Source organism: Callionymus lyra, chromosome 5, assembly GCF_982586985.1.
Source record: "Callionymus lyra chromosome 5, fCalLyr1.hap1.1, whole genome shotgun sequence".
Classification (NCBI taxonomy): Eukaryota; Metazoa; Chordata; class Actinopteri; order Syngnathiformes; family Callionymidae; genus Callionymus; species Callionymus lyra.
The window spans coordinates 29,838,174-29,972,813 of NC_141822.1; the positions used below are offsets into that span (position 1 = coordinate 29,838,174).

General features: G+C 39.7%; 20 protein-coding genes across 32 annotated transcripts; 8 read left to right on the top strand and 12 right to left on the bottom strand.

The window, feature by feature from the left end:
• The first annotated feature begins 4,211 nt into the window (after nt 1-4,211).
• Nucleotides 4,212-22,273, top strand: LOC148080209 (transcription activator GLI2.S-like). Its single transcript, XM_087792387.1, has 13 exons — nt 4,212-4,312; nt 9,312-9,423; nt 12,208-12,404; nt 12,554-12,739; nt 13,777-13,978; nt 14,154-14,352; nt 14,431-14,538; nt 15,290-15,430; nt 15,701-15,850; nt 16,563-16,727; nt 17,054-17,314; nt 17,868-18,043; nt 22,111-22,273. Exons 1-13 carry the CDS (start codon nt 4,222-4,224, stop codon nt 22,271-22,273), a joined length of 2,151 nt encoding a protein of 716 aa, XP_087648513.1. The 5' UTR covers nt 4,212-4,221.
• Nucleotides 22,274-32,167: 9,894 nt separating this feature from the next.
• LOC148080210 (CLIP-associating protein 1-A-like) lies at nt 32,168-48,265 on the bottom strand. Of its 10 annotated transcripts, none has more exons than XM_087791834.1 (39): nt 48,056-48,265; nt 47,656-47,734; nt 47,430-47,533; nt 47,267-47,358; nt 47,068-47,143; nt 46,493-46,590; nt 46,304-46,374; nt 43,976-44,125; nt 43,638-43,714; nt 42,555-42,647; nt 42,337-42,482; nt 42,123-42,258; nt 41,757-41,827; nt 41,594-41,653; nt 41,076-41,153; nt 40,545-40,712; nt 40,430-40,464; nt 40,168-40,350; nt 40,032-40,058; nt 39,698-39,793; nt 39,462-39,626; nt 39,045-39,137; nt 37,988-38,085; nt 37,873-37,896; nt 37,413-37,660; nt 37,280-37,343; nt 36,864-37,027; nt 35,886-36,108; nt 35,637-35,735; nt 34,605-34,730; nt 34,398-34,501; nt 34,181-34,325; nt 33,894-34,104; nt 33,773-33,826; nt 33,499-33,701; nt 33,295-33,423; nt 32,985-33,191; nt 32,792-32,908; nt 32,168-32,695 (listed from the first exon to the last, which is right to left on the bottom strand). In XM_087791834.1, exons 1-39 carry the CDS (start codon nt 48,263-48,265, stop codon nt 32,612-32,614), a joined length of 4,608 nt encoding a protein of 1,535 aa, XP_087647960.1. In that variant the 3' UTR covers nt 32,168-32,611. The 10 variants fall into 10 exon arrangements, with proteins under 10 accessions (XP_087647960.1, XP_087647957.1, XP_087647959.1 ...); XM_087791831.1 differs by having other exon boundaries at nt 34,578-34,730; XM_087791833.1 differs by lacking the exon at nt 40,032-40,058 and having other exon boundaries at nt 34,578-34,730.
• A 507-nt stretch (nt 48,266-48,772) lies between these two features.
• On the top strand, nt 48,773-54,059 carry LOC148080211 (high affinity cGMP-specific 3',5'-cyclic phosphodiesterase 9A-like). Its single transcript, XM_087791841.1, has 16 exons — nt 48,773-48,891; nt 48,969-49,173; nt 49,589-49,705; nt 49,959-50,108; nt 50,195-50,234; nt 50,294-50,396; nt 51,059-51,195; nt 51,274-51,333; nt 51,401-51,578; nt 51,639-51,761; nt 51,860-51,952; nt 52,541-52,608; nt 52,689-52,791; nt 53,320-53,424; nt 53,511-53,657; nt 53,804-54,059. Coding segments are annotated over exons 2-16 (1,515 nt in total). The 5' UTR covers nt 48,773-48,891; nt 48,969-49,172; the 3' UTR covers nt 53,894-54,059.
• A 75-nt stretch (nt 54,060-54,134) lies between these two features.
• On the bottom strand, nt 54,135-59,295 carry clcn4 (Cl-/H+ antiporter 4). The gene is made up of 12 exons (XM_087791840.1): nt 59,162-59,295; nt 58,643-58,797; nt 58,449-58,548; nt 58,006-58,193; nt 57,803-57,925; nt 57,529-57,735; nt 57,343-57,423; nt 56,032-56,577; nt 55,769-55,955; nt 55,233-55,631; nt 54,934-55,150; nt 54,135-54,853 (listed from the first exon to the last, which is right to left on the bottom strand). The coding sequence occupies exons 1-12, from the start codon at nt 59,175-59,177 to the stop codon at nt 54,763-54,765; spliced, it is 2,310 nt and encodes a 769-aa protein (XP_087647966.1). The 5' UTR covers nt 59,178-59,295; the 3' UTR covers nt 54,135-54,762.
• Nucleotides 59,296-59,599: 304 nt separating this feature from the next.
• Nucleotides 59,600-62,210, bottom strand: plaat1l (phospholipase A and acyltransferase 1-like). Its single transcript, XM_087791843.1, has 5 exons — nt 61,949-62,210; nt 61,120-61,249; nt 60,927-61,015; nt 60,208-60,372; nt 59,600-60,094 (listed from the first exon to the last, which is right to left on the bottom strand). The coding sequence occupies exons 1-5, from the start codon at nt 61,955-61,957 to the stop codon at nt 60,029-60,031; spliced, it is 459 nt and encodes a 152-aa protein (XP_087647969.1). The 5' UTR covers nt 61,958-62,210; the 3' UTR covers nt 59,600-60,028.
• A 1,732-nt stretch (nt 62,211-63,942) lies between these two features.
• On the top strand, nt 63,943-64,717 carry pomca (proopiomelanocortin a). The gene is made up of 2 exons (XM_087791842.1): nt 63,943-64,053; nt 64,175-64,717. The coding sequence occupies exons 1-2, from the start codon at nt 63,943-63,945 to the stop codon at nt 64,715-64,717; spliced, it is 654 nt and encodes a 217-aa protein (XP_087647968.1).
• Nucleotides 64,718-65,047: 330 nt separating this feature from the next.
• LOC148080215 (protein EFR3 homolog B-like) lies at nt 65,048-73,744 on the bottom strand. The gene is made up of 22 exons (XM_087792609.1): nt 73,516-73,744; nt 72,267-72,343; nt 72,053-72,180; nt 71,835-71,985; nt 71,010-71,131; nt 70,797-70,946; nt 70,631-70,726; nt 70,475-70,553; nt 70,245-70,380; nt 69,438-69,590; nt 69,245-69,356; nt 69,129-69,180; nt 68,727-68,896; nt 68,566-68,641; nt 68,324-68,485; nt 68,120-68,251; nt 67,986-68,050; nt 67,767-67,900; nt 66,577-66,662; nt 66,104-66,152; nt 65,304-65,407; nt 65,048-65,214 (listed from the first exon to the last, which is right to left on the bottom strand). Exons 1-22 carry the CDS (start codon nt 73,742-73,744, stop codon nt 65,080-65,082), a joined length of 2,598 nt encoding a protein of 865 aa, XP_087648735.1. The 3' UTR covers nt 65,048-65,079.
• Nucleotides 73,745-76,399: 2,655 nt separating this feature from the next.
• On the bottom strand, nt 76,400-78,566 carry LOC148080216 (tetraspanin-7-like). Its single transcript, XM_087791847.1, has 7 exons — nt 78,246-78,566; nt 77,248-77,436; nt 77,108-77,182; nt 76,946-77,041; nt 76,683-76,838; nt 76,533-76,616; nt 76,400-76,468 (listed from the first exon to the last, which is right to left on the bottom strand). Exons 1-7 carry the CDS (start codon nt 78,327-78,329, stop codon nt 76,400-76,402), a joined length of 753 nt encoding a protein of 250 aa, XP_087647973.1. The 5' UTR covers nt 78,330-78,566.
• Nucleotides 78,567-78,655: 89 nt separating this feature from the next.
• On the bottom strand, nt 78,656-90,850 carry xdh (xanthine dehydrogenase). The gene is made up of 34 exons (XM_087791844.1): nt 90,580-90,850; nt 89,400-89,457; nt 88,769-88,865; nt 88,571-88,679; nt 88,348-88,474; nt 87,720-87,781; nt 87,195-87,371; nt 86,991-87,135; nt 86,800-86,892; nt 86,579-86,730; nt 86,397-86,490; nt 85,797-85,906; nt 85,544-85,728; nt 85,325-85,487; nt 85,121-85,207; nt 84,889-85,058; nt 84,674-84,800; nt 84,492-84,611; nt 83,716-83,812; nt 83,519-83,643; nt 83,321-83,454; nt 83,124-83,211; nt 82,712-82,798; nt 82,233-82,424; nt 82,012-82,157; nt 81,702-81,783; nt 81,312-81,407; nt 80,996-81,199; nt 80,808-80,860; nt 80,621-80,735; nt 79,666-79,731; nt 79,412-79,600; nt 79,177-79,344; nt 78,656-79,092 (listed from the first exon to the last, which is right to left on the bottom strand). The coding sequence occupies exons 1-34, from the start codon at nt 90,646-90,648 to the stop codon at nt 79,042-79,044; spliced, it is 4,038 nt and encodes a 1,345-aa protein (XP_087647970.1). The 5' UTR covers nt 90,649-90,850; the 3' UTR covers nt 78,656-79,041.
• A 1,366-nt stretch (nt 90,851-92,216) lies between these two features.
• Nucleotides 92,217-95,769, bottom strand: dnajc27 (DnaJ (Hsp40) homolog, subfamily C, member 27). The gene is made up of 7 exons (XM_087791846.1): nt 95,412-95,769; nt 94,224-94,306; nt 94,037-94,106; nt 93,633-93,797; nt 93,439-93,561; nt 93,183-93,343; nt 92,217-92,556 (listed from the first exon to the last, which is right to left on the bottom strand). The coding sequence occupies exons 1-7, from the start codon at nt 95,496-95,498 to the stop codon at nt 92,424-92,426; spliced, it is 822 nt and encodes a 273-aa protein (XP_087647972.1). The 5' UTR covers nt 95,499-95,769; the 3' UTR covers nt 92,217-92,423.
• A 123-nt stretch (nt 95,770-95,892) lies between these two features.
• cd247 (CD247 molecule) lies at nt 95,893-98,036 on the bottom strand. The gene is made up of 8 exons (XM_087792610.1): nt 97,927-98,036; nt 97,045-97,142; nt 96,753-96,788; nt 96,608-96,655; nt 96,482-96,514; nt 96,358-96,408; nt 96,230-96,259; nt 95,893-96,152 (listed from the first exon to the last, which is right to left on the bottom strand). The coding sequence occupies exons 1-8, from the start codon at nt 97,970-97,972 to the stop codon at nt 96,087-96,089; spliced, it is 408 nt and encodes a 135-aa protein (XP_087648736.1). The 5' UTR covers nt 97,973-98,036; the 3' UTR covers nt 95,893-96,086.
• A 316-nt stretch (nt 98,037-98,352) lies between these two features.
• Nucleotides 98,353-100,556, bottom strand: creg1 (cellular repressor of E1A-stimulated genes 1). The gene is made up of 5 exons (XM_087792611.1): nt 100,210-100,556; nt 99,246-99,365; nt 99,071-99,184; nt 98,894-98,994; nt 98,353-98,817 (listed from the first exon to the last, which is right to left on the bottom strand). The coding sequence occupies exons 1-4, from the start codon at nt 100,552-100,554 to the stop codon at nt 98,908-98,910; spliced, it is 666 nt and encodes a 221-aa protein (XP_087648737.1). The 5' UTR covers nt 100,555-100,556; the 3' UTR covers nt 98,353-98,817; nt 98,894-98,907.
• A 441-nt stretch (nt 100,557-100,997) lies between these two features.
• On the bottom strand, nt 100,998-104,152 carry setdb2 (SET domain bifurcated histone lysine methyltransferase 2). 2 transcript variants are annotated; one of them, XM_087792612.1, is made up of 11 exons: nt 103,824-104,152; nt 103,617-103,730; nt 103,467-103,559; nt 103,234-103,394; nt 102,897-103,154; nt 102,500-102,825; nt 102,253-102,422; nt 101,796-102,025; nt 101,542-101,733; nt 101,371-101,459; nt 100,998-101,177 (listed from the first exon to the last, which is right to left on the bottom strand). In XM_087792612.1, the coding sequence occupies exons 1-11, from the start codon at nt 103,855-103,857 to the stop codon at nt 101,003-101,005; spliced, it is 1,842 nt and encodes a 613-aa protein (XP_087648738.1). In that variant the 5' UTR covers nt 103,858-104,152; the 3' UTR covers nt 100,998-101,002. The 2 variants fall into 2 exon arrangements, 1 of the variants encoding a protein (XP_087648738.1); XR_015711378.1 differs by having other exon boundaries at nt 101,136-101,177; nt 101,371-101,454.
• Nucleotides 104,153-104,503: 351 nt separating this feature from the next.
• Nucleotides 104,504-109,279, top strand: LOC148080222 (uncharacterized). 2 transcript variants are annotated; one of them, XM_087791851.1, is made up of 9 exons: nt 104,504-104,733; nt 106,649-106,847; nt 106,930-107,055; nt 107,507-107,739; nt 107,867-108,004; nt 108,275-108,462; nt 108,541-108,620; nt 108,685-108,768; nt 108,831-109,279. In XM_087791851.1, exons 2-9 carry the CDS (start codon nt 106,661-106,663, stop codon nt 108,983-108,985), a joined length of 1,191 nt encoding a protein of 396 aa, XP_087647977.1. In that variant the 5' UTR covers nt 104,504-104,733; nt 106,649-106,660; the 3' UTR covers nt 108,986-109,279. The 2 variants fall into 2 exon arrangements, with proteins under 2 accessions (XP_087647977.1, XP_087647976.1); XM_087791850.1 differs by having other exon boundaries at nt 104,505-104,733; nt 106,646-106,847; nt 108,831-109,278.
• A 52-nt stretch (nt 109,280-109,331) lies between these two features.
• On the bottom strand, nt 109,332-112,565 carry LOC148080223 (uncharacterized). Of its 2 annotated transcripts, none has more exons than XM_087791848.1 (9): nt 112,455-112,565; nt 111,926-112,131; nt 111,728-111,826; nt 111,377-111,654; nt 111,265-111,311; nt 111,066-111,184; nt 110,547-110,988; nt 109,962-110,417; nt 109,332-109,893 (listed from the first exon to the last, which is right to left on the bottom strand). In XM_087791848.1, the coding sequence occupies exons 1-9, from the start codon at nt 112,456-112,458 to the stop codon at nt 109,658-109,660; spliced, it is 1,887 nt and encodes a 628-aa protein (XP_087647974.1). In that variant the 5' UTR covers nt 112,459-112,565; the 3' UTR covers nt 109,332-109,657. The 2 variants fall into 2 exon arrangements, with proteins under 2 accessions (XP_087647974.1, XP_087647975.1); XM_087791849.1 differs by having other exon boundaries at nt 112,451-112,555.
• A 1,057-nt stretch (nt 112,566-113,622) lies between these two features.
• Nucleotides 113,623-114,633, top strand: LOC148080224 (uncharacterized). Its single transcript, XM_087792614.1, has 4 exons — nt 113,623-113,886; nt 114,024-114,263; nt 114,346-114,444; nt 114,526-114,633. Exons 1-4 carry the CDS (start codon nt 113,623-113,625, stop codon nt 114,631-114,633), a joined length of 711 nt encoding a protein of 236 aa, XP_087648740.1.
• An 872-nt stretch (nt 114,634-115,505) lies between these two features.
• On the top strand, nt 115,506-118,284 carry LOC148080225 (vesicle transport protein SFT2B-like). Its single transcript, XM_087792615.1, has 8 exons — nt 115,506-115,663; nt 115,956-116,045; nt 116,103-116,188; nt 116,252-116,333; nt 116,397-116,432; nt 116,661-116,719; nt 116,784-116,813; nt 116,894-118,284. The coding sequence occupies exons 1-8, from the start codon at nt 115,595-115,597 to the stop codon at nt 116,928-116,930; spliced, it is 489 nt and encodes a 162-aa protein (XP_087648741.1). The 5' UTR covers nt 115,506-115,594; the 3' UTR covers nt 116,931-118,284.
• A 3,526-nt stretch (nt 118,285-121,810) lies between these two features.
• LOC148080226 (T-box transcription factor TBX19-like) lies at nt 121,811-125,696 on the top strand. Its single transcript, XM_087792388.1, has 9 exons — nt 121,811-121,968; nt 122,045-122,321; nt 124,130-124,264; nt 124,333-124,394; nt 124,483-124,526; nt 124,593-124,727; nt 124,802-124,895; nt 124,955-125,110; nt 125,603-125,696. Exons 1-9 carry the CDS (start codon nt 121,811-121,813, stop codon nt 125,694-125,696), a joined length of 1,155 nt encoding a protein of 384 aa, XP_087648514.1.
• Nucleotides 125,697-127,296: 1,600 nt separating this feature from the next.
• pcid2 (PCI domain containing 2) lies at nt 127,297-130,669 on the top strand. The gene is made up of 15 exons (XM_087791852.1): nt 127,297-127,381; nt 127,692-127,754; nt 127,820-127,909; nt 127,986-128,059; nt 128,129-128,194; nt 128,264-128,305; nt 128,375-128,429; nt 128,882-128,985; nt 129,054-129,129; nt 129,198-129,339; nt 129,409-129,509; nt 129,577-129,650; nt 129,930-130,055; nt 130,274-130,397; nt 130,474-130,669. The coding sequence occupies exons 2-15, from the start codon at nt 127,719-127,721 to the stop codon at nt 130,561-130,563; spliced, it is 1,200 nt and encodes a 399-aa protein (XP_087647978.1). The 5' UTR covers nt 127,297-127,381; nt 127,692-127,718; the 3' UTR covers nt 130,564-130,669.
• Nucleotides 130,670-131,375: 706 nt separating this feature from the next.
• prozb (protein Z, vitamin K-dependent plasma glycoprotein b) lies at nt 131,376-134,270 on the bottom strand. The gene is made up of 7 exons (XM_087791853.1): nt 134,190-134,270; nt 133,554-133,720; nt 133,462-133,486; nt 132,905-133,216; nt 132,765-132,838; nt 132,033-132,171; nt 131,376-131,968 (listed from the first exon to the last, which is right to left on the bottom strand). Exons 1-7 carry the CDS (start codon nt 134,260-134,262, stop codon nt 131,415-131,417), a joined length of 1,344 nt encoding a protein of 447 aa, XP_087647979.1. The 5' UTR covers nt 134,263-134,270; the 3' UTR covers nt 131,376-131,414.
• Between the last annotated feature and the right edge of the window lie 370 nt (nt 134,271-134,640).

The window sequence follows — 134,640 nt, forward strand, 5'->3', positions numbered from 1 at the left end:
GTTTTGGAATTCTGTCAAACGCACGGCTGCAGCAAAAGCATTTGTCCACCAGGGGTCGACGTGTAATCAGTAACTAGAATGCGGACAGATTTTCTGACGCACTTTCAAAAGACATCATATCGGTATAAAACCTAAATAATTATTTCTCTACTCTGCTCTATTAAGTACTACCTGTGTAAACAAAAGTCCGAAACCCGCCAAATGTTTTTGAAGTTAAGTTGCATCAGAAGCACAAGTTCTGAACTATTTATTCATGAATACTATTCTTTCATCGTGCTCCCAGTACGACAGGCTTATCCAGTTCCATCCCAGCAACAATAATGAGATGTGGTTATTTAATTGATCTATATTCTTAATCGAAAGATTTGTATTCCCGCATATTTCAAAGCCGAACTGGAAAGTGATTGTAGAGTAAAACAAAAGTAAAAATGTGATTATTTTTTGAATGGAGAAGTCACACCACAGTATTTGAGAATAAGTGTAAACTTACTGAAATTGAGCCGATCTATATTATCTTAAACTATATTATCTATTATGGAGAAAACTGAGGACTAAACACACTGGGATCACCAGCAACGACAACAAAAGTGAAATAACCAAAGCGGGTTTAGAAAAAGTGATTCCAGATGTACAGTATAAAACACGAGCCTGTTCTGAGGAGCAGCGCTCAGAGTGCGGGAGGAGGAGGAGACGAGGAGGGAGAACAGAAACACCACCTCTTTCTCTTTCTCTCTGCTCCGCGGCGGCTATGAATGAACGGGAGTTGAACTTGTGAGGAAGTTGCCGAAGTTCGGCGGCTGCTGTGGCCGGACAGAGCGCCTCCTCTGGCCGCTGGATGCTGCGGGGTCGCGCGCCGAATCCCAGGAGAGGATTTTTGTTTTCATTTTTTTTCCTTGTGAAGGAAGTTGGAAACGAGAGGATTCCGGTTTGATAGGGTGAGTTCGGGTCACGTAGTATAGTCTCTGGCTAACAAAAATGATATACAATTTAAACTTTCATTTTGAACGGGATACGCAGTTCTGCAAAACAAAACGTTATAATTTAAGTTAAATGTATTTACCATTAAAATGTTTACTAAAATACGTCAATAATTTTATTGTTTTAATTAACGTAGCAAATAGTTTGTATATTTGTTTTTAAAAAGGGTTAACATTTCAGTAACATGTTAAAGGGGATAATATAATAATAACATTTCTTCTTTATTATAAATTGAGTCATTTAAATGCAAAAAACTCAATCTAAAGTATAAAATACACTTCAAATTTCCAAATGGTCTTTTGGAATTCAAAAACTGGATTTAAAATAAACATGTTTTGGTTTATTGGAGCTTTGTGGTTCATATTAAGTAATTTAAAACTAGACATCAAGAGTCTGAATTCAGGTTAGAATTAAAGAGGGAGTTAGACCTCACGGGTTGCAGACTCAGTTCCTCGACTGTGGTGATGATAAGAGATGTGGAAAAACGGAAAAGCAAAGTACGTAAATTCATCAAGAATTGAGCCTATTTACAGTTCTGGTTTCATAGCCTTAATAAAATATGCTTCAAATGAGTAGCTCAAGCATTAATATAATAATTAAAATAGGTCAATAATAAATATTTCCTTTTTATATTTTTCAGGGTAGTCACATTTTAAATAAAACATTTTTTTAATTACCCGCCTTCGACTGCATTTATGTTTTAAGTGGTATATATTTGTGCCATCAACCTGAATACCGTCACAGTTTCATATGGAATACTGTACTGTAATTTATTTAAACAGGACACAAGCACACAACATGCTGTATGGTGTAATAACCAACTTAATTGTGTTCGAAATAAGTGTTTTTACGACAACTTGGCAAGAGCGTAGTGGTTTTACTTGTAGCTCCATTTTCTTTTAAGGACACGAATAAGTCAACTTGATTCACAATCTTTATGGAGGCTTTTAAATATATGTTGATTACAAATCAAAATATTTAAAAAATATAAGCTCAGTGTCTGAATATGGTTTAGAGTACTTTGAAAGATTACATTTAATTTGACATAATAATTCACTATTAATTAAGAGAATTTTAAACCATTTATTATTTTATGTAGTGTATTGTTATATGTTGTATTGTTATATGTTATGGCTCCCCAAAGCAGGTCCTGCTCAGGACATGATGCATATGTTCTGATGTGTGAGCCACTTTGTCAAACAGCATGAACAATTTGGTTAATTGGTAGCTCCGTATTGTCCTGACAACTGAACTCTTCATCCCAAATTCTTTAACCAAACCTTATTTCCATATTCTCATTTACATAAAGACAGAGCAGAGAGGTGAAGGAATTTTTTAAGTGGTCTTAAAAAGTTATGAGGGCTGTAAAAATGATATATTCGCAGATACAAAAAAAACAATCTAAAACGCCTCTTCCTTGTGGCCTTTTATTTATTTCCGTGCGTGCAAACACTGTGCGATTTGGATATTCAACATTTTTAAAATGAGTCAGATGTATTGGTCAGGTTTTTGCTCAGTCAATTGAACAATGTTCAATTTATCAAAGGTAATACAGACCTATACTTGATATATATATAAATGCAAAGCTCAAATTAAAACATAATTGTGGTGCGATGGCTGAGTGTTTATGAGAGATGCATAATTAGTTATACATTTTATTCCATTTTACTACTCCTGAATATTATGCCGTCCGGTAAGGTAATTGAAAAACATGTACTTACATGAATAGTTAAAAATTCAACAACATTAGTATAGTTTGACTAAATTAAAAATTTTAATTAAACATAATACTATAAACTATTTTCACACTGGTTTAATTGGGCATGCGATTAAGCCTGTTTTCTGATCAAATTAAAAAAAGTTTTAATAGACATAAAGTTCCTACTGTAAATTCAGCTGATGCCAGTCTCATAGTTGGGGTGAAGATACAATCTGCAGAGATAAAGACGATCACCTGGTCAGTCTAATGTTAAAATCAAAGCAACAAGTTTGAAAGTGTAAAAAAAAGATCCCTTTGTCATCTTCATCTTCATCATGTAAAGAATCTGCTCTGGTGCAGTCTATTTTAAAAAGAAGCTTTTTCATCCACACAAACATTTTTCAGTTTAAGTGTCATAAATTCTGGGGTGTCTCACGCAACCCACTGTTGACCTTTCTACAGGAGACACGATAATTTGTCGGAGTGACAAAAGTCGCCCCGATAATTCAGCGGGACTGCAGCGTAGTTGCCCCCATTGACGAGCAAACACCAGCAGAACACATTTGTTATCCCGATAAAATGAAAAATCACCCTGAGATAGTTTACCTGAAGACTCACAGCCGGTTTGCACTCAAGAGCAAAAGTTGTTAGAAGCTTAATTTAGATCAGCAGTGGTCACAGACCGCTACTCTACATTATGGCATCTTTATCTTCTGTGCACTCTGGCCCGGATAACATATTTGTAAAAAAATATGTTTAATATTTAAACATAATACAATTTATAAATACAGCAACAGTAGGTGGCAGTGTTGAGTTAGATTTCATCAATTAAACATTGTAATGGCTGTTTTTTAATATTTGGTACATGTTACAACACACATCAAACACGATGTGACGATGATAAATAGGTAAAGAAGTTGGTTAGCTGAATTTGACTGACAGACATGACACTGGTGGTCTTCATCCCTCTGCCAGTCTGAGGTGGTTTGGAGTAGTGGTGGGCCCACTCATTAGCATTAACTCCGACCTCAGGTGCATGCAAACAAATTGTCTTAAAAAAAACTGTTTTGTTTGCAGAAAAAGACAAAAGAACATCAGTATTTATATTCAATAAAAACCTAAAACAGATTATTTAAAATTTCAAATCGCTTTAGATTCTAAAACAAAAGATAAAAAACGAACCTCAGGATAATGTTAAAATGATATTAATGAGTCATTACATACTAATATTATATTAACTGAAAACCATAGACAACATTAAATTAGTCATCTGGAACCCGATCCTGGCTACTGGCAAGCGGCAGGGACACCCTGGACAGGTGGACAGTCCATCATGGGGCACATTGCTTGACAAAACATTTTCACACGTACAATATTAGGCCTTTTTAGGTGCCGAGTATTGACAGCAAACACGGCTGATTCGGTACATTGTACCTTTAATGGCTTTACAACGCTATAACCAATTAAAATGTTAACATCAAAAAGTTTGAATAAAACATTGTAAAGAAATGTTGACTTATTTTTTGACAGATTGTGAGGCAACCATGGAGATGCCACCTTTGAAAAGCATGAATAAAAAAGACAAAATGGAAGGAGACGCTTTCGGTGAGCTGCTGAGGAAACCAGAGAGTCGAGGTAACACAATGTTTATCTAATATCATGATCTGAAAGTGTCTTGACCTGGTTTGTAAATATTGAAAAAATATTCACAAATGTTTAACAATTATGTTTAATGAGTGTTGGTTTTATGAGTGGAAGAGTGTGTCACACAGTTCACACACATGTGTGTGTCTTACAGTGGAAGGATGAAAGAGCATGCTTAATGTGACGAGGAGTGTGGCTCGTCCATGCAACATGACAAGAGGACCGGGGAGGGGGTTCGGGGGAGAGAGGAAGACAGGTGAAGCGAGTGTGTGTTGTTGAACTAAATGAAGAGCAGCAGCCGCACACCCGCACCGCCCGAGGACCAGTGTTCTGAAGATGTCACAAGCAGCAGATAAAAGCAGTGTCTAATGAGCCACAAAGACCTGGATCACCTTTCAGGAGGGGGGATGGAGGAGACTCCAGGGGAGGCGGCGCGTTGTGGGCTGACTAGTCGCCTTTGAAAAGGAGATTAAACGCGTGACTTTATGACTCTTTAATGAAGCACCCGGTGGCCCAATATTTTCAGCAAACAACTTGAATACGTGGAGAGTGTGTGGGTCTCTGATCACACTGATGGCTCTGTGGATTGTTGATTTGCTCATTGCATTGCTAATATTTTGTTTTTGTGAATAATTTAACAGATATCCTGGACTGAGTCAAACCACAGCAAAATTAATGCTTTATAAAGGCCAATTAAATTGAGAATGATGATATAAATTACAGCTTTGACGTATACGGTTACTTTGAACACCTGAAAAATCAAGAATGGCTTTGTGATCAGAAGCATTATTTACATTAATATCGATTTTCTGATGCTAAGTGCTGTCAAAAGGCGGTGACAGAAATGGTGCCGGTACAGGTCTTCTGTTCAGCAGAGGACACATAGACAACTGCACATGACTCAGAATCGAATACCTATTGCAGAGAGATTATTTCTGTATTCTAAAAGATGATTTGGCAATTTATGGTTGTTCAGAGGCTTTAAATGTGGAAATCTGAAAGGATTTCCTTTCTGAATATTTTGGACTTTTCAGGAACATTTTGACGTCGTGTACGAGCGCTCAGAAGTAGACAGATGTGTCCTGTCGCTGCAAATCTTCGGACTCGTTTCACTCTATTAACCGGGCCAAACCCGGGTCCGCAATTTATTCACTCGGCTTCCAGAATAAATAAAATTAAATGGAAGTGAGGAGGGCCATGAGGCGGGGCGGCACCTGGATCTCCCGCCCCCTAATTGACTCGGATTCTTTTAAACAAGTCACTCTAGGCTCAAGACCCAGCCTGAGCCTGATAAATGGTTCTATTAGCGGTCTAGATTGTTTAGTGCTGATATAACGGATGGTGGTGTGGCGGCAGAGACATTCATCCTCTGCTCTCTCTCCCTCCTCCTCGCATCCTGCGCTCCTGTAAACAGCTTGTCTTGGTGTGTAAATAGTAAAAAAGGAAATAGTTGGGAATAAATAACTTAAAGTGTCAGGGCCATGCTGCGGTGGCGTGGAATGACTTAAGGTGACAGGACTTGAATAAGCAGCCGCTTGCAAAATCAAACAGCCGCAGTTTCACTTATCAGGTGAGGCTGCGCGGAATAATAATGCAGATTAACCCGGGTGAGTAATGGCAGAGGCGTCACACACTGGCACCCGCCAGGATCTTTAATGACCATATCTGATTGGCCAACACAGCCAGGATTGTTTATTCAAAGCCAGGAAGTTGTACTGAAAAAGTATTTTTAAGCAAACCTGCCATAGCAAGTGCAAACTTTCTGACCACAACACATGTACACACAAATATTATTACTAACTAACTATTTTTTATTAAGTACATTTATTTTGATGCATGTCTATTCCCATTTCTTTTAAAATATTGATTCTGTATTTAAATTAGAAAAAGCAGTTTCTACATCACACTTTAGAGGACATTCTGATCACTTTCTTTCATGATTTACTGTGTAACCAGATGCATGCTTAAAGTAAAGTTGATCAGATGGAATTAGAGTTTTCTGTAAAGGAGGATAATTTACCTTTTTATTAAGCTTACAGGTGTGTGTCTCGGGCTGGCTGATGATGGCTACTTACAAAATCCACCTTTGGTACGACTTCTACTTCTGCAATTCCTTTGACACCATTATCATTAAAAAATATATAAGTAGAGAACACAAGACATCAGACAGTCAACAATATAAATGATACATTCCTTTTTCCAAAAGACAAATTCCCGCCCACACACAAGTATGTATGTTGTGCTCTAAACTTGATGAAATACATTATAGATAACACACACATTCAAAGTAATATTCTATTTAGACCACAAAAAGATAAAAAAGTTTCACAAGTTGACAAGTGTCATACATATGATGAATGTGACATGTTTCTCGTCAGACATCTTACAAGTATTTTGACAGTGCGGTACACAAATTAGGATTGACAAAACAGCATCAAATAATATTTTGGTTTCAAGACTCTTAATGTATTGAGGAATATTCAGTTACATTTTTTCAGAGCCAAACCAGCATCATCCTCCCCTGCTGGAGCATCCGAGGTCATTGATAAATTATTAGGTATACATTTTTGCTACACGCGTGTCATGTCCTGATGTAAATGAGACGGTTATGAAGTCCCACCTCTAAATTTGTTTTGCATTCAGTGGAAGCTAATAGCTCTTTTAGACTAATCGCTGTCCTGATGTGCTTTGTCTTGTGACCATTGGTGGCTTGCAAAAGCTAATTAGCCACCATGTGTGTACATGGAATCTAGGTCAGGAAATATTTGTGGTGCTCCCATTTATAGTGTGCACTTGCAGGAAACTCATTATTAAAGTTAAGATAAATCATTGCACAGTTGTGTTTTTTCTTCTCTGCTCATTCTCCCTTCCATTTCATTTAAATAGATACAATTTCAATTCATAAAACATTTTCTTTATTCATAAGCTTTATTCAAAGTAAATATAGTCAGTTTTTGTACCAAGTTGTCTACGCTAGTACGTCCACAGTCATATATGATGCACACCATGGTTGCTAGGAATGACCTCAGTGCGACCCCATCTTCCCAGGATAACTAGAAGTCAAAGTAAGGAAAGAAAAATGACCGCCACTCTTCAGCAGGTACGACATCTGCCCAGCCCAACATTAGACTTCCAAACAGATGGATCTATCCAACCCCCCTCCTCATTACTAAGAACTGGCCTGAGCTTACATTTGCTGTAATTATAGGAAGCGCTGTAACTCCACAGCGTGTTGTACTCCCAGATGCCCCCCTCGGTGAGACTGGCGAGGAGGTAATATGGATGTTAGCAGGAGAGAACAATGACTTCCCCCTCCAGCACCTATTTAATTCACTACCTTTTAATTATCGCTCCCATTCAGCGAGTACGTGTGCGCGACACGGAGGCTTTATCATCTCTACAAGTGAGAACAAAGATAACAATATTGTGCTTTCAGGTAATTACTTAATCTGGACAAACACGTGTTTTAAGCAGCGCGATTAAGTCAGCGAGTGATTTATCAACTGAGCCGCGCGGAGGGAGGAGAAGAAGGCGAGTAATTACTCAACACTGCAATCACTCTTTCAACCCTTGAAGTCTCTTTAGTAGCTAAATGATACAAACAGCGTGCTAACAAGGTGAGAGGAGGAGTGTCACAGCAGCCTCCCTGCGCCTCCCACCTGTCTCACTGCCCACCTTGCTGCATGCCTGCCTTGCATCTGTCTGCCACTAGCCATGCCACCCACCCTGCCTTTGACAAAAAAGAAAGATCAACACGATCTTTTCAGAGATTTGACCAATAAAAAATGGATAAATACAACCAGTTTTCTTTGTTTATATAACACATTTTTAGGTCAAACTCACTTAGAACTGCTAAGTGAATTGTAGTGTCAGTAATTGATAATGCAAACTTATGCTTCAATATTCTGAGTTAAAGGTTTTAAAAAGTCCATACAGTATTGTCAAAAACAGACCTCGTGTCAAATTGTGTGTGGCGAGAATCTCCCTCACCCCAAAGCTCAGCTGGTGGTCTTGTGTTATTTGTGGCAGTGGCTGGGGACTTCCTGTCACACTGTCAGAGTGAGAGGGATGAACCTAAACCGCTGACTCACTGAGGACCTTGGCCACCAGTGGAGCACGCTGGAGTGGACACTGATCCCTGACCAACCAAATAAAACGAAAGTCACCTTGAAATATGGTGTGTTTTAATTTAGCACGTGACCCTGTGGTGTGAAAGTGCATTAGGGTTTGCAATGCAGAATATAAATGATAAAGAATAAAACTTACCTTTTCTTTTATGATAATTTGAACGATCAGATGGTGAGCAAAAGGAGGGCCTGCACAGAAAATATAACATCATCAGTGAAGAGAATAATTACACATTCTATGCTTGCCTTTTTTTTTTTTTAATCAATGTACTTGGGTTTATTCCGGGCAATGGGGTTTCTTCAAACAGTCCAAAACATACAGGTTGATTAAGAACTTGGGGGAAATTGTCAGTAGGTATGAGTGTGAGTGTAAACTGTGAATAAGCGGCAGAAGATGGATGGATGGATGCATACGCAGAAATGTTATTTCTGCCTCCTGTCATCCGTTGAGATCAACTATGTCTCCAAACTTCATGACCCACTTCCGATGAAAACCTGAGCATCATCAACTCTGACTCGGATTCCTTTCTTTCTGTCAGAAATACGGTTCTCTGGTTCTTCCCTAAGCCTTGCACAGGACTGCTCACTGCTCAGAGTCTGAACTTGTCTGCTCTGGTCTGTACCTAGTAAGTGGCTCCATCAGCCCTAATGAAAGTCGAGTGCAGTGTTGGTCCGAGGCTTCATCATAGCCTCGATGGGAGGTCTTTTATCCTCCGGACTTTGATTATTTATTAACTTCACTTCTGTTTCTGTGATGGTGTGGATATTTTAACATGAGAGCCGTCGGCTTGTCAGAAACCAGGCTTTCTTTCTTCTGGACGTTTGAAGTTCTGACTCAAGTACCTGCTCTTCATCTCCCACAGCCCCCCAACACCACCATTTCCTGCCACACTTCCACACCCCCATCCCGATCGGTGGCCGTCAAGACGAGGGCAGATGCTCCTATGACCAGAGAACATTGCCCAGCATGCACAGGTGAGTCACTGTCTCCTGGTTCTGGAAGAAAAATAGTTCTCTCAATTAGCATGTGGAGTCAGCTGACTTGTGTTGACGAAGATGATAATGACGGTGTTGTTGAGACGAACATTGGCATCATGATGATTAGTGAGGTGATGACAATGTTGAAGATGACGGTGATGACAGGAAACAGTGTTGATAAGGGAGTTAATGACAGGCGTGTTTCATCTGATTAGCGTGAACACAATTAGGAAGACGGTAGCAGGAGAATAAAGGGTGATAACGATGCAAGAGGTCATAATAATCCCATCAAGATTTTCCCTCAGTTTAAAATACCAGTTGTACTCTTACTCTCAAATAGTGCTTCCTGTTTTATAAATCAAATCAAATGAATGTATTCAGATTCCTACCCGCTTCAATAAATGTATAAACGGACTGCAGGTGCAGTGAAACACCCGCTGCACAGTTCAGCTCTCATCGCCTGAAGCAACATTGTAATTACATTTCAGGAGGTCAAAGGTCAGTAGTGAGATCCATTTGACTTTTTTCAGTTCATTTAAAATTGCCAACTGGTGCACATTAATAATTGGTAGCTTATGTTGTCTCTCATAACTAATGTATTTATTTATTACTTGTTTGTGTGTTAGATCACAAAACACCAAGGAGCAAGATGCCACAAAAAATTGCTTTTAAAATGTTTTAGATGTTTACCATAGTTATATAATTCTGTCTTCAAATTAGCCATTTCTATAAAAAAAAAAAGGGGCTGCACTTAAGAGTCCATGATGGACACCCAGAGGAACCACTCTCTACCATCCCAGGGTGAATACTAAACTCCCAAAGTTTCTCAATCACAAAAAAGTCAATAAAATTCTCCACATTTACATTTAAATTCACAGATGCGATAGTGTTGCATTCTGGGAGCGCGGAAGTGGCGGCAGGGCTATTCATCACCCAGCTAGGAGTGTAGAGAGTTAGGGGAGGGGGGCGGCGGCTGTCCCTGGCCTCGCCCACCATGATTAATGTGATTTGATGTTGACAGCGTAGCCCTCATTCATCAGGACCGTGATTCCGCGGCCACGACCAAACTCCCCTAATTACAGCGACGTCGCGCTGCAAATTAAGCGCTGTGTCGTCTGTCGCCAGGCAGGGTGCTTTGTTACAACGTGAGACTGCGTGTCAGGGGTCCCTGCCTGGATGTGGAACATGACACCTGGAAGACGTCTCCGTTCATCACTGTTTGGGAATTCTATAACAAGACATTGGCACATTTTTTTGAAACTGTCACAATGCGGCTCAGCGCTGCTTAAGTTAGACAAAGAAGAGAGACAAGACAGGAAGTTGTAGAGTGGGTAGACTGAAGGACAGGGCTCTACTGAGGGAGTAAACAAGGACAGGAAGTTAGATAGAGGAAGCAGAAGGTTCAATCTAGAAATTAAAAAATGAAGTATTGAAACATGAACAGGAGATGTACACAAACAAGGGAGGGTACAGAAAGCTGAGGACTTAAGAACATTACAATTTTCAGAATATGTTTATTGCCGCTGTTGTAAAAACAGCACAGGAGTTGTTTGTGGGCACATTTTATAACTAATAACTAATATTGAAAAAAAATACAATAAGGGACTTAAGGGGAGGATAATTAAATAAAAACAATGAATACCTTGTAAATAAATAATGACTTTATTTGGTATGGTTGTTCCAATATGAGTCAGACTTCTTACATAGTCCATTAGAAAAAATTGTATAAAAACAAGTATATGATAAAAAATGTTAAAGAAAAATATATCTACTAATTAAGGTTGTGGGGCCAGCAATATATATAGCTACTAAACCGTAACAGAGAGTATGAGTCTGATAATTGTCTTCTCATTCTTAAGAGGTTGAATCCAGGATAATGATCCTTGTTTGTCCGCCTTCATCAAACACTCAACCTATCAAATTCCTTCAGGATCAGTTTTAAAGTTATTGGAAGTCTCTGTAGGATGGTTGACATTTAAAATCTTTGTTTCTCACCTTATCTGGCATCTGTATACATTGCTTACATTGATCATTGGAGATCAATAATCATTAGATTAGACTCTAAAGTATCTGTATCATGTTAATCTATAATGATAATCTGGAAATACCGGAAGCCATTCTCAAATTTGACACTGGTGCTCTTAAACAGTGGTGCAAACCCCTGGTCAGGGGACCAATACTTGCCTGTTAGATATTTGTTACCGGCCCACACAGAAAGAAAAATATAAATACAATTTCAGTTCTAAACATTTGCCTTCGATTCTGTGTGACACGTGATAAACTATGATCCAAAATGCCAAAAAGTTTGGGGACTCTTGCTCTAAACCACCATGGCCGTTATAACTTCTGCCATTTAAAATATTATGATACAAAATATATTATACAGAACAGGTGCCAAAAGTTGCAATACAATTGATTAAGTATAAAGAACTTTGTACATACAGTAAAATAACTTCTCATTTGCTTGCCACAGAAGTTCTGAGTGAAGGATCTGAGATTCTGTTTTCAAGACAGAATACAAATATGATCCCAATCTCCAACCCATGTACTTGTACCACCTCGAGGGCCACAAACATCTCAACATGTATCATGCAGCTAACTGTTGAAAGGAAAATAACAATATTCAACTGGGTTACAAACTAAAACAGTAACAAAAGTATTTTATATTAAGACATATAGAATATACTGTATATGCCTGTGGTTGCTTCAATTGTTTGCTGGTCAACATACTCAAATGTTAGAGTCATTCTACTTGGTTTCCTTTCCTCATTTTTCTTACAGCCAATCAGGTTTCAACAGCAACCCAGTGGACATCTCGCTGATACGCTTCTCTCCAGTAACTGTGACGGCAGCAGACACTTCATTTGGGGTCTCCCACCCTCTGGCCCCACCACATCTGGAGCACTACCTGCGCTCTCTGCACGCAAGCCCGTCCCTCTCAATGATCTCAGCCTGCAGAGGTCTGAACGCCACCAACTGTAAGTTGCATCCCTGATTTATTTTCAATGCGGTAGCAGTTTATAGAAGCTACAGACATTGATATTGTAGTTTCACATCCTTGCTTTGGCTGAATAACACTCTGGATCAAACTAAAATTTCCTTCATACTCCCGACTTTTACTCCTCAGTGCCTCATCATGACACTTTGAAAGACCGGTGCCTGTTCAGACTCCCTCCTCCACCATCCGGACCTACACCTGCAGAGTATTTTCAACTAATGGCGGGTCACCAGAGCACGTATGGTGAGATGCTAATTCAGGGTGGTGGAGCCACAGTTGGGCCGCATCTTTCTGACTACATCACCCCCATCGATGGTACGTTTGTTTCAGTTAAAAGTGTGAAGTTGATGATCAGAGTGACAATGTATCATCTATGCTAGAAAGTTCATTCTGTGTTCAATTGATAGTACATGTGGCTTTTTTTTACTTGATAACATTAAAATACTGTACGTTGCCATCACTTAACTCTTTAATAGAGCATAAAATACAACCCCCTTCTCAGAAAAATGGGGTGAGGATCCACTCTATTTTTTGTACTACGGTTTTTCATTCTTTCCTTCATGTCACTTCGCTGATAAAACAAGTGTGTTAAGTTAACAAGATGTGCTTAAAGTATGGACTCCTGTTTGAGTTTTATGCCGTCAACTGCTTACATTGATCATTGGAGATCAATATCCATTAGATTAGCCTCTAAAGCATCTGTATAATGTTAATCTCTAATGATAATCTGGAAATACCAGAAGTAATTAATGAGCAACTTTAACAAAGTGAAGATTTTTACCACTGACATGAATCGTAAAAGTTATCTAACTACTTTCAATGATATAAATACTAATACAGCAGATTTTTTTTTCTTTTACTTTTTTCTCATTTTTCACAGAACACAGTGACATGTGAATATTTCACATCATCTGTGACTCTATTAAATCATTGATCATCCTATTGTGACACAAGTCAGACCTGCGACTCATAACCATCAATTACCGCCTACTTGCTGCAGCTCCTCCCACTCCATGATAAAGTGAGGATGCTCACACTCATTCTTTTAGATCAGAGCTGACTGGAGTCCCGTGCTTATTTTAAGTCCCTGAGGATGTTTAGAATCCCGAACATAGATAAAAAGTACGTGGATCGTTCATCATAAACTCAATATACTCACTTTTACTTTTGCACCAAGAACTGATGCTGCTTCATCAGAGGACATAAAAGTCATTATTTAAAAAAAATACTTTCTCTTTTTATTTTATCAAAATATAATCATTTTTGTAAAAATCTAATTTTGAATGGACTAGTATTTCATTTTATGAAGTAAATGTTCAGAGTTCTCACCTGAAGCTCTACCTGTGTTTCAGTGTCAAGATTTTCTGGACCTTGTCTGACCCCCCTGGTGGGCAGGAAGCGTTCGTGGTCCTTCTCTCCTCTGTCAGACTCCAATATTGACCTGCACACGATGCTCCACTCTTCTCCAAACTCTTTTGTTGCCTACATCAACAGTCCACGTTCAAGCTCGTCCTCCAGGAACCCCTACAGCCATCTGTCAGTCACAGGGATTAGGTGATTCTTGCAAGTTTAACGCTTTTCTTTTTAAATTCTCGTGTCTTTTTCTGTCAGTCACCTTCATCTAATGTGCTTCATTTAACCCATTTATCATTTGTTTATTCTCTTAGTTCGAGCTTCTTATAAATGAGGCAAATCTAAAGTTACATGATCTTTCTCTCCTTCACATCAGTCCATCACTTCCCTTTCATCCCGCCCTCACCCCAACATCATACCAACAACTTGTGTCTCAGCAGCAAAGCCTCAGCGCCTTCGGACCCACCCCACTACTGCAGCTGCCACAGAGCTTCTCCACCTGCCAACTTGGCGGTTGCCTCTCCTCAGGACCCCCTTCCATCACCGCTGTCCACCACGGTGACCCCCAGTCCAAAGTAACCACTCCAGCATGTCACTGAATACTCCCACTCTTTTCCCAACACACACTAAAACATGGCCTCTGATCATTCCAGAACCATGCAGGAGATTTTCACGTCAGCAGCTCTGTTGACCCGATTGAGAAGCGGTCAAAGGTCAAGGCTGTCCTGGAGGAGCTGCGATCTTCATCTCCTCATTCACAGGTACAATTTGCTATAGGAATACCAATCTAAAACATGACAGTATGTTTTTGAAGTACTAATTATTTAAACAGGAGACAAAATGAGACAAAAGTAAAATGTTTTTACAATTTTGTCTCAGTTAATTGAGGATGTTAGATAAAGATATCAAATAGTTTTCTTACACGTAAAATGCACTATAATCTCTGAAATATACATTTTGATCAATTTGATAAAAATTCATAGGAGAAAAATATAACGAGGGGGATGTTTGCGTCCGGCCTCCTCGTGGATGTTCCTGCTGAAGCACCCGCGGACCATGGCGGATCTTGTAAACTGTGTCACTGCGCTTTATTTCCACGAAGCACCATCTGAACTCTGTCATCATCTTAGAAGCTTTTTTCTCTCTGTGACAAATGTGTGGCGGCGCTGCGACGGCAAGGAAGCTCCAGTCATGATGCATGGGGGCGCCGACAAGCTGAGGTGTCTGGGGGCTTCCACAATTGATGAAGATAGCGAGCCTGGGGCCCAGACAAATTTGCTGCAGTCAGCACGTTAAGTGTGTATACTGCGGAGTGCGCGTGTCACTATCTGTGTGTACATGGACGAGAGAGATACCTGCACGTGCCGATGTCAAAATCTTTGTCATTTTTCAGTAGTTTAATAATATTTGTTGTTTGTTAGTAGCATCGCAGGTGATGAGTTGGGTGACAATATCTGATGTGAACATTTGTAATATGTGTGTGAGAGTGGATTGTGTTTGGTCTCACCTCAGAACCTTCAGGGGGGCTCCTTGGACCCGAAGGATGACCTGGACCAGGACGAATGCAAGCCAGAAGCCGAGATAATCTATCAGACCAACTGTCTTTGGGAGAGATGCAGGAAGGAGTTCGACACGCAGGAGCAGCTCGTCCATGTAGGTGTCTAGATTGTTGACACAAATATTGGAGGAATAATTTCAAGAGGGGCTGAATAATTTTACATACATCAAAGTAGAACATAAAATAACAGGAACATGCCAAACGAAGATAGTACTTTACTTTAAGAATGATGTATCGATGGGAAGCTGCTCTTTTGTCCTTTGAGATTTTAAGATGGATTAAAATAGAAAGTCTTTTGAGTGTCTCTAAGTGGACAGAAAATCTTTAATGTTTGTGTGTGTGTATGTGTGTGTGAATGTGTGTAGCACATCAATAATGACCACATCCACGGAGACAAGAAGGAATTTGTGTGCCGCTGGGACGAGTGTTCTCGGGAGCAGAAGCCTTTCAAAGCTCAGTACATGCTGGTGGTTCACATGCGCCGACACACAGGGGAGAAGCCACACAAGTGCACGGTGGGTAACGGATGGCCTTGCTGCCCCGGCTGTCCCCTTGAGGGCAACTCTCTAAACACTTGCATGCTTCTACAAACACACTGCTGTCGGAGGCCGGACACCTAGGATGATAATTATTTTAGTTGGCCTGTGACTCCCTAGTCTGCTTTCCTCATTTTTGTGTTACACTCTGAAAAACACAAGAAAAAGACATACACACATGGCAAATTATATTAAAGACAAATAACACCCCCTTTCCCACGCAACTGGAAAACAAACTTCCACAAATTTTAGGGTAGTATATATATATGTACAGTACGTTCTTGTAACTAGTGAGATAACAGGGTCCGTAGTTCAGCAGCAGATTTGGCAAATTTAGGGACCATGACTTTTAAAACTGAATGACTAATTCATTGCTATGAAGATGACATGAAAAAACATAGCAGTTCCCATTTATCAAGCGATGGAGAGTGCTACACCAAATGAGATGTCTTCAGAAAAAATAGCTCTTATTAGTCAAAAACACAACATTAGCATGACACCAGGGAATTATTATATATTAATAATAATAAATGACAGATAACAATACGCAATACATATGGCCACGTGTAGTGATTGTGTGAAGAAAACTATGAAGCTGTCAAAAAAAATGAAAGACTGAATGTTTATGCAAAGCAGAGATGAACAAATGTCAAAATAATAACACAAGTCTTCTTTTGGTCCACATGTCTAGTTTGAGGGCTGCTCTAAGGCCTACTCCCGTCTGGAGAACTTGAAGACTCACCTGCGCTCACACACTGGTGAGAAACCTTACGTCTGCGAGCACGAAGGATGCAATAAAGCGTTCTCCAACGCTTCGGACCGAGCCAAACATCAGAACCGGACACATTCAAATGAGGTTGGTTGAATAAAACATAAACATTACTTAAAAATGTGTTGCCAAAAAGTGTTTGCATACTTTAATGACAGTATCTTTGTACATATAATAAAAAACATAATGCTTTGAATAAATCATTTCTACTCAAAGGATTCAGTGGCTTGTCACTGCAATCTCCAAAATCTCTAAAAATAAACCTGTATAAGGCCTTTTAAGGTTAACTTTAGTTGGCATATATTCCCAGTAATAACTACAATATAGCAATCTTCCATTCTATTCCATTCCATCTTTTTTGGCTGTGACTGAATAATAATAAGTTTATCAAACGTTATCTTGCGTTAACGCAGAAACCATACGTATGCAAGATTCCTGGCTGCACCAAGCGCTACACTGACCCAAGCTCGCTCAGAAAACACGTGAAGACGGTCCACGGGCCAGAAGCCCACATCACCAAGAAACAGCGCAGTGACTCTTCACCCTGGTCGCCATCATCATCGCAGTCTCGCACGAAGCCATTCCAGGGCGAGAGCAATAAGAGGATGTCAGACAGACGAGCAGATGGGAAAGATCTATTGCGACTCAAATCTATTAAGACTGAACATTCTCTGGTGAGTACGCAGGAGGAGGATGAAGTATATTAAGTTTCGCGTGAGCTGATTTTCTGTCTTCTTGTTTGTCTGTGTTGTTTTTTGCTTATCTACTTGGACAGACATTTCTAAGGTGAGACCAGATAGCTACATTAAATTCTCTTTGATCTCGGGTCAGTAAAACTTTAAACAATAATTAAACAGGAAATCTTTTTTGTAATGTGTAGTTCAGTCCAGATACATCAAAAACTTTGGCACCATGTATTGATGAAAGATGTAGCAGAATGAATTATTAAACTCTAGGAGATGACACGCACCCCACAGTCAAGCTGTGATCAAGTCAAATCTTGTCTAACTTAAAGTAATCCTGGACATATACATAGACATACAAACCAAAACTTTATTAAAAAAAAACAGTGAGTGAGCCCAAACTGATATACTGATACACATAGTTGACTTAATTTAAGATTACTGTTTTATAAAGAAGTGCAAGTGATACCTCTGGAAAAGAGGTAATTTACTTGATTTAAAAATAAGTCAAATGTTTCTTCTAAATACCTTTTTTTTCCCCCAGGTGCACAAGTCCATCCACAACTGTCAGTCATGTAGCAACAAACCTTCAATTGGCTGTTCCTCCAACTATGACAGTGGAGTAGTTCAAGGCCTGGACAGTGGAGATTGGCTGTGGTACTATAGTACCCACGTCTATCTCTTAATCACAGACTTCTTGCACTTAAGAAGAGGCTCTAGGTGGGGTTGAATAAATGGGGTTTCCTATCCAAAGAAGGCGAAGGCAGCGATTGACCCATTTTGGTGGACCACAAACAGTCCTTGGAACAAAGCTGCCATCCATAAAAACAGGCGGTAAGATGAGAAAACCTAATTTATGCATGTGGTTTGAACTTGAAAAAAAACTGATGAGCCAAACATGTTATGCTTTTCTACAGGATCCACGATTGAAAGTCCAAATATGGGTGGTGGTGCTGTGTCCCTTCATGGTCTGAGCTTTGATCCTTGATCTAGATCCCAATTCTAAACCACTTGTAATGACATTTGTGGTACTTTGAGTTCATTTACTCCCTGTCAGAACTTTTGTATATGACAGCAGGCCACTGTGTTGTCATGGATAGGACTTGAAAAGCCACAATCTACCATACGGTACAAGAGTATCAAAGTATTGATGTTGACTATGAAAGATATTTTCACTTTATATCAGTAAAACAGAAGAGGCCACCCATGATGCCGTGAGGAGCCAATTACAAAATAGAGGATGTCCAGGTGTAATTTGAATTTTCGAACTGGAAGAAGTTCTACTCCATGTCTCCCACCTTGACCTTGAAAAGGGAAATGTTTGGGCCTTAATATGTGAAACCTCTATTTATAAAAAAATTATCCCTAAACTTCTGCCAAGCTCATAAATACTTTATACTACGAAAAAAACTTGAGAGATGTTATTGTATCGTACCTCATTTTTGTTGTGAACTATGATATTGTCAAGTGTTGGAATTTTAATTCAGGAAATGTCTCTTTTATATCCTATGATGTTTTTACTGCACACAAATGGACAATCTCCAATCTAGTGTAGGTACAATAACACTCACAAGTTGAAAAACACTCACAAGTTGAATAAAGAAAAAAATATCTTGCAATGTTTTCAGAATGCAAAGCAGTTGGTTATCTCATGTTAAAAAACATCATGCTATTTGCAGCTTCCATTTTAGAATCGTACCATTTTACATTTAGGATACAATTTGGATTATAATACAGGCAAGGTTCATCATGATACAAGGGACTACAATCACAAAAAGTACTTCATAACCCTAGAGTCCATTTTTGACTTCTGTGACTATTCCCTTTTGTTTTTTACTTTTTCACCTGCCAAGTTAAAATTGTATTGTCCATTTTTGATAAATGCTTAATGATACAATAGAGACTTGAATGTTTTTGTTGGTCTTCACATGTAAATATTATTTTGTAATAATAAAATTAATCTGAAGACATTTTCAGAATAGGACCCTCACGTGTTATCAAGATCCTGCCGTTTTTTTTATATAGTCAACTGAGATGCTTGACTTTCAATAATTCAACAACCTAACTTCTGTCTTCAAAGCTGTGAGTACTTTGCAGATAAAGCACTTTCCTCAAATGGTTCTCTCCTCAAGTTAGAACAAGGCGCCAAGAATTTCTACAAGACGGCTTTGAAACAGTTTCCTATGACCTCACTCTTCAGTGGCAGTAAACTGAGCTTGTGTGAATCTGATGAAAAAGGGCGCTAACAGGAGGGGAAAAGGCAAGGCAGCAGTTTGGACCTGTGTGTACTTATATTAGCTGTGACAGCACTGCCCAGAGGACGCCTCTGCTCAAACATGCTAGAACAAAGCAGCTAGAGGAGCAGGAGGGTCTGGGGATGCCACGGCGTGGCGGCGTTGTTAGAAACAAGAATTAGGGAATTCAGCCGAGGATACATTTGATCTCCCGGTTGGTCTCCTGGTGCTGGAATTCCTTCCTCTGACAGAGATGGGAAGTGGGAAAGAAAACAGCCTGAGGCGCTGACATCACACCAAAGGAGAGAGGAATATTCAAAAAGATGGCATATTAGTCGAGGCCCCATTTATTGATGGAAATAACAGTGAGATGAAAGAACACGTGAAGACAAAGTTTATATTGCAGGAGCACAACGCTGCAAACGTCTTGTCTTAATGCACACGCAAACACACAATGTTTAGATATGCGTCGTACAATACACATTTTATACACCTCAAAGTCCTCTGGATTTAAATATGATAAGCAGCTCGGCAGTAAAATAGGGAGTTCTCCATTTGGACATGATCAAATGTGACGACTGAAGAAGCGGCCTCTTTCTCATCATCAGGAACAGAGTGACAGTCAAACTGGGGAACACAGCCTCGCTGGATGATGGATTGTCCTTCTCTCTCAAGCACAATACAATTATCACTGCTGATAGAATCATCATTTTAGTAATCAATTTCACAAGTCTGTTATCTGACTGTCAGATTACATATATATATAGTAAATAAACATTTGTGACAGGACCAGCATGAACTTCTTTCTAATGGCTACACTGACTTCTGCAGACACACACTTTTGACGGCCAAATAACCAACAAAAAAACGAAACATTTTTTTTACATTTGTGGCAGATAAAAACTCTACTCGGACAGAAGTAACCCAGGTTTGTATATATGCATTTGTATGCATGATTCATTTAAACATTGTTTTGAACACAGTAAAAACACGTGTTTTTTTTAGAATATAGAGAAATATTTCTGAGGTTAAGGGGTGAGAAACTATTAAAATAAAACACCTTGTACAGCTTCAGAGATTCCCCCTTAAGGGTCCATGTATTATTGAGGCGGGGCTTATCTCATTTAAATATGACCACCATCCCAGAGAGAGCAAGGAGTCTGGGGGTCCGGTGTCAGTGGTGTTTAATATTAAAGGAGACCTACTGAATAATACTGATCTGCAGAATCAGAGGTCGACTCAATTTAGAGGGCAAAAAAACTATACTATACATCTCAAACAAACTTTACAATTGTAGTGAGCAGTAAAATGAAACATTTGTCTGGATGAGTGCATTGACTCATTTAGCCTGACAATTAGAACAGGGGACAGAATTATTTCCTGGGTGTTACTTAATACATGTTGTCATAGAAAACGGATTAACCTACAGAAGAGGAAAATGTCAGTATGAGCAGTTGTTTTGTTTGAAAATGTTGGTAGTGGTTTCTTGACTCTCATTCAAATTTAAAATAAGTTTTGTCCAAAAATAAATAAAAAAGTTTGAGTCTGCCATTTGTTGAGTTTAATAGTTAATCGCCCTACAATTGTGTTCCTAATGAGTGGTCTCGCATGGTAAATATCTAGTGTATTCCCACTATTATCTTGCAGTCTTGGTGTGAGAAACAACTGCATTTGTAAATAATATTAGATGCATAACTCTTACTCTTTAAGTCCCATAATGCACTACCAAAGTTGTAGGAGTGTAATAGATTAAGGTTAAAAACAATTATTGATTACAAATAGTTTTATCAACTTGTTAACTTTATCAGTGAATGTTAACACCTCTAAAAAAAATGTAAAAATCATAGAAAGAAGATAGATAGCATACAGCAATATAATTCACTATCTAACAAAAAGCATATACAAGGCTTAAAAAATGTTTTTACCTTTTGCCAACTCACCGTTGTGTTAGAGTTAAATAAAAAATAAAAAAAAGGATATTCTACAGTTCAAAAATCTGTATTTTAGCAAAAATGTAAAACATGCTGTTAAACAAAACTGTTCTTCTGTCTGCTTCTAGAGGGTTTCAGTTACTTTAAGTGAGTGCAAAATGCCTTGTGTTCTTTGATGGGTGTCAGTTTGGACAAACCAACAATGAACTGAAATTGCATCCATCAGTCTTCCAGTGTCACAGAAAAATGGACCAATCACACACGAGGGCTACTGTGTCATGAACTAATAGCAAATAAATATTCATGATGTGTTTGTATGCAAAATAGCATCTGTTTGCTAACAAGGAGCCATCTGTCAATATACTGGCGCTGATTAACTCATCATCGAGAGGAAAAAACAAAAGTTGGGACATGTATTATAGTCAAACATGCTAAAGAACTGGCTGTGACTGATAAACTTGCCTCTTTAAACTAAGTATGTTGTGATGAGCAAGTACAAAACTTGCATGAATACAGCATAGCAACCCAAATGTTTGTGTATGTCCTGCAGTTACGGGACAATGACTAGTCGTCTGTAAACCTGCTCTTCTGATACTGTGGAGTCCTAACTTGTGGTGCACAGCAGCAGTGCAGTGTTGAAGATCTCTGTGGCAGCTGAGGAGGGTCACCACCAGTGGTCCCTAGCCACCCCCAGGATCGCCAGGTTTCGGATCGCCAGGGCCACCGGGTCTTTCCTCTCCAGGGCTCTCCGTACGGAGGTCCTCATTAAGAACTCCCTGTGCTGAGCCCTCACTTCCCCCTCTGAGCCTCAATAACCTCCTCTGAGGAGTGGAGCCACTAAACATATTCTGAAGATCCTGATGTCACTCAGGGCACACAGGTGCTGAGCAGAACCTGCAGAGACTTAAGGATTCAACCTGACTACGAGCGGAGTCATTTTCTGCCACAAAGCAATACATTTTTTTTGTAATTTTTACATTTATTTTAGCAAGTGGTAAGTCAATTGAATTATATTGATCCTCCTTAGTGCAAAACTCTTATGCTCAAGAATCTCATTGGGAGACTCAAGTGTTTATTTGAGATTTATTGATTGTTTTTTTTGTAATATTGTTTTAATTCAGGCAACATCTAAAGAAAGAAAATGATTTGCAACTCACCAGAAAAAGAAGCACAACCTTTATATGTTTCATGGTATGTTTGAAATGTCTGTTGAGTTACAAGCTCAAACAAAAAAACAAAAAAATTATATATTTTTGTCATTAGAATCACTACTTCGTTAACTAATATACCTACATACTCTGTATATTTTGGTCTTTAGAACCTGTTAAATAGAGTTTGATATGTGCAGTGAGTGTTTTAAAAAAACAAACTATAACTAAATAGTGCGACATTCCTTCCTTAGTTTCAACCCGCTCTTCTGCGTCACTCGACCTTGCTTCTTCCTCAAATCATATCCAAAGGTCATGAGCTGATTTTGCTCACAAGTTCAAAAAGTACTAAGGCGTGCTTGTCTACATCTGTGGTTCTGCTCATGATTAAGGCACAGAACAACAACACATCACTGCATCATTATGTAATTTCTGTTTTTTTATGGAAACACAGAATAAAACACAATACTTATTTCTATTGATGTCTTTCTTGAGGATCATGTCATGGACCCTTGAAATATCTATTTCATACAATTCTTGTTTTCAACCTGTATCAGTCTCCACCTCCTCTTTTTGCTTGTTCAAACCTTGTCCAGTCTGACACAAGAAATCATCTAGCACCAGCCAACTTCTCTGATTACCTGTTTATATCAACACTCGTTTTAACATTTCCTGTTTCATCTTCTTCGAGGTTCTCTATTTCTACACCTCGACCTCCATCATCTCCTCCCCATCACTCCGAACACTTTCTCCCTCATCTTCCATCTCTCCCATTATTTCATACCTTGTCAGAGGTGTGTACCCTCATTCATGAATGATGAATTAGTGCAGTCGGGTGAAGAAGTGGAATCACTTGGTTATTTCAGCCGCGGGTCTTTGACGTGAAGAACACAGAGACAGAATTAAACATTCTCCACCTGATGCAACAATCGCTCTGCTGAACATTCTCTGTGCGGCCAAGGCCAAGTAACTGAGCCAAACTAGCTGATTATTCTTTTTGTCTGGAACATGCCCCTGCAGAAGTGTGTACGCTGCTTCAATAAGAGGGAAACACAGCATCACTTCAAGGCGCAATTAACGAAGGCCTCTGTGCTGCGTATGTTCCGGCCGTTGGCTCCGACACCTTCCGGTCATTTCTTAACAGGCCTGACTCTGAGTCTAAAGCTCTGATGTAATCCTTGTAGAGTGCAAATAACTGCCTTGCTAGAGACCTCCACCAACCAGTAACAATCAAGAGGTTCGACTAAACCATTGGCCAGAGGTCTCTACAAGTGCAGGCCAGATAGTTAAGTCCTGAAATAAAACAAGTCTGGTTTGCTCCATGAGATGAATAATGAAGCAAAATTGAACTGGACATTGTTTAAAATCACACCTGTGCAATATATGGCCACACGTAGCATCGGGACTATGTATGGAGCCCTAATTAGGTCAGAGTAAAACTAACACTTTCTGACAGCTAACCATTTTATACTTTTTAATTATTTGTAAGTTCAACTTTTATGTTAAAATAATTGAAATAAAATGTAAAAAAAAGAGCCTTCGCAGCATATTGTATGAGTTTATTATTTCTGTTAATATATACATAGAATAACCATAAATTGTAATGATATACAATTAAATTACAATTCAGCCTATAATATTCATATAAATATATACTTAAGGTCTCCCTTTAAACTGAGCCTCTTTTTTCATTAGTTAGTTAGTTAGTTGTATAGCCTCTCACAACATTCAGACTATCTAATGTGGCGCTTTAGGAAATGTAATGACCCACCTCTCTTCTAAATGGCCCAAAAACTAGTTTACCGTGCGCTGCAGTTAATATAGGGTAAGACCATCTTTTGAAATGGGTTGCTTGCCATTCTGGCCTCGAGAATGGCTTCAAATTTAAAAGCCTGTTCTGTATATACTAAACAAGGAGACCACTTTAACAATGGTTTTAAAAGAACACTGTACAGAGGGGGTCAAAAGGGTCTCCATTTTGTCAAACCTGGGTAGTCCAGTCTTGTGTGGCGCCCACCTGGAAACCAGAGACTGCTAGCTTTGGCTACAGAAACTATGGACAGGCGGTGGATAATGAATGAAAGAGCAAATGTAATAAAAACACACAAGGAGGCAGTAAGATCCTGGTCCAGCTGGACAAATATCTTCAACATCAGCTCCAAACTTGTGACCGTTACCCACTTTCTGCCAGATTTTATTCAGAGCGCCATGCAGCTGTCACACTAACCATCACAAGCATGATGGATGGTGTTTATTTTCTGATGATGGAACACAGCCCCTCCGCTGCCACGCCCCCAGCCCAATGATAATTGTGATAAAAAGGACAGATCAAGGCAGCAGGGTTATTAAATTATCAAACCATAATTTGCATTAATGCGGCAGAGATGTGAGCGACGGAGGAGTGGGGGTTTTGACAGCGACAGCCTCGTTAGAGAGAGAGAGTCCACCTTGAAACCCTGGCTATGTCCTTGGACCCCTGCAGAATTGCTGTGATGACATCATCCCACAACCCTTACATGACGGACGGATGAGCATTACTGTCAGAGGCAACCTACATGACTGAGAAGCTAAACACACAGAACAATCTTACAGTGCCATGTCTCCTCTGGCCACCCATACTTGTCTGAAAGTTTTAAATTATTAACAGAATGCACAAAACTATATGAATTATTCCATTTGAGGAACAGCGTCTTGTTTTTAATGCACACAGAAGTCCACCTGGACAGAGTTTTGTCTGTTTCATTCCTCTTCATCGTGTCTTTTATCTAGAAGTAAACATTTTCAACAATTCCAGGTACCAGACCCCCCCCCTCCTCACTCTGACAAAGCTTGAGCTCCCCTTGAGGAATCCAGATGTGCTCAAACTGGAGTTAATCAGACACAGTTATCCTGATGATACAATTCACTTGTAATACATGTGTGCAGCCTCGGCCTGTGCAACCAAACATTTAATCCAATAGTGGTTAATTTCCTTAGAAGGAAACTTGATATTATGTGCAGAAGTGCTTAGAAAGTATGATCGCAAATGTATTTTCACCAAAGTCCCACTGAACTGTCTGCCAAGTCACAGGGTTTACAAGCAACACGTGTCAAGATATTTGACCACTCTGCACATTTTAATATTTGGGAAGATAATAAACAGGTATTTCTCCAGGAGTTTAAGTAATTGGTTACATAATTAATAATTCGTATCAGACATCCTGGCAGCCCTAAATAAAACTTCCCTTTCAGGGTTGCAAGATAAGTTATTTTCCCTTGTCATTTAAATGACAGGACACACATATGGGTGTCAGAATTATTCCAAAATGGCAGCAGCTGCCTTTACATGTGATGTTGTACCAGAGTGGATGTCTATTTCCCTCACTTATTAAGTTTCTGTGTATTATTGTAGGGGTGACTTTCATGAGTATGTTAAAACTGTGCGTAAAAACATCCATCTCTGACTTTTAAGGCACAGGTGTGAACTGATCCCTCTCAGTTTGAAACTATGGCAAAATAAGCCTGTCCTAAAATCAACTTAAAAAGGTTCTAAAGCAGATTTTGCCTTTATAATAATACGATGTGATTCATTAAACTAGGGATTTTATTTTGAATCAATGTTACATACACCATTACAAGGTTGATGAGGTACCTTAAACTTGAGTACAGGTCCATTGGAAGCCCTTGAGATGATATCCGGCAGCCCTCCACTTGATGTCTAAATTTGTAGTGCACAGGAGCGGACTGAGCAAGGAACTGCTTCTTTATACAATGTCAGATAATCAATTAGAGAATATAGATCTTTCCATCAATTGTTATTATTTATAAAGCCTTGATTATTTATTTAAGATGGAATAAAAAATACATTTATTAGACAAAAAATATGAAATTCACAGTGACCACACAGAAATCCATACATTAAACAACAAGATATAAATTGAAGTTTGTTCAAATATGTGAGAAAAGAAAATCTAAGAGGTCTCTACTTGCTACAGTTAGCTGTGTGCAAGTTTAGCAAATCACATTAGGAGCAGAAGTTTCAAACACAGTTGTAAGCTGAATAAAATTCATAATAACTCATAAAGTGTAGTTGAAACTTTAAAGTGTCTTTATTATTGTTAATTTTAATCAAATTGATTCTGTAACTATATTTCTTTTGAAGCGGAAATAGTATTCTTAGTTTTAGCAGCTTCTCTGTGGTTAACTTCAAAATATACCGTCCTGCTTCACTTATTATATCAGGGGTGTCAAACCTGTCCAGTAAAGGGCGAGATTGTGCAAGTTTTTGTTACGACCAGTCAAGCAAACATGAGTTTATGAATCAGGTGTCTACTAAAACAAGCAACACCTGAGCTGACAATTAAAAGATTACTGTCTTGATTCGTTCAATTAGGTGTGAGAAATTATTAGATACTTACCGTCTCAAAACCTGCACCCTCTCGGCCCTTTTGACACCCATGCATTATATGTAGGAAACTCTGTACAAAACACCCATTTATCTATGTCCGTCATATTTTGTTTTTGGTGTATTTTTAAAGTAGTTAATTTGATCTTAACTTATACACATTTAAAGTAATTTATAGTTATGATTTTGACAAATGTCACTGGAACCATTTTGTTATATTTGCATTGAGTTGGCAAAAAATGTGATGATGATTTAGGGTCCAGGCCTAAAGCAAACCAGATATATTCAAGGAGAACCTGCTCACTATTCTTATGTCAAGGAGTTGAGTATATACACTTTAATAATCTTTTGGTTTTCCAATCACTAACGCAGAAGAGGCAGGAGATTTTTGGGCATTTCACAACTCCTGTTTATTATCATTTATTTATTCTATCATCACTAGGTACAACTGCCAGTTTTTGCTCTTCTACGATGTCTACGACCCTCTTTCACTCATCCTCTCTGCAGGAGACAAGGGTTACTGTTAAATAATGGTGATGAATATTAATGTCAGGGTCCAGCTCTGCCAGCCCCCTCTCTGGGACCAGAGGTGATAAAGTCATCTCCATATTAAAAAGGCAGATTAGACCTGTTAAACAGGGCCAGTGTGGTGAGGGGGCGGGACCAGGACCTCCAGGGTCTGCAGACCATCAGGTGTGATGATTCTGCACCGCCTCCACCACACCTCACGTCTTCCTGCCAGGACCCGGGCGCTTCTGCCCGCCTCATCCGTTGCTCAGCTCCGACCCTCCCATCATGCAGCGGGGCGACAGCGGGCTCCCATGAGCCCAAGCTTGCTCTACCACCATCTGCTGTGATTTATAGAAAGAGGCTGATGATTTATGAGCCAGTCAGCTCACAATGAAGTCCTTCTCTTTCATTTACAAGACCTGCTGACCCCACCGACACTCACAGCCGGGCGGGAAACCGGCACTAATCAAACACCGAAAATGAGGGGGAGCTGCTGGGCTGGAACAGAGGGTCTTAAATGAAATTATTTTTTCTACAGAAACAGAGCAACAACCTCAGCCCACCATCGAGCCAACGGCAGCGATCTGACAGTCAGTTTAGGCTTCGCACACTCAACCAATCCACCACACATGTGGCAAGCATTAGGAATGTAGAACAATACGTAACGAGGACATTTTTCTAAAATACAAACAAATAAATCTATGAAAATGTTTTCTTTATTAATAATCCCTATTCATCTTGTTTTCAAAATCGGAACAGTGTCAAGACCTTCACAATCCCACGCTGTGATTCAGCAGAAGATGTTCACACCTGGACCATTCTGGGCCATTCTGGGACCGCTTACTCAAACAATTCAGCAAGTATTTGAACCACGTACCTTAACAAAGAGAATGAATTATCAGATGTAAATCAGTACCTGTCAGCAGAGGCAGGTCCCAAACTTCTGAAGGCAGATCGTCATCTTGACTGTCCAAACCTGAGAGATAAAGTCAAGTATGTGACCATCAGCCACAGGTGGACCAAATGTCTAAACAAACAGCAGCCAATACAAATAGAGAACCCACAAATGTAAGCCTTAAAACCAGGATTTAATGTCTAAACACAATCCAAACCTAATAAAGAAAACAAAAAATGAAGGCAGTGTGATCTAATATGTGAGTCTGAAAGAGGCCTTTGACTGAAATAAACCATTTTAAATACGTTTTTGTCTGTTGAATTATTGTTATATTTGCTTATTGATTATTGATTATTTGCGAGCTCACTTTAAGTTTGATGTTTTTGCTTAATAGATGATACAATAATTATTCAAATGTAGCGAGGTATACAAATATAATCTTTTGTTTAAACCGTGTTTTGTATCTGTCACTTTATGCCGCTTAGTTAGCTACATGCTAGTCGTTAGCAGCTAGGCGACTTATTTTAAATGTATTATTGTAATAATTTTTGCTACATAATAATGCATTACATTGGATGTGGGAAGAGAAGAATAAAATATTCAAAGGACGCTTGCGTTTCTTTCTCCTACCTGTTAAACATTGTTTTGAAAGCCGTTTAAAAAAAGTCATATTTGACTCTCAAACACAAACGTAAAGTACCTGCTCAGAGCAAACTCCGTCTGGCGACTTCACGCTAACAAAAACAAGACACACGTCAACAAATAGAGAAGTTTTCTAAGTCTATGTGCGTCAGCAACGCCTCGCATGAAGACTATAAAATAAACATTGTTGGAGAAAACGTAACATCTGAAGCACTGAGCACTGAATTAAGCCAGGAGTCTATCATTGACACGGAGCGTCATCTTGTGGCCACTTTGAGGCACTACAGGTGACTGCATGATTAAAAACGCAGTCGCCCATATTCTTGAGTCAGCACTTGTCACCGTTGGTTTGTCTACATCATAACACTCTAACACAGGAGCTTGTGTGATTCCACTGTTTTACAGGTCATTCAGGGGTTTAGTGATGTCAGACAGGTGAGGAACATACCTGCCCAAGTATTGAACCATCCCCAGAATCCTTCTATGTTCAGGCACTTTGTTTGGTTCAGCAATTTGAAAGATGGCTTGAACTTTTGCATCAACCAAACGCATTCCATCCTCATCAATGGAGTGTCCCAGCTAACTCGGTTTCCTCTGTCACAGTTGACTTCTTGTCGCTCAGCATTAGGCCTGCTCTCCTCAGGGTGTTGAGAGTCTTTTCGAGTATCACCTCATGTTGCTCCTCTGGTTCAGAATAAACCAGGATGTCATTCATATATACTGTGACTCCATCCAGGTCCGTCTCGTTGGAAGATTTCTGGAGCACTTGTTATTCAAAATGGAAGCTGGGTGAAATAATATCTTCCAAAGGTTATAAAAGTTGTCAACTTTGTTTCTTTAAATCAACACATATCCTTAGCTGGTCTTTGTTTCTTATGGTACTGGTACCATTGTAGCACACAGTATATAGTTTCCCTGATGTCACACCAGCCTCAACCATACACCTTGTATGAGTTAAAACGGGTGCTTAAGTCCCACATACCCGTGACATGAGATCTGTACTCATACTATTAAGTTGCATTGATCTAACTACATATTCATACTAGTAATCCAGAAGGTGCGCATGCGTAATTGAAGTCGTGAAAAAACAAAAAACAAACGTTGACTATATGTGAGTCACAGATTTGTTTTGCACCACTTCTATAATTTCTTTTTTTTTTAAATAAAAATTTGCTGTATGTATTGGCTATTGGAAAAAAACAATTTCCCGAAGGAGACCTCCTGAGGGATCAATAAAGTTTTACCTTTTACCTTACCTTACCTTATCTCCACTCATAACTTTCCTGAAGTGAAGCTGTAACTCTATGCCTGCTATCGCTGCTTTGACTTGATTGCTATCTGAGCTTGAATCAATATCAAAATTAAACATGAGAAACAAATCCCTTCGTTAGCAGTACGGTAGAATAAGACAGGTGTACGCTGTACATTTTTGGACATCGTCAGGTCTCAGAGTAAGGCGTCAGGTTTCAGACCTAAACATCCGTCAGATCGAACGACCTCAGGCTTTAAAATAAAAGTCTTCAACCAAAGACATGACATGGTAAAAATTATTATCATTAATTATTACGTCGTAACAACTGTTATTGTTTAATTGACCAATCGCCCAGAAGACTTAATCTGTGGCTCAGTCAGTAGAGTTCAGCAACACCAACTATGTGCTGCTTGGACCCTTGAGATTGACACGGGTTTGACATATCATGACAGGAAAAAATAGTTAAAATCATAAAATAGATCTAAAGTTTGTTATTGCAAATTATTAAATTTCACACTTACAGCACACCTCACTGCTGTCTCACAGCTGGCATACATGTCCTGCACCAGTCTAACACCCTTCTCTGCCAGTCTCTCAGTTCCTCTCTCGACCTTGTCATAGGCTTTTTTCAGATCTACAGGCACAATGCAGCTCCCTCTGACCTTCTCTGTATTTCTCTACCAACATTACAGTCCAAACACTGCATCTGTAGTACTCTTTCTAAGCATGAAACCATACTGTTGCTCACAATTCCACAGCCCCCTGCCTGTTATCTGGCAGAGTGTGAGCATACACAATACATCTTCTTTTCCCCATTTCTTTTTATAAATTTTCCCCATATTCGATCTATTAACACTTCTTTTGCTTGCTTTTAGTTTTATTTTACTTTTATTCTTGGTTAACTGTCCTTGTCGGTTTACCGGGGTGTCCCCCATTCTTCCAACAGGACATAGAACGAAGAATCCCCAAATAATGAACATCACTGTAACCAATACTGTCCACTATTCATTCATTCCATTCATACATCAAATTTCCCTAGAGGACACATCAGGTTACATCGCCTGCAGTGAATCCTCCTCATCACCCGTCCGGCTAACTTCACGACCAATAGTGATTCCGGAAGTAGACACTCCTTTCCTTTTTCAGAGACATTTGACAGGTGCACTTCACCTCTCAGTATACCTCTTTGATAAGGTTTTATAGATGCTAGCCGGTTATATGAGGTCGTTTCCCTGGACCTATTGACAATATGTAAACATACGCCGTCCTGCAGCACAGATGAACAGTGCAACGTGGAGAGTCTGTATCATGGGCTGGTGCTGGTCCAGCAGACGTCTGGGGCACAAGACAGAGTAGATTGTAAGCAGTCAACCACCATATCTCCTGCTAAAGATCTACCTGCGGGTGTCGAGAGAGCGAATCTGCCACAACCAGCTGCTTCCCTGGAACAAACTCTGCCACAGGATTGTATCTCATGATACGTATTAGCAGTTTTTGACACCTCATAGGCACACAGTCCAATTCCTTACAGTTTATGAGTGGTTTGTGGTCAGTCTGAATGAATGAATCTTGACCATAGACATGTAGTAACCTTTCACAGGTCCAAACAGCAGCAAGGCACTTCTTTTCCATTTGGCCACAGTGCTTGGGCAACAATCAGCTACAGGTCTCAGCTGCCCATCATGTTGTTGTATTAAATTAAATTTCATTTTGAGTGTCTTGAACATGCATGAAAGTCGAATATCGATTTTCTAATAGATGTTTCATGTGTTGATCGACAGTTGCAGTTGAAATTCTTCTTCTTCTTCTTCTTGAACACACGTGTAGAGATATTTTAAGCGACACAGGTTTACAAGGAACCATTTTATTTTTGATTTAAAAACGTGGATAAGCACGGATGAGTTCTAAAATGACTTTTATTTTTACAGAACACAATAAACTGCAGGAGCCAAAAAACAAAAACGGTTTCTACATCAGTAAGGGGAGACGAAGTACACTATATATGCTTAACAGCAGATGCAAAGGAAATTCTTCACACAGACGAAGATAACTTTCCAGCGCTTCGGGTCCTTCAGTCACAAGAGTCTTTACATTCCAGATTCCAGATTTTAAAATTTGATATTGTTTGCGTGGAGGAGGAGGATGCTGAAGTTGATGTGTGGAATACTGATAAAAACCTCCACAACAGTTAAGTCAATTCTGTCTCTGGCTGAAAAGATTTTCAGAAATCTTGAAGGCTCATATCTCTAATCTGGACTAACACAAGTGTGTGCACGTGTTCATGAGTGCGTCTCAGTAGGATGAAATGTCAGAGGAGCTGCTGCTGTTGCTGGCGGACGTCTGGGCTCGTTTGATGTACAGGTTGAGAAGCTTCATCTGGGCGAACAAAAAGCAAAATTGAAAATCAAATGCTTCAAAAAGAAAATGTTTGAGGACATTTTTCTTCCTTAATGAGTCAAAAAGTGTCAATACCTGGCTTCCTGTGAGCTGAGCCAGGTAGGGCTTCAGTTCCTCTCCGATGACAGAGTAGATGGCAACCAGACAGAAAACACTTGCCTTTCTCACACTGCTCTCCGTGTTGTCGTAGCCCTGAGTAGACACAATCACACTCAGACAAATGGAATATTGACTAATATAAAAGCCTTCACTACAAGCGCGCTCGTACCTGAAGTAATCCTGGGATGACGTCTGGCAGCAGCTGGTGCAGAGGTTCCTTGGTAACACGCTCAATCGCTCGGGTCTGCATTTTGATGGCAGCGAGATTGATGGGAAAGTCGGCTGTCTGGACGATGGGACACAGAACCTTGATGCACTGTTCAGGGTGGGCGGAGCTTGCAAGAGTTGATGCCGCCTCTTCTGCTGCTCGCACAACCTGAACAACAAGTCGAGTGGTTAGTGACATCTGTTGCCAAATATTACAGTAATGGGCTGAGTTGAACTGTTCAACGACAACACATTGTGTAGAGTGATTTCACCTCCTTGTGTGAATCCTTGTGTGCCTCCAGCGTCTTCATGATGGTGAGCTCAGCATAGTTTTTGAAACGGGCAGGTTGGTTCCTCAGAATTTCCCGGAGGACACGCAGGGCGAGGGCTCGAATGGTGTGCTGTGAGAGCATTGAAGTCAGAATTGCTGTAAATTATGCATATTCTTTTCAAACCAGGTGAATGTGTCGCCTTACGTCTCGGTCCTCCAGTGTCTCCAGCAGCAACAGCAGCATGGTTTTGAAGTGCTCCTCCCAAACCACTGCACTGTCCTCACGTGCCACTTTCAGAAGCTCCACCAGAGTGGCACGCCGGTCCTCCGGATTTCTGTCGCCGACTTGTGTCGATGATAGCTCCTTTAAAAGCTCTGACACCAACTCCAACTGGTCTGCTCCTCCACCTTCATATGAGAAGAAGCATTAAAACCGTCTCTGAGACCCTTTCAATACAATTTCATTCTATGCTTGTTACCTTGAAAACCTTTGGGATTCATGATCTTGTTCTCCACAGATTCTGGGTGGCGCCCTTAAAAAAGAAGTAAACTTAAATCTCATGCATGCAGGCGAAAGAGCTCTCCCATAGAGGGACTCACCACAGTCATCCTCCTTAGCCCCCCCCTTGTCCATCATGCTGATTCCGTCACTGTAGTTGTAGGGGTTGTAGTCCCTGAACCGTGGGCCAGCAAAGGAGGGAGGTGATGGCGTGTTTAATAAGGAGGTTTTGTTGTCCAGAGCCATGCGACCGCCCTCCACCACGTCCCCACCTAGACGAGTATCTGAGTCTGTGGAAGCTCCTCCCCCCAACTGTAACGCACCAGAGGTCAGATCCAGCAGGCGACACTTAACAATCGTTGGTTATCGTAGGGTTGTCATTTCTTACCATCTCTCTCCGACCCTCTCGCCTCATCGGCTCCACAAGGTCCTCTTGGCTGCGGAAGCTGAAGTTCTGGATGGCCTCAGTGACTCCACGAAGGGAGCTGTAGAGCTCCTCAGAGTTAAGGTTCTCGCTGTCGTCCTCTAGATTGCTGGACAAATGTGAAAGAGGCATTAACAAGGTGACTGTTGGAAGCAGGAAGAAAGAGGGATATGTTGCGCACCTGGGTGAAAGTGAGGCATGAGAGCAGGAGGTTGGTGACGTGAGTGGGCTGCTGCGGTTGCTTGACTGCCGGGGCAGAGATCGCCCAGAGTTACTTGGAGAAGCCTGGACAGAAACACATCAACAGTCTGGTGCAGTTTCAAAGCGATCAACTCATGACTGCTTGTGATAATGCGTGTACCGTAGAAACGGCGCTTGCAGCACCCACGTTTCTAAGGTGACTGTGCAGCAACTTGGTGGTCCCGTCCTGGAAGGTTTTGGGAAGAGCTCCGAGGAGCATCGTGAACTCGGGAGTGTTCAGCTCAAACAAGGAGATCAGAACCACTTGAGCCGCCTGCCAATAAACACTATGTTAGAACCATTGCTGGTGCAAACAAACAGTTGGCCCAGAGTACTGAGCATCTTTTACTGTTGGCAAGAATGAAGCACGTTGTAGAGCCGCAGGAGAGACAGACAGTAAGAGACAGAATAGCTGAACAAACAATGAGAATATTGTGAGACAAATCCAGATTTGGGCTATTGTAATATGTCAGAATATAATTTTACTTTAAAACCACTCACTATCATGAGTTTAAGTTTAGTGTTTCTTACACTTCAAACCACTATTAAGGTGAATTCATATACAAATTACAGTTGGCTCCCTCAGGCAGCAAGTCACATGCAGTGAGATTATTTGTTAGTTCAGCATCCATAAATGGTCTTTGTGTCAGGCTGACTCTTGCATCCGTTTTCACTGTGTACTAAATACCTTCTCCATTGACTTGAAACACTAATATGCAGTATCATCTTCTGACGAGCAGAAACACACTGCACTCTGTTGGCTCCAGATTGTCAGAGTTGGAGTGGTTACTCATAGTCATGTACCTGCGAACTAAACGAGTGGACTGGGCTAGCGATAGGAACCAGAGCATCTAGTGACGTTATTTAAGTAGCATCAGTGATGGGACCTTGATATCAACATAGTATAACAAAAGACAATTATTATGCAGCTGATCGTAAAACCATATAAAATATGTGAAATGGAGAAAAAAAACGGTCATATTAAAATGTCTTCTTTTTTTTATTTTTTAAATGTGATACAAAAGCAGTTTTGCTGAGTGAAAAGGGAACCTATAGTGTTCTGCAAGGTGGCGACTGAAGTGTTCCAAAGCTCAAGTCCACTCATTTAGTCGTTTAAGACCGTTTTAGTACATGAGTCTATGAATTTCATCAGATTCATGCCGTCATGTGATTCTACTACCTGCTTGCACTGCTCTTCCAAGCTGCTATCCCCTGGTAGGGGGGCAGTGCTTCTGACGGGTCGGCTTGAAACCTCTGGCCCCCCCCAGCTATGGAGGGTCTGGGTTGGGTGTGTTGTGTTGGTGACAAGTGAAGAAAAGAAATGAAGACATAAAAAGAAACAAACAGACGGACGAGAAAAATAAAAAAACACACGTAACAAAAGAAATGAAAGGGGTGGGGATTATGAAGTCGTGACACCAGTTCCTACCTTGCGCACATCGGAACTCTTCGGCTCGGTCGTCCAGGTGATGATGCGAGACACGGCGAGACGCGTCTCACTGGTGTTGACGAAGTGGGTGGGGTCCATTTGGCGCGTCAAAGCCTCCACATAACGCAGCAGAGCCACCTTCACCTTCAGGTTTGGCGTCTGAGTCTGATCCACGATAAAACGCATCAGGATGTTGAACTGATGATCGAATGGAAAGGATTCCCTGCAGTGAGAAAGCTTCTGTTAAACACATGGTTAAATTGACTTAGTCATTGTATTGGTTTCATATTGGAATTCAAGTGTTGTTGAGAAGAGTTGTGGTTGCCTGCTTTCTGACACAAACACGTTCTTGAAACCAGAGTCGGTCTTTAGTTGCAAATCTGTGGACATGCATGAGACCTGTTGTTTACCACATCAAGCCTCTCAAAGTTGGATTCGGGGAAAAACATCAGATCCAGGGAGCTAATCCAGGCAATGTAACTATGTTTACGCTGCGTCATACACTGGGGTCTGTCAACATGTACACGCAATAGCAGCTCGCAACAGAGGCATGGGAAATCTCGCCACACGATTCAACACCACTAACTAAATTAAGCATTTGAAGAAGCATCACGGCCAGGAATATAAGCAGATCTAAACAAACAAGAAAGACTGTTCTGCAGGAAAAACCTTTAAGCGGTGTAAATAGTTTAGATAGATAGAGTTATGTTATCTTGTTGAATATTTAAATATTACTTTTTAATATAAAAAAAATCCAGAACACTCGTTGAAACCCATTTTCAAATAATTTCACTATAATTCCGAGTACGATTTCTCCCACAACACGATCCACTGACCATTGTATTCATTTTAATTGGACTTTTGTGATTTCAGTTTTTATATTCAGAGAGATGATTGGTTATGTAGTTATTATGTATGTTAATTATGTAGTTATGTCTTTATTTATTTATCTCCTTGTTGTGAAAACTTGGTACTGACCGTGTTACATCAAGTGCCCTCTGGACCTTGGCCTGAACAGATCCCAGCAGATCAGCACCCATCTTCTTCAGCAGCTGTGTGAGCAGGACAAAGAGCCAGTCCTGCAGGTCCTCTCGGTGCAGCACGATGAAGTCCACCAGAGTCTCCAGGAACATGCTGAACACCTGACGATGAAACAGAACCAGTTGAGAACCTCCTATTCTGTCAAGACTAGAGCAATTCATCAGAATACAAAATACTCACTCTCTGTTTATTATCCACGACAGACGAGACCGACGAAAGCATGCAACAAAAAACATACACATGAGAACATACAACACCGTCGCTGTCCTGAAGTGAGGTGTGGTCGGCTTGAATATGATTTTCCCAGTCATGACTCTGGCCTTTACTGTGTTTTCAGCGTGAAGCAGTCTCACCTTGCTATGAGGATCTGCAAACATTCTGGTGAAGATCTCACACAACCGCTTCAGCTCCACTCGACTGAGAACAAAATGATTTGATCAGGTCCATTCATTGAAATTTATAAGTCTTGTTTCTTCATTTAATTACCTGAGAGTGCGATGGCTCTTGAGCAAGTTCTGCAGACCCAGGAGACCCTCTTTCCTCTCAGACCAGTTAGAACTGGCACAGTGATTGAGCACCTCAGCAACATCCTCAGTCTGTCGAAGGTACAGCGGTACAGCTCCGCCGTTCCTGGAGCTGTAGGAGCGCTCCGAGCATGCACTTGATGCGTCACTGTTGGCGTCGTCATCAGAGTTCATCCCAGGCGATTCAAACCTCCGACGGACCGGCCGTCGCTGCGGTGAACAAGAGGAAGAATAATTAAACAACCCGTCTTCACGTTTGTCAAGCGATGTTGAAAATGAGCATGCGGCAGAGTAACTGTTTTTTGTTGAGACTTAAGCAGAGTTCCACTGGTTTTACAGCTTCGTCAAACATCCTTCAATCAGTCTACCCTAAAATCATGCAGGTTTCTAAAGGAGACAACTGTTGAACACAATAGGCTTACCTTACTCCTGGAGTCTCCTAACAGCTGATGTGTTTAAGTCCGGAAGAGAAGAAGACAGGAAATTTTTAGATTTATACACAACGCTTGAAAAAATGGTGAGTCAGTCTGTTCTTACCAAAGCATCAGCTACAGCTGCCTCCACCTCTGTGCTGGTGTTGAGGATCTTCATTGCGTTCACGGAGGCAGAGAGACGAGAATGTTCTGACAAACGATCTGTAAATGCAAAAAGAATGATGATCATGTTGTTCATGTGATCACCGCCTGTTATTTCTAGCTGCCTACACTCCTCATAGGATAAGGGTAGACAAGGAGTTAATTCACTTTGCTGAACAATATTTAAACATATTGTTGACAAAACCTACAATTACGGCTTAGTATTGGCAAGAATGTGACATACATACATTACGCATTGCAATACAGTGGCCACAATACCATATATTGAGATACTGCAGGAACAAGGATATATGTGTAGTATTGTCCGAGTTGGCTGGATTGCAGTATTTACATTTACTTACATTTTTTCAAAACCAAAATAATTCCAAACATCAGCATTAAAAGCTACTGAAGTCTACTGTGTTCTCATAGCCAGGAGCTTACGGGGTTGTTCCTGCTGCCATCTAGTGACCGGAATCATAATTGCAAAAAAAGGAAATGAATAATGGCATGTTAATTGTAAAATATATATATTTATAAAATATATATGCAAATATACATTTTATTTCCACATACTTATTGACATGTACACAATAAAATAACTATATACATAAAGATATTAAAACAAAAGTTTTTTTCATTTGGAAAAAATAAAAATCGATACAGTGCTGTTGAATAAAGATACATTACCAAAAAATGATATAGCTATATATCTCACCCCCTACAAACAATTCAAACCACTTAAGCTCACTTTAAGCTTAAGGTGAGTTGAGTAAAATTGCATAAAGGAAAAGAGCAAAGAATGAAAAAGAAATTTGAGAAAATGAAAAGACAAGAAGATGCGTGAGGAGTAAGTAACAAAAAGAAAAGAAAAAAACTTTGAGTTTGGGTTAAAGGATTTCTCCAAATTCCTATCACCAGTCTCCTGAAGGATAAAATATCAAAGTTCCCAACTGTTGACTCAGCTCGGGTCAGTCCAAATAAGGACGGTGGACGATTGCTTTCTGTACCATACTCACCGAGGGGGGAGGGGCTTGGGTCTCGGCTGCTCTCGCGACTTGTTTCGCGGCTGCAGCCTTGACTCATGCTGGGGCGGGGGATTCTGCTGCGGGCTGGAGAGTGGCGCCCCAACATACAGGAGGGTGTGAGCATACACAGTTGGGTTGAAGCAAAGAGACAGAGACAGACACGTGACAGTGTGAAGGAAACTTGACTGTCAGCAGTGAAGCTTAAGAAGTTAGTGAAGCAAAAGATGAAGCACACACGAGTAAAGACATCAGGACTAAATTCCACTTTGTGAAACCGTTTCTTCAACCCAGATTTCCCTTATTAGCTGGAGAATTAACAACTGTTTTTAAAGCTTGTTTTGTACAGTGAATATTTCATGCATACATTTGCAACATTAGTTGAGTAGTAGTATATTCATTTCTGTTTACCTGCTCCTGCTCTGGACGGGCTTGTCTCACGGCTGCATCCTTGACTACGGTGACCTCGAGGTCGACTCATACTGCTGCTGGAGTGGGTCGGGCCTACAGCGGGCCGTGGAATCCTTCGATAAGTAGTGCTGAGGAGTCTTCCTGGAGAGCCAGACCTGCTGCCAGCTGTAAAAGAAAAAAACATATGATAAAGTCTTTGGTTTGTGTATCAATCTGACTGAGAGAAAGATGCTCACGTTGAGACTGTGAGACCACCTTCCCCCTGCTGCGCCCACGACTGTCTGTCACTGACGCCCCGTTTCCTGCACTTGTCCTGCGAGTACGAACTCGACCTGTCAATCAAAAGGTAGAGAATTTTAAAACCTTGTCAAAGGCTGGTGCAACTAAAGAGTGATAAAATAATGTTAAAATGTTGAATCAGTGTCTTGAGTTAATTATAAATCAAGATCTGAAGCATAAAATAATTGGAATGAAAAAGCGTCTCTCAGAGAAAATCAAAACAATGAAAAAGATGATTTAACACCATTTGTGAACCCGCACACCGAGATAGGAGTCTTTTTCTCCGCTTACCATCACCATTCACAGACCATGAGTCGTCTGTCAGCAGTGAGACAGGAAAGACAGACACAGTCAGGGTAAGAGGTTACAGGGGAGGAGGACTTACTATCCGCGATGACATTTGTACCAAGACTAAGGTGTGTCTCACCAAGTGAGGCGTAGGATCCAGGAGGGAGAGTGCTAAAAGTGGAGGATGAAGCAGTGGAGGACACCGGTGTCATGCGGGTGTGACTCGCAGCCGAGGCAGCAGCATTGACATCCACATCACTGCGAGATCTTTGGAGGGAACTGGAAGAGGTGATGGGGGTTCGGGAAGGATGAGGAGCTTTCACTGCAGGGACAGACGAGTGGGGGACGTCATGGGAGGGTCTAAGGACAGACAAAGAACACCACAGTCCCACGAGACTCACCTCGGCCAGCCGTGCTCTTCACGCTAAGTGGACGACTGAGGAGGCAAGTGGAAATACAACTTAGAAGAATAGTGTTGGCCTGGCGATGAAGAACTTGTTAGCTATTTTTACTTACTTTAGACTCTCTTGGGAGGACGAGGATGAGCGGCCGGACACTGGCAGTGACATTGCACTGTCTCCACTCCTCAGATGGGCCTGGAGCGCTCTCTGATAGGACGCCTCCAGACTCTGGAACAGACCATCCGCCTCCCGTGTGAACTGAGCGTGGTAGCTCCAGTAACATCTGCACAAACGATCAGATGCTCAGTCCAAACTTCTATACGTCAAGACTTTGAACAGATGTTATTGTCATTCTGTAGTAATTCACAATGATCACAGCCAGCAATCATACAACACACAGGAATAATTAGCAAAAGTTGATTAGATCAATATTTATTAATATTACATGTAACAAAAAGACCACAATATATGGCTTAAAAATATTCATACTTGAATTGGGCATTTATCAATTATACACATTTTGTGCTTTGTAAACGTATAAAGAGCTTTAATGTACTTTTATGCAAATAATCTTTGCTCGAATTGTGTTTCTGTGTATTGATGTTTCACAAACAAGTGATTTCAACAAAATATCAATATATCTCACCTCCTTGCCACAGCCCGAGCCTCCGAATCGGCGTCATAGATTCCTTTCTTGATCGTGTCCGATAGCAAGGGTAAGTTTCTGCAAGAAAGGTAAAAAATTAGCTTTGCTTTCAAAATTATTTAAAAAAATTTAAGGAAAATATTGTTTATTGTGCCCAAGATTATATCGATGTTGGGCCTGATCTCTATCGAAAATTATCATTGGAAGTTTGATCATCAATCACCACATTTTAAAGTATCTATATCAGAATTAACTCAAATTTATTTAAATGATGTACATTTGTATACTTTCTATTGAACTCTTTATTTATAATTTTCTCTCTAAAGCCGACGTGGAAAAAGAACTCCAATGGCAACTGGATCACTCTGGTTCTAGGTTTGGATCATGTTTCTACCTGATGACAACACAAAGAACCTCTGGAGAGAGACAAACCTACTCCCTACCCACATCTCCATGGAAACTGCAGAACAAGACTGTGAGGGTGTCAAATAACGTTTCATCAGGTCACATGACCTCACCTCTCCAGGGAGCTAGTGTGCCACTCCTGCAGGGTCACGTCCAAGAACTCGAAACAACGCCTAATGAAGCAAAGAATACAAATGAACATACAGAGGTATGACGAGCCAAATAATCAAATTAGAAAAATAGTTTTTCGAAATAACAAAATGATTCATTTCTAACCTCCTGACAGCCACTGACTTTGACAAACAGTTGCTGGTGATGATGGGGATCAGACGAGGGTAATGCGTGTGCTGAAACAAACACAAGATCTTGGTGTGTTACTATAATTTTTGTTTTTAAATAGTGGTTGCATGTCTTTTAATTTAAAATAATTGCTTTCACAAAATTCAGTATATACAACAGCAAAGATAAGTACTGATTTGTCTCAACCTCATTTTTTTTTTATATTGTGGTGTATATGTATTTTATCTTACTTTTTAAACATCATATACACCATTTTATTTTATGTTAAAGTAACTAAAACAGCTCTTTCTTAATCTAATATGAAATAGAAATAAGGTTAAAATTATAGACGGCTTAACATACCCGCAGGATAATTCGAATGGCAGCGATGCCAGATGTAGCCATGACCTTTGCACTGTTGGGAACAAGGTTTACAAGGGCTGGCAGGACAGATTCCGCTGCATGGTCAAACCGGCTCCCCAATAAAGATGACAAGTGGCTGAAGAGCAATTAGACATTATCAATGGATGTGTTGTCTCCTTGCATCCTTACAGCAACAGCAGGTGTTTAAACTCACCCAAATGTGATACAAGCCTCTCGCACCACCTGTGAACGCAGGTCTTTTGCAGACTGCTTGAACAACGGCTCCGTCAGACGCAGCTGAGGCAGGAACCCTTCATAATCTGCTGCGCCAGCCAAGAGCAGTGAGCGAACCTTCTTAAGCTAAAAAGAAAAAAATGCAAATGTATCAACATTTGTGTTCTCATGTTTTTGTTATCATGCCGACTGTCTCACCGCAACCACTCTCAGCTCCCAGTCCTTCTTGTCATCTGCCAACACTTCTCTGATCTTTCCCATCGCTTCCTCCATATCTTTGTTCGAATAAATCTGTGGATAACACAAAGATGACATTTTTCTTTTTCTTTTAATGCGTTTGTGCAACAGTCTTTCTACACAAGAATTACCAGTCACTGCAAGTATTTCTTTAGCTTTTCACAAGGAAGTAGTTCTGCATTAAATCACCTTGATGTCCATTTTGGTACACGTTGTTATGCAATAAAACATCCCAAAGAGTTCCATTTCAAACTGAAGACGGTTGCTCCTCTATCATACTTAATTATAAATATTGTTGACAATGCTGTAAGACGTACATATTTGACCCACCATTTTAACATTTTCATACTGTCATGACGACAAGTACTCAGACTACAATATAGTCCAATGTATGACCCTTATTTCCCAAGGGCTTTCCCCAACCCATCAATACAGTTCTATCCATCTAAACAGGTTCATCTTCAACCAATGCCGCACATGTGTGTGCATCGAGTCTCTTTGTTTTATTGTCACTAAGCACACGTGTCAAACTCATGACCTAAGGAGCGGATCTGGCTGTTAAAAGGCCACAACAGCTTTAGGCGGACAATAAAACATTTAAAGACTTATCTTATAACTGAATTCCAATAAGTACATTTATCAGAATTCAGAGACACTCTTGGTACCAATAGATTTCAGCAAGACAAAAAAATGCATCAAAAATGTAAAATGAACATAAGATCACAAGTTATCTGAATGTCTTTGAGCCTCGCATGTTTCAGTTAAGCAGGTCTTCTTACTTCCAGACCTGTTGATATTTTCATCAAGGATGGTTGTGTTGCAAAAAGTTTGTTGATACGAGTGGTCTTGTCTAGTTTTAGATGATAAGAAACACAAAAAGTAACTAATGCATAACATTACTGGACTCATCAAAATAGGATTGATTCTGATAAGTCATTGACGTGGTGCAACAGAAGATACATTTGACAAACAAGACACAACATATCTACAGCGATGTATCATGTCACCTTATTGCTATCATGTTAAAAGACATGATTCAAGTACCTGGATTGTTGGAACATCCTCAAAGGCCTGGACAAAGTCTTCCTCATCAACCGCTCCAGCAGCCAGACCATCCCTCCCTTCAGAAAAAAATGGTTCACTAAATATATAATACAATAGTTTTTAACTATAAACAGTTTTTTTTAGCAATGGCTTTCCTTGTGGGATAAAGTAAATGTTCATCTTTGATGGGTTCAATGAGTTCATTATATTTCAGATTACTAACTGAAAAGTTGTTCTGCATCTTTATGCCATTATGTTTGCACAGTAACACAGTGTAAATAAAGCTGCCAGTTGTGAAAGTGATTCTCCAGTGTTTAACAAAACGATAAAAGGCTGACCTGCTGCTTTACTGCCAGAAGGTCCTGAGGGAGGGGCAGGACGTCGAAACGACCCCATGCTCACGTTTTTCCTTCCACAAGACGATCCGGTTCTGGAGGAGGACGAAGAGCGGCCTCCATCCACCGAGTCATCATCATCCAAATTTTTATCTGTTAAAGGAGTCACATGAAGGAAGTAAGCAACTTGGGGGGTTTTGTTTTATTCGATTGATCAAATGCAACGTCATTATTTGTACGATAGAACAGAGTCTAGAAAAACAGCTATGTGAGGGTCGCTCAGTTTTGATCAGCACAGCAAAATTTTCAAGTTTCTTTGTTGGAATATGTATTGAATTTGGCTTCGTTGGATACACATTCGAAATGTCTGTATGTACACACCCACACAGACACACAAACTCGCACACAGCAATGTGTTATCAGGTTGCAGTTTCTTTTCTTCTGCGTCTTCCCTCCCTTATGCCAGACGCTTGCTCTGCCTCCCAAGGCCTCCTCTCTACCCTCCTCACTTCATGCAGACATGTAGCACCTTACATGAGCAGATCCTCCTGCAATCCAGTCTGTTCAGCATGCCAGCAGCTGTTCCTGCGGCCTCCTCACATCTCCCCACCGCTATCACACAGAAGGAGGAGGAGCAGCAACATAATCCTCCTCTGTCTGTACTTTCTCCTCCAATTTAGACGATGTGACCAAGCATGAAGACAGAGCAGGAGCGCAGACGGAGGAGAGCAGAGGGAGGGGGGAGGCGGAGCTTGGTGTGACAGTGATGTCAGCATGACTCAGGATTAGAAGAGGAAGGAGGGAGGAAGCTGCAGCTCCATCACATAACAGAAGCTGCACAGCTGCACATTAAATATTAATCTGTGATCAGTTTTATTCTTAGAGGCGAGTTCCTCCTCCCAGTTGTACAACAGTTATTATGACCTGGTTCTGTTAACGTTTATTTCAAAAGGATAATATTCATATATAACTATTTTAGAATATTGAGAGCGTTTATGCGTGTTCGCTTTTTGTGTGTCCATAAAAAGGACAGAGAAATGCTTACTTATTTGAAGCATATGTACATTCTTTATGCAAAAATCAATAAAACATTCGGAGAAAAAAAAAAAAGAAATCTAAAGAACATATTTTTGTGAAACACTATAAAATTGTCTTTGCATATTTAACCTGTCTTGTTTAGTCTTATCATTTGAAATATGATGCCCTCTTATACATTTACTTACAGAGGTGAAAATTATTCAATATGTATTCAGCATTAAACAAAACATGGTTTAATATAGACATTTGTGCAAATAAAGTGGGTTTTTTTTTCTTAAGCTGGCATCTTATTTTTAGAATAAATGCAAATTGTTTTAATGTTTCATTTTGAAAATATATTTTGCTAAAACCTTCCATTCAGGTAATAAGATTATGCATGTCCGAGTGCCCACTTAATCTCTCACACCTATGAGAACCAGCCTTGAGCACATTCACACTCCTGGCAGCTTTTCAGAGAATCTACTGGAGTCTGACAGATGATCTTGCTGATGTTAATTCAAATAATGATGAACCAATAGGAGCCGAATCTTTTTAAAAAAACAACCGTAGCCATGAGATCTAGAGAATGTGAACACCTCAGCAGAATTTTCTACCAGTAGCAGCAGTTGTGGGGAGAGCTGAGCTGAAACAGCACCTTGAGCAAACCAGAATTTTATGCTTGAACAAAGAAAGGCGTTCTACTAAAACAACAAACTTTTAGAGACTTTTTGTCAGAAAGTGCCAATCAAGTTTAAAAGCAACATTGTGTATCACCAATCTTTATTCCTTGATTGTTTTTGAATAAGGAATGCAGATCAGGTGGGAGGGAGCTCATGTGATCACTGCAAATCACATGATGGATTAGTCACATGACCGAAATATTTTAATTCCCTTTAAACCATTTCAAAGTGTGTGTGCAGAGGTGAAAGGTCTACCCCAATAATAGCATAATCATAGAAGGGAACCTCAACAACATACAACCACATGCACTCCCAACATACGTGTAACCAATCATCAAGGGCACCTTGCCTTTGACCTATACATCAACCGACACCTCTCAAGCCAGCTGTCTACATTCAGACACTTCGGTCTATTGTCAGCGTTGTTGAACCTTTGGTAAGTAATCCAGGTACTGAATAACCGAGACTCTGACAGATACCAAAACACGAAGAAAAAAAAGCATCTTATTAAAACAATCTCATTAATTCAACCAAATATTATCCAGCTTTGCATCATCTCATCCAAGGTTAGGTTTTACTGCTGCAATGCTCCATTGACATACAGAAATACTGTACGTAAAAAACAAAGTCTTACCTGAAACTGGCGATGGTACCATGTTACCAGACCTCTGGACTTCATCAAAGCGGCTGAACAGGGCATTCAACCTGAGAATTAGTTAAAGCAAATGTTTAAAGCTGGTTACCTCATCATAGTTTATTAATATAAACGATTTTTAGTACAAATATAATTTATGATTTGGATTATACGTATGATTAAACTCACCAAGACTGTGGCAGTCCCTTCTTTCCCAAGTCAATCCTTACTCTCTCTCCTACATGACGGTAGATCTCTACCAGACAATTCATGGCTCCATCACGAACCTGGATATTAAAAATAAAATAAAAACATGCAACATTTCTTTTAAAATTATTCAATACTAAATGTTAATAATAATACTAAAAAGAATAGATAATCAGGGAAATCTGTTTGGTCTGTGAACGCATGCATAGGCATTTGCAATGGCCAGTCTAATTTGGCTGATATTTTTATGGCAAAGTGATTCGGATCACAACAAAAACACAACTTTATGCATTTAGTTTATAATCAAATGTCTCTTCAAGTCTAAAAGCATCAATTTTATAAAATATAAAAAGGGAAATAAATCATCTGGTTTATACCATAGTTAAAATCAAGAGAAATATTAAAGCAAGGGAATGTTTCTGTTGGCCAGAATGTCAGATTAGAGGAAACATGCCATGAACTCTGCAGTTGTGAATTTATGTCCAGTGCGTTACAAAAGAAAATAAATACAATAAAAGTCAACAAAAATATTTTTCAGAAAACAATTAATAGGCTACCTGACTGTTCGGATCTCCAAGCAGGTTACAGATTTGCGGGACCATCTTACTAAGCGTCAAACTCTGAGATCCAAACCTGGAACAAAAGACAAAATGAATCTTGAACAAAACTCTAGCAAGAGTTTTAAAGATAATAATGACATTGTTCTTGTGTGATTCAAACCGTTTATAAAAGAAGACAATAATAACAGCAACTCACACATTGAGCGTTGAGATAAGACAGAGACACAGTCCTTCTCTGGTCCTGTTGTTCTTGTGTTTAAAACCTCCCATCAGCCTTTCCCACACATACTGACAACACAAAGGGTTAAACAAGTTTATGCATTCGCTAAGATAGATTTCACAATATGTTAGATGTGTACCTGCGGGTTGGCGGCCTGGTCCATCAACTTTAGGAGTAGTGACTGATCTTGGTCCCTCACTTGGTCCTTAGCATCTCCCAGACGATCGATCAAACTCGGAAGCACTACAACAAAACCAGTAGGTTATTCAAACTGCAGATACATAATCAAGAGTCAATGTGTCATTCAACATCAAATCAGTTTTAAAATACTTGTAATATAGTGAATTATTGTGTATGTGACTCACCTGTTCCCACTTGAGTCCGAAATCTTTCCTGCATCCGAGTGATCAGAGCTGACAGAATGTCCATCCCAAATAACACCACCTGACACATGCCAAATTTACCACAGAAGGAGTGTGATCTTATCATATTTGCTTTTATGTATTAGTACAGTGGAAACAACAAATATTAGCTAAAAAAAATGTCACAGCCATAATAATACATAGCAATAGAATATATGAAATTCATAGCAATTACAGATTCAATTGAAATACCCAAGACACCCAGAACTTTAACCATAATAATGATCTATACTTTGAAAAACTAAATCTTCACACACTTTGTTAATTCTAATGCCCAAGTAGTTTCAAGGCATCCACAAATTAAAGACAGCCTGATGTCACACTTGTCTCATCAAATACGCACTTTGAAGTTGTTGGAGTTGACCCAGGAACTGGCCACTGCGTCCACCGTCCGGTCCAACATGGACGGGTCCTTTTCCAGGTCCGGGGTACGATCTTGGTCCAGGATGAGCTCAGTGATCTCTTGACCCACCTGAAGCCTCTTCCCCATGTCCTTCTGCATCACCTGGTCCAGCAAATATTCCACACCTACTACCGCTACGTCCTCGTCCATGGCTGCGGGGTTCTTGGTCAGTCGAGCTAGAGAGTCCGGTTCGGTCCACAAACAGGCGAATTTCTTATTTCCAGGAAAGCCGCTACTATGGCTAACTAGCAGATTAGCCCACACAGGAGGGAGACTTCATCATTTTCTGCAACAATAAAAACAATTAGGTTAGATAACTGCACACCAGTGATACTTTAATGTATTCAATTGCGTGTTTCTTTGACAACTTATAATTGTGTGCAACTTCCAGTCATTGTTTTTAGCATCGTCGCTACATCGGTACATGACCAGCGACCGCTAACTGGAGCAGCTAGCTTCCCTGCTACAGTCGACATCGCAAACCCCGAGGATCTTCTGTCGCACTACCTACGGTTGCTCGCTATCAAATACCCCCGGAAAACGTTTTTTATCATTTTTTTTACCGCTATTTCGATCGACTCTGTCGTTTGTTCCTTAAATCTGGCCGTCCATTCACCCGCCGAGTTGCTTCTGGAAAGAGTCAAAAGTGGCGATGCCGCTTTATACAGCAAACTGCATCATTTGGATTCTCGCCACTGAGAGTCCATTTTCACGCGCCGTTAGTTTCTCGGGCACTAGTCCTGCATCGACGGATTAAATGGACGACGAAAATCTCGGTGAGTTGTGTATAAAACTTGTAAATATTTTTTAACGGCGGGGCGCTGTGGTGAATGTGGGGTTTGTCCTTTTCCAGTTGCCGTAGAGGATGCGGCGAAGGGAGAGGCAAGCAAAACTGCGGCGCGTGCTTGTCCTACCGAGGCCTGCGCGGAGGATGGGAAACGGCGACCTCTGCTGGCGAGAGGGAGACTGGGCAACAACACTGCATCACACTAGACTAGGACAATGACGCAGAAACACTGTCAACCTTATTTTCAATACAACTTCCCCAAGATAAAAAAGTATGATGTGAATAGCTCTTTGTGTCTGTTGTGAACACGGCTTTTACGTTAAAATGTCCTAGATGTAGATTGAATATCATATTGCTATTGCAATAGGAAGAAAAAACGTGTGGAAATCTGCAGTGTTAAGATTGAGAATCGAATTAAGTTACCTTAAAGTTTGTTAAATTGTAATATAATTAAAATTATGACTATGGTCGTCATTTACATGTCTAAAAACAATTATTTAACTCAAATAGTTATAAAGTGTAGATAAGTGATAATAATATGGTTATTGCAAATTAATTGTAGAATAATTTTGATAGGAAACATAAACCATAAACAGACTCACAAAAGCAAAGAGTAGGTGTGGTCAGTGTGTCACCTGCAGGCCTCCTCGCCCTTTTCCTCTGATTTATTCAACACCTTGCTGTAGTGTGGCAGTGGTCCTGGAACGACTGGCTCATGGAGAACAAAGTCATCCATTTCATGGTTCATGGTTGTCTGGAGAGAGCAGAATTCAGCCAGGACTGCTCCACTGTAGAAGTCAAAGGTGAGACATTTTGTTAACGTGACGTTTTTGCTATGCTTGCTTAATTACAACAGTGATGTCACCGCAGCTGCCTTGACTTGAGCACCAGGTGCCACTGACAGGTTCTTCTGCTGAAGTGAAGTCACCTGGACATGATCAAGTGTTTTGTGGGTCGTGTGGAGTGTTTATTAATTAGTCTCTCTTTGTAAATTGTAGATCTCCTGTTAAATGATTGTGAATAAGTGTTAGAGTAATGATCATTGTCATGGGCCAGACCTCTTCAGAGCAGCAGCGGAAGCAGAGCCTCATCACATCTTGAAAATGTACCGTCCAAATGGCAGCATTGTCAAAATCTCTCCACTGCTAGACAACAACACTCAGGAGTCCTATTATAGACTGGAGGTGGTGGCTGCGGACTTGACCTGTGAGAGTACTCGCAACATTTCCACCCAGTTCCTCATCGGCACTGCCACTCACATGTTGCATTTACTTCCATGTCTCTGACTTCAGCCGCTTCAATACCGTCGGAATTGAATGACATGGAGCTAAGGTGAGTGACTGTTTCGGATGTTTTATTTGGCCTCGAGACGTCACTCTTTTTGTGTTTAGACTTCACCATCTGGAGAGTAAAGTTCAGGAGAACATTGTGAAGACTCCTGGGATGATGTGTGACATTCAGGCACAGGTGGAAAACTTCAAGAAGAAGCTGGAGGTATGTCAAAAATGTATTTTCTTTGTTGGAATATGTGCCCTTCCAAAGGGAGAAGGGCATGAAGTTTTCTCAATGGGAGCACACTTGCTCCATTATCAGTGTTAATGCTTTAATGGAATTCACACTCATTGAGATCCTTTTTCTCTTTTTTATTGTTTTTTTTTCCAAAATTTTGAGCCACTTCTCCTCCCGCGAATTTTATCCGATTTGAAGTTCAAACTTTTATCAATTCGTCTCGTTCCCTAAATGCAGGCTATGTTCTAGCTTTTTTTAAAATCACTTTAACTATTTCTTTTATTACTCTTTTTCTATCCCTTTCCCCCCATTCACTTGAATGGGAAAATCTTCAACTTATGTTTCAACTCCTTTCACCTTGGCCTTCAGGTACCTTCATCTAATAACCTGGAAACTTCATTCGACTTAAAAAAAAACCTTTGTCTACTTACTACTACTACTACTACTTCTACTTTTACTACGAATACTACTACTACTTCTAACTTTACTACTAATTCCACTACTACTTCCACATTACTACTAATTCCACTACAACTACAAGATTCAATTCTATTACGGGATGTTTACAGATTCAGCACAGTCAGCATTCACACTGCATTTTCTTCTGGAAATGCAAATTTTCTAGAATTATATTTCTGTTTGTTAAGAGTGTGGAACATCTGAGTTGGCTGGGTTTGTTTCGGGATGAAGTGGATCAACAGAGGGTCCAACAGAAAAGTCAAACACCTTGTGTGAATGAACACGAAGAACGAAAAATGGTCTACAAAAAGTTCATATGCATGAGGTGAATGATGGGCTTGAACATTTCTTACACATATATACATATTATACACACAAGTACATATCATGTCTTATTCTTCAGTGCCCTGCAGGTGACTGAAGAAGTGAGAGAGCATCTGAAGACCCCAACTTTTGACAACTGGTGAAAACAAGTACACTCAAACGCACACATTCGCACACTAAGTGTTTACATCATATGGAATTGACAGGCAGTGGGAAGAACCCGAGATGTTGGTGCTTCTGCAGGTGATGTTCACTGACCTGGACTTCCTGACAGCCTTCCAAATTGAGCTACGGGTCCTGCAGAACTTCCTGTTTCAGGTGTTCTGTCACTACAACAGCATCCCCTTCCACAACTTCCAGCACTGCTTCTGTGTCACCCAGATGGTAAGACTGGCAGGTCACGTGACACTCATGGTCATTATTGATGCATGTATGTCTGTGCAGATGTATGGGCTCATCTGGCTGACTGATCTCAGGACCAAGTTAAGTCGGATGGATTTGTTGATCATGTTGACAGCTGCCCTGTGTCATGACCTCGATCACCCAGGGTATAACAACGTCTACCAGGTTCGCCCCGCCCACTCCAACTACAAGTTCATACTGTTGTCACGTGCATGACACCCTTGGCTGAAGAGGTTTGTCTGTGTCTGCTTAATTCTGTAAAGATCAACGCTCGGACTGACCTCGCACTCCGGTACAACGATATCTCACCTCTGGAAAACCATCATTGTGCTGTTGCCTTCGGAATCCTGGCCAGGGTTTAGTATTTTATATATACATAAATATATTGTGATGTGGTTTGTTTTGTATGCAGTATATCCAGAGTGTCCCCTTTTGCCATAATTTCTCAGGCCAATAATGTTGGCAATATTTGTTAAAATTACTTTGAGTGTTAATTAACGATTCATGATTAGTTTTTTTGTTTTTTTTGTACCATTTTAGATTGAGCCATGCCGTTCACTCCCAGATAAGGTCATTATGCGTCTTATGTGTCTTTTATTAGCATTGAATGTACGCTGCACAGTCTTGGATTCAAAAATGACTTCTTTCTGACAGTCAACGGCATTGCTCGACCTGAAAACAAAACAAAGATAATAAATAATAAAAACATAAAAAAGATGTGTTACATCTGTTTATATTTAAATATTTGTGGTTATTTATATATATATAAGAACTGAGAAATGATTTACATGCGAATTGATGAAAATTTCTTTTGGGAGGCCCTGTAAACCATATATATATCTATTTATATAGATGTATATATCTATATATATATAGCATATTAGTGTGTGTGTGTCTCTTCTCATATACAATTTAAGAATGTACTAACGTGGCTTTTTCTTCAGCCGGAGTGCAACATTTTAAAGAATCTGAGTTCGGATTTGTACAAACACTTCAGAGGAGGAATGATCAAGTACCGCTCAAACAGACTTATTTTCTATAAATCTGAATAATCCTTATAACGTTGCCTCAATAATGTTGTTCAAATTTTAGGTGTATTCTGGCCACGGACATGGCACGGCACAACGAAATTCTCAACAAGTTCAAAGTCATCCAGCCCGTGTTTGACTTCAACAACAAAGAACACAAGGAAGTGGTAAAGACGCACACATTATCTTGTATTTTTCCATTATCAAATATTAGTGTTTCACATGATTTCCACCTTTTATTTTACTAGATTTTATTTTAGATCTCTTGTTTACTACGGCAGGTATATCCAAGTCAGTTCTGTCTTCCATCTTTCTGGTTCATTGTGTGTGGTTTCTTCAAGGAGGTCAATTAATAAATTAAATTGTTTGGTCTGCTCTCTGATGAACTGGCGATTTGTCTCTGGAATGTTATTCCAACCCAAACTGGCCAACGAAGATATTTTTCTGACCCTAAAGTATAAAATATCTGCCAAATACTAGGGTAATTTTCACAGAAAAAAATAGGTCATCTTTTATCCAGATAGGTACAATGATATTCACGTTGCTTCCAGAAAGTAATAAAGATAATTAATTTAACAATAAATCTGGCAAATGCAATAAATGGGATTGTCAGACATCAGACAGACTATAAATTGGATATATTTGCTTTGTGTCGATATAGTCACTTTGAAGTGGAAACCCTTTTTCTGTTGCAGCTTATGAAGATCATGGTGAAAGTCAGTGACATCTCAAACGAAGCACGGCCGATGACGGTGGCAGAGCCCTGGCTGGACTGTCTGCTGCAGGAGTTCTTCAACCAGGTCTGACAGTTCTCCTCACAACCTTTCACCGCGACTCGAAACATTCCAGAATATTATAAACCAGATTTTTTTTTTGTCATTCCCAGAGCGACTCTGAAAAAAGGAAAGGTCTCCCTGTGACTCCTTTCATGGACCGAGATACAGTCTCTAAACCGTCATCTCAAACAAACTTCATCAGATTTGTTCTTCTTCCACTTTTCTCCGAAATCACCAAACTGTTCCCCTGTCTGGAGGTAATGTTCTCCATCATAGTTTTCCAACTGTTGCATTCTTTAACCTTCCAGAGATTGTCATCTATGATTAGCAGCATTCTTGTTTTCACAGTTGTTCCTTGATCATCTATAATGACAGGCTTTTGTATCATTTACTTTTGATGCAGCAACACATTCTGGAACCAGTCCGTCGAGCGCTGGATTACTATTCTGAGTTGGAGGGAGCAGGAGGAAAAGACAAGAAGCAGAAATCTTGAACTTCAAGAAGTTCATGGCCTAAAGTGGTCAAGGATATGGGGGTTACATTTTAGCTTTGCTTTAAGTTAGAATAACCTTTTGTAGAAGGATTCTTGTCTTACTTTTACATACATGAGCACCACTCTTCTGCTTTGTAATTTCACAATAAAAGAACATTAACCAACCAGTCTTGTCAATTCTTAACTGTGTAATACAATCATCACTCGGGTTGAGGTGCGAGACTTAAAAAAATACTTCACATTTAAATGAATATTTATTTATTTCCATCAAATTGTGTGATTTTCAAGAATAAAAAATGTAAATGAAGGTAAAAAAAAAACAATTAAAACAAACCCACATCCTTTACTAGACACAAAATGATATAAATACTTTCACCATAATAAACATGTTTATTTACATGATAATAAATAACTTCATAAATTAGTCATATTTAGTGTTAGAGTTAGTCCTTCATAGAAAGCCAATGTCACCTGTCAAAAACAAATATGATTGAGGTCATTCGAATGTTTTTTTTTAGTTCCTTTATGAAACCATACTCGAAATGTTAAACGGCATCTAATCTTCTTCATATCAAGAGCTTTTATTTTGTCAAGTCTGACAAAAGGTCAGCACCAATACTTCTTTAACATGAATAACGATGCAGCAAACTAATAGATTAGTAAGAATAGTTGCGTTAGAAGAGGCAAGTAATAAAAACATGAGGGTTCCAGTTCAGTCAGAAAGAGAGTTTGTTGTGGGAAGTGTGGCACAGGGAACGTCTTGACACCATGACACGCGAGGTCAGTGACTGCAGGGGACGGGTCTACAGGTACAGCATCTCAATGTACTCGTATGGGTCCTGCATGAAGTCTGATTGTCGTGATCTGCACTAGTTAAACATGATGGACTCCGGGTCCTGGTTCATCATCTGGGCCATGTGACGAAGCACGTCCTTCTTGGTGATAATTCCAAGAAGACGTCTGCGATGAACGAAGGACACAGAAGTGTTACATTCAACTTTTCATCTTGTATAAATCACCACATAAGTGCGTTCTCTCACCCGCTGCGAGTCACTAGACACTGGCGAAGGCCCAGCTTGCGGAAGATGTCCACGACAGTCTCCATGGGGGTGTGGTCCGTGACAGTGAAGGGGCTCAGGTTGAGGATGCGACGCAGCTTCAAGGGCTGCGGGTCAGTGGGCGGCAGCTGTGGTGCATCCTCTGTAAAATAAACCACTGAGCTGCTGACCACGCCCTCTTGCTGACGACGGGCGTTCTCTGAAATATAAAAAAAAAAGCCACAATGTTAAACACACTGAAGTCTGGTAGGTTTTTGAAAGATGAAGAATGAAACACTCACTGACAGCCAGCGTCAGGTCACGACGCTGCACGAAGCCAATCAGTCTCTCAGACTCTCGTGACACAACTACAGGGAAACCATTGTAGTCGGTGTCTTTGATTAGTGTCTCCACGTCCTCCAGGGTGGTGGCATCCTGCGTCAGCAATGCTAGCGGGGGGTCACTGCGCCGTGGCCGCATCACGTCGGCAGCAAGCGTACGGTGTGTAAACTCGTCCCGGACGTCCAGGTAGGGATACCCGTTCAGCTGGATGTGGGACTCATAAATGCCCTCCTTTCCGAAGGCGTCGGCGACCCATTTACTGGTGACGGCTGCAGCCATCAGAGGAACGATGTACTCCAGACCTCCCGTCAGCTCAAACATGATGACCACTAATGACACCGTCATTCGGGTCACGCCACCTGAGATGAAAAGAGCAGACAAAATTATTAAATAATTACAATAAGCATAAAAATATATTGTTCTTGAGCACCAAATCTCTCGTTCGTCTCTTACGACTTCAAATTTGAACCTGATTGAAGTTAATCACTGAACTTACCAAGACAAGCGGCTGCTCCCACCATGGCATAAAGTCCTGGAGTAACACAATCTGCACCCGGTCGGCACCAGTTTTTGAAGATGATCCAGTCATGGTGGTGATATGCCATCTGCTCAACGGCAATGCCCACGATCCGACCGGCGATTGCACCGACTGCCATGCTTGGGATAAAGAGACCCGATGGTATCTGAAAGCATAAAACGTTCTCAACAAAACTGGAGAGATGCTTTTTGAAATGCAAAATGTTATTTCTTAAAACAAACCTTCATGCCAAAGGTAAAGATTGTGATGACGATCTTGAAGACGAGTGCAAGTGCGAGCTGCCACAGAGCATTGTAGACTCCTGGCCCAGCAGGCCGGTCCGGAATGTCGTCAACCGGACGGCTCATGTTGGGGTTGTTGATGTAGTCGCATAGTTGAGAAGACTCAAGTGCGCCGCAATCATTGAACAGTTCTGAGATCAGCTCACTGGTGCTACGCCTGGTGTATGGGTTGGGGAACGCCAGCACGGCAGTGATTCCCGTCACCGCTATGACCTCCAGCACTGGGTACTTTCCCAGCAGTGTGGTCTTCCGGCGGCGGCACCAAGCAATGTTGGCGCGTATGAAAAGTGTCCCCCATAGGCCACCAAACACACCAAGCAAGATGAAAGGGACCAGCTCTGCCATGTACCAGGGAGTGTGGTACTCCACATAGAACAGAACCAGGCGGCTGTTGCCAAATGGGTTGATGGAACGAAGAGTGAAAGCAGCAACAAGTGCTGCAAAGAAGGAACGCCACAGTGTCTTCAGTGGGAAGTAGTAGCTCACCTGCAGAAGAAGAAAAAATGATTAACTAAAATCATTTTTTTGCATTTATAGTAATCCTGCATATTTAAATTATACCGTTTGATTCAGCCCACTGAGTTATGCATCCTGATTGGGTCAGTAACCATCAAAGCGCTGTGTTTTAAAAGGAAGAAAATAATATTCTATGGAAAAGAACCTTACAGACGAGGGTAGGAACACAGCAAGATCAAAGAAGCTTTGGTATCTTGTAGCGTTCCAGACCGACGACAACTTGTGCAATTGTTTTTTTTTAATCATACATAGGTCTGAAGGTAACTATACTTTATTAGTTAACTGCTGCACAGGCTGCTGTAAGCCACAGCCAAAGGCAAAACATAACTCGTCTCACACTGGTCATCAGCCAAGACAACTCTCACCCGTTTTCCTTTAATCTGGAAACAAACTTTGTTTTACTTTCTCTAATTCAAGTACTCAGTGTCATGACACCTTCACTGACCTAAAAGCCCAGATAAAAAACAAAACATAATCGTCAACTCTAGTTCAATTCTTGTTAAAATTTTGTAGATTTGTTTTTTTTAATAAACTGTGGGAGAATGCAAAAAATATTACTGAGAGTTTGGGAAAAGCTCATAAGGGTCAAGGAGGGATTTTAAAACCTCAACATGCATTTAGATAGTGAAAAAAAACAGCCAGTATTTCACAGATGTTTAATTGGGGAGGTTTTATGAAAAATAACCCCGCAATAAAGGACCACTGTATATTTACACAGGGAAAAGTAGCTCTTACCTCTTCCAGACTGAACAGAACTCCACCAATAGGTGCTCCAAAAGCCACAGACACTCCTGCCGCTGCTGCCGCTGACAGGACCTAAATACCCAATTTAAGAAATAATTATTAATTAAAACATGACCTGTTGAGCTGGAGGGTAAAAAGGATTGGTCATTTTAACACATTTGGGATTTTGAAACCTACCTCCCTACGCTTTCCCTCATTCTTGCTGTACTTGGAGAAGAGACTGCAGAAAAGGTTGCCACAGCAACATGCTACGTGGACCAGAGGCCCCTCCTTTCCTAGACTGAGGCCAGACGACACTGCCAAAACAAGCGTGACTGTCTTGATCAGCAGGGTCCACTTGCCGAGGTACCCCCGGATGATGAAGCCGCTCAGGATGGTCTTAATCTAGGATCATGATTGATAATGTTGTTACTTGGAAATTTGAAACAAATCAGATTTTGAAATTACTCACCTCAGGTATCCCAGACCCACATGCATATGGAGCAAAAACTCGAACCAGCGACACAGCCAAGAAGGAAAAGAGCAGTGCCCAAAGGACATACAGGAAATAGTTCAGCAGGTATGCTCCAGCACCCTGACAGAGGGAATTATTTTAAATGAGTTCATAAAATGCATGGCTTGTTTAATTGGTTCTTTCAAAAGTAATCTACGTACATCAGCGTGACCCGTCATCAGCTCTGCCCATTTTTGCCACTGTGGACATTTGTCCCGGTCATCAAATGTGGTCTCGTTAGATGTCCAGCAGCACTGCTCGTGACTGTACCAGAATGCTGTGAGGCACACACCCTCCTTCAGGTCTGTCATCCAGTCCACAGCCAGGTCGATGACACCTGCCAGCGTCCCTGAGGGCAGAAGGAAAGAAAATTAAAAAAAACTTTGAAGTCAGAGTCTATAAAACTGGATAAAGCCCAAGACAGACACACCTCAACAAACAGATGACTCTCATACAAACATCAAACAAGATTTAAAAACGACAAAAGCAAACTTAGAGCAAATTAGTTATTTTGTTTTTATGTTATACAGTGACTGAAACAGACACATTAAAATTATGTTACAAAGACTAAAAAAAGTTGCCGTTTGAGTGTCAACACAGATACCTGAGAGCAGACCAATGAGCAGCATCACCACCCATCCTGACCAGGCGTCCAATAGACTTTTAAAAAGCTCCCAAAGTGACTCCTTACTCTTACTGGTAATCTATATATATAAAAAAAGAATACAAATGATCAACTGAACCAAACTTGGACACATGTTTATGCTGAATAATCAGGATTAGGTGTTGTTGCATTACCTTCCGGTGTCGGTCTGTGTCCCTGGATTTCTCTCTCAGCCAGTCAATGGTGTGAAAGTCCTCATATGTTCCCACATCTGGAAACGGTTCGTCCAGAAAGTCCATGAGGTTTCCTGCACCGTTCATCTCTTCGGTGGGTGTGGTCCCACTGAGACCTGTTCATATTATACATATTATAATTCATGCACGTTCAAACATGTTCATATCTTTAACAAAGTAGACGTATTTTATTAAGTGAAAAACAGACACATTCGGGCTTATTTAAGTGGATAATTGAGCAAATTGTAATAAATATATTTAGATTTTGTTTGAAAATATACTATTTTAATGATGTAACAACCGCAAACAATCTTAAGTGGGTTATTAAAACGAGAAGCTGCAGGTTGTGAAAGAGAATAAACAAATACTGCCGCACATTTACTCAAACAAACATTGTAAAATAACTCATACGTTCGTTTGTATATGCACTGGAGGCTAACACAGCAGCTAACGTTAGCTCCGAGAAAATGCGTGTTTTACCTTCACCGGAGTCCATGGCGAAAAAAGTCGTTTGTATTTCCAATCTTTTATGTCGGGATTATAGGAATAACGGATCTGTGGACATTTTGGCGAGAAATAAAAATCCCATATATAAACAGGCGCATAAGGATTCTTCCCAGCATGCACCTACAGCAGAAGGTCTCGCGATACATTACAAGATCTCGGTATGCGGGTTTTAAAATGTTCCAGTATAAATATTAACTTATTGGATTTGGGGTACCATCGAAAATGACTATTCTATTATTTTCCTGATTATTTAATGTACGAATCGTTTAATTAATGGGTGATATTTCATGGTTTAGCATTACAATTCAGTTTTATCAGTCTGTAAAAATACTGAAGCACTAAAGAAGGTAAATAAAAAATCAATAAAACATTGACACAACAAAATGGACAAAAAACGACCAGCCAATCAGATTCAGAATAAGAAACATTTATTGCCAGTGTTGTAAACGTAACATATGAATTGTTTTTGGTGACAGTACAGAATAAAAGTATGAAATAAAATAACGCACAAAATAAGCAATAGAAAAACAAAACCAAGCGCCCAGGCAGCCATTCGGCCCCGTCTATTAATCCTCACATTCAGATGTGAATAAGCTGAAGGGTTTAGAAGCAAGGAAATAAATGTTTTCAGTTCACAAAAGATCATTATACTGCATGGTTGATTTTGTGAGTATTTATTGTATTTCATGTAATATGAAACAAATGAAAGCCTGCTTCAATAAATACTGGTCAACATGAGTCGGTGGTCAGTGGGTAACTAGAGATGGTGATGCAAAACAAATGGTGGGCTTCTTGCTGGACCACATGACAGTGAACATGGAATCGCACATTTAAAGACATTCAGAGCTTTTTCTCCTCCAGCAGTTTCTTCCAGGCTGGTTGAATGTATTCATACACCCTCTCAATCTAAATAAAAAAAAAACATAAATTAGTGATTGTCCATCGCTGATATCACTGTCAGAACACAGATCTGAGTTCACATGTGACAGAGAAGAAATCCTTTCGTCAGACTGACGCACCTGTAGCGACTTCTTGACTCCATATCTGAAGATAGTAGCCTGGTGTTCGCTGTTGTGAAACAAGATGTCAAAGGTCACTTGCTGCCCCAGCTTCTCATCAATGTCAACTTTGATCACATCCGTGAAATCTCTGCCAGGAAATGAGTCATCCAGCATGTTGTTCACCTGTTGGAGGGAAAATTTGAGAGTAAACTTCTGCTCATCTGGTGTAGAATTGAATGTTTTAGAAATATGTTGTTACCAGACAAGATCTCATTGAAATAACTTCAAAATTGTTCAAGGTTACCGCTTTTTTCTCTTTTACTGTATTATGTCATTTAAATTGAGATAATTTTTTTTGGTCTATACACCCCTCCCCCCATCCACTATCCAACTCACCATTTAAAAGAAATTTCTCTTGGTTATATAAGTCAATGAGCGACAGAAAAATAGCACCAAGTGTCTCTTATGTTCTCTATTCTAATGTCGAAACAAAGTTTAGCTTTTTTCACGAGTCATCACAGTTGTCACTTTGAATACAAATCAACGCTTAGATTATTCTGCAAATCTTTATTGGTAATACACAAATGTTCACATCTATAGGAGAAAAGTATGAAGCAACGTCCATTGTGCAATAATAATTTCTTGATTATCGATCTTGTTGCATAATTTAATTGATTTTTTAATGTTTTTTTACAGTAATACATTTTTAGTAATACATTTGTGAGACACATTAGTACCTTGTAGTTTTTCCCCAACATCTCCAGAGGATCCAGTTTGACCTCTGACCTGAGTGCACGGCCAAATAGTGGCAGCTTTGCATCCGAATCTACAAAATCAAGCAGCAAGACATAAAAATACAGAAAGAAAATCTTACTTGACGTAGACGGCTGCAGAAGTGAATCGTTTTAATGCTGCTGAGTCACAACCAACCTCGGCAGGTCAGATGAGCCACATACGGAACGCCGTCTCTCTCTCCATAGTAAACGCCAAAGTGGGAGAAGAATTTATTCCTGGGATATTCAATGATGTCTCCTGGGAACAACTTTGGACGGGAATCTTTCTAAATAAAAAAATTTAATTTTAATTTTTTTATTTATTTAATGAATGACTTCAAAAACACATTTAATGGGAGAAGAAACGTTAGATGTAAAATCTTATTTCAGTAAATCAAATATTATATATATATATATTTTTTGTATCTTTGATTAAACAACAAAGTGAACAGAAAAAAAATATTCTTTTTTAAATCCAGTTTTCAGACAATGTTTTACAGCATATTTCTGACAAACAGCAAAAACAAGCTTCTATTTTGTGTAATACATCAGGATGCTAAAAACAATTAGAACATTATTTAAGAAAAGTATCGAACAATATAATACAATATAATAGCCTGTGGATCAGAATCTACTGATGGTTCCTCGCACACGGTTCAGGACCAGAGGAGAGAAATCCTTCCAGGCTGTTGCTCTTAAGCTTTGGAACGATGTTCCTCTCCCTCTGTGTTTAATGGAGTCTACTGACTCCTTCAAGACACATCTTAAGACACTTTTATTTGTTCAGGCTTTTCCTTGATTTTCTGGAACTCCTGTGTTGTTCTCAGTATTATCTTGACCTTTAAAGTATATATTTTATTGAGTATTGTTTTGCTTGTTTAAGCGCTTTGTGACCCTGGTCTGGAAAAGCGCTCTATAAATACAAATTACTTACTTACTTAATTACAAAACAAAAAGGTTTTAAAAAGGCAAGAAAACAGACTCACCTGCCCCATTTGTGTGTTTATGTTGGGCTTCTCTAGCTTGTGGATGCGCTCACAGTCACAGGCTGCTGACTTTAAGCCGGGCACTCCCACAAGGCTGAACGCTTCACTGCCAACATAAATGACAATTTTTCACAAAGAGAAAGGTCTTACAGATATTTTGTTTTTGGCAAAAAGTTCATAATGGCATCTGACATTTCTAAATGTACTAAGACTTTGAGGATTGATCTGGCACCAAAAACAAATAGGAAAATCCAGATTCATCTACTTCTTGTCGATAAATGATCTTAGTTGTGACGGGGCAGCAGATGTTTTCAGATGTGAAGGTGAAAGAAGAAGTCTGCCTTCTCAAGCGGAGCATTTCTATTGCAGTGTGAAATATAGAATTTACATTTATTTCTGGTTCATTATAATGGACTTAAAATACAACCATGCCTCCACATTTTCTCTTATTTTTCAGAAACACCCAAAACTTGAATCATTGTTCTCTTCAATCAGTGTGTGTGTCAGCTTGTGCGTCCAAGCATGTGTGTGTGTGTGTGTAAGCTTGTGTGTGTACATCTCTGGTCCTCAAATCAAGTGTTGTGTATTTGATTGTGGGTCTGTTGCTAATAGCTAAGTGCATGTGTGCGAATGTACCAGTTTGTCAAAAAAGACGACGACGATGATAATGAAGACGAAGTCCATAAATGTTTCAAGTCAGTCGGACATTTCTGTGTGTTTAATGGAGTCTCAAGGTTGTGCTCTAATAGCTTCTGTCTTCTCCAGATCTAGTCGGTTCCATTAGCCAATTTAAAAAAAGCATCGCCAGAGGAAAAAACACTTAAGATGGTAAACATGTGTTTACTGACTCACATTGGTTCGTAGGGAAGTCAATCAATTACATATATATATATTATTAGGTCATCGTCTGGGTTCCTGTTATATCATTGAAAGAGGATTTTGGAGGTTTAAGGGAAACAGAGAGGTCAATTATTGCAGGTGTCATCTGAAGAATGAGACATGATGATTGATGACGAACATATGAGATCAAACGCAAAAGATGTAGGTGTGTATGTGCGCTTGAGTGTGTAATACAACACCTTAACATCAGGGTTTGAATCCTGTCATACGTGCAATGACGACATGACATCCCTGTGTTAATCTGCCAAATCTGTTGGGTGACATTCAGCTGTGTGTGTGCGGGTGTGCGTGTGTGTCTAGATTTTTCTGTGCTAATGATCACAAATATTTTTTGGTGGAAAAGTGTGGATTTATTCATAAAATAAATATCTTGGATGAAACTTGAGTTGAGGAACTTAAACTAAATCGTAGTTTTCTATGCAAGCTTGTAAGAGTTTGTCTGATGACTTGTGAGTTTTAAAGCCCATACGGGAGTTAATGTGTGTGTGTCCGTGCATGTGTGTGTGTGTGTGTGTGTGTCCGTGCATGTGTGTGTATGTGCGCATGTTTGTGTGTGTCCTTGAGAGACAGGATATAAACATCGGTCAGAATCAGAACTGTCAGGATTTTCCTCAGAGGAAAGAAAAGAGCAGAAATATCTTCCAAACTGTGAGTATTTGCTTTTATTTTCACATTTATAAATCTAAACTTTTGATTAGTCTAAATATTGGAAAGATTATTGAAGTGAATTAAATTACAGCTTAACTTTACTATTATAAAGTTATTAATATTAAATATATACATATAAAACCAAAAAAATCGTTGTTTTTGTCATCTTAACATTTGATGTTTTAATTATAAAATGTATGATAAAAAGTTAAAAATGTTGGTTTTTGATCATTTTCTGAATTCTTGAATTGAAAAGGTTTATTATAAAAGTGCCTATTGTTACAAAATTATAGGATTTTTAATCATTAAAAAAACAATGGTGACGGAAACAGAAGGAAAAAAAATGTTTTAAACTTTATAAGTGATTAGTGATAAGTGATTTTATATATATATATATATATGTATCTATATGTATAAGTTCTTTCTTCTGTGTGCTCTTCAGGAGGATGTGTGCCATTTGGTTGATAGTGGCTGCGGTGGTGATCGGTGTGGCCAGAGGAGCAGGTCAGTGTTGGGAACATCCCAGCTGCCAGGAGATGAATACAGACAGCATCATGGTAACACTCACTTGAAATCAAAGCTGACATTTTAATGAATTCAAACACACATTCATCCAAAGTATATCTTAAACCGGAATTTTATTCAAAGTTTTTCTATGACCATTGTTGTCTCCTGCAGGAGTGCCTCCAGCTCTGTCGCCAACTTTCCGAGGAGACGCCCGTCATTCCTGGTGATGCCCACATGCAAGGCCTGCCTCCATCATTGCTCACCCCTCAAGCAAAGCGCTCCTACTCGATGGAGCACTTCCGTTGGGGCAAGCCTTTGGGCAAGAAACGCCGGCCGGTCAAAGTGTACACCTCCAACATCGTGGAGGATGAGACAGCCGAGGGCTTCCCTCGAGAGATGAGGCGGCGGGATCTGGCTGGAGAGCTGCTGGCGGCGGCGGCCATGGTGCAGGAGGAAGAGCTGGAGGAAGAGGAGCAGCAGCTGCTGGACGAAGACGAGGAGAAGAAGGACAGCACATACAAGATGAAACACTTCCGCTGGGGTGGGCCGCTCTCCAGCAAGCTTTACAAAGCTCCGCCCACAACAGACCACCACAAGGCCCCGCCGGCGGAGAAGCGTTACGGCGGCTTCATGAAGAGCTGGGACACGCCCAGTCAGCGACCGCTGCTCACGCTCTTCAAGAACGTCATCAACAAAGACACCGAGCGAAAGTGAAGCAGCAGAAGGACCAGACACTGATTCCGGAGCGTGTTTTGATAGGCGTCGAAGAATGTAAATATATTTACATAAGATTAAAAGTCAAAGTTATTTGAAACATGTGAGAAAGTTTTTATTACACATTTATAGATTAAGATTTCATCCATAGAATCTATACATCCATCAGCTCTCCATCTGAAGATCTCTCCATCGTCAACAAGCTTTTCTCCAACCAGATCATCCATAACTTCAGTATTGTCAACAAAAGTGAGGATGAATGGAAAAGAAGCTCTCCCTCCTCCTGTCCTATCAGTGATCCTGTGATATCAGTTTACCTGTTTTACAAGACGACATAGGAGCAACCATCAGGGGTCATGTGACTAGTAAACACAAAGGTCAGGGAATTTCATTTCGTGCAGCGGCGTGGAGCGTGACAGCAAGGTGCCAGACGGGGATGGCGGCGTGCAGATGATGAGCTCGAATGCGTGATCCAGCCTGGACTGAAGCAGGGACGCCTGCGGAGACATCAAGTGTTGAGCAACCATCCACCAGGAGATGGTGGGCGGCCTCACTAGGAGGAGTGCAGTGCAGTCTGGGTACTCACTCTGGCTCCACACTCAGCGGCTATTTCCTCGAACGGTGCTGTTTGAAACTTCTCCATCAGCCTCCGTCGCTTCTTCTCCTCCTCTTCCTCACTTCCTCTGTCGTCTGATGGATAGACATGTATTTGGAACGGAAACCATGAGACTCAGGAAAAACTCAAGCAAAGTTAACACAAAGACAAGTACACACTCACGCACAAACAACAGAATTACAAACGTTCTCTCTAACACACACATAGATATATAAAAACAAAGATAAACACACGTATACAAGTGCACTAACACACACAATGAAACACAAAAACAATTAATGGCCTGACACTCAGACACCTGATTATACATATTAAAACACACAGAACCATTTAAACAAAGCACACATAGACAAAAAAAACATGCTCAAACACATACAAAAAAATCACATAATTATACACATACCAGTCTGCATACACACACCTACTCATATATAAAAACACACACTCACATATCAAAATAAACAGTTACACACATGGATGTTTTAAACCATATTGACGCGCGCGCGCACACACACACACAAACACACAGAGAAAAAAAAAATCACACATACAAAAATACAGATATTAAAACCAAACACACTCACATATGAAAACACTCTCACACATATACACGTAAACAAACACCCTAACCCCCCCACACACAAACATGTTCACACACATACATGAATACACATATTAAATTGCACACAAATAGGCAAATCAAAACACAAACATACATATAATAACACAGAAATATATGAAAACACACAAAAATGTGTGTGTTCACTCACCAATCGCATTCTTCAGCGTCTCAAAGGTTATCTGCTCCATCTGGGGTTTCTAAAAGACAACCATTTCTAATTAGTACTGTTTAATCATCATATTGGAAATTCTTTATTATGTGAACCCAATTAACTGCAATATATATATCAGTGTTTCTTAAATGTCGGGACACGACCCAAAAGCGGGTCACACAACTTCTGTCAGCTGGTTAAAGGCCTTTTCAGGGGCAACAAATAATCAGCTTTTATTTGATAAAACTGTTATACATGAGGGTGAAATATGAGATGTATTTGCTTGAATGTATATTTAAGCAAAGAATCTTAATTCATTTTGTTGATCTGGGTCAAAGCTCTTCGTTGTAGTGGAGCTGGAGGGACCTGAATCCAGACCCTTTGACTGCATCTCGTGATAAATGAGTCTGTTCACATCAGATACAGTGAACATACAAACTGGTGAAATATTGCAGGAACTATTTTCATACCCTGGGGACCTGTGGTGAAATCTGTGGGTCCAGCTGCAAAGACACAATGTCCCCGACACTCTTCCTCTTTGTCAGGCGCTCGTCGTCTACAACAATGAAAATGTTGGTCATATTAGAACAAAAGATGAGATGCAGTCAGAGACATGATCCACTGGGTTTAGTGTTATTGTCTCCATAGCTCAGTCGTCCAGGGAGAAAACGTAAAAACATGAAGTCGTTAGGTCTTTAAGAGATGCAGGAAATCCATTATATTAGATTCATTAAAAATACAAGAACATTTCATTAATACGTAATGTATATATGTTTTAAAAAAGAGATATAAATGTCTTTAATATGTGCATTTATATGATCCCTACATGTTTTACAGAATTATTTATATTCATAAAAAATATATTAATTACATTGTCAAATAAGAAACAACAAAATAACAGTTTTGGCTCATTTATTCCTATATTACATTTTTTTTTCGATTGCTTAAGCACGATTTTGAAAAGAGGGCCCGGTTTTGTAAAACACTACACACAATTAGCAGAACAACTCACATCCTTAGCAAAATGAAACACTCTTGCTAAAACTATCTTCTTTATAAAAAATATATTTTGTTACCATATGAAAACACACATATTTCATAGACTTAACTCTGTCTGAACCAGTTACACACTGCTGCACTTAACCTAAAACACTTTTAGCAATTCTACTTCTCAGTTATTTGAGTAATGTAAGGGAAGTACACACAGAAAAAAAAACAAATATGGACAAATACATATATGGACACACACACACACATGAGCACAAACATATATGGACACTGTCTGTAGAAGAGAGGTGAACTCACCTGCTGCCTTTTTGTAGTGCATGAACCTGATTGTTGTGTCTACAATTAAGCAATCATGTGTTTGTGCATCTGAGTGTTTAACCAACTAGATCAGTAGTGTGGTCATTTGAAAGTCAGTGCTTTGGAACATTTGCTGATAATCTTACTTACAAGTAAAAGAACAAAAACCTTGTTTCCATCATATAAAAACCATTTTTCTTTAGTCCTACTTTCCCCCTTACTACATTCCCGGTAAATAATGTGACTAGTTTGGAAATGGAATTGCTCACCCCTGGTTTAAGTGATGGTAGAATATGAAAAAAAGTATTGATAAATGATGGATGAAAGAGTAAACGTTGGTTTTACATGTAAGTACCTGTCAGCTGCGGTGTGTACGGGACGTTGAACCTCTCCGCGTGGTTGTGGTAACTACTTCCTGTTAAAGCCTCGCAGATCTGTGTTTGAACAAATAACCAGGTCTCCTCCACCTTCAGCTCCTCTTCAGTAGGTCTAGGATCCATGATGAGCAATATGTTACAAAATGATACATTATTTTTGTTGGTGTTTTAAATGAATAAAACAAACAGGATTTTACTTTGTTGTGCCACTGAAGACATCAGGAAGAAGATGAGGAGAGTTGATTTTTCGATTGTCAATCACCTGGGAATGCGTCAAGTCAGAAGCAAACAATGAAGACTTTACAGTAGAAATACAAACTGCCTCACTCACTTCTATGATGTAGTGCAGCAAGGGAGGCGGGGGCCCGAGCTGAGCCAGAAGGCGGAGGACGGCAGCACAGAGTGCGTGCACGCCACAGCGGTTAAGTGTTGATAAACCCTCCTGCTTGGATAAGGCCAGCTCCTGGTTGGACAACAGCATTAAAGGGTTACCTGTTACTGGTTATATTATAAGCTGTGATGCGGTCAAACTCACCTGCAGGGCGAGGACCAGTCGGATCAGGTCGACAAGAACCTCATCATTGAACAGTTCCACTGTGATCACAGCCAACAGGGTGAAGAGAGCCTCGTAGTGATTCTGACCGTTGTTCTCCTCCTTACACGCCAGATAGATGTGTCTGTAAAGATGCTGAGCATGCTGCGCACACACACACAAACACACGCCATCAGCGAGTCAATTATTTCAAAATGAAGTCTCATGTCAGTCATTTGTCTCACCTTCCTCATGAATAACACATCCTGACGTGAACTGTGGTCCTCCTTCATCTTCAGGGAGGAGGCACTGAGGCCCACACTGCTGGCATCATGACCGTTGAAGAACCGTGTTCGGGATATTAAACAAGATCGTGACGGTGAGAGTTTGTGTCGACGCGTCTCACCTGAAGTTAAGCGCATCTCTGTTGTGCTGACGGTCAATGAGTGAGGTGAGGATGAAGAGAACCAGCAGTCGGATTTCGGGGTCTTCCATGAGGGTGAAGGAGAGTAGTGGCTGCAGGAAGGAGGACGGCAGCGCCACCAACAGATTACTATTTTCATAACGCTGGGACACCTGGAAGATGAGAACAGAAACCATTAATATTTTTACATGTTTAATTTCGGATAGATTATACATGGAAACAAGCCCCAAAAAGGCTTTTGTTTAGTAAAAAATCACCATTTTCTAACCCCGGGGGAGCCAGACACAAATATGTCGAGCTTCCATTTTACAATACATTCTTGTTGATGTTTATTCTGAAATTTCAAAAGTCAATCAAAGTATATTTTGGGGTATTTTGACAGACCTGGAGCAAAGACTTGAGCAGCATCAGCTGGATCATCCTGCTGCCCTCGAACCTAAAACACATGCATTGACCTTTAGTGAGAGCCCAGGAGAAGGAGACTTGAACAGGTGAGTCACCCGGTGGTCGGGGAGCCCAGAGCAGGGTAGATCCCAGGAACGGGGATCTTTCCCATTATAAACAGCATGACCTCTGACCTTTGATATACAGGCAGCATGTTGGCAAATGACCCTGAAGTCCACAAAGAGAACCAAGAATGATAATCATGCTTTTCCTTGCTTTTTTTTGGACAACACCAGCATTTACGGTTACCTATAGTTCGAATCACCACCTCCTGAACAAGCTCCTCCCCCTCACTGCTCGTCCGCAGTTGTCCTGCATTGTCATAGTAACCAGTGAGCTGGTAGTCGACACTCTGGCGGAGCTGACGCAGCAAAGTGTTGAACACCTCCAAAACTGTGGGTCCTTTGAACACACACACAAGAAAACACACATCCAAACAAACATTTCTTGTTTTTTTTCAATACAAAATCAATCAATCAAGAGTACTCTTACTAAAGGAATGTATTCAACTGTATTATGAGTACACTCATTTGAAGTAGTATACTTGAAGTTTACTTTTGTTGTACTGTACTTCAAAATAGTACATTGATGTACACCTATACTCAAGTAAAATTTATGAAACGCGCTTCAAGTATGGTATACTACTTTTTTCTTTGGGGACTCTGCTCTCGTAACCTCTTGTTCGCCGGGATTTCAGGTGATGGAGAACTTCAAAATATCACATGATGAGAGACTTACTGCATCTTGGAGAGGAAGACTTGAGTGAGTCGGGGGAGTTGGGTTAGTTACACATTAGTTACTGGCTTGCGTACCAAAATACGAACTAGAAATACAGTATACACCTTGTAGATTGTTACTATAGAAAATTGTGTACTTTAAGTATACTTCGGTAAACTAAACTATAGATTTCAAGTGCATACCTACTTTTGTAAGCTTGTTTCAATTTAGTAAGAAGAAGTATCAAATCAGTTTACTTTCAATACACTTACTACTCTATATAATACTATATAAAATGAACTTCAAGTATTCTATTTTTGACCTGGTGTCTGCACTGACCCACTGATCCAGTAGCTTCTATGATGGCAGCCTCTGACAGAACCTCTACAATGCCGGCTCGCACTGACGCAGCACTTCGACTGTTGGCGTCCAAATGGCCCAGCAGCTGTTGGATCACCAGATGAGAGTGCTGAGACTGGAAGAACCAAGAAAAGAGACGGGTCACCTTGAGTAAGGGCTGATTCCACTTGTATTTCCAGGTGCAGCAGTGGTTTAGAAATGAGTTCGACCTGGATGGAGAACATGATGATCTTGAAACATCGCACTGCAAAAGTTCTGCCTTCCCAGAGATTGTGCACGTCCAGGTGCCTGGAAGTTCAAGAGAGTTAGTTAGTGTGTGTGTGTGTGTGTTTGAGTTCAACTTCATGAGGATGTTTGTGTCGTACGTCAGCACGGGTCTGATGGCGTTGTTTATGTGTCCATATGCAGCTCGACCAAACAGTTCCCTGAAACACACTTCCGTCTGCTCAGCCGGGGACCCACTGGATGAAGATATTGACAAGAGCAATAAAGCAACAACATTATTATTATTATTATTATTATTCCACACACCTGTCTGCATGAGTGTGCTGCTCCAGGTTTACAAGCAGGGCCGGAACAATCTGCTCCATGTGACAGGGCTCCCAGATGTTGACCTGCAGCTCGTCGTCCACCGTCTTCCTCACCACGCCCTGAAGTCCTCTGATGCCTGACACACGGATTCTGAGACGCCACAGAGGAAGTAGGTACGAAAGTCACCATAAACCTCTTATATTCACGCCGCACCTGTTCTGCACATCAAGCTCCTCGTGTTTGGAGTGACACATCTGACTGAAGCGGGACACAAAGAAGTCATAGCTGCGGTGATACGACGGCGTGTCTTCCTCGATGTTGGCAAACTTGACGAACTACAATTAAAAAAAAAACCTTCTTTTAAAGTTTATTTTGATGGAAACAATTCATGTTTAAACAGTGAGTTTTGTGTCAAAACGCACCGCATTATGTCTGTGTGCGTGTCTGTGTGTGTGAATATACATGTGTGTATACATGTGTCTTTGCGAGCATTTGTGTGTGTCTGTCTATGTTAGCTTGCATGTGTTTATAGGTGAGTGTGTAGATAAATGTAAGTTTTGTGTTTATGTGGGTGTGCCTGCGTCTGTCTGTGTCTGTATATCTGTTTCTGTGTGTATACATATGTATATGTTTGTGTGTGTGTGTGCATATGTATATGTTTGTGTGTGTGTGCATATGTATATGTTTGTGTGTGTGTGCATAGGTGTGTTTGTGTGTGTGTGTGTTTATAGGTGTGTGGTTATGTATATGTGCATTTATGTTTATGCTTATATGCATTTATATGCCTTTTTTAGATTGTGTGTGATCATGTGGGTGTTTATTGGTGTGTGTGTATACTTGTGTGTGTGCATTTGTATCCCATGTCTGTATGTGCGTGTTTTTGTTTACATCGGTATGGGAATGTATATGTTTGTAGCTGGTTGTTTGTGTGCAATATGTGTTATATGTTTGTGTGTCTATGTGTGGAAGCATTTGTGAGTTTATAGGTGCGTGTGTTTGTGACTGTTAATGCTCAGGTATACATGTGTGTCTACATACAGAGTTGGTAGCCAGGATGTGCAGGTGTGGCTTGTCGGCCTCCAGCAGCAGTCTGAGTGTGCTCAGGAAACTCTCCACCAGCAGGTTGATGCTCTGACAGTGACATGCCAGCAGCAGCTGTTCCATGGCCTCCATGGCAATACACACATACCTGACAAAACACACACACACTCACCTACGATTCTCATGTAAAATGCCACGACTGAATGCACGGGTACCCGTAGCGGTGGCGGTTCAGTTCCCTTGTAAGACGCTCTGACAGATAGGCGGCGATTCGATCGAGTTTCTCGGGAGCAGAGAGTGCAAAGAAGGTCAACTTCTCCATGTTGGCCTGCACTAACCCATCCTTAGCAGCAGAGACACACGCCAGAGCAACACAGTGAATGATTCTGATTTTGAAATGAGGTTTACATACTTTTTGTACACGCGAACCTCTGGGTCTTCTGGAAAAATGTTGTCAACCAGTCGCTTGAAGCGAGGACGCAGCGCCCAGCAGCAGCCACACAGACCTGGACATGCAGCAAAAAGACTCAACAAATGAATTGTACGTCAAATTAAATGACTATTTTCATTTATAAACTGTTGTGCAATGAAGAAGAGCAACCACAGAAGGGCGCTATATAATCTCCAGAGATTACAGGAGATCTTGCATCTTAATCCCATGTCATTATGCAATATACCTTCATTGTTGCCGTTTGTTTATTGGAGATTGAACAAATGTAGGTTTAAATCCGGAGACCATGTGACATCTGAAATCATGTGTCCGACATTTGGATGCATGGAATTACAGAACATTTACATTTTATAGAGAGCAAAGATCAATTGATGTCATTTGACAAAATGACAGCAATATCAATGCAATATATGTTGAACAAAATAATGAAAATAGAAAAAGGAAGCCAACATAAAATAAGAATTATACACATTTAGTTCAAAACCATGAAAGGTGTTCTTGCAAAAAAATGTTTTATTTATTTGTCACTTTATCTAATGATTTTTAAAGAATGCTTGAACATAAAAGCTAACAGAGGATTTAAAATAAACCCCTGACACTAAAAACAACATTTTAAGTGACACCAAATCCCCCCTCCTAAAAATATAAATAAATTATGATGAAAAATATTATGTAATTTTAAAATGTGTAAAAAAAATAGTAGAAGCATTTCTCACCATACATGAAGACGACTGCTGAGATCCACTATTCAGACAGAAGATAATCTAGCTTCATGCACACTCCGCCCACTCTCATTCACTGTCAGGTAGGAAACTGCATTAAAATGTCATTGGTTTGTGTTGTGTGTGTCACTGTGTGTGTGTGTCAGTGAGTGTGCATGTCCACGTGCAGCAGCTCAGCATCTCTATAATCTGGATTTATGTTTTTTTTTTCTCCTTTGCAGCTTAAACGAAAGCTTGTTGATAAAAAAGTCTTTAAATAATTTAAATCCTAATAAACATCCTTTTATATTAAAAAAAAATAAGCCCTTTTTTATATTAGAATCGTGATGAAAATTTGATTGAAAACAAAATTCATTTGTGCTGAGCAGACACTAGTTTGTTATCTGTCTTTTTATTCATCAGCAGTGGTTTACTTGAACACTTTTAGTCAGAGCAGGTCTCTGGTCAGATTTAATACAAAAAAACAAAACAAGTTTCTTTCAATGGCTGAATCCTTGTCCCGTACCTGCAGGGGTCTGGTGGTCCAGAACACCAAAGCACTCTCGAAGACTCCTCCATGGAGCGTTGGAAACAGTCGGCAAGGTGACGGTCCGGGTCAGGCGCGGCAGACTGGGTAAGCTGGGCAGAGGGGGCACCGTGATGTTACGGGGTATAGCCGGGGGACTGAGCCGCCTGGCAAGTGATGCCATGTTCACCCCTCGGGGCAGGCTGGGAAGAACGAGTGGTCCAGGCATCACTGCAGTCACCAACGTTTGCAATCTAAAGAGTCCATTTGTGAGAGAGGAGAATAGTAAATCTGGATTTCACTAAATACATCACACATTCCTGACTGTTTAACTCTTACCACCCCCAAAGAAAGAGGGTAACTTGTAGATTAGTGTGAGAAATTTGTTGTGGATTTGAATGAAAAAAACGTAGCTATTCAAGTGTTGAAAAACCTCAACATTACACCTTAACAGCATCAATTAATCACAGATCACCTAAATAACATTCTCATAAATCAAAGAATTTCTCAGTGAAATCAGATAAAATAGGCAAGTAAACATAACATTTAAAAAAGTATTCACACCTACTGTTCAGCCTCGCTGGTGTTTCGCTTCAGCAAAAAGGGCATTACCAGCCGATCATTGATCAATACACATGATTGATGTCGGGGTCAGCGTCACACGTGTCTGAGCCAGGAACATGTGACGGAAAAATAACTCGGCCCTGACAACAAAATGTTCTCTAAAGAAGTAAGACAATATAAATAGTTGGCATGGAAACAGCCTGGTATTCAAGGTATTTCATTCATTTCTGACCCCAAAAGCAAAATATATATAATAACAAGCTGTCTTTTCTTTTTTGAGAAAAAGATAACTCATTACAAGTGAAGGTCAAAATCTCAAATTTAACAAGATTTTAAACTTCATTATTAATAATTACTATTAAATGTTCACTCCGTTAATTCAGTTAAATTCCTTGACCAATTATTTTTATATTGCACTCATTATGTTACACACGGACAATCATTTTACACTTCTCTTTTACGCATTTTTTCATTGGATACAATTTATTCAGGGAATTGCTGAAAACATATGCTTTCTCCAGGCCTACCAATGACTGCAAATATGAAATATATAAAAAAGTTTTTTTTTTAAAAGGGCAGAATCACAAGTTTACCTATTACTTGTGTTGGTGTGGTTAGTTATTTGTTTGGAGACAAACAATTATACGAAGTAATAGTAAAAAATAGAAGTTAGAGATACAATTTTCCATCAGACTCTGCTGCCCTCTAGTGATAAAATAAGTTAATGTAAATACACGTTGTTACCTTTAAAATAATGTTTAGAATTTAATATATGTAGATTGTGATAGTGTAGAGCAAACAATTACATCACAAGGTGAAATTTTCTTAAGGTTGTATCAAATTCTCTCGTAATGTCTTCCATGAGTGGAGGTTTGTTTCTGTTAGCTAAGCGGCTAAAGTTAGCTTTATTAGTTAGTCAGTGTTCATGTTGCTAAAACGATTTTATTTATTTTTAAAGAAAGAAAATATAAACAGAAGGAACAGTATGTAAACAGTAAGAAACTTAACTTTGAAATGCAAAATAGTTCATAGATCAGGTTTTTCTTCCTACAAACAAATCATTATCAGAGCTGACTGAACCTTTTCTTTCACATATTAATGGAAGTCTAACACGATTTTATGTCTTTTAGTAGGTTTTGGATTGTGACCAAATTAAACCATGTTTACGACTGACCTCACTGATATTGACAGAACTAAGAGGCTGTGTTTACCAATATTTTCTTCATTGCACTTTTTTGGTCAAGATATGTATTTATAACTCAAGAAGGTGAAGAACACAAACGAGTGGCTCTTGTCCCGATTATTTTTATTTTATTTTAAATTATTTACCCAATGTGACTTTCTGACAGGTTTTTATCTAAACTATAGCTTTTTGGCATTTGATGATGATGATGAAGCCAGTAGAACGAATCAGGTATCCAGATGATGATTTGGAAGAACACAATAACTTAAACACCTTTTTTATGTCATATCGTAAACGTAAAGTGTTATCTAAATCTAAAAAAAAAGATAATGTTGGTAACAGATCCTCTTGGAATGTAGAGGAAGCAAATTTAAAGAAATATATATAGAGTAGGTAAGTAAGTAAGTAAGTCATTTGTATTTATATAGCGTTTTCCAGACCAGGGTCATAAAGAGCTTAAACAATCAAAACAATAGTCAATAATATATATACTTTAAAGGTCAAGATAACGCCGAGACAAACACAGGAGTTCCAGAAAATCAAGGAAAAGCCTGAACAAATAAAAATGTCTTAAGATGTTTGTGTCTTTTCTGTGATGAGTGAAAGTCAGTTGTCAAGAATAGAAGTCAAGGAGACCATGTTGTGCCTACGTATCCCAAATTTAGTTAATAAATAAAATGCGCACTAAATATGTATTCTGCATTTACTCAATTATTGTTATAATAATGAAATTGAGTTAATCGTGGTAGATTTTGAAATATGTTTTATATTATTTGAAAAAATATTTAGACATTAAGCTTTTTTTTTCAAAAGGCTAACCTGCTAGTTAACAAACTACTAGCTTAATTGCTATGTCAATAACAACTCTTGTTCGTATAAATTTAAAATGATCAACTATAAATGACTCATTTATCACTGCAGTGTTAGACACATATTTATTTATGAGCATTTTGTAACATCGTACACAAGATATTCTAAAATTGAAACTAGCTGTTATAAATTGTGGAGAATAACACACAATACATTTTGGAACAATACAGCAGCTCTGCAACGATGGTGCCACTCCTGAGATTGATGAAAAAAAAGAAGAGATGGTGAAACAGTTGGTTACAAATGCTGGCAGGAAACACGTACCTGTCAAACCATCTCGTACTGGTTCACATGAATGAATCGAGACAAACAGCAGGCCAACAGTGTCCCGATTAACTGTAAGAAAAAAGCAATTTAGTGATTGAACTTGAGATGTAGGAAAAAGATAACATGACGTCACCTGAGAAAATGCGATTCCAAAAGTGATGCCCGCGATGATTCCTATGTTACCTTCTATAAACGAGGTCACAAGCTCGTAGCATCCCTGCAAACACACACGCCAATATGCTTAAATGTTATGTGTGTGTGTGTGTTTATGTCTTCCACTCACCTGCTTGTAAACTTTACGTGCCACCAGACTTGAGTTCTTCAAGTCAGATGTGTTGCAGTCGGAGAAGGTGATGCAGCAGCTGGCAGGTACCCCCCCGCCGGGGAAGTAGACACTGCTGAACCAGCTTGTGTAGTTGTGGACGCCGCAGCAGTGGAGCTGCACATCAAACACATTTCACAAACTTGTTGCTGGACATAAACGCAGTGAACACATCACAGTGTCCTCTGCGAATAGAGTAGTTCTGAGCATGAGATGGCACCAACTCTGCGCTGGACGTCATCAACAGCTAAGCTTTTGTCATCTCGTCCATCATATCGCAGCACTGCTTCGCTGTAGGTTGTGAGGAAGGTCCCTTTGATCTGCACATGGGCAAGAAGGAGAGTAAACAAATGTTTATATATATTTATAAATATATATTTGCGAACCTCGTGTCGGAAGATGAAGCCCGATATGCCAGCGATAAGTTCAGTCAGGAAGACGAGAACCAGGAGTCCGGCATACTACGTGAGAGGTCAAAGGTCAGGAGTCTGGACCCAACCACTCGGATGTTGTTATCAAGTCTCACCAATCTCAACGTCCATGGGCGCCCCCTGCAGGTGGCGAAACAGCCAAATAGACCGAACAGCAATATGGCAGCACCAGTGCCCATGAGCATGTAGGGAGCATTGGACGGTCCAGTGGAGATCAGCAACATATACGGACTCAGAGTGAACTTCCACCACAAACCCACTGCCACTAGGACCACGCCCATCACCTAGAGGGGTCAGGGGTTAACATGAGGTCTTTATTTATGAGGTGATGAAGCAACACCACATCAGAAATATAATCAGAACTGAGCATATAGCACAAAACTGATTATTTTATAAAAGAAAAACTCTGACTAAGGGATTAAGACTAGCAATATCTACATTGACGGATTATAATTTTGATCCATCAGATGCTGCAGTGAAGATATAAATAAATAAAATGAAAAAATAAATGGAAATGGAAAATAAAGAGAGAAACCCAGAGCAAAAACAGTATGATACTGACCACACTGGTGAGAAAGTCACATGGAAATATTCCATCAACATCCATGAACCAGATACAATTTCTAGGCTAAGACTAAGACTATTGTATTGATTTGGACATTTAAAAAAAACAACAATGTCTTCAATGGGTTTACATCAAGCCCCAGTTTTATTTTTGCACTTTCATTATCATCCCAGTGTGGAATTTTCCTCATCATTCCGCACCTAGTCGTCCGCCCTCCTGACCCAGGTTCTCTCACCCATGTGACTCATGACATCATCTCCTTCAAGTTGGCAAAAATATACGTTTTAAAAAAGCACCAAAGATAATGTATAAGATCGAAGGTTGTTTGTTATTAGTTAAATGTTGAAGGATGTCTTAACTTAATGTCTCTTCTTTCAATGACTAAAAGAAGATTTAACCGATATTAAGCTGATAGTTTACACATAAAACTCAATGGATTAAGAAACAACCCTGCTTCTATTCTACCTGTAAACATTAATGAATTAACAATGCTGATAATGAGAAGCAAAACACAAAAATATTTCAGACCCAGAAGATGAAGGAGTAGATCAGCAGCAGACTCTTCACACAGAAAATCATTGGTTTGGTCTCCATCCTGCGGCGAGCCATCATGACACCCAACGCTCTCTCCAGTAAAGATGAACGTCCTTCTCCTGCTGCCGCTCCTGCTCGCCTTACGCTTTGACTCAGTTAATAATCACGCAGGTGACACATGACATCACAGCCCTGTGTGAAAATGATGTCACTTCCTGTTACCAGGACCTACTTTATTTGTTCACAATATAATAATTGGGGAATTTCACAAAAAAGGAAGTATCCATTACATTCATTGGTTTAAAAAATTAAATAAAAAAATATTTAAAAAATAAATGTATTAATTTAAAAAACAAAAAGAAAAAAAGGGCTAATGTGCGATATAAGAAAACAAGACAGACAACTTTAATCTTAATAATACTTTATTATTTGTAGTAATATCTGAAATAAATCTACATACGGCAACTATTCATGCAAAAGTGTTGATTCAGAATATCATATTATATTTCCAAAATAATATTTACAAATCAGGCATTTTAGCGACAATGCTAGTCTCTTAGCTAACTAACTAGCTTAATTGCTATTTTGAAACCGTTATCTCGATTTTTGATAAAAAAGAAAAAGGTTCCTCGAGAATATTTATTGCTACGATCTATAAAATCTGATAAATCGCTGAAGTCGGTTTAGTCATTGTCTGTCATGGAGGTTAGATTTGGGGTTCAGAGGATCAGGGTTGCCACGGTAATCTTGAACACTGCTTGTTGTTCTCATATAGTCTTCCCAAGAGGTCCTAGACCTGCACTGACCAAGGCCTGAAGCTTCCAGGCTGGGCTGGGGGGCACTATGAAAAAAAAATAGCAGACACAACTCAATTAAAACATCATATAAAAGTTGTAATAAAAACATCATGTGACAAAGTTCTTACCATTTTGCTGAATCTGTCAGAGCAGGCATTCCGGATCCTCTCTGCTGAGGCAGGACTGTCCAGCCTGAAGGTCCCGCTGATGCCTGACTCTGCACGGGCAGCAGTGATGGCGTCTTTAATGGCGAAGAATACAGAGGCCGCCAGGAACAGAGGAGGCTCCCCCACAGCCTGTCCAGGAGAAAAGTAATATTTATCTCTGCCATCCGTCTCGGAGGATTACGCTCAGGTGTGTTACCTTAGAGGCAAAGATGGCTCTGTCGTGTGGAGCGTTCCTGAGGAGCGAGACGGACAGATGTGTAGGAATGTCTCCAAAACCCGGGATTTTGTAGGAGCCCGGTCCCCGTGTGAGCAGGACTCCAGATGGAGAGTAATGAAGCTCTTCTATTGTAAAAAGGCCCTGACCCTGCATGAAAGCTCCTTCAACCTGCAGACATCACAGGTCAAAGGTCATAAATCAGAGGTCAGTTTACTGAAGAGTATATCATTTACCTGTCCAATGTCTATGGCTGGGTTGAGGCTGTTACCAACATCCATCACGATGGTCGTGTTCAGGTTCTACAAATGATACATAGAAGAAAGATCCCATTAAGATTTTGCATTAACCAATATTTCTCTTAAGCTGCGTCATAGATTGTTGGTCAACAAATTGGGACGTGACTAAATATTACATTTGCTCTGCAATGAGAAGATCAAACAGTAACAACTTCAATATTATAATGTTTAAAAATATAATTTAATGAAACTTACAGTAAGTTAAATAATAATAAATTAAAAATATTTGTATTAAAGTAAGATGATTTATGGAAGTTTACAAGTGCCATTTTTAAAATCATTTCTAAATAAAAAGGTTGTATTTTTCTTTTTTTTAATAAATACAGTTCTTTCAAAACATTTTTTTTACACGTTTGATATTGTAATTATATTGATTATTAAATCCAAAATATATAATTAATACATAAAGGTTCTAAATTCTATATTTTCTCATTCAACACTTAATTTTTGCGACAGACACATTTTAACATTTTAATAAACATTTTAATAAAAATAATGCAAAGTTTCAACAATTTAACTACTCAATACTCTGATGACACTGATCTACTTCCATAAGGATTGCTCTGAAAATGTTAAGACAGGAATGTTAAAAAAAAAACTAGAATTATAATGAATGACAAAGATAGCTTTTTGTCTGTCATTGATATTTATTCACTTTGAAAACATTTCACAGCATTTGATCTACTATTTCATTGTACCTGCTGGTTTTAAGTCAACCGGTTAATCCTTATTTTAACTAATTCAATCAAACTGTTTAAAGATAACTTGACAAGTAAATGAGTCTTAATGCCTCTTTCCATTATCAAGCACTGCTCTGCTTGATATTTGGGTTTTTATCTTGGATTTGAAGCGAGTGAAGTTGAAGAGCATGAGCCAAGAAGATATCACTGACCTTGTACGACCCTGTCAAACAGTCGATCTCCACCTCAGAACAGGCCACGCCGTAGCTGAAATAATTGAAAACTCGTCCAGAGTTTGTCTCAAAGTCATATCCAAGATCTGGAGTCCTGTAAGATCAAAAGAGATCAAATGTTGAACTTGTATATCAAAATCATCTTTACAATGTAGTCAATACTCACTTGTAGAAACCATTTGCACTCAGGTTTACTCTGTCGAAGTACGCTGCCGCCACCTAAAACACAAAATTAGTAGTTTTTTGTCATTCCTTAGACCTCCGTGGTCATTCTCACAATCTTCCAAATAATTGAAGCAATCGACTGCTTTTATTGATCTTTGTCACATCAATATTATAGATACACAAACTAACCCAGTCTTCCCATGATCCTTTAGGGTTCCTAGTGCGGTATGGCTCAAGGCGCTGATTGAGGATCATGCAGGCGTCCTGCACAGCAGCTCCATTCAGGTCAGAAGACGCAGAGGCAGCAGTGGGGCTGGTGTTGGGGACGGTGTTGGTGCTGGTCTCTGAGATGTAGATCTTAGAACAGGGAATTCCCAGAACCCTGCTGGCAATCTGTGGAAACAGAGCCGTCATCAGCCGCAAACACATATTTGAAGTGATAGGGTGGATTCATAATGAAACCCTTTTCGGTGTAAAACACTAAATTGTATAAAAACAAGTGTACCTGGACCATCTTGGTGTGGAGTCCTTGTCCCATTTCAGTTCCCCCATGTGTCAAAAGAACTGAGCCGTCAGTATAGATGAGGACCAGTGCGCCTGCCTTTGAACAAAAGAAGAACAGGAAAACACAACTTGAGTGCTACAGACAGAGGTTCATGAATATCCATCCACATGATGGCAAGAGAGAGAAATGATGGCAAGAGAGAGAAATGATTACAAGCAATTAAGCATGTTTTGTTAAACCGTCTAAAAGACTGATCTGTGTCAAAGGAAAAGGAAGAGAAGAGAAAAGTCATCCACAAAATGACTAGCACTATTAATCTGAAGACAACATTTTGAGGATATAGTAGGGAGACCACAAGTGCAAGTTGAGTTGTCAAGAACAGTTGTTGACCTGGTTGAGGAAAGCGGCAGTGAAACTGATTCCGAACTTGGTAGGGATGATGGAAAGCCCTTTTTTAGTCCACCGGTTCTGTCTGGAACACACAGAGGAAATAGGAAGTGAAACATAAGATCATGATGAAATTATTTTGGTTCATGATAACATGCCTAATACACAGAATGCTGAAATATCTAGTTGGCACTAAGTCAAGTGGAACTGAAAGTGCATATTAAGGAAACTCATTGGACTCATTCCGTGTGAGACGTATGTCACTAGACGACACACATGTCAATATTAATGAAGATTAGCTGGAACTGCTCACCTGTTGTAACTGTCGACCGCTGCTCTGCGCTGTTCATATCCGAAGCGGGTCAACGCCTCGTCCCAGCAGCGATCCAGAGTTAACTGGTCCAGGATCTGGTTGTAGGGTGTCACATCTCCTTCCTTATAAAGGTTGACTTGTCGTACCTGCAGATGTCAAAGAAAATAAGCCTCTAGTTTTTAGACGAGAACCACCCAACCTTAAACCCCCCATCCACCAACCTGGTCCGCCGGCAGGCTAAGACTCTGAGCCACATCATTGATCCAGTTTTCTGCGATCAACATCCCCTGAGGACCACCGAAGCCTCTGAAGGCTGTGTTGGAGGGCAGGTTAGTGCGACACACGTAGCCAGTGCCCTTGACGTTAGCTATGCTGTATGAGTTCTCCATGTGGAACAGAGCACGCTCCATGACCTGCAAACACATAAATGAGTGAAGTCATCAGAACGAAGTTTTTTTTGTTTTTTTTTTAATTCTGGAACTCGCTCACACAACATACATGTTCCAATTTTTTTTTTTAAATAGCTACATCTGAAATGGAATCATCGATTCCAACCAAAATCAAAATCTGTTTTTACATTTTTTTGACAGACATTCAGACGGACGGATGAACATTGCTGATCACATCTGGGTTGCTTACAGTCTCAGCTATGAAGCTAGTTTATTTGGAACAGTATGTGTGTTTAAGGTCATTGACTTACAGACGAAGAGAGGTCAAGAGAGTTTCCAGCATTGCTGTAGTACGACACTTCCAGAGCTACGACTTTCCCGTTGTTCATATATCCCACCTGCAGAGATAATAAACAATTTTTATGGTAGAGTATCCGGTACTGTATGGAATCAGCTTTGTGTCACTTTTGTCTCTGCATTCTTTTTTTGCTTGTGTTTTGGGAAACAAATTATTTATGAAACCTGTTTTGTATTAGACATTTTCATTTGGCAGCATCATACTTGTAACATGTTAGAAGCTCACTCGGCCAAATAATAATTAAATTTGCCAACGTTAGCGATAGCTATGTAAGTTGTGTTTGTCCCATATCTTGGTATGTTGTTTTTTTTTTAAGTAAATATCTTGTTGTCACAAATCTGATTCCGTACGGTGAAGACTTTTACCTTGTACTTGGCGTAGAATGGATGTCGTCCTCCAGTTATCAACATGTCTTCATCTCTGTCCAACATGCACCTGACCGGCCTCATCAGTCTTGAAAAAAAAACAGACGCTGGCTGTTCTGTTACTGTGTCAATTTTCCAACTTTTACATTTGTGATTACTGGGGTCTTGAAACCAACAATAGAAATCCGTGCACATACTTGTTTGCTGCCACTGCAGCGACAGTTGAAAGTATTGTCGTCCGACTTTCTTTGCCTCCAAAGCCGCCGCCCATCCTTTTCACACGCACCAGGACCCGGTTAGCTGGGATTCCCAACACTTTTGCCACGGAAGTCTGAGGAACACACATTGGATACTCAATCTGATCAGACACTCACAGTGGATAAGAGTGATCTCACCTGCGTCTTCGTGGCCGCCTGTGTGGAGACAAACAGCTCCATCTCATTGTCCTCTCGTCGCGGGACGGCCAGTGTAACGTTTGTTTCCAGGTAAAAATGTTCTTGACCACCCATGTGCATCTCTCCTATCAGTCAATGAAAACATTAGTCACGCTTCAACTGTCATTGCATTTCTGATTTTAGACGTTAAATCCAACCTTCTAGGATCTGGTCTGCGTGCGTGAACCCAGCCTCAAGGTCACCTTTCTGGATGGTTCTGATTGGCTGGAAGAAGGACTTGGCAGCGATGGCTTCCTGTAAGGAACCATCCAGACTTTACGTGTTTTGTTATTTTTTACAACTATTTTAATTGTGTCTGGACCGTTTGATCTCAAATATGTAAAGAATGTCACAAAATGGATTGAAAAGGATCCTATACTGTGTTGTGATTTGAATTACACTACATTTGAAATCTACATTTTTTTTGTCACTCTTTAAGAATATAGACAATTTCGCCATGTCTAGAAACTACCACGTTGAAATATTACGTCAAGTATATATTAAAAAATGATAATTGTATCAATTGTATTAATACAATTACAAACTATTCTATTTTTCATTTAATTTAACTTAATTTTGTTTAAAGTCAAATCACAACATAGTTTTCTGAAGAAAATGTACAGAAACAGTTCGTCATCCTGCAGTTTTACATGCCATCCCAGCTCGCACCAACGCCCGGTTATTATACTTTAAAGATGTATTTTTTTTATTGCTTCACCTTTCTATCTTATCTAAATCTTACAGGCCTCGCTGCAGTTAATCTGACGTGAAACAAAGTACATCTTGAAGGCAATGAATGGATAGTCTCAATAGAGAGTTGTGTCTGCTGGAAAGAAATTGTGTCTTAAATGTTAAACAATTTCCAACAAGCATTTAATACTGAAATGATGCCGATTTTTGACACCTGAGCAACTAAACGATTGTTGAAGCTCACCTGAATGGTCACAATAGATGGGAGCTCCTCATATTGAACCTTGACCTTCTTGGCAGCTCGCTGAGCGTTGACCTGTGTGTCCGCCACAACTGCTCCAATAACTTGACCCACACATACAACCTGAGCAAAAAAAAAAGGTCAGATAATTGCTCTGCACATATTCAGAAGGTGTGGAAAAACACCTCGCTCTCAGCCATGACCGTCTCATCGTGTACAACCGGTCCTGTGGAGTTGCTGCCCGGAATGTCGTCAGCGAAGACACAACAAACAACTCCAGGGGAAGACTCTGCTTCCGACGAGTTGATGGAGCTGAAACACACCAAGTACAAAGTCCAATATATATCTGTATCTCTATTATCATATATCTATAAAGATAAGCAGGTGTCATTTCTCGTACAGAATACGTGCATGAGCCTTGGTGCTGGTCACGAGAGCGAGGTAGAGCTCGTTCTCATACAGAGGGATGTCGTCACAATAAACGGCCTCGCCAGTCGCCTGCTTCAGAGCCGATAGGTGCATCAGTGGATGTCCAATAACGTCATCCTGTCTCTGACCTTCTGGCACCGTCTGAGGGACGCACGGGTTTACACATCTGGACTTGACACGTGTAAACATAAGCGTTGTGATACCTGAAAGATCTGGACACTAGAAGGGGTCTCCGGGTGGTAGGTCTTGGTAGCACTCACACAGTCCGGGCTGACTTTCACATTCTCCCCCTGGCAAAGTCAAAAAGGTCCAGTTGTTCAAACTTACAAGTAGAAAGTACGGTGTGGAAAACTAGCAACACAAAAAAAAAAACGTTTCAGGCTCGTATGCGAACAGCATCCACTAACCTCTCTTTGAAGCTTCTGCAGAACAATCAGGTAGAACTTGTAAAAGAGACTGAGAGTCAACGTTCGCCGGTAGGCCACCATGCCACCAGGTGCTGAAGGATCCAGGGTCATTTCCTGCACCAATGAGCAGCAAGCCTCCTGCAATAACTCCTCTCCCCAGGACCTAGATGGCATAACATGTTACAAACACTCTTCCAGATTGACTTTTTCAGAGCTTACCTTCCCAGGAGTTTGTTGGCTGTGGTCTTTGCTAGGACTGTTGTCGCTGCCATCCCACCATAGCTCAGCCTGAGGTCCTCCACCACGCTCGTGCCCGGTGTGAAGGTGACGCTCATGGCAGCAGTGACAATGCTGATGTCGTCTTCTCGGCGGGGAGATTGTTTGAAGACGGAAACAAACTGATACTGTGGAGTAGATTGAGAATAGGCCACTCATTGTCTGGTTGACAGAGGTGCTACGATATGCTCCATACCTTCTTGCTGAAGGGGATTTGGATTGACAACAGCACCTCCTGAGGCCTGACCACTGTCTTTCTGTAACCTGTGAAGAATCCATCGTCCATCTTGACAACACGACTGCCATCTGAGGATTGTGTTAGGAAAACAGTAGTAGTTAGTTAGCAAGTAGTTACTAACTTAGTTGGATTTGTGCTGTCCTTGTTCCAAGCCTTCATGATGGTTAATGAACTTATGTCGTTTGTGTCTGCAAAATAACTCGAAATCTAATCTATACATTATATATATACTATATAAAAATAGCCAGTACAAGATCATACAAATGGATTTTATATAATTATCGAAAATAATATTATTAAAATTTGAATCAGGATTGTATTGTCCAGTTTAGATTTCAGACATCATATTGACATTTTGTGTCATCTGTTTTCAGAATTGTTGTTAATGTTTTAAGCAATAACTGATATATAGAGAATATCAATGTTGTTTAATTAACAATTAAAAGGCTGGGTACCCACGGCAGCAAAGGAGGTAAAAAAGCTACAGAAAGTCAATGTTCACTCCTAAAAAGTTAATGTTTTATCTCATGAATAACATCAAGTGTCCAATAATCCTACCTTTGTCCACAAGGGTCAGTTTACAGCAGGCTGCCATGAAGACTGGGTTCAGGTCGGAGATGGGACTAGCCGTCATAATGTTCCCACCCACGGCCTGAGAGAAAAATGCATTTTAATAAATGTGTATTTGACTAAACTGTGGTTGTCTCGTGAGCCATTTTTTAAAACCGAGCCAATCTTACCGCGACATTGCGGATCTGTTGTCCAGCAAACCAGCGCAGCTGCTCGAGCACGGCGACGAAGAACTCCGTCTGACTAGGAGGAAGGGTTGCCACCGCCTCACCCAGCACAGCACCCATGTGGCTCAGAGTACACGCTGCACCAAATTCAATACCTGCGCACAAGTGCATAAGCTAGTCAGGGGATGTTTGGAAAAATATCTTTAACCCAGCCATGTACCAACCTTCATCAGTTTGAGTCACTTTGTTGAGTTCAGGAATGAAAGTCGGAGCCAAAATGACTGGATAGACCAAATTCTTGAACTTCACCTCTATCCCTGTATAAATATAAAAAAACAAAGGTGTGTATGAATAAACATATTCTATGTCTAACCCATATCTCAGCATGTAAAAATATTCTTTGAGTGATCCTCACCCACTTCAGTATTTCCTACTATCACCTTGGCGCCAGGATTTTCCCACTTGAGCAACAAGAACTCATCCAGACTTGAGGGCTGCATCCAGGTCACCGAGTCGTTGTAGAAACGCATGGATTGAGGCTTCTCAACCCTGCTCAAGGACTGGACAGCATTTTCGGATTTAATATACAGCAGGTGGCTGGTTTTCGTAAGAGTCTCACCATGAGCTCTGGTGGGAAGATCACTTCTTGTGTGGGGTCAAATGGTGCAAAGGCAGTGGGTTGGAACAGCTGCGGATCCCCCGGATGGATTGTGTCTTCTTCATCTTCCTTCACTGAATTTTCATTCGACATACAGCATCCATTGCTTCGCCCACTCCCGCCACAGCAACCACCCTCCTGGAAACCGTAAAGGTCATTCATAAGACAGCAATGTGAACAGAAGCATTCTGCAAACATTGTTTTAGTCTTATCAATCAGTCAACTTTATGTTTTACTTTTATCACAGTTATGTGTGCTGGTGTTTGCACATAATGAGCTCAGAATAAACAAACTGAATCTCTTAAACAAGTTAAAAAAGGGGATTTAATGGAAGTATAAAATGAGAGCAAATATTACACAAATGGTTGGGAAAGTTTTTCAAAGCTTTCAAATAATTACAGGAAAGACATTAATCTGACGATGATGATGTAGATTAATTTAACAGTATTTTATCTTCTTTATTTTCAGGATTCCTGATTCTCTTACCACTGTGAAGGTCTTAAATCCCTCCAAGATGGGTCTGTATCCAGTGCAGCGACACAAGTTTCCTGGAAGAAGAAAACATTAATTGTGCAAGATCCAAAATGTGCTGAGTCAGCCTTTATGACAGGACAGTTGGCATGACAAAATTATGTAAATCTGTGCACCCATGTTAAAAAAGGGGAAATGAAAATATTTTCATGGTTCTGCAGAATTCTTTTGTGGCACGTGCTGCCAACAAGTGCGCTGAAACTGTTCTTTTTTGAATAATCATTGTTAGAATGTTCGGCTCATGTGATCTCATGTGTGCCTTGTTTTGTTGCCAGTCACGTCTGTGTCTGTTTACTGATCTCTGGTTTTTGAACTGTTATTCTGTTGACACAAGGCCAAGGCTAGAGCTGGTTCTGCCTTTTAGGGAAACTAACGGGATGATTTAAGTGTCTCTTAAATCGATCTGTTTTGATTGTTTAAGCGCTTTGTGACCCTGGTCTAGAAAAGCGCAATACAAATATTACTTACTTACTTACTGTATTGTATCATCAGTATGTGTCTGTTTGTACCCAAAAAAATAATTGAATCACTTAAAAAAGGAAAAGAACAATAAAAGCTTTCAATTAAAAGAACAAGAATCTACCTTGGAATGCCTCCTCTATGTCCGCCATTGTTGGTGTGGGCCTGTTCCTCAGCAGAGCGTACATAGACATGACGATTCCTGGCGTACAGAATCCACACTGAGAGCCATGAGACTTTGCGATTCTTTCCTGTACACAAAAAACACGTTATTTGCACAAGATCTTGAACAGAACATGAACATTTCCCTAAAAATACGTATTTTTATTTTTTCAAGCTTATTTTACCTGAACTGGATGTAGCTTTCGTGCCACACTGCCAATGCCTTCCACTGTCGTCACGGCAACTAGGTGCAGGGAGCAGAGTGGTGCCAGGCAGGCGTTGATGGCATGGTGACTGGTCAACAAGGTTAAAACAAAAACTGGATGGACTTGGGCAGGTAAATAGCAGATCATGCCGTCAGGTGACAACAAATACAAGGATACACAAGTTTCTGTGTGTGTGTGTGATATCTGGACAACATCACGGTGCATGCTCCACATCCTCCTTCTGCACAGCCAAGCTTTGTACCTGTAAGACCCACTGACACACAGATATGATCTTAGACATGGTTCCAGATAGAAGTTTTTTATGACCTACATTTATGATTTATGACCTATTAGATAATACGATGGGTGTCTTTAAAGCTATGGTGTATTCTAAAAGGTTAACAGGGACATTTTATAGGGAACAGTCAACTGGGTTTATTCTTTTTATAATTGTCTCTTGTGACTTTTATAGTAAGTAATTTGTATTTATATAGCGCTTTTCCAGACCAGGGTCACAAAGCGCTTAAACAATCAAAACAATACTCACTAAAATATATACTTTATAGGTCAAGATAAAACTGAGAACAACACAGGAGTTCCAGAAAATCAAGGAAAAGCCTGCGAAAATAAGAATATTAACTCCATAGTTTATTTTTCATCCTGGTCAAAACGAAAACAAAATAAAATAAATTCTCTCCTTTAGAATTGAAAGTTTAGAATCGAACGTATAATTTTTTCTCTGATGTTTATCAAACTTAAGACTAAGAAGCGTATTTGTAAATATGTGCTGGTGTGAGTGTGGACATACATTTTCTTCTCAGATAAGTGAGCAGGGTCATTTCAGGATCGGGATTCTTCACAAGGATCTGCAGAAAACACACAACAACACAATAAAGATCATTTGATAAGACAAAAGCAGTTTCTTCTTGTAGATTTAGTAATTAAGTAAGTAATTTATATTTGAAGTTCAATGTGTTTCATCAAAAATAACTATGTATGTAATGCTGTAATAATGTAAATAAAATAAGGGTACTTTTAGATGTACTTTGACCTTTAATTTCTTTAAAAAATCCTATTTATGTAACATTTCAGTACTGGCTTCTTCTCATGTTTTTCTGTCTGGAGGAGGGACTTAGAAAGGCTGACCAGTAGGGGGCGGTTGACTTCTTTTTTCCAGCATTTGATTGGTCATATTAAACATATTTCGTTAATATTGCTTTAAGTGGCTTGATGCAGTATTGTGTAATTGTTGTACTACACAAATCAGCATTAATCCTTACATAGACACACCATCTGATATTTAAGGTTTTTGGTTGCTCTATACGAATTAATAATCATTGTATTTAGAAAACAGAAGCAGGAGGATGACGGAAGAAATGCATTCATGTGTCAATCAATTATTTTATATTTTAAATATACACTCGGAAGAAGAAAAAATAAATCAAACATTGAGTATGATCACATTTAACATGTCAGAACAAATTCGAACTTCGCACGTCGAGAAGTGCTAAACGGAACGCTAAAAAAGAAAACTTGAAGAAACAACAAGTAAGAAACTAAATTCAACTTAACCTCATATCGATCCCTTTTTCTTCAAATTGAATCTTCAATTAGGGAATAAAAGTGCCGCATAAGTCGGAACGTTTTACAAGTGTTCGTCTATAAGTGGTTTACAAAGGCATCAAAATAAATATGTATTGAATTTATATTTATATGATTCATTAATTCTTAGGGGAAAAAATCTCTACATATGGTAATTACTTTTGTTCTATCTCTCTGAATTGTTTTTAGAGAAGATTATATTTAATAGTTGTGTGTTTATTATTTAAATATGTGATATACTTGTTTTGAATACATCCGTGATGAAGTATTAGTTAACAATTACTTTGATATTGACGGGGGACATAAACGATATATATTTGTGAAGAAAGGAATGAATTTAACTTCGATAAAAGTCTCTCTGATTCATCAAAATTAAGATAAGTTACCTTTTTTCCGTTTACAAAAAATATAAGCTCGTTAAAAGCGGACTCGGTTCCATTCTGGAGTCCTTCCATGGTCGGGTTCTGGTGGGTTTTTTCCCTGCGTCGTCCTTCAGGTGTTGGAAGAGAATGAAAAATCCTGGTGATGGATTGTGGTCAGAACTGACTGGACCCGCCCCGGATATATCCGACCTCACAGGAACCCCAGGAGAATTCTTCTAGCTGACATGATAAATCAGTAATTCTCTTTTTTTTCCAGCGGAACTTTATGGCACTTGATGCGTGACTGGTGACCCGACACCGCGAAGAGAACACGCAGCTTCTGAGCTCAATTATTTACTGGCAAGGGTTAAAGTTCACGGGAGACAACATTTAGTTTGAGAGCAAACAATTGTCAAAAAATAATGACTGATTACGTCATAATAAGCTTAGGACTAGGACGAGACTCACGTCTTGATGATCTTATCATTAACTATATCAAGCATCAGTTGAGATAATCAATCAATCAAATCATCTTAAGGAAGAAAATAACAATATGACAACAGAGTATAAAAAGATAAGAATGTATTTTGACAGCTGAGAAAAAAAGGATCCATAATGATGGTTTTAAAAAAGGAAGAAATTAAGATCACTGCTAGGATAAGTTGTGCTTGTCTATGGGTAACTTGACCACTTAGGTTTACCACTACAGCTGTTGATCTAAGTACTAGGATTTAATTTCAACCAAGGTCTCAGACTCAGACGAGGGTTCGGGTCCACGGTAAAAGTATATCACAAATGAATAAAATAAACCCAATACAGTAATACAATGATATTGTTCAGTCAGCAGAGCTTTGATCTACAGTGACTGCTAAATGTTACAATGAACTTCAACAAACGTCCGTCCTATGATGACCAACTCATCCTCCTGATCAGATGACAAACCCTGATTTGTTCTGTGTTTTACAATCTGGTCCCCGTGTGATCACATGAGTCTGCAGGCCCACCGACTATTGGTCACATGACGCGAGTGGAAGGAAGATATGCGCGGACGACCAAGTGTGACTAATCAAACAAAACACACATGTTTCATTCCCACCAGCTGGAAAGGTGTTATTTGTATGTCAGAATCCCATCAGCTTCGAACCCAAAGCACCCAAACAACCTCTTTTTTCATGACTCGGCAGATTTCTGGCCTTCATGTCGGGAGAAACACTACAACTGAAGCTGATACTTGAACGGTGTGACATTCTCAGTATTATGTAGCTTTTCTGGAAAGAACAATGGAAAAACAAAGAATCTGTGACAGTCTGGTTAACATAATCACATTTTCTGGAACACGACATTTGTTGATGGTTGATTACTTAAAAAAAAACCTCTTTATATAAAATGTGTTTTTTGAGTCACAGAATGTAATTTCGACATTATGTGTGTTCATGATATGATAAGGCCGTCACGCATGGACAGGACCATGAGCACATGTGACGACAGGCATTTATGAATCTTATGACATCGTTTGTATAACTTATCTCTTAAACAACAGGGAATTTCATATCCTTCCATCACAAAGAGAGAGAAAAAAAATATATATTATTAAATGTACATCAACCAAAGTTATGTTTTACATGATGAAAAATAATTGTTTTAAACATTTAACAACATGATGGGAAATGTATTTTATTTGCACAATAAATAAATACACATTTTCTCTGATAAATATTTAAATAACAGAAAGATTTGAAGGTGTAATTGAATAGAATTAACATTTTAACAAACATGCATCCGTGACATCTTCAATGATCATCAGCTGCAACATTTTCTGAGTGACTGTGATTTGTCGTGAGTCAGGAGTCGTTATAAAACACAGACGTTCACTTGATGTTTTTCAACAATGAGGTTCGAGCGTTTACAACAGCCTTAAATGCATCTTCACTGCCAGGTGCGACACACTTGTCTGGGTGCAATAATACTGCCAACTTTCGATATGCCTTGTTTACTTCCTCCCTGGAACCAGAAAGAAACAAATGTCAACATTTGTGCAAAAGAAGAAATTAAAGGAAACATACCTTGTTGTAAATCATATTTTTTAGAAGCATTGATCTTACTACCATGTCAGTGGAGGCCCTACTGCCACTCTATTAATCCTTGTTATTTAAAACTTGTTTTCAGACGCAACAATCAGCGATGATTAAATTAAATGACTCATTACAATGGAAGGATTGAATCATAACCTCTCCATAGTGAGACAGGATCTAAGTAAGTAAGTAATTTATATTTATAGAGCGCTTTTCCAGACCAGGGTCACATAGCATTTAAACAAACAAAAAAAAACCTCAATAAAAAAGATCTTAAAAGATCAAGATAAAACCGGGACCAACACAGTAGTCTGGGAAAATCCAGGAAAAGCCTGAACAAATAAAAATGTCTTAAGATGTTTCTTGAAGGAGTCAGTAGACTGTCATGTAGCTGTTATTTCCACGAGGATACATTCTGTGTTATTGATAATGGTGCCCCCTTATGGCCAGCATGGACAATTATTGTAAAAAGTACACACCAGTCGAAAAGGTGAAAAATCAGAGCAATATAACTTAATTACACCGAAACACCATTCATACACATCACTCACTCACCTGGTTGCCCCCGGTTTGACTCCCAGCATGTCCCAGGAGTCCTTACTACTACGGATGCGTCTTATGGTGTCGGCCTGTTCTTTAGTAAAGCCCACATTGACTTCTGATACTGGACGCTTTCCACCATTGTCGCACATGTCAGTGATGGCCGAGAAGAAGGCCTGTGATCAGAAGCTCAGTGAGTGCAGCAGAGACTCACTTTTGTCTGTTGGATCAACGACAGACGTGTGTGTATTCTATGAAACTTCCTTCTCACCTGAAACATTTCATTGATTCCCTCCCCGCTCTGTGCCGACGTCTCAAAATAGTGAAAGCCCCGAGACTCTGCCCAGAGACGCCCTTCCCCTTCATCTACAATGCGCCTCTTGGTCAAGTCCACCTGGGAACCCAGATCAGAGTTTGGTTCAGTAGTATGAAACAATGACGGATATCTTGCTCCTTCGCAAAGACCTTGTTGGCGCAGACGATGAAAACAATGTTCTCCATGTTGGATGTGGAGCCACTCTCCTGCTTCATCTCGCCCAGCCAGCCATCCAGAGACTCGAAACTTTCTCGAACACCGACGTCATAGACCAACAGCACCCCCTGACTGTCTTTGTAGAACTCATTGCGTACCTGTTGAGATACACAACATTGCCATCTGATGGCCACTGCCACTAATAATATTATGATACAATTATCTTATTTATTTATTTGTCAAGGATGATGCAGTCAACATCATTACAATACAAGTTTGCAGTTGATGCATAAAGAATGTATAGCTTGTGGTAGTTTTCAATTCCTTTCCCTGGTTACATACATTACTTAACAATGATACAGAAGATAAATCAAAAATATGAATAAAATAATCTCACCTCATAGAAGAAGGGATGTCCAGCCATGTCAAAGATATTCACCTTCATCTCTCTGTCTCTAACTTGAACCCTGAGGACAAATGATAATTTACTTTATTCATGTTTTCATTGCCTGCATATTATGAGGACAAAGGCAGAGGGGCTTTTTTAAAAAATCACAATCAAATCTTAACATCATGAAACTCACTTGGTGACTCCGTAGTCGATGCCGATAGTGGCCAGATATTTAGGAACAAACCTCTTTTCACAATAGCGCTTGATGATGCAGCTCTGAAACCGAAACACAAGACACACAAGTGAGAGTGCTTGTTTAGCAGAGTGACATGACGACACTTTCATGACACAATAAACACATTCATGATGGAGTTGGCTCCCTTGTTAACTTGGCTGAATATGATCGATACGGACCAGAACATCCCAGTTCAGATCTCTTTCTACCCATCTGCTGTCCTGATCATGATTATAGTTGAATTAAATTTAATGTATTTTAAATCATTTTGATTAATTCTTCCTTTATCTGCAATTGTATGGTAATGCATCTTATTTTATTTTAAAGTATAAAGTTTATGTTTTGTTTAATGTAATATTTTATTTTTATTTCATTCATATTAATTCATTTTTATGTGTTGTAATGCAACCACAACAAATGCCAGAGTTGTGTTTACGACACTGGCAATACAAGTTTTTTTTTCTGATTATTTAAGTTTGAATCTCTTGACCGAACTGTATGGCTCAATTTAGGCCATTGAAACTAATACATGGGTGGTTGTGGAAATTGAACATGACATTGTTTTCACATCAGCTGCAGAGGGACACAGTAAGAGTCAACAGTTTATTATGAAACTTACGAACCACAATAACAGGCCAATTTTACCTACAATCATATATAATCATACTGAAAATTACGTTTTTTTTAACAGTAGATTATAATTCTCACTTTAAATCTATGTATTAAGCACAATCTTTATCTGCAAAATGTGGAAAAGTACATAGTATAAACTGAATGAGTTGTTTTAGAATATTCTTAATATATTTTTTTGTCTTGATTTGCATGTTCAATATTGTATAACACTTCTTGATCTATAATAATAATAATAATGAGAGTGTCCTTTTGGAACAAGGCCCTTCATTCAAATAATGCGTTGACAGAAAGTAATGTTTTTTTTTCTATCTTAATAGGATTACATTTACACAGTTTTGTCATTCACTGATGGGTATGGTATTCTTAGTGAGTCTGTGTTAATAAACATAAAAATATGTCTATGTTCTATCTGCAGGAACTCTAATGGACCATAGTATACATTCTATTGAGACGAAAAGCATCACTGAAGAAGAGGTATGACTGAGATTTCAATTGGAATAAGAATGATCCTACCTTTCCAACTTCTGCGTTTCCGAGGCTTATGACTTTGACTCGTAAAGACTTCTTGTTGTCTCGTCTCTTCGGCACTGTTGCCTCCATTTTGACGTGGATTCGTCTTGTTATTCAGAGATAAATGGCGAAGCGCGGCTGCAGGTGTTGTTGTTGTTAGCGGAACAGCTGGTGATGCTAAATGGTAAACACTACGCCAGTTGACCGTATAAATAGAACGTCATCACCGTAAAAAAAAGACGATTTTCCTTATTTCACCTCATTAATTTTAAATCTGAAAATCCGTTTTGGCGTGTGGAGCTGCTGTAAAGCACCACAGAAGCGATCCTCGCTCGATAACACCAGGCGCAGAGGCTGAGAGGCTGAGAGGCTAGTAGCCAGAGCTAAACCCAAAACACCTCCGCCCTTTCAAAATAAGACAGCGGAGGATTATTTATAAAAGAATACACATTCATTACACTGAAACAAAGTAGTCACAAACTGCTTCCAATAATATATTTTATAAAATAAAAAATGTACTTTATTATAGAAACCCAGTATTGAGTAACAGCTACAAGAATCCAGTTTGTTTAGAAAAAAATAAGAAAAAAAACATTTTACAGGAGTAACACCATGAATGAAAGAGAAGCGTCTCTGTTATAACATTGGGTTTGGTTTCTTCTGCTTGTGTTGATGGGATCAAGGAGAATGAGGATTTTTGCGGCGCAGTTCCTCGTATTCGTCTCTAGAGGCGCCGCTGAGCCCCTGAAAAGAGCAGAAACCTAATTAGAACTGTTTTGGCATCATTAGAATCACCTATTATAAAATGTTATTGAACTCACCTGATAAATTTGATTGTCTCTCCTTTGTCGCTAGAAATGAAATTGTAACACATTTGAAAGGTAGAACCTTTTTTGTACCATGTTTATGATTCTATACAGTGTCTTCCAAATCAAATTCAAAGACTCACATTTGGTCGGATTTCAAGTTCCTTGTATTCCTCATGGCGATCTTGAAGACCCTGAAAACATGACCAACTCATCAGCACATTAATGAAATCTGTTGGTCGTGCAAAAGCAAGTTTGTGAAGTTACCATGTACGTTTCATCGTTCCTCCTCTGGCGTTTCTGATAAAACAACAAAGAAAAGTAACGATAGAAAACTCGCTACTTGTAGCATGATCAAATTAATTTCTACTAACAAATAAATGAATAACATACTTGTCTTTTCTGGGCACTGGCATCTGCATCTTGATATTGGTTATCAACCTTGAAAAAAAAACAAATTAAAAAAATGAATGAATGAATTATTGTTCATCTTAGAATCTTCCTTATATGTAATGTTTTATGCAAAAGCAACACTTACACCAGTGGTTACGGTCTTGTTCCCTTTATTAAAGAACTAGAATAATAAACACACGTTATTTTATTCATTTTATGACTTGAAGATAATTCAACAACATCAATTAAGCATGATAACACAGTTCAATGGTACCTCTGATGAAAGACCCCATGTATCCTCTAAAAGTACCTCCTGTACCTTCTTGAACATTTTTTTATTGGAATTCTATTATAAGTAATTTAATAACTTGGTGGTTTCTCATAGTTTAAAAAGTCTTGAATTCCATAACTCTTAAAACTGCGCCGAGGTTATCTACCTTCTCCTTGAGTAACATTCCAGTAACAACAAGTCCATAGATTCCCAGGACTCCGTCCAGGAGGAAACACAAAATGGGGTCGTCCAGAGTGAGGGCGTCTGCGGGGGTCAGATCATAAAAATAGTATTGAGTGATTAGTGATTACACATTAAAAACAACTATTTCTAGTGTCTTATTAACAATATATCATTGTGAACATTTTTTTTGGATATTAAAATCAAAAACCACTAAAGCTTTTATCTTATCCAATTCAGATATTGACGATGCATTTGATGTTACAAATATATGTATTCATTGTAGCATTAATTCTACTGTATTAGGCAGTTCAATAAATCTAGGAAATGATTGATGTCTACACGTATTTTTGTGTTGGTTTTAAATCTCTCATTTCAACACTTTTAGTTGTGAATGTTTCCAGTGCTTGTTTAGGTGTAAAGAAGAGCAGAAGTTTCCGACCACAAAATGACTTCCTGAACAATCCAAATGTGTCAATACAAAACAACAATGTCAATTTAGAATTAGAATTTAAATTAAATTAAACAACTGCGCTACGGGCACCTTTGTGTTTTTGTATTTTTGTGTAGCACAGGCTTAATGGTCTAAAGAAAACTAAAAACATGTATCTTGTTTGTTTATTTTTTATTACGTGGTAAGAAAAAACAACAAAGCAATGCTACAACTTTGACTTTGGCTGGTGTAACTCAAATGTTTATTATTTTAACTGTTTTTCACATTGAAAATTAAAATGTGAATACAAAGCGGAGAGGAAGTGTTTCCGTCTTAACTCGTCGACATATAAATAACAGTATTATAAAGCCTATTGAACCATCCATTTTTACTTTTTAGATGATTAAAGCACTTATGAACAAAAGTATATCTGACCTGCATTTTGTGGAAATAAGACGAGAAGAGCGACAAGCAGCTTCATTTTCAGTTTCCTGCCACAGGATGGAGAGACAGATGCACCTGCAACTGCAACAGGAAGAGGAGGCGGAGCTTCTCTCTCTTTCTATCCACTGGTTGAAGTTGAGTTTGTGTCACTTTGAGATAAACTGCATGGTTGGTATCTTTACACAATTATACAAGAAAAAGCCCACATTTTGAAGGAAATAAATTTAGCATCTGTGTGTGATGAATAGATTTGTTATAAGAAATAATATCTAAAGAATGTCGTTTGATTTCACATGACGATTCTATTTGTCGCACGTAGTTTGGGACCTTGTCATATACTACAACATTCAACTTTGTTGTTGCATCAGATCAATTCCAACTTCTCTCCAGGTTTATCAAAGTACCATGAAACCAACATGTAATAATCCTCTTTATTCCTTATTTCAATGTATTTACAGATTTTTTACAATCATTACATTTGAACAAGTTGAGCACACAACATATTTCAAAAGGCATCAAACATTTGCAAGCATCAGCTCAGAAAACTTTTATATACAATCCTCATTTGAGTCAGGAAAAATATAATTTGTTTTTGAACCAGAGACAAACCCATAGCTGGTGATTTTAAATATTAAATTGTATAACAATACATGACAATTATTTAAAATATATTCAGGAACATCTCTGTCTTTTGCACCTTTTTGTGTCACAAGTGATCCATGTTTATTCTAAACGCAAAAAATATTTTACTTCAATTATCTCTTTTTATTCTGACTTAATCCTGCTGAATTCACGAACCTCACACAGCAACTTTGAATAATAGATTGTTAAGCTAACACTGTTTTTCAAAAAACAATTCTCCATCTCGGAGCATCATAAACTCTGCAAAGAAAAGAAGTAATATAAATAAAGATTTACGTTGTGAGAGTCCTCTTCATTGATTGTACTGTACAGTTACCTGCAAAGGTTTCATCAGTGGTGCCTCCTGAACGGTGTTGCCTGGAAGTATTCTTCTGGACTCACCGTCTTCACTCCCCCAAAATAATCCAGCACCCAAACCTGTTGCACAAATGGAATGATGAGATCAATCTGATGGGTCAAAGCGCTTTGGCAAATGAAGGTGCTGTCGATCAACCTGTGTGATGTTGAACTTGCTGAAGAACCAGCTGTGATCTGTGGGCCAATCAATCATCTCAGGATGTCGACTGAACAAAGCCTTCTTGGCAAACTCTGCCTCGGTCGCATTGATCTGTTGTGGAGACACGAGTCAGACTTATTTGTGGGTACATGTTTGTGCCTGAAATGTTTACCTCTACGACGGAGCCAGACAATATAACGTGACAGCACAGGGGACTCTGAGGGTCGTAACCTTGTTGCCGACAATAGTCAGTCTGAGCCAGAGACATGGAGAGAGAGGCCTGTGGGTTCACCTGGAAAAAACATCATCAGCATCCAGTAAATCGACAATAATTATTTTATGAGCAGGAGGTTATAGCCAATGGTCGTAACTCCGCTACAAAATTCTCAGAAATAAAACACTTTCTCGTAACTCTTATCGTCCCATGACTGAGGCTTTAACTGAAAAATGCTGAGTCACTCTTTTGTAAGCCTGCTGAGTCATGACTTATCTGATTACAAAAACGTTGCAGAAATAGACCATTAAACAGTCAAAAATAGAAGTCGGTACATATTTCTGGGGATAATTATGTCATATGTATTTGTATATATTAAGTATGTATATGGATATCTTCTTAGTACATGCATTTATATTATACTATCAGTGACCTTGAGTGTCCAGAAAGGCGCCTTCAAATAAAAATTTTTTTTTCTTTTTATCTTATATATATATTTTCTTATATATTACATTTGATAAGGTTATGTATGTAGTATAATTATACTCATATAACTAGACATGTATGTATATCTGTTGTATTTTGATATGGGTGTTTATATATTTCGCGTTTATATGTATATCTTAGTAGCAGTAATAACGAACTAGAATAATATTAGATAACAAGGGGTATGATATTAAAAACTTTTATACGACTTTTTCGAACTATGTTTGTTTTTTTGTTGTTTCTTTGCTCTATTATGCTATTATTTTCTTTCGTTTGCATATAGAAATAGTCACATACAGTTGTAGAGTTGTATATTGAATACATGTAATTAAATGTGTTAATTCATTCAAGTAAAAGTTGATAAATCAGTATCATTATGTTTAATACTTCATGGCAGAATAACGAGTAACTTCAAAATGTTCTTGTGTGAAGTTACCATCAAGTCCTGGACGGAGATCTCCATGCGGGTCAGGTACATGTAGGGCACCCCGGAGCTGCTGCCGGGGGGTCCATCACTGAGCGAGAAGACATTGGAGAAAGGTTGTCCCACCACCGGTGGACGACTGGAGATCGTTGCCAAGGAGCCCCAGTCCACCTGATGCGCGATGAAGCGAGCGACCCGGGCGACCTGGTCGTGCGGCGGCACATGAAGACCATCAGAAAAATCTGATAATACTGCAGTCCCGAGGAGACAGAGGGCCAGCACACGCACGGCAGCCCGGTAAACACCCATGTTGAGGTTAGAAGCTGTAAGTGTGAAACTTCTGATCGTAGGTCTCATAAGTAAAAGAGGAACAACAACATTGGCACTTCCGGTAGTGAGATTTCCAAAATAAAGGGGCGGTCGCACAACTTGCTCCATGCAGCACCGAATTTTTCTTTTAAGTATTTCATATTAAATCTAATAACGTTTATCATGTTACATAGGTATTTTGTTTCTAAAATATAACTTCTTTAAATGTCTTAAATATATGGTTCTCTCATTGAAACATTAGTTTAGTTTGTTGTGTAATGACACATCTCACCGTTTAGACAAATATAGCCTTTAATATCAAATCTTATTTAATAGGGCTTATTCCAAACGTTTTGGAATTGTTTACATTCATTGTATAAAAAAACAAAAACTAAACCAAGTAACTGATCACAGCCACAAATTGCACCAAACGGTAATGGTAGCTTATATAAGTTGTACAGCTTTTAAAATAAAACTTAGGTTTCATCAAAGAGAGTTACAACGTTTTTATTACACCGGGATCATTCACGTCACAAGTTTCATGTAAACTTTCATCAATGGTAAAATGTCCACAGCAACTGTTGCTGCTACACAAACATGGAACATCCAGCGATGGCATTGAAGAACTGAGGGAGTAGTTCCAGGTAAGCTCAGTTCCAGCCTTCACCACCCTAATGCAACACAGAAATCCAACACAAAACAGTCTTAGTCCAAATAAGGAAGTATTACATCTGATATTGATACCATTTGGTACACCAACTTCATATATTAACAATTTAAAAACACCTCAAAGACACAGAGATCATCAGAGGAAACTTTCCATCCCAGTAGAATACTTCCTGCAGTAGTAAGAGTCAGTCTTACCTGCTAGTGAAGAAGGCAATATTAGGGTATTTGGGCTCGTGGGAGTCTGTGTAGACACTCTGGGTGAACATGTTGGGCTCACAGCTGTGCTGCAGGATGGATTCAGATTTTAATAGCCGATAAACTCAAACCCGTTACTGGTTGAAAATCAAATTATGTAGGTGATCTTACATTGAAGAACCGGCTCACGTTCCCCTCCTTGCTAGCATCAAGAACATATACGTTCTCACTCGTCTGATGCCTCTTCAAGCTCCTCTCACCGTTCACTTCCACTCTTCCAACAGCAACCTTCTTTGCTGGCACCTTCTCAAATACCCGCTCTTGTAATGATGAAGGAGGAGCTCCTACCACCACTGTTTGGATCTACTCCAGGCATAAAGAAAAGTGTTGTTAATTCTGAACAAATCAAATGAAAAAGGGTTTACCATATCAGAGTTCAGGCCTAAATTGGCGTCTGCGGGTCCTTGAATAACAGGAACATGCAATGGCTTCGAACCATGCCCGTTTGTGTCCAAAACTTTGCTCCTTCCTTCCAGTACGGGAGGCGCCAACCACTCAGTCACAACCTCCACTTCATCATCAGATGGAAGATCTGCTCTTGTCAGTTTTGGTGGTGGCAACTCAGCAAGTATCTGAGTCTTCCTCATCATCACACCTGGACACAGAAACAGGCTCTCAACTGGTCGTGAATCTAAATTATCAGGCATAAAAGATACAAAGCTCAATAGATCAATAATGTGAGAAAAAAAAATGTCTCTGCTTGCTGTAGTATTACCTGACCCAATAAAAAGATTGTATATGTTGCTCCAATTAGACTTTAAGACATCTAAGGCTGGTCTTAAGAATGTTTACAATTTTAAACAACGGGTTCCCAGAAATCACCTGCATAGATGCACACAAATGTACCCTCATCCAAATCATCAAGACAACGCACTCCCCAACCACAGCGCTCCGTCTGAAAGATCTGGAGGCGAATCCTGATGCCCCTTTGAACGACCCTGTTCTGACAGCGAGCACGATCACAGCCACACCACGGGCCACACTCAAATATTCTGTGGAGATAAGAACCCCCATCAATTAACAAAACAATTACATCAAAGATTATATATTCCAGTGTCTAGCAACTAACCCAGATGAGATTGGCTCCGTTAGTCTCTGGTGGGTGTAGTGTGCACCACCGATGTTCATGGCTACACAGGCACAGTGCTCAGTGTTACTGCAGCCATCAGTGCAGTCACAGCATGCTTTAAAGAGGGAGTTGCGGCTCAAAAAGCAGCCGTGTGGCCAACGCTCCTTCCTGTAACGGAAGTCACTGGGTCTCACATTTTCAGGCCCGATACAGAGATCCACAGGTGTTGGCTCCAAGCCACGACTTATGTCCAACTCTGGCCGCCGGGGAGCTGATGTTATGGAAGTATCCAGATGTACGGCTGCGTTAAAACTAAAGTAATCCACCTGGGAGAAGAAAAACAAAAAGCATTGCAGAGTATATCAAGTCTACATATAATGTGAGATTCTCAATAGACCTGCATGATGTCATAGCTGCTTGTGTCCAGCAGGAAGCTCAATATTTCATCAAAGTCCAGCAAGCTTTTCCCACACGGCGACACATAAAGAATGGACTCCTCTTTTTCTGAAAGCCCCATTTCATTGTCATCTACCTCTCTCTTCAAGAGAGCTGCATTCACTCTCAGGAAGCCACAGAGAAGTGGGACTTTGAGCGGGTTCTGGCTCCAGAATTGTGGAGGAAATTGGGATATTTTGGGTAGGGATGGTATGCAAACCTGTTGAATCAGATCAAAACAACATTAGATTGTTAGCCTTAATAAACTGGCTAGCGTGTATCTCAGAAGTCATTTGTACCCGACTACAGCTATGAGGTTTGTAATGCAGCAGATGCAGCAGCTGCCCTGGACTGGTGGATGACACTTTTCTGCAAGTAGATGACTCCGCTGTGTGGGATTGAGGTGCAGGCTCAGGAGAGCATGAAGATTGGACATGTTGGTCTGTACCATTAGACTCATCTGAAAAATGTAATGCACATGAGTTGTTACCTGCAGACAAGAAACATCTTAACATTGCGGGAGGAGACTTACCTGATCCAATCCCGACTTCAGCTACCTCTGGCGTTGAGGATTTCATGATGGTCCAGTCCAGACAGTCGAGCAACCTCAGACCCTGGACCAGTTCTAAACCAAACAGAATCATAGTCAGATATGAAACACAGAGACCCGCATTTCACTCACCTCTGTCTGAAGCGTTTCCGCTCTTAAGCGCGGTCTTGAGGTACTCAAGGTGGACCAGGATTGTACTGAAAACACGGTCCACGTCTTCCTCGGCCCAATAAGCCCTAGCTCGCTCTGAGAGAAAAACAGAATCAGAACCAAAGAGATACAAGATTCAAAACTATGAAAAAAAGTAAAATGGAAGAACATGTAATGATTCAAACTCACCGACATCTCGGGCATTCAGACGAGCATCCTCCATTGAGCTAACGATATTTAGTAGTGCTAGCCAAGGTGCGAAACAACAACGATAGAGTAGAGACCGTCGCTCAAGCCACAAAAGATAAAACAGTGGTTTATAAAAACAAAACTATTTAATTAAAGTGAATTCATTTTCTTATACATGCCACCTTACATGTCACAGGCGAAGCTCGAATACTTTCTGCAGCTATGGACAAATGAAGCTTCTTGCCGATTGAAAATAGAAAACTAAAGTTAAATCTGCTTATCGTTAATTTTTGGTTAGAAACGTGACCGCTCAAGTTCTATTGTTTTGTTTCGAGTTCATTGAACACGCTAGCCACCGTAGGTTTGACATTATGGATTTTCCCTGGGGATTTGTCTGCGACCACAGTTCAGATGAAAATGTCGCGATTACTTTTTATTTTAAACCAGGTAGAAGTGATAAAATGTCAAACGAATGGAACATATTAATGATGGATTGGTATGGGGCATTTGTTTCTGTATGGATCAGATATCGAGAGGTAAATGGGCGCACCTGCAAGACAAAGCTGAGGAAAAACTTTAACCAACTTATGGGTCCTAGGGAAACTATTGTATTCATCTCCTCCCTGAAAATGGAAATAATTTAAATAAATTATATTATGATTTAACTTTACAATTTTATTTCGGGTGCATTTAAAAAAAAAAAGAGAAAAACGTTCATTAAATGCTTAACGGGGTGCCTTTGCGCGTCCACGCGAGAGCATAATACCGCGAGAGAGGAGACGCATACACCGGTGAGGTTTGGTAACAACGCTGTTACGGTTGTTACGTCACACTGAAATAATGGTTATAAAAGTCAACAAGGAGGTGGAAGGACTCGACCGGCAGCTTCACGGTGTTGCAAGATTAGCGGGTAAGTTTCATTTGTGCATTGATTCATTGAACAACTAAAAGCGGTTGACAGTGAGTGAATTTATATAAAACAATAAAACCAATGTCCAATTATATATAATATGTAGCGCTCGTTTGAAATTGAATCAAACTATACATTCAGGCGGGTAATTGAAACCGGTAAATATTTACGATATATATATATAATATACAGTCTATTGAGAGTTTGTTTGAAATAATTTAAAATAGCGCCTCTGGTGGCCGTTCGGGAACCCGTGCTCTTCGTTTCGAAATTGCCTTGAGTTTAGTTTTTTCTTCTACAATCGTAAGCCCCATGCATTCTGAATGACAAATAGGCTACATTCAAAGTGAGCAGCAGTTTAATATGTATGTTACATTATTATTATTTTGGTTAAGTTGTGTGTAGTCAAATAATAAAAATAAATAAATCTATCTATACACTTGTACATATATAAATCCACATAATAGTGGATGACAATGTTTTTGCAGACCTGCAGCATGTCCTATGTCAATTTTTAATTTGTGCAGGCTTTTTCTTAATTATTTACGTTTGTCACTGTGTTGTCTCTTAAAGGTTTTAATTTGTATGTATTTTTTAACTGTGTATTGTTCTCTTGTTTAAGCGCTTTGTGAACCTGGTCTGTGAAATGAGATTTACAAATATAAATTACTTACTTTACAGTCTTTTTCCATAAACAAATTCCCACTGGATATTAGCTTTGAAGAAACATTGTATACATCTAGTCCTTGTACATGCAAAAAAAACCTGACATACTTTAGAGCAGGGGTCTCCAAACCGGTCCTCAAAGGGCCGGGGTGGTGCAGGTTTTTGTTCCAACCAATAAAGAGCCCCCCCCTTAACCCAATCAGGAGTCTTCAGAGTGTAATCAGTTGATTGACAGTCTGGTGTTGCTTGTTTAAGCTGAAACCTCATTGGTTAAACTGTACATGCTTGATCGGTTGGAAGAAAAACCTGCACCACCCCGGCCCTTTGAGGACCGGTTTGGAGACCCCTGCCTTAGAGGTGTAAAAGAAATATTGAAGGTTTTGGATGAAAGAGAATCTGTGTTTGGGTGATATTATATATAAGGTAAGTTTATTCTTGTTTTTATCAAACAGTGAGGGTGTTTCATTAAATGTGTTTCAGCATGAAGTTAGCTGGTTTGGAACGACCTCCCTGGCTTCCAAAAATACATATGCAGTGTTGGAGGTCGTTCACCTTGACCTAGTGAGAACACAAGGGATACCTCAAACACATTTGTTTTTCGGGCCTCCGGGTCACCTTGACCACACTGAGATAACACAACAGTTAACAGTTTTGGAAAGGTGGGAGATACATCAGTTGTTAAGGCAACTGTAAAGAACTGCACTTCTGTACTTCACTTGGTAAAGGACTCCAGTGCTGAAAGAATTTGGGATGCCATGTCTAACTTACACACACACAACCATAATGCACTTTTCTTCTTCAAATCAACACACACTGAATGAAACATACATTTATTTTTTCTTTAATACAGTTTAAATTATCTTTCCACTCAACATTTTGAGGCCATTTGTCTTTCATCTGTGTTAATCCTGTTTTGTTATGTAGTACATTTTATTGTGAGCATTTATTATTGTGCATGGTGCTCTGTATTTTAACCCTTGTGTTATCTCAGGGTCATGGGGATCTGGGGCTTGAAAACAAATGTGTTTGAGTTATCACCTGAGTTGCCTCTGGGTTAATGTGAACCTCCCTGGCTTCAATAAATACATATGCAGTGACGGAGGTTGTTCACCTTAACCCAGAGGCAACTCAAGGGATAACTCAAAAACATTTGTTTTCAGGCCCTAGGTCAACATGACCCTGAGATGACACATTTGTTAAAGTATATCTAAGAAAAGATAGTGAAACGTTGAAACTATGTCTCCAGCAGCAGGAAGGAATCATGGCACAAGTGCGACTGGCAATCAAAGAAGCTCTATGGGGAATGTGTGCTGCAGATGCCATGTCCATGCCCGCCCACTGGTATTACGATGTCCGTAACATCACTCGTGACTTCGGTGGACCCATAGCTAAATTTGAGAATCCACCAGAATCACATCCAAGCAGCATCCTGAAGTTGTCCAACACAGGTAACTTGCATTTGCAGACAGACTGTAAACTCACAATCAAAAATCTCTGTATAGTGATGGTTTGTTCTGATCCATGCCACAGCTGGGAGCGGTCGCACTGCCTGGGTATCCAAATCCAAATCTAGACAGGAGGTCGTAGGAAGCGTCATTCTTCATGACAAACTCCATCTCTGGAAGCAGGCCGGGGGCTCCACCCATTATCACCATGGTAACCAAAGTCTTCAAACGCTTCTCTGTAGAGGGTCAAGTTACCCTGACCAGCGTTCCGTCTGTTTTCCAAAGGTGCAGATAAATGGGTAATTTTCAATTTGCCAGGGAAGACAATTTCAATTTACAGCAAAAATTAAACTCGGAAAATACTGTAATTTACAACTTGTTGTTTATACATTTGCTGGATTCAACCCACTACACTGTTCTTTCAGTATTGTTTGAAATACTTTCAAAATTGTGGTGGTTGTAAGCACGTTTTTATGTGATTACTGCGACTAACATTACTTTTAAAGAAGCAAATTATCAGACAAAATGACATTGTTCAGTTAAAAAGATCCCAAGTTGATAATCAAATGTTTCAGAATAAAGTAAGTCACCTCAGTGCGCATCATTCTGTGCCCTAACAGTAACAATAAGATTGTAGTAACTCGACGAATGTCTTCTTCTAGGTTTGCAAGCCGGTGAAAATACCCTGAACGTTCTCTGTGCTCTGCAAGCCGCTCGCACGCTGGTGAATGGTGGCTTCACGGACATGTCCAGGCCAGAGGCTCGCGGTGCTGTGTTGGTCGACTATGTGACTTTTATGACCACACCAGGCTCTCACAACGACACCTACGCAGAGTCTTTCCACAGATCTTTCTTCTCGGACTGGCAGGACACGCGACCGACCACAGACTTGGAGGTTGGACTCCTTGTATTCAAATTTCCTCGGTTTAAAAATGTTAAAAGTAGCCTTTATATCGTCAAGTGTTTTTTCTGTAAACCACCACTCTGACCAAGATTTAAGTTTGTGGTGTGTGTGTGTCCAGGTGCTACAGTTTGCTGAGCAACGCTCTAGTCTGGCCTTTTCCTCCACCGTTCCTGATTCGCAGCTGAATGCGATTGGCTGCCTACCCACAATCCTCCCCTTTGCCTTGCTCTCAGCTTCAGCCAATGAGGAGCAAATTGTAAGAAATGTTTTACCTATAGGTACCTTTTTATTGCAATGAGTTGATGCTAAGGGATAATAAGACACACTTTAATGTTACAACTAATCGTATGGCTCTATTCACACTGATAAATAAAATAATTGACCAAGCTATGACACGGTCACGTCCAAACTTGCACGCTGATATATTGTGGTTTTATATTTAGCCAGAATATGAGGTTAAATCGGTGTGTACCAACTGTTTTTTCCTGTTCATAATGAGTGGATTTTTCATAATTCTATTGTTCAGGTGTCTGCAGCTGTGGAGTTTGGGAAGCTAACACACCCGCATCCCAAAGTCTCTGACCTAGTGGCCCTTTACACCAGGGCGTTGCAGGCGGTCCTCGGAGGGGCCAGTGTGCGGCAGGAGGCAGAGCATGCTCTGAAGGAACTTGGTGTTTGGGACACGTGTCGAAGCTTCAGCCGCCGTGCTGCCAAGTCAGTGTTGGAAATTAACTTTGGGTTATTTTTTGATGATTACGGATCTAATAAACAACTCTAAATTATATTTTTAAGGTTTCCTCGGTCATCTCCAGAAGCGTTGCGAGTACACCAGAGTGCCGTTAACAGTCTCGGCCTGGCCTGCTACTTTGAAGGTAAGACGAGAGGTTAATCTTGCATCAATGACTGAATTCTTTCTGACCATATATCTTCCAACAGGAGCGCTGTCCAGTTTGTTCTACTTGGCTTATGAATTCCACGACGACCCTGTGGCAGGAATCCTGGTTAACACCAACTGCGGAGGTATTGATGAGCACAGAGTTGACAAGCGGCCGTTGCAACAGAAACCTTTTGCTTATATCCAGGTGAGAACTGCAACAGGGGCTCTGGACTTGGTGCCCTTCTGTGTGCGGGTGGGTCCTACAAGGGGACCTTTATACCTCGGAGATGGAAAGACGAACTGAGAGACGCAAAGGAATTCATACCAGAAATTATGAGGGAGCAATCAACTAAACTTTGACCGACTGTGGTGGAACTTGACATTTGCCCTACAGACCACTTAAGATACTGGACCTAGAATGTTTTCAATTTATATTATATTTCTTGATCTGTACTTTCCAGTACTGTACTTTCCTGTTTTTTTAAGTGAATGCACAGACCCACAACATGCCTGTGAAACACATGTCTAGTCAAAGTAAAAGTTAACAAACCATACAAAACCCTTGACAGTGCAATTCTATGTGTTCTTAAACTCTGTGCTTTAAGTCTAATGTTATTGAATTCCCTCCATATTAATACAGCTACCTGAAGTACTTGGAAATGTTTGACATCATGGAAATAAAGTTTTTGAAAAAAAGTCACAGGGATTTCTTTTTTTTTGCGAAAATTAGTTATTGTATTTTATATAGTTTGTGATTTTGCACAATAGAAAAAATTATATTCATATAGACGACTTGGTAGCGCCTTCAGTCAATTGCAGAGGTCAATGAACTGTGAATCATCTGGGGCACAGACATTGTAATGGACACTGGATGACAAACTATACACTTGAGCCAGCAGGAGGTGAATACACATTTCACATACAAAATGTGATCATTGTTGAGTTTAGTTGGCAAAATTCTGTTAATAAATCAATGTTCGGCATGTGACAATCAGCAGGTGTTTCTTCCAAAAAGACGATTGTTTCCAGTGGTCATTTATTGTTTGTAACTCCTTCTCCCGGGGTCGGCCTCACCTCCCCCTCCGGCTCACTCGTCTTCGCACAATGACTCAGTACGTGTCTACTGAGGTGAGTCTTGCGTGTGTAGCTCTTACTGCAGATAGAACAAGCGTAGGGGCGATTGCGTTGGTGAGTCAGCATGTGGTTCTTCAGGTCAAACTTCCTGCGCAGATGCTTGCCGCATTCCGTGCATGTAAAAGGCTTCTCTCCTGGAACAGGAAATACAGTTAAGCGACCTCGACAGATGAGTTTTTTTTTAATCGATCGCTTTGCTCACCAGTATGGATGCGTTGATGCTCTGTCAGATGACTGGAAATGGAGAAAGATTTGCCACAGTCCTGGCAGGTGTAAGGCCGTTCACCAGTGTGTGTTCTCATGTGCTTCTGCAGGTCGCCACCAGACGGCCAGCCCTTGCCACACACGTCGCACACATACGGCCGCTCTCCCGTGTGACAGCGCATGTGAACATTGAGGCTGGCGATTGCGGTGAAGCTTTTTGGGCAGTAGGGGCAGCAGTGTGGTCGCTCGCCACGGTGCGTGCGGGCATGTCCCTCGAGCCCATGGATTGTTTTGAAGCGCCGGCCGCACTGAGCGCACAGAAAGTGGCTGTCAGGGGCGTGGCTAACACGATGCACCTTTAAGCTACTGAGCGAACCATATTTCTTCTTGCATACGTCACATTGGTACGAGCGCTTAGCATGGCTTCTCTGGTGAATACGTAGCAGCGTTACACCTGTGGACGACACCGGTGATGTCATTATTATTATTCTTGTTGAGCGATAATGGTTTACAAAGATTGTATTAAAGTGTAAATGAGCAAAAGTGTAAAACTGTAATATTAAGTCATCAGTGTAGGTCTCACCAGAGAAGCTCAGGTCACAGTAGCGGCAGTCATATCGTGGTGTGCTGCCCTCCACTGCGTGTGCCTGTAGGTGCCGCAGCAACTGGGCCTGTGAGCTAAAGGTCTGTTGACAGACGCTGCAGCTGTGTTCACGTTGCTTCTGGGGAGATTCTGCCCCCTGATGAGCGGCACCATCCCTGTGATGCTTTTGGCTGTGATTCATCAGGCTTGACCGTAGCTGAAACTCTGCCCCACAGACCTCACAGGGGTAGACCGGGCGGTGGCTGCGCCGATGAGACCGGAGAGCCCCCTCGCTGTCAAACACCAAATTGCATTGAAAGCAGCCGTGGCTATTGGTGGCGCATGGTATGAGTGAAGTTCGGTCCTTCTGGTTTCTGCTGCTTTTGGGGGCTGAGGCTACAGAAGAGCCACACGACCTGTTAGTGCGAAGGTGTCGGATTACCTGGAAAAGGAACGAGAATCAGATTCAAATATTATACAAGATCCAAACACATGTAGGGTCAGAGGAGCTCATGTCACCTGTGATCTATATATAAAGCATTTTCCACACTGAGGACATCTGTGTGCCACACGCTGGGAATTAGTGGAAATGCAGTTCAGGGCAGTGACCTCAGTTGAAGACTCCTCCATTTGGTCGACTTTAGAAAAAGATCAAGGTGGAGACTCAAGTCTTGAAATTATTTATTCACAAGAAATAATGAAAGCTGCATGAACATACCATCTTTGGACTCTTCATTGCAGAAAACTTCAGATTGTCTTCCTCCCCTTAGAAAATACATCAAATATTTTTACACAGAAAGAGTTGAGATTGTGTTAAAAGCATTACTTACCGCTCTGAACAAGTTTGTCTCTGGTGAACTACCACTGGCTCAATAGGAACCTCCTCCACTTCTTCCAGTCTTTCAGGATCCTGGGTTGTTCCAACTGTTTGGGTGTAAGAGTCTGCTCCATTCAGCCGAGTCCGGAGGAGCTTCTCTACCTCCGAGTCAACTTTGGATGAGGGTACTTGATTTACACGACAAATCTTATTTGTCAACAGCAGCTTCAAGTTTTCAGGCTCGGGCCCTTCAAGACACTCATCCAAGACATCCTCAAGCCATACACCCGTCTAAAACGTGAAGGATTTCATATTAGCAGGCAGCAGTGATGAAAATAAATACATGAGCCTTCTGTTAACTCACTTTTGCAAAGCCAGGGACAGGAAAAAGCTGCTCAAACCGACGAAGGAAGTCAGATAACAGGTTCTTTATGGCTGCATCCACAGTTGGGTCAGAGACATCCTGAATGAGTAAGAAAATATGTTGAATTTAAATGTTAATAAACAATAAAAGGAGATGCAAAAGTAGACACAAAATCTTCGTTTGTCAGATGACACTCACCTTTGCTTTTAATGCTAGAAAGAGAAGGCTCTTCTCGGTTTCTGTTAACAGCTCAGGGATTGCTTCTGTTATAAGAACGATGAAATCCTCCAGCATCCTATAGTTATTCACCCGTTTCTGTTGCACAATTTGCCATATTGCTGCTGTGAGCAGCCGCAGAGGAGGGACAAGGAGACGAAGGACAGGTAAGGACGGTGTGGTCTGTGCTGGAATGTAATGGAAATGTCATGTGAGAATAACCTTTTGAGACACATTCGAGGTTACAATTAAATATTAAATCCTTGAATCAACCGCCTTATAAATAACCCTATGTCCTCAAAACCATAGTAAGTTCTTAATACTGTAAAATCGTAATGTATTTGAGGTACATACAAATGGTTGAATGATAGCTTATTTATTTTAGTTTTTAACATGTGACACAGTTATTCAATTGTTCAGTTGGGAGAAAAAAGTTAGGGTAGCTGCAAAACAACTGATCATTATTTGCAACAGTTTTGTTGAAACAAGCCAATAACATGTACTCACGAACCCATTTCTAGGGATTAAGTGTCCGATTTATTGTTAACCACTGCACTTATGTGCCGATATATATTTAGCATCGGGAGCTAGCAGCAACTGTTTACAAGCGCCTTAACCGCCATGACACCGGATACAGAAAACGATGACGTCACTTCCCCTTTTTAATCTACGCCGTAAATAAATTGACAATGTGGGGAAATAACTACACAGCGATCGTCTCGTTGTATATGGATTAATTGAAACCATTATGATTTAAATTTATTGATGATGATTTTCAGGATGACGAACGTTTTCATGACTGTTAAAATAAAAGCTACTTAAAAAGTCTTACCACCTTCACTTTCAAAATAACCTCTTTGATCGATTTGTTGAATATCAGTCAAATTATTCAATCCGGCAAATTCAATTCAATTATCAAATTCGGCTCTCTCTGTCATTGTATGTGGCAAACAGTAGCATTATGATTAATTAAAATGTATAAAGGTAGCGGTTTGTAACACTCTGAACACACTGAAGATATGTATCACTGTGAAAGTACAGATACTTACCATTACACTTCGACAATACTTATGTTATTGGTAGTACTGGGAAGTTTAGAGAATTCCTTCTGTGGGTCTATGAGACCTTAACCTACTGCTTAAGTGCTGAGGCCAGTGGAAATAAGCAGAAAGCCTCCGCTCTTATATCACTTTTTATTGTTTAGCTATAATTAGCTTTTATGGACATATAGTGGTTTAAATGTGCAGTGCATACTCATCAAGATGAGTAAACAATTTCCAAAAAATGATATACCATACAAATCTATTAATATCTGCTTATATTGTTTGTTCAAATACAATAATGCAACTTCAACAACAATTTACATTAGTAAAACATTAATTATAAAATGAAAAAGGATTTCCGTCTCTTTTATTTCAATCAGGTGATATTTGCCGTTGTCATAGAACAAGTTTTGTGTGAATAACGCTTTTTTGTTGTCATGGAGAAGGAGTGACTTACCCAGACAGCCAGTAAACCAGCTAAGCTGAAGGTAATCTCATCTGATTAGCAAACTGTACAGGCTCAGAGTGGGACACTGACACCAGGAGACCTGAACCTTCACTTGTTTATTTGTTAGCATCTTTACTTGTTTGCTGTCGTGACCTGCCAACAGGAATAATATTGTCGGTGGAGTCCAGATGGATTATGAAGAAGACGGTTTATTTACAGACAATCTCTCCTCTTTAAGGCTAAAGAAGGAGGATGAAGAGGAAGACAATGAAGAGGAAGAAGGAGAAGATGAGGAAGAAGATGCAAGAATCTTCGACACTTGGATGAATCAGTACCGTAGCACTCAGAAGAGTCAGGGGGAAGAGGAGGACAGCGAAATACCAAAGAACGCGGAACACACGCAAACACCACAACAGATGAGAGTTGGTCGTCGGGCGTCACTGCCTTGTCCGGTAAGTAATCAAAAAAAAAAAATAGAAATTACTTAAGTCCTGCCACATCTTGTCAGTTAACATAGAAATTTAACATTAGACAACAAACTATTTTTTACAATGAAATGCATTCAACTTTGTCATGCGATACTGTCCAGGCAACTTTGTCAGAAATGCAGTTGTCTCGGCTCCACACAACCACCTGTGTACCGGTGACAGCTAAAGTTCTGCTGCGTCGCTCCTCCTCCCGTCGCCTCATGCCTCCACCCCAGGATGATAGCATGCCCACTCCAGCTCCTGAAAGAAAATCCTCTCTAATCCCATCTATCCCTGAAGTGGTTGCTCCAGAGAAAAGGAGCGTCCAATCCCAATTTAGGAGACGCAACGTAATGTCACTGGTGAGTGTAGATGACTTCAGAAGTACTGATCCTCCTCTGTTTTCCTTCAACCATACATAAGCTGCATGTGTTTCATTTGCAGAGTGATGCTGATAGTATTTGTATGATTTGTCACGATGACCTCAATAGAGGAACTGGTGGAGCCAGAGAGCTTCAGTGTTCACATACATTCCACAAGGAGGTAAAGTTCCATCTTCAGGGGTGCACATCGCATAATCATGCTGAATTTTAAAACAATATTTTACTTTATATTATCTTGCAGTGTATTGAAGAGTGGCTGTGGAAGAAGCAGTCATGTCCTACATGTCAGGTCCAGGTCTTCATGCCCCAGCCGCTCTACTGGAGTGCCACAAGAGTCAAAGTTCCTTGAGCTCATCGGTGGATGCCAGTAACATCGTGATTTGTCATCAGCAAGGAAGAAGATCAAGGACTTTTTTCTTTGAGATATGGCCAAACCTTACCAGAGTAACCTCATTGTGTGGATGTGTGTTTGTGTGTATGTGTGGGTGTTTGTGTGTGCGGGCGTCTGTGTGTGATGAAGGCAAATGTTGGTTTGAAAAAAAGACAATTGTTACGTAATGTACCAACCAATGCAGTACTGTACAATACCATCTCTACACTTGATTTTTTTGCACTTGTTAATCTACTATCTTGCAGATATCTACATACTGCTGCCTTTAGTAACATATGTACTATGCTACCACTGGTACTAGAAGGATATTGGGTGCTCAACACCAAACAAACACAGAGCTACAGAATCACACATTGGTGACATTTCAGTTGACAGACCTCCTTATAACTTCCCATATCAGGACTTTCAAACTTCATCACTGAAGTGACCAAACATAGCATTTAGGTTTGAATTATAACTAAATATTCAAGTAAGTATTATTGGATTGACCTCTAAAGATTGAGTGCCCCATTTATAATGGCTACCAAGAAGCCAATCCACAGGTGTTCAACAACATATTTAGTACAAGTTTTTTTTTTTAAATTACTCATGAGTAGATGGAAAATTGCTAAGAAGACATTAAAGAGCAACCCTTTGACTGTATTTTATATGTAGTATATTGTATATAAATATACGATGTACTGGAGAAGCTGAGGCTGCAATAAACAATTTAAAAAAACAGTTTCTCAGCTCTGGTTCTTTAAACACGAAGTCATCGTGGGTGGAAACAGCTCCACCTGTTCAATGTCTGTTCGGAAATGGTACTGCAGCCGGAAGTACCACACCTGACGGTGGCAGATCCTTCACCTGGATCAGCAACAGGTGCGTGTACGGCGAATCCAGTTACGTTCGTTTGTGAAGAGAAAAAGTCGAAAGCCTAATGGATAAACTAAAGCGCGTTCTCAGCGGCTCGGACGGCGCGAACTCGGATGTCAGTGGGATCGTTGAGGTGACGTCACACGCAGTCCGTTAGTGTTAACATTAGCCTACTTAGCACTTTGCTAAAAAAGATACGAAAAGTATATTTAAAGTCGTCACACTTTGAACTTTTTACTCATCATGAACATTCAGGGTACAACGTTATCAGTGTGTCTGCATTTCCATTATTAAAGTGTGTTTATCAGATACCATATGTTTGTAAATGATCCTTCTTTAACTGATGTTGAAGAGTTTTAATGATATTTCTTAAATAACGGTGTTGCAGACAAACTGTCATTTAAAAAAAGGGTGATTTATTGCAGCGAGCCAGTGAGGCCAGCACTCTCTCCTGTGGAACAAGAGTGAAGGGGTTTCTATTTTGTTTTCTGCTGGGTGCTGTCTGCTCTATTGTGGTAAGTCATGTGGAGTTTGTTGTTTGTTTTTATCTTTAGTAACTTTGTCTTTGTCAGGGAACAGCTCTGCTGTGGATCCCACGGGTCGGGGTGGCTGTGTTTGCCGTCACATATAGTGTGGGCAACATCTTATCTTTTGGAAGGTAAAAGTACCAATGAATAATACAGATGATTATATTTAACAGTCATTTTCATATGTACAATAGCATGATGTTTCTGGTTGGACCGTGCAGACAGATCAGATCCATGTGTGCTCCTGATAGAGCTATTTCCGTCGCTGTCATGATGGTGAGAACATGACTTTTGCACTAATGTTAGTTGGGACTGATGGAATTGGACGTGTGTTCTCAGACATGTCTGGTGTTGACGCTGTGTGCCGCTCTATGGGTGAGATTCTCTTCTGTCATGTATTTTATTCATTGGAATCTGTTGTTATAACATATAACAATAATGTTGCCCGTGAAAATAATGCGAATATGAAACAAAGTGCAAACACAGATGTTTGCTCATGTTAATTAAGTTTCCAGGTTCAAAGAAGAGAACACTCGAGGCTGTTCTTCACATATTACATAATTAAAAACTGTCGTTCTAACTGTTTGATCTTTGTCTTTCTAGTGGAAGAATAATGCCCTCGCACTTCTCTTCTGTATCTTGCAGTGTCTGGCCTTTACATGGTAACACTCTTTTATACAAACTAATTTAACAAAAACAATTGATCACACTTCCTTGTCTCTGCAGGTACGGCCTCTCGTATGTTCCATTCGTAAGGTAAGAGCACGTACCATTCACATAGATGTACAACATCATACATGTAACATTCTAACTGTGTGTATGTTTGTGTGTTTTAGAGATGGAATCATCAAGATGTTTTCCATTTGCTGCTGAAAGTGCTTCGTCAACAGACCAGTGGGCAATGAGAAAGTAATCCTGTCATGGCATTTCATGGACTTTTTTGTTTGCAGATTAATGTCTTTTCATTTCAAAACAAAACTTTATTTATTCATGATCAATTCTGCATTAGAGGTAGGTAAAAAGGGAACACACTGGAAAGCCCCTCTGAACACAGAGCCAGTGACACACCTCTTACTTCCATGAACAACATAGTTTTTTGCATGTATTTGTTTTGTTTATTTATTTAACGCTGCAGCGGAAAAGATAATTTCAGTTACTAAAATATCTCATATTTAATCCAAAAATTGAGTTAAAGGGACCTTATCTGTTTTAATTTTATTTCCCAAACCTTGGTCTGGCGTGAGTTCTAAACTTCCGACTTCTCGACCTCTTAACTGGTTGATGCCTTTAGAGAACATCTACATTTTCTTTTCACACACAATTTTTGAAATTATAAATATATGTATTTTAACGTCGGGAAACTTAATAATGTATTGAATTGATCAACAGATGGTCAGGATTCTGTGATTCGACAAGAATCCACATCATTGCCAGTTCTTAGCTTCCCAGGCAAGCTAGCACCTGATCTCCACATTGATTTCTTTCATACGTTTACGTTGAAACGTATGGATGTTTTTTTTTCTATGAACTGAGATATAAGCTCTGTGAGGATTGTTATAGACATTAACTGAAACTGACACTGAAAAGACAGAAAATGGCAATTTGTTCTTTTTCACCTCTGATGTTTATGGGTCCAATTTTCAAACACTTCTTTCTCCATTGACGTTTGAACACTTTAAAAAATGTTACATTATTAGTTGTTACTGGAGCATTATTAGGTCAAGAATAATCTGTTGTCTTCAGTATGGTTGACCAATTCAAACTTTCCATTTTAATGAAGGCTAAACTATTAAAAACAACTCACTCACTGACATGACTTTATATTCACATCATAATAACATGTTGGGACAGTTTTGTTATTGCTAGTTTAGAATGTAAAATGGAAGAATATGCATTTTTATTTTAAAATCTGTGTTGTTTTCCCCTGAATGTGTACAAACTCTGCAAGAAAATGTTGTCTTTCATATTGATGACCTCTAAACGATTTAGTTACGGTGATACTTTTGCATTATGTACCTTTTTTAATCATGATGGTAAAAAGTTACTACTTATATTTTATGTGTATCTTGTTTGATAAATGTGACTGATTTCCTTAATAATGTCATTTTAGAATGTAAATGGAATACAAAGATTAAATAATGAGCAATTGATCTTATAAGTAAATGAATGTAAAGCAGGGAATTTACTGATATATTTTCTTGATTGATGTTTTTCATTAACACTGTTGATAAAGATTTAAAAAAACAACCTGTTATTGAGTTTTCATTTACAGAAATATTGTTTAAATAGAAGTTTTTTATTTTCAATGACAATCTTAATAATTATTAGAAGAGAAATTGGGCAACCATTGATGCGGTTGAACTCACACTTTAAAAATGTTTCTGTTGGTAAAAATAAATTAACGTCCATTATGCATTAATTTTTAATTAACATTCATTCTAACTAACGTTTTCACTGAGCAAAAACGATGTCAATAAAATAATATATATATATATATATACAGTATATATATAAACTGCTACTGCATACAATACCTATAGCTTTCAAAAGCATATGTTTCAAATTATCATTTAAATCATTCAAAAAAGGTGTTAGGAAAATAAAATAAAAAGGGAGAAAAGGAACAAATATCGTGTGAAATAGAACATGCATACATACAACACATTTTCAAATCAAAAGTATAACATTTGTCATTAAAGGTCAACTAAAACCCAACTCTCCTGACTCACTCAAATGTTTCAAACATTGAAGTCTTCATCTCCAAGATGCATGATTCCTCATCATGACTATGTTTTGAACTTATTACTTTATAAAGTTCTTACCCGTCTGAAATCTCGGTGAACAAGAGGTTCCGAGAGCAGAGTCCATTATGACGTAATAATGGCTTCACTCCTCCTCCAGCCAGCTGTAATCATGCCTCGCTTTGTTTATACAATGAGTCCCTTGGTGTTGGAGACTTCCAGGATTGATAGTGCGCAGTGACAAACCTTGATGCTTGACCAATCACAGCAGAGTGGGAATGGTTCTGGTAAATTAGATTTTAGCTCCAGGAAAAAAAAGTTTTTTAGTGTTTTTTAAAAAAAACATTATACTTATTATACAATACTATATACTTATATCATAAATATTTCAAATAAAAGAGAGTTTTGTTCAAACAGACACATACTGATGAGTACAATAGAGGTCAAAGATCTATTTAAGACACACTTAAATCAACACAGTAGTTGCTCTATACTACATTGTAAGAATAAACCAGAAATAGAAGAACGCAGGTCAAGGGCCACAAATGGCCCCTAAGTCACACTAAATTCAACCTGATTTTGGTTAAAAAGTTGTCTCTGTTTAAATTAACCCTGGTGTTATCTCATGGTCAAGTTGACCCGAATGCCCAAAACAAATCTGTTTGTTTTATTCCTTGTGTTGTCTCTGGGTCAAGGTGGCTTCCAGAAGTACAAATGCAGTGGTGGAGGTTGTTACCATGGAGATAATACATCCTCTTAAAGGTAGGATAAAGGATCATGCAGGTGGTTGTTTTATGGTAAAATAGGGGCTGTATCTCATTATAAATATAATTAATTAATCTGATTGCTGCATCAAAAGCATCATGGAAATACAAGTTCAATAGAACAAAGACCAGCCCTTTGAACAACTGTGTGTGTTGTGTGTATTATATAGAGCACACATGGTGGATTCTGGTAAGTCAGTAAATCCTGTTAAAGATGTTGTCTGATTAAAACACACACACACACACACGCGCTGGGTATCAAATAACTGGTGCGTGCGTGAGTGACCAGGTGACATTTTAGCCACCAATTGAGGAATTAAAACAGAAGCTTAGCGGAGCCCTGGTCCGTCAAAGTTCTATTGTGGTGCTGAGGTGAAAGGTCAACCTTTCCTCCCACGTCATTATTTTATTTGAACCGTTTCAATAGTCACTATTCTAAAAACTTTCGCCCAAACCTACATCCACCATTTGTCACACCTGACAGATGCAGTGATTGACAGGTGCTATGGGAAAGAAGGACGGACCAATAAGAGCGGCCGCAACCTCGTACGGAGCTGCTCTGTTGTTGAAGAGACGCTTTGGCTGCTTGACGTTTGTTAACCTCTCTAGAGTTGTTGAGTCTGTGATCAGCTTATCAGCCTGCAGGTCAGTCTTTCATTATCTCTCACATTTACATCCTTTGCTCATTTATTTGAAATCTACCACTTTTTAAACTCTATCTCTCTATATATAATGGGTGATACTGAAGGTTGAATTTTTATGTATTGTTGTCTTAGAAGTCTGACTTTAAACTGTGATAATGTTGATTTAAAGATGTTATTATCATTTCAACAATAAATTAGGTACTGGTATTTATTTTTATTAAATATTAACATTCACATACTCTTTTAATAGAAATCCCTTTGATTAAAAAAAAAAAAAAAGTTTATGAGACAAAAATGTATAATTAAAATGACTTTATTATGTTTTTGTTTTTTTTTGCCTAATTCTGCTTTTGGACTTTCCTCCTACCCGGCTGTTTTTTAAATTTGTAGATTGTTTTATTTTTTTGCAACAGTCTACAGTTCATAAATGATCGTCATTTTGTCTGTACACGCTTTGTGTTCTTCTGGTCACTTTTAATTTAATTTAACTTGTTTATTAATTATCCTCTTGTTCTTTATGCAATGGTTAAATCTAATGCATCATGACTAATAACTCAATTTAATAATTATATTTTTGATGTGTGATATATATCATAAATCAAATTGAGGCGTTAGGATCAACTTGTTTTATAAATATATAAAGTAATAAAGTTGTCTTCTTTTATATGCTTGTGATTCATCACCTTTTCCTATAATATAATCTCCAGCCAACTTCAAGTAATAATAATAAAAATAATAGTAAAAGAGCGACAAAAATAGTGAGAATAAAATTAAACAAACAAAAATACAAATTGTAATTTAAAAGAAAGTAGTAAATAAAGATTAAACTGTTGATAAAATCCCAAAACGACATTTGAAAAGACTAAAGAGAGCGCGGAGGTTGTGCAGAGTCCTAAAATAATAACATGCCTATAACTACTATAAAGGATAACAAGAAGAACACAAATATTAGGGAGTCCCTGCCTCTTGTTGAAGTAGCTGCAATAGTCTTCAGCCCCTTGCGACCGTGATAAGAGTAGAACATGTAATAATAATATAATTACAATTATACATTTTCCTGTTAACATGGGTTTCCTCTAGGGCTGAGTATACTGGTTCTGATACCAATACTTTCACTTCGAAACCGGTTCCTGAATGATGCTTTTTTTCTATATCAATTTTATAAATAAAAACACAAAGAAAATTACAATACACAGTAAAAACCTTAATTGACACATTTAATCTCCAGTAAATGTGCACTCCAAGCTTTTTTTCTTGCTGAATAAATGCACATTAAATCATTTACGGTTCAAAAGAAAACTTTAATTTTGATGTTTTACTGCCTTTGTCACTCTTTAGAAAAATCCACCCAAATTAAGTTTGGATCACATGTGTGTGTCAAAAGACGAAGCATATTTCAACACTGAAGCTTTTTGGCCGCTGCCATGAAAGAACCAGAGTTTTATACCAAGCTCTAGTTTCTAACCTACAGTGATTTAATTAAAGTTTGAACTTTTCTTCATATTTAGATGAAGGTCGAAGGTCATTCGGAGCACACTGGAGACTCCAGGTCAGTGTCCAGTGGTGTGAGTTGTGAGAGAGGACAGGAGGTTTCTGACCATTACATGTCCCGGCTCCTGACCGCTGTGGAGAGCGATCTGGAGGCTGGACTAGCGAAGGGAGACCCCACAGAGAGGGAGCTGCGTGTGACCCTGGAGGACAGCGAGCTGTGGAGGAAGTTTCAGAACGTCACCAACGAGATGATCGTGACTAAAAACGGCCGGTAAGGCATGACTGGACTATGACTTTCTCAAGCATAGAAACAACAAGTAAAAAAGGTCTGTCTGTGTTGTTGTCAGCCGGATGTTCCCGGTCCTGAGGATGAGCGTCTCTGGACTGGACCCCACATCCATGTACTCTTTCTTGCTGGACTTTGTTCCTGTGGACGGCTGTCGCTGGAAGTTCATCAATGGAGAATGGCTGGCGGCGGGCCGGGCGGAGAGGTGCGGTGAGGGCCAGGGCAATGGCAGCGTCTACATCCACCCTGACTCCCCAAACTTCGGAGCTCACTGGATGAAAGCAGCTGTGACCTTCAACAAGATTAAACTCACCAATAATGTCAACGGAGGCGGACAGGCAAGATATTGAGCTAACTCTTGAGTTAAAACTATTTTTTTCTTCTTGAGTTAATGATGGCAAGACAGCGGGGTGTTCAGGGTACATACTTCCGCTCTGCTGTCAGAGGTTTATCTGAGAAGAAGAGTTGAATCGGATCATATGGTAAATGGTTAGGATCTCACCCACTCGTCTTATGTCATTTTTTTGTGGGTTGAGAACCATCTTGATGACCACATGAAATTTAAAATCAGTTTATTTGAATCAGAGTATGTTTTGGAACACGAGGCTGAATGATTACAACTTTATACCAGTACAACAAGAAAGAATAGCCAGCCAATGTAACAAAATGTCCACATCAGCATCAGCTCAGTCTATTGTCTCAGGTATGACACAAACATGCATAAACTCAATAAAAAAGATGTTTTGCTTTGCCATATTAAAAGAAGGATGAAGAGATGAGAGAACGTTCTCTCACCTCATCTTTCTTTGATTCATCTTCTTATCACTACAGACAGAAATTGTCACCTGCATTTGTAACATGCTAAAAAAGACAACATTTCTAAATATTCACAATATTAGGAAATGTGCTGGAGATAGCCACAGCCACGCAGTGTCATCAACCCTGGAAGTCTCTACCTCCAAGGAACTCTTTCTATAAACATAGCGGGCATGATAACAGCCGGCTGGAGGAGGAGTGAAGCCATTATTACTTCATATTGGACTCTCGTAACCTCTCGTTCACCAGGATTTCAGATTCATCCATCCATCCATCCATCCATCCATCCATCCATCCATCCATCCATCCATCCATCCATCCATCCATCCATCCATCCATCCATCCATCCATCCATCCATCCATCCATCCATCCATCCATCCATCCATCCATCCATCATCCATCCATCCATCCATCCATCCATCCATCCATCCATCCATCCATCCATCCATCCATCCATCCATCCATCCATCCATCCATCCATCCATCCATCCATCCATCCATCCATCCATCCATCCATCCATCCATCCATCTAACTTCCAAACATCATCATGATGAGAGACTTACTGCATCTTGGATAGGTATACATTTGAAACATGTGAGTTAGGAGAGATGGAGTTTCACATTAGTTGACCTTTAAATCTCATGGTTTTTCTTTAGATGTTCTTTCCTTACTTTCTTTTTGACTCCCATCGCTGCGCTCTCGCTCAAGTGTCTCTCTCTCAGTAGTGGAGTGGAAGAGAGACCCTATGCTCTAATGATCAACTTCACTCTCTCACTTCAACTCAGTGCCCGCGGTAACCACGGGAACTAGATAAACATCTCTTAATTGGCTGGCAGAGGTTCATCACTATCTTTTAGAGAGCGTATACACACACACACACCTGTTTTTCATCCAAAATTGGCAGTCATTTTTTCTATATTTACCCCATTAAATACATTTGAACACACACACACACACACACACACACACACACACACACACACACACACACTCTCATGTTGAATGAAATAATTGCTCTGCTTATTTGTACATTATGATAATTATGTTTTTACCTGAGTATTAATATACCCATCATGCTTGCGATGGACTAGAGTGATTGGTTAATTGGCCTCGTTAGTTGGGGTAGAGAGACTTTTTGTTTAAAGACAAAGATGGCTGCACTCCACTAAACGGCTCTTCAAAACTTGTTCATTAAACTTCCAAAACAAACAGATGTTTACATGAGTTATAATGAACCGTGATTATGTCTCTGCAGTCAATTATCATCTCAGAAACTAGAAAAACAAACATGTTTTTAGAAACAGGATTGTTTTGTGTTTGTGTTGCAGATCAGCCTGTCCACTCTCAACAAATATGAGCCTCAGCTCCACATTGTGTGCGTGGGAACTCGTCACCGCCTCGTCTCCAATGTTTCTTTCAGAGAGACACAGTTCATCGCTGTCACAGCCTACCAGAACGAAGAGGTAGTGTTGTTGTTACAAATCCATACGTATAGAGCTGATGGTCACACTTCACACTGTCAATTCAACAGATCACGGCTCTGAAGATCAAATACAATCCGTTTGCTAAAGCCTTCCTGGATGCTAAAGAGAGGTACACTTACTTTCACGAACGCAGGTGTTGATGTTACAAAAGACTTTAATGATGTTGTTTTTTATATTTTTGGTTGGAACACTTGTAGGCGGAGCTTAGCAGATCCATCAGACGGTCGGGTTCTTCAGACCTGTATGCAGCTCCACATGAGCCAGTTTGTTATTGTTAGAAATTCTAAATGTGTGTGTGCATGGACAGGCTGGTCCCTGTGTTCAGCTGGACGAGGAGGAGCTTTCTCCCACAGTCCCCACCCTCACCAACATCACCATCACTACCCCGGGCGACACTCGCCCTATCACACCTCTTACCTTTCACACCGACCACACCCTCCAGGTCTGTATGTCTGTTTGTGTACACATTTGTATTGTATGATGCGGCAGATCCTCAGTCACTATGTTCTCCTCAAGGTGTTCACTTACTGTCAGATGGATGGAGTTCAGCCGCCGCCTCCCCTATATCTCTAACAGGGAACTCCCCCCCTCAGCCTCCTCACACCTCCAGGTAAAAGTGTATCGTCACATTTCACCACCTGGCCTGAATGTTTGTGTGACTTTTTCTAGTCAGTACTCGTGTCTGTGGACGGTCGGGTGTGGCGATCAAACCACCCACTCGCCACAAGCTCTTCATGGACCAATCAGCAGTGAGACGACTCTCCAGCCTGCCTGTCACTTCCAGACGGGCGTGGTCGGCTGGCCACCAGGTCCGGCGCCCCCCTTGTAAGAACTGCCATCACGTCAGCCAGCACTTAAAAAATCTTTTGCGTCTATTGCTAAGCTTACGGTATAGAAGCTGAAAGCTTTTTGTCACACAATAAATTAAAAGTAATAATGTTTTATGTTGTTTTTTTCAACCTGATACAATCCTGTTCTATTTTCTTTGGAGTAAATGATGAAACCAATAATTTATATTTATTATGTTTCCATTTATTTATTTATTTTAACCAAGAATACAAAATAATTAATTTAAATTGTGTTAATAGCGCTATGGCAGAAATGTATCTAAAACTTTTATGAGGTCAATTTAAAAGTTATATCATTATAATCCGTCAGTAAGTACACATTTATTTTAAATATCATATAATGAAACTCGTAAAAGCTTAGTCAACGATTCCACTGGATGATGATTCATGAAGACCTTGACTACTATCATTGTAAATTTGGAGAGAGAGAGAAAAAGCTGACGTGATCTGACGTGACGTTCGTTTGCAGACTGCAGGCTCACGTGATGGAAGTTTCTAAGATAAATGTAGTCCCTGCAGCCGTTTTGGTGTCCAGTGTTGTTCAGGTTCTTCGCTTCTCTTGACGTAAATGAATAACAATTAACACTATTTAAAGAGTTCACTGCTGTTTATTTTGTCAGTCTCGTTCTTGACTTCATCAATAAAACAATTGATTAAATCCGTTTCTGTTCAATGAATAGTACGAGTTATTCTCCAATACTGTTGCCTTATATTTCCTGAGCTCTTGACGATGTCATTTAAAATATATCATGATCAAAACTGTAAATTGAGATGATGTGAACATTTTCTCCATGACCAAAAAGTCCCTCATAGAATAATGAAATATTTATCAAACTTATTTTGCAAATAAAAATTTTCATTAAGTATTAAAATTATGCAATTGATACAATATTGCATTTCGAAATCCCAATTTCAACCAATTAACAGTTATACAAGCCACTCCATAACACTTGACATCAACTCAGAAAAATCTCTAAATTTAGGAAAAATGCGATCTAGACCTTATAATCCATGTGTTTTTTCATGTCTAAACAAGAAGGAGCTGTATGGCCTGCAGTTAATACAAAACTCTGCAGAGGAATTCTGACCTGCTCTAGTAGAAGAACTCACATTTCCTCGATGCTTAAAACTCTTCACTGGCTTCCAGTTTCTTTCAGGATCAACTTTTAAATTCTGGTTCTTACTTTCAGAGATATTCATGGTCAGGCTCCTCCTTACATCACTGATCTGATCCAGCCTTACATCCCAGCTCGGGCTCTGAGGTGTGTGGATCAGAATCTACTGATGGTTCCTCGCACACGGTTCCGGACCAGAGGAGAGAAATCCTTCCAGGCTTTTGCTCCTAAGCTTTGGAACGATCTTCCTCTCCCTCTGTGTTTGATGGATCTACTGACTCCTTCAAGAAACATCTTACACCTGTGTTTGTCTTATGAGTCTTGGGCTTTTAAAGTAAATATTTTAACTGTGTATTGCTTTTGATTGTTCAAGTGCTTTGTGACCCTGGTCTAGAAAGGCACTTTACAAATACAATTACTTACTTACTTACTTGCTGTGTCAGCTATTTCAAAGACATAACAGACAGCAAATGTCACTCACTAAAACGTTTACAGGAGTCTAGGCAGTCAATAACCAGTTTCAATTAATTAGCAAACATATAATGTGTGTGTGTAATGTATGAATGAGATGAGCAAGTCACTGAATGTTTTGAAATGCATGTATGCATTATTTCTCAAATGGATCATGGCATGTGATAAAGATTAAATCATCTGCTCAATGAAAAATTACACATGGGTCACCATTATTAACATAGATAGGGTTGAGGTGGCTAAATACAGGTTTTACAGGTCACATGTCTAGTAAAATTTCTAATTATTGCTTGTTTTGATTCTTGAACAAACACTGTTTTGCTTTATTTCCATTACATACAATTCTTGTTCAATTTAACTACTGAAGTGTTCTAAATTTTCACTTTTTCTTTGACAATGTTTTTTTTTTATTTTTTTTAAATATAAGTAAATTCATCATCGATTCAGGTAATTCATAGTCTACCTTCAAAACACGCATAAAAATATATAGTAATTTATTATTTATATATTATATTTTTCGCCGATCTTGTTCTGAAAACCGCTTTCAAAACCCAAACCCTTGTTCTGAAAGAGTGAACGGATATCCTGTGACGTAGGCGGAAGTTATTCTTTTAGTTTGAATCACTCCGCTCTTCACACATTCTGGACGTGTTTTATTAAAGGTTTGTTATATATACATGTATAGATTAACATTTCTTGTGATTTAATTGTGTTTTTTTATTTTAAAATCCATTCAATGAAGTGTGGCAGGCTTTCGTAAACATCAAAGTGACGCTAACGCGTGATTGATGAGGAATAAATAGAATGCTACGTTTTTTAAACCTAAACATACCCACATAAATAACTAAAGCGTATTTTAATCAACGTATTTCAAGAATGTGGGGTGTATTCTGTTAAGGATGAACTTGGAAAGTCGAAGGAATACCAAGACGCTTAAACTTTGCTTTTTAATCTCTGCATCATTCACGATAGATCGATTGAAGTTATCCTGGTGACATCATGGCTCACGTGACCATCAACCAGTACCTGCAGCAGGTGAACGCACACAAATATCAACATTAGCCGTTTGAGAAAATGCTTATTGAAAATGGTATCTCCAGATCAATAAAGCTATTGACAACAGAGATGGATCCACCTTCTCCGAGCTGCTGTCATTCAAACACCCACACGTAGCCAATCCCCGTCTCCAGGTGAGTCTCTTTTGTCTATAACTGAATTTACTGTGTTTATATGAATATCTTTTTGATCATTCTGCATGCGTGTCAGATGGTGAACCCAGAAGAGAAGTGTCAGCAGATCCTTGAACCCCCCTATGACGAGTTGGTTGCAGCACACTTGAGGTAGAACCATTTCTGAGATTTACTCTGGGGCGTATTTCTTACAATCATCTCAATCTCTGTATTAAACAGGTGTACATACGCAGTGGCCAATCATGACTTTATGGAAGCATACAAGTTTCAGACTATCGTGGTCCAATATCCTTTATGACTAACTTGTCTACATACTACCAAGGCAGATATATCTATTGTTTCTTGACTTGATACATCGTTCCTCAGAGCATTTCAGTCACACAAGGAAGAAAACTGGTGAGTGTGATTTCTGCATATAAGAGCTAATTTATTTATTTTAGTTGCTAATGTACCCTAATGTTTCAGGGCCCTGCAAGTGATGTTCTCGGTCACACTGGACCTCCGAGTCTTTGCTAGTAATGTGAGTATCTCACGACTCTTATCCATTTTTGTCAAATGTCTTAAATGGTTTTCACTGGTTTAACTTATTTGTGAAGTTGTCGGGAGTGGAGTGATGCAAAATAGAAGCGTTGAAGTGTCTGGATTGACCAGATTAGAAAAGATTTAATTGAAGAATGCAGAAAAGCTCACTGATCAGCGAGGCGAGGACAGACTCAGTTGGTTTGGAGAGGAAAGCAAGGGGATCTGTTAGCGACTGAAGGTGCAAATAAAGAGGAGTACAACCATTTCAGTATATGGAAGTAACATATGACGACATGAAGAGGATATATGTAACGAGCCAAGGTGAGTTGTTATGGTAGCCCCTTAAAAAAAGAAGATTGGGGTCATGATTAATCAAATTTAATGAACAATTACCACAAAAACGGGTGTACAATGGTAATTTAGAGAATTATTTTACATGTTCCATGTTAGGCAGAGAAGCAGCTCCAGAAGAAGGGCAAAGGTCAGCCGGGTGAGATGTTGGAGAAAGCTGCTGAACATCTGATGAGTGGTTTCAGAATCTGTGCGAGTGACAAGTAAGTACACATACACAATCCTAAATGATACTCTCGAACGCATATCGACACATGCTTTGCATTTCCAGTCGTGCTGGGATTGAAGACTCCAAAAAATGGGGGATGATGTTTCTGATCAATCAACTGTTCAAGATCTACTTCAAGGTATGTGGTTGCTCATTTCCTCAAAAGCTTGATGTGGATGGATGTTTGACTGACTATTTCCTCAACAGATCAACAAGCTTCATCTCTGCAAACCTCTCATCAGAGCCATTGACAGCTCCAATCTCAAGAACGACTACAGCACTGCACAGAGGGTCACATACAAGTACTATGTTGGGCGAAAGGCCATGTTTGATAGTGACTTCAAGACAGGTAATTTCAATGACCGTGATGGTCATTTTAAGATGAAAATGTATGTTGCATTTATGCGTGTCTCTGCAGCTGAGGAGTGTCTGTCATTCTCCTTCCGCCACTGCCATCGCTCCAGCCAGAAGAACAAGAGAATGATTCTTATCTACCTGCTGCCAGTCAAGATGCTGCTGGTCAGTTCTGAAAACCATCAGATTACATGTGACGACAGTTCCGACTCACTGGTGCCTTCTTTTACAGGGCCACATGCCGACTGTGCAGCTTTTACGGAAATATGATCTCATGCAGTTTGCAGATGTCACCAAAGCTGTCAGGTGATTGTCAGGCTACAGGAAGTTACACACTAGTTCTGTTTGATCAAAAGACAATTAACTAGTAACAGGCCTGCTGATTCAGATCTGGATAACGTATACATTTGAGTGGTGGGACTTCAGTCCTGCTGAGTCAGCAGCCCGACTGACAAATGGTCAGGGAAAAGTTGTTCTGCCATATATATATATTTTTTGATGTTAGTTAAGGTGTTGATCCTTCATTTTCACTCATGGTTTGTCTTTGTATTTGATGTAGCTGATACTTATTTTCCTGTGTATCAGTGAAGGGAACCTTCTCCTGCTGAATGAAGCTCTGACCCATCATGAGACCTTTTTCATTCGGTGTGGAATCTTTCTGATTTTGGAGAAACTCAAGATCATCACCTACAGGAACCTGTTCAAGAGAGTGTAAGAGAGTTTGAAACTTCATTTTTTATACTGCTTCTTCTGCTCTCTTACATAGAAATATATCATATTTGTTAAACAATAGAATGGCTGTAAGGTTGATTTAAAAAATGAAAACGTAAACGACAACATACAGTAGCAGTTTTCAAAGTGATCACTGTTACAATGAACACGATTGTGTGATTGTTTGAGTTATAAGCAGTTGTCAAATCTTGGCTCAGGTACCTTCTACTGAAGAGTCATCAACTTCCTCTCGACTGTTTCCTTGTGGCGTTGAGGATGATGAAGGTGGATGACATCGACGTAGAGGAAGTTCAGTGCCTGTTGGCGAATCTCATTTTCATGGTAAAACGCACAACGAGCTCTCGCCTAAAGTTTTGAACGACAAATACGTCAACAATGTCTCTTCTTCTTGCTGCAGGGTCACATCAAAGGCTACATTTCTCATCAGCACCAGAAGCTTGTTGTCAGTAAACAGAATCCGTTCCCATCACTATCCTCAGTGTCCTAGATGAAACTCAACTCGGCACTTCTCAGGGGCCAAACACATGTCCTCCTGATGCTCGTACCTTCCTCTATCATTCAAACAATCCAAAATAAATGTGTTTTTTTTGTAATTTGTGTCCTGCTTTAGTTTTTATACAAGGGTGCTAGATGTGTATTCATTAAATGTGGTCCCTGTGGTCTGTCCCAGCTACCTTGGGTAAGAAGCTTTTTTTTAACCTTGACAGTCTATTGCAACAAACAACCACTCACACACACACATACTGACAGTTGTTAAAATTAATTATTTTCAGTTAAGGACTCTCGAGTTACCTTTTTTTCTTAAACAAAGAATAGATCTGGTTTAAAGTCACACACTTTTCTTGTACACAAGTGAGAAAGTAGAAGAAAGCTTAAATGTCTGTCTGGTATATTTCTGAGCTGTTAGTTTGGTTTAAAGTATTTGTTGCAGTTTCAAAGCCGTTATCTTACTTATCTTCCACCAAACACAAACTTAAATGAGTTATTATTTTCAAGGTCGAGGCTAGTCTTTACTCCTAATAACTTTAACTCCCTGTAGCCCTGGCTAATGATTGGACTGAATTTAAGGAAAGCAAATCAAAAGGTATGGTCATATTAAAAAATGTCACAGGACACACAAAACACAATCAATCATACACACATTCTCACCTCACAAATTCAACACTGCATGTTTTTTTGTACTGTTGGAAGAAAATTTAAGTGCCTGAGGTAAACTCTTGCAAGCAGCTAAGATCAATCTAATTAATAAAACTCGAACAAATGTATCTTGAAAAAAAACTTTAATTTCAAATAGCAGTGATTAAGAGGAGGTCAAATCAAGGGTGTAGTTGCTGTGCCTCAGAGATCCTCTGGATCCTGTAAAATCTGCTGTGTTCGCTCTTGTTCTGCATCCAGTCTTTGTTGGAGCCAATTCATGTATCGAGAGGTTTTGGTGAACACTAAAGTTTCCTCCTTGTAACAGTTAGTCGAAATCAGTATGCCAGTTAGGAATGCCGTCCCATGATGCACAGTAGCAACTGGCATACCTGGAAGTGACCTGGTACACCAGGCTGATCGAGCCTGCGAGGTGCTTGTGTTTCGCGGCAATACCAATCTCTCCATCTGCTGGTTCATACAGAACTTCTTGTTGTTAAGAGCTGATATATTTAGTCGACGGCACTCTTCCAGACTCCTGTACGTTGGCTGGTGGGTCCACTCACTGATGAGCCCTGCCATCCCAGAGTGCATCAGGACATTTTCACAAAGGTCTTTTGTGGGCAAGCAGAGGGGTAATAGGTTAGGACCGAAACGAAGCGGGTTCACCAGTTCCAAGAGGGCTAGATTGTCATTGTTGCTGTTGTTGCGGTAACGGTCGTGGATGAGAACAGATCGAACCGGAAACTCCTTGTTGCCTAGGAAAAGACAATAACTCTAAGCATTAAAGCGTAAAATTGACCATCTTTCAAATATAATTACCAGCAAGCACGTGTAAGTTTGACGGCCTGTGTTTAAGTTCTGATCCCATTGGGAGGCAGTGTGCAGCTGTCAGGATGGAGTGCTGACTCAAAATGGCTCCAGCACAAAGCTCTGCTCCCTTCCTGTCCCGAAGCACCACCTACCACACAGACATGTGACATGATGTTACACTGAAAAACTTTAAAAGATGTCAAATATATACAGTATATATATCTACTGTTTCCATTTATAGGGTTAGTTCGTACTTCGATTATTTTCTACTCACCCTCCTGTTGACTAAGGGTCGGGATTATTTTCAGAATAAACTATTTAATATCTAGAGTTATAGGCAAAAATATTTTTAAAACCGTTTGTTTAAAGAATAACAAGTGATATAAACGGGAAGTACTCAGGGTAAATATCAAGTGCTTTTGGGGTAGACAGTTGACTGTATGTGCTCTGGAAGCACTTGCAATATTACCCGGAGTACTTCTAGTTTATACCACTTGTTATTCTTTAAACGTCTGCCACTAACAAGTTTAAAATATAAACTTTTTTTATTTTCTTCCGGGACAATTCCTCATGTCAAGGCTTCAATACAAAATGGACATTACAAGCAAGTCTTTTTGGGGGAAGATAAAGATGAAGACCAGGAAAAGTAGTTTCTATTCTTACATTATTTGTTTCATTAAGATGTCATCTGCAATGCAACAGTAGGTCTTTTGTGTTGGCGAACAACAACTGGTCACTCACCTGCCAGGGACAGTGACCGCTGGGGCAGAGCGGCGTATTGTAGTTATCAACAGGATGACCACACGGGAACTGAACTGAGATCAAAAGCACACTCAAGAACAATTCTGTTCATTTTCTACATTTACCGATAGAGTCCATACCTGCTGGCTTGCAGCTCCGCCCGTCATCCTGAAGTTGGAATCCAGGTGTGCAGGAGCAGGTGAAGGCATGACGTGACGTTGAGCATATCTGCTGACACGCCTCAGAGCCCTTGCTTGGACACGCTAAGATTTCTAATGGAGCACTGATTCCATAACTGTCATTCTTCTGCTTCCGAACCAACAGCTCTTCTTCACCTCCCAACTGGCAGGCAACGCCATAGTAGGGTGTTTGGCATGAGCAGTGGAATCCCCCAACCTTGTCAGTACAGTTACCACCATGCTGGCATGGGTTTGGATAGCACTGGTCACCATCTGGTTTTGAGTAACCAATACATGATAGCAGTTAAGGACAGTTTTTCCACGATGATCATTTTTTTGATGTCTGCTGCATGCCCCGGCAAACACTTTTACTAAGGATACTTCAGGATCACAGTAAAGGCTAAATAAGATTTTGAAAGTCTTTATCTTTTTTGTAAACAAATGTACCAACAGTAACTTTGCTACAGGAAAATTAATTACATGATGTATGTTTTTGTTCAGACGTTTATCAAACTTACCATAATAAATGGTCCAGAAAGTAACCTGTGAAATAGTGACACCATAAGGATCGACTTTATGTGGATTTATAAATAGTGTTCATTGGACTGACTGTCTTGCTGTGGTCTTCAAAGTACTCGCGGGCCTCCTCGAAGTTGCAGCGCTCTTCATAACACTCGCGTTCCAAGTTTCCCTGCAGGATCTCCTCCAACAGGAAAAAGTTTGCTCGCTTTCGCCGAAGGAAAACTCCCCCAGAAGGCAGCGCCCACTGAACGTGACCTGAGGATGAAAATAATGATTTCTGATACAATGTGAATGAATGGAGGTTCAGTTAGGAGACTTGTAACAGTTGAATTGTTTTACTAGTTGTTATATGCAGTCAGCTCATCCATCACATGATCAACCCTCACCTTTAGATTATTTTCAGTCGCGAATCAGCACGGTGGGAGGAAAGATGAGCACAATAAGATTGTTGGATCCATTGAGTCTTACATAATTGGTTTTAACTCTGGTAGTGATCAAGAAACAGCAGATTCTCCACGTCTAACATTTACAATTCTAACCAAGATGAAAAAGTAATGAACACTCCCTCACAATCTCACAATTCTCCTGATGCTTTTCATGTAACTTATTTCAACCACTTTTTCACATCTGGAAATTCGAAATTGCGCAACTTATCAAAACTTTTGAGCGGCTGTGAAACTTATCAAGAACAAGACATTTGTCTGCATGTGTGTTTTCGTCTTACCGTTGGCGAAACTGAGCTCCAGAAACACAATAGAAACAACCAAGAGAAGAAATGAGGAACTGACCGACGACATGATGAAACTGTTTGTGTGTGTGCGCGTGCATGTGGCTGTGTGTCTGTCTGTGTACGCCCACATGTGTATGTGTGAGCGTGCATGTGTAAATAGTTGGTTGACCTTCGGCTTGTTTCCTCACCATGATTAATAATTAAAACGTGAACCAACAAAACATTTCCAGATATTTAATTTGGGAAGATAAATGTCATGTTTTTAAATACAGTTTGGCTAAAGGAGCTCTAGATAAGATTTTCATATGTTAATCCTTAAGTATTCTCAACAATTTAGCCTTGTGTGAGCCAACCCGGAAGACTGTGAGTGTCCACAACAACACCATACTGCTCATTGACAAGGAATCGGAGATAGCTCCTCAATTCATTTCAATTTCAGAAAAAA

What these genes read in the sequence shown, in the direction of transcription:
- pomca (XM_087791842.1), top strand. Translation starts at nt 63,943, where the DNA reads ATGTGTGCCATTTGGTTGATAGTGGCTGCGGTGGTGATCGGTGTGGCC. An exon ending in TGAATACAGACAGCATCATG is followed by an intron (nt 64,054 to 64,174) that starts GTAACACTCACT and finishes TGTCTCCTGCAG; the next exon opens with GAGTGCCTCCAGCTCTGTCG.
- LOC148080211 (XM_087791841.1), top strand. An exon ending in CTCCACTGTAGAAGTCAAAG is followed by an intron (nt 49,706 to 49,958) that starts GTGAGACATTTT and finishes GTCATGGGCCAG; the next exon opens with ACCTCTTCAGAGCAGCAGCG. An exon ending in CCTTCGGAATCCTGGCCAGG is followed by an intron (nt 51,953 to 52,540) that starts GTTTAGTATTTT and finishes CTTTTTCTTCAG; the next exon opens with CCGGAGTGCAACATTTTAAA.
- LOC148080225 (XM_087792615.1), top strand. Translation starts at nt 115,595, where the DNA reads ATGGATAAACTAAAGCGCGTTCTCAGCGGCTCGGACGGCGCGAACTCG. An exon ending in CGCTGTGTGCCGCTCTATGG is followed by an intron (nt 116,433 to 116,660) that starts GTGAGATTCTCT and finishes TTGTCTTTCTAG; the next exon opens with TGGAAGAATAATGCCCTCGC. An exon ending in CAGTGTCTGGCCTTTACATG is followed by an intron (nt 116,720 to 116,783) that starts GTAACACTCTTT and finishes TTGTCTCTGCAG; the next exon opens with GTACGGCCTCTCGTATGTTC.
- dnajc27 (XM_087791846.1), bottom strand. Translation starts at nt 95,498, where the DNA reads ATGGAGGCAACAGTGCCGAAGAGACGAGACAACAAGAAGTCTTTACGA. An exon ending in ATCGACTACGGAGTCACCAA is followed by an intron (nt 94,107 to 94,223) that starts GTGAGTTTCATG and finishes ATTTGTCCTCAG; the next exon opens with GGTTCAAGTTAGAGACAGAG. An exon ending in GAATCAATGAAATGTTTCAG is followed by an intron (nt 93,344 to 93,438) that starts GTGAGAAGGAAG and finishes TTCTGATCACAG; the next exon opens with GCCTTCTTCTCGGCCATCAC.
- prozb (XM_087791853.1), bottom strand. Translation starts at nt 134,262, where the DNA reads ATGTCGTCGGTCAGTTCCTCATTTCTTCTCTTGGTTGTTTCTATTGTG. An exon ending in GGAGCTCAGTTTCGCCAACG is followed by an intron (nt 133,721 to 134,189) that starts GTAAGACGAAAA and finishes TTTCATCCTCAG; the next exon opens with GTCACGTTCAGTGGGCGCTG. An exon ending in GCGGTCACTGTCCCTGGCAG is followed by an intron (nt 132,172 to 132,764) that starts GTGAGTGACCAG and finishes TCTGTGTGGTAG; the next exon opens with GTGGTGCTTCGGGACAGGAA.
- LOC148080226 (XM_087792388.1), top strand. Translation starts at nt 121,811, where the DNA reads ATGTCCCGGCTCCTGACCGCTGTGGAGAGCGATCTGGAGGCTGGACTA. An exon ending in TTCCTGGATGCTAAAGAGAG is followed by an intron (nt 124,395 to 124,482) that starts GTACACTTACTT and finishes GAACACTTGTAG; the next exon opens with GCGGAGCTTAGCAGATCCAT. An exon ending in CCAGGTCCGGCGCCCCCCTT is followed by an intron (nt 125,111 to 125,602) that starts GTAAGAACTGCC and finishes GTTCGTTTGCAG; the next exon opens with ACTGCAGGCTCACGTGATGG.
- LOC148080216 (XM_087791847.1), bottom strand. Translation starts at nt 78,329, where the DNA reads ATGATGGCTCGCCGCAGGATGGAGACCAAACCAATGATTTTCTGTGTG. An exon ending in TCTACTCCTTCATCTTCTGG is followed by an intron (nt 77,437 to 78,245) that starts GTCTGAAATATT and finishes TGACCCCTCTAG; the next exon opens with GTGATGGGCGTGGTCCTAGT. An exon ending in TTGGAATCGCATTTTCTCAG is followed by an intron (nt 76,469 to 76,532) that starts GTGACGTCATGT and finishes TTTTTCTTACAG; the next exon opens with TTAATCGGGACACTGTTGGC.
- LOC148080210 (XM_087791829.1), bottom strand. Translation starts at nt 48,265, where the DNA reads ATGGACGAGGACGTAGCGGTAGTAGGTGTGGAATATTTGCTGGACCAG. An exon ending in AAGAGCCATCGCACTCTCAG is followed by an intron (nt 37,344 to 37,412) that starts GTAATTAAATGA and finishes TTTTGTTCTCAG; the next exon opens with TCGAGTGGAGCTGAAGCGGT. An exon ending in TGGAAGAGCAGTGCAAGCAG is followed by an intron (nt 34,731 to 35,636) that starts GTAGTAGAATCA and finishes GTTTATTGGCAG; the next exon opens with GCGGCTCAAGTGGTTCTGAT.
- LOC148080215 (XM_087792609.1), bottom strand. Translation starts at nt 73,744, where the DNA reads ATGCCTGGACCACTCGTTCTTCCCAGCCTGCCCCGAGGGGTGAACATG. An exon ending in CTGAACCGCCACCGCTACGG is followed by an intron (nt 71,986 to 72,052) that starts GTACCCGTGCAT and finishes GTGTTTTGTCAG; the next exon opens with GTATGTGTGTATTGCCATGG. An exon ending in CTGGGCTCCCCGACCACCGG is followed by an intron (nt 69,181 to 69,244) that starts GTGACTCACCTG and finishes CATGTGTTTTAG; the next exon opens with GTTCGAGGGCAGCAGGATGA.
- setdb2 (XM_087792612.1), bottom strand. Translation starts at nt 103,857, where the DNA reads ATGGAGGATGCTCGTCTGAATGCCCGAGATGTCG. An exon ending in ATTTGTGTGCATCTATGCAG is followed by an intron (nt 102,026 to 102,252) that starts GTGATTTCTGGG and finishes TTCTGTGTCCAG; the next exon opens with GTGTGATGATGAGGAAGACT. An exon ending in ATTGCCTTCTTCACTAGCAG is followed by an intron (nt 101,178 to 101,370) that starts GTAAGACTGACT and finishes GTGTTGCATTAG; the next exon opens with GGTGGTGAAGGCTGGAACTG.
- LOC148080222 (XM_087791851.1), top strand. Translation starts at nt 106,661, where the DNA reads ATGGCACAAGTGCGACTGGCAATCAAAGAAGCTCTATGGGGAATGTGT. An exon ending in CAGCCAATGAGGAGCAAATT is followed by an intron (nt 108,005 to 108,274) that starts GTAAGAAATGTT and finishes TCTATTGTTCAG; the next exon opens with GTGTCTGCAGCTGTGGAGTT. An exon ending in TTCAGCCGCCGTGCTGCCAA is followed by an intron (nt 108,463 to 108,540) that starts GTCAGTGTTGGA and finishes TATATTTTTAAG; the next exon opens with GTTTCCTCGGTCATCTCCAG.
- creg1 (XM_087792611.1), bottom strand. Translation starts at nt 100,554, where the DNA reads ATGAGACCTACGATCAGAAGTTTCACACTTACAGCTTCTAACCTCAAC. An exon ending in TCTCCGTCCAGGACTTGATG is followed by an intron (nt 99,366 to 100,209) that starts GTAACTTCACAC and finishes TGTTTTTTCCAG; the next exon opens with GTGAACCCACAGGCCTCTCT. An exon ending in GCAAGTTCAACATCACACAG is followed by an intron (nt 98,995 to 99,070) that starts GTTGATCGACAG and finishes TTTGTGCAACAG; the next exon opens with GTTTGGGTGCTGGATTATTT.
- plaat1l (XM_087791843.1), bottom strand. An exon ending in TGTTGGGGAAAAACTACAAG is followed by an intron (nt 60,373 to 60,926) that starts GTACTAATGTGT and finishes TCCCTCCAACAG; the next exon opens with GTGAACAACATGCTGGATGA. An exon ending in GAGTCAAGAAGTCGCTACAG is followed by an intron (nt 60,095 to 60,207) that starts GTGCGTCAGTCT and finishes TTTTTTATTTAG; the next exon opens with ATTGAGAGGGTGTATGAATA.
- LOC148080224 (XM_087792614.1), top strand. Translation starts at nt 113,623, where the DNA reads ATGGATTATGAAGAAGACGGTTTATTTACAGACAATCTCTCCTCTTTA. An exon ending in GGGCGTCACTGCCTTGTCCG is followed by an intron (nt 113,887 to 114,023) that starts GTAAGTAATCAA and finishes GATACTGTCCAG; the next exon opens with GCAACTTTGTCAGAAATGCA. An exon ending in CACATACATTCCACAAGGAG is followed by an intron (nt 114,445 to 114,525) that starts GTAAAGTTCCAT and finishes ATTATCTTGCAG; the next exon opens with TGTATTGAAGAGTGGCTGTG.
- pcid2 (XM_087791852.1), top strand. Translation starts at nt 127,719, where the DNA reads ATGGCTCACGTGACCATCAACCAGTACCTGCAGCAG. An exon ending in TAGCCAATCCCCGTCTCCAG is followed by an intron (nt 127,910 to 127,985) that starts GTGAGTCTCTTT and finishes CATGCGTGTCAG; the next exon opens with ATGGTGAACCCAGAAGAGAA. An exon ending in TTGGTTGCAGCACACTTGAG is followed by an intron (nt 128,060 to 128,128) that starts GTAGAACCATTT and finishes TGTATTAAACAG; the next exon opens with GTGTACATACGCAGTGGCCA.
- clcn4 (XM_087791840.1), bottom strand. An exon ending in ACACAGACCGACACCGGAAG is followed by an intron (nt 58,549 to 58,642) that starts GTAATGCAACAA and finishes TTATATATATAG; the next exon opens with ATTACCAGTAAGAGTAAGGA. An exon ending in TGACCTGACGCTGGCTGTCA is followed by an intron (nt 55,151 to 55,232) that starts GTGAGTGTTTCA and finishes TTTATATTTCAG; the next exon opens with AGAACGCCCGTCGTCAGCAA.
- xdh (XM_087791844.1), bottom strand. Translation starts at nt 90,648, where the DNA reads ATGGAAGGACTCCAGAATGGAACCGAGTCCGCTTTTAACGAGCTTATA. An exon ending in GAAAGCTACATCCAGTTCAG is followed by an intron (nt 88,475 to 88,570) that starts GTAAAATAAGCT and finishes TTTTGTGTACAG; the next exon opens with GAAAGAATCGCAAAGTCTCA. An exon ending in TTAGCCTGCCGGCGGACCAG is followed by an intron (nt 82,158 to 82,232) that starts GTTGGTGGATGG and finishes TGACATCTGCAG; the next exon opens with GTACGACAAGTCAACCTTTA.
- cd247 (XM_087792610.1), bottom strand. Translation starts at nt 97,972, where the DNA reads ATGAAGCTGCTTGTCGCTCTTCTCGTCTTATTTCCACAAAATGCAG. An exon ending in CCAGTGCCCAGAAAAGACAA is followed by an intron (nt 96,515 to 96,607) that starts GTATGTTATTCA and finishes TTGTTTTATCAG; the next exon opens with AAACGCCAGAGGAGGAACGA. An exon ending in AACTTGAAATCCGACCAAAT is followed by an intron (nt 96,260 to 96,357) that starts GTGAGTCTTTGA and finishes TTTCATTTCTAG; the next exon opens with CGACAAAGGAGAGACAATCA.
- LOC148080209 (XM_087792387.1), top strand. Translation starts at nt 4,222, where the DNA reads ATGGAGATGCCACCTTTGAAAAGCATGAATAAAAAAGACAAAATGGAA. An exon ending in GAGGAAACCAGAGAGTCGAG is followed by an intron (nt 4,313 to 9,311) that starts GTAACACAATGT and finishes CATCTCCCACAG; the next exon opens with CCCCCCAACACCACCATTTC. An exon ending in AGGTCTGAACGCCACCAACT is followed by an intron (nt 12,405 to 12,553) that starts GTAAGTTGCATC and finishes TTTACTCCTCAG; the next exon opens with TGCCTCATCATGACACTTTG.
- LOC148080223 (XM_087791848.1), bottom strand. An exon ending in AGACAAACTTGTTCAGAGCG is followed by an intron (nt 111,312 to 111,376) that starts GTAAGTAATGCT and finishes GTATTTTCTAAG; the next exon opens with GGGAGGAAGACAATCTGAAG. An exon ending in CTGTGACCTGAGCTTCTCTG is followed by an intron (nt 110,418 to 110,546) that starts GTGAGACCTACA and finishes TGTCGTCCACAG; the next exon opens with GTGTAACGCTGCTACGTATT.